Source organism: Pelophylax lessonae (genome assembly GCF_965119305.1).
Source record: "Pelophylax lessonae genome assembly, chromosome: 7".
In the NCBI taxonomy this organism is placed as follows: Eukaryota; Metazoa; Chordata; class Amphibia; order Anura; family Ranidae; genus Pelophylax; species Pelophylax lessonae.
In genome coordinates this window covers 286,522,791-286,666,969 of record NC_138774.1, presented here as the reverse complement: position 1 = coordinate 286,666,969, position 144,179 = coordinate 286,522,791, and the positions used below count along the sequence as shown (strand labels likewise).

The 144,179-nt window shown below is 46.4% G+C and overlaps 3 protein-coding genes across 3 annotated transcripts; 2 read left to right on the top strand and 1 right to left on the bottom strand.

The window, feature by feature from the left end:
- Nucleotides 1-33,854: 33,854 nt before the first annotated feature.
- Nucleotides 33,855-81,059, top strand: FAAH2 (fatty acid amide hydrolase 2). The gene is made up of 10 exons (XM_082263955.1): nucleotides 33,855-34,135; nucleotides 43,406-43,625; nucleotides 45,264-45,473; nucleotides 49,143-49,262; nucleotides 55,646-55,781; nucleotides 58,272-58,389; nucleotides 66,284-66,403; nucleotides 69,162-69,261; nucleotides 72,868-73,062; nucleotides 80,832-81,059. The coding sequence occupies exons 1-10, from the start codon at nucleotides 33,959-33,961 to the stop codon at nucleotides 81,005-81,007; spliced, it is 1,572 nt and encodes a 523-aa protein (XP_082120081.1). The 5' UTR covers nucleotides 33,855-33,958; the 3' UTR covers nucleotides 81,008-81,059.
- A 9,135-nt stretch (nucleotides 81,060-90,194) lies between these two features.
- NUP62CL (nucleoporin 62 C-terminal like) lies at nucleotides 90,195-113,232 on the bottom strand (the record flags this gene model as incomplete). Its single annotated transcript, XM_082263285.1, has 10 exons — nucleotides 90,195-90,313; nucleotides 90,555-90,621; nucleotides 93,343-93,454; nucleotides 93,826-93,960; nucleotides 95,906-95,955; nucleotides 97,447-97,591; nucleotides 102,618-102,696; nucleotides 103,875-103,973; nucleotides 105,568-106,754; nucleotides 112,910-113,232. 10 exons carry the CDS (start codon nucleotides 113,230-113,232, stop codon nucleotides 90,222-90,224), a joined length of 2,289 nt encoding a protein of 762 aa, XP_082119411.1. The 3' UTR covers nucleotides 90,195-90,221.
- Nucleotides 113,233-116,739: 3,507 nt separating this feature from the next.
- Nucleotides 116,740-141,383, top strand: DNAAF6 (dynein axonemal assembly factor 6). The gene is made up of 7 exons (XM_082263284.1): nucleotides 116,740-116,762; nucleotides 120,945-121,053; nucleotides 125,601-125,676; nucleotides 128,559-128,655; nucleotides 133,724-133,820; nucleotides 135,711-135,796; nucleotides 141,177-141,383. Exons 1-7 carry the CDS (start codon nucleotides 116,746-116,748, stop codon nucleotides 141,304-141,306), a joined length of 612 nt encoding a protein of 203 aa, XP_082119410.1. The 5' UTR covers nucleotides 116,740-116,745; the 3' UTR covers nucleotides 141,307-141,383.
- Nucleotides 141,384-144,179: the final 2,796 nt, after the last annotated feature.

Below are 144,179 nucleotides of genomic sequence, written 5' to 3'. Positions count from 1 at the left end.
AGGCTTATTCTATTAAGGGTCGGAAGCCTCCGGTCCCTGTTAAGGCGCACTCCACTCGGGCGCTTAGTGCTTCATGGGCCTTTCGCCATCAGGCGTCAGTGCTTCAGGTTTGCAAGGCGGCTACATGGTCGTCGGTGCATACCTTTGCAAAATTTTATAAAGTTGATGTGATGGCATCGGCGGATGCCTCTTTTGGCCGCAAGGTTCTGCAGGCCGCTATTTGGTGGTCTACCTAGAGGGTTTTTTCTGTTGGGTTTTCAGTTGAGTCTCATCCTTTTGTCTGATGAGCCTTTAAGACTTCTAGTTGGCACCGGTTGGGCCTTCTGGATTGGATTTTGATTTCCGTTATCCCACCCCTCATTTGTGGCACTGCTTTGGGACGTCCCAATTTGATATTAATCAAAGAGGACTGCGTCTGTCAATGAGCGACAGAGAAAAATGGATTTTTGTAAGAACTTACCGTAAAATCCTGTTCTCTTAAGCTCATTGACAGACGCTGTACCCGCCCCTCTACTTTTGAGTTGGGTTGGGTTAAATTCTCTGACACTGCTTTGTGACATAACTGACATTCTGTAGCAGAGAGAGAGAGGATATACCCTCTGGGACTGCCCCTAAGGTGTGGCCAGAACGTTTTCTTATGCCTAGTGTCCTACTCCTGTAGAGGGCAGTATAACCCAATTTGATATTAATCAAAGAGGACTGCGTCTGTCAATGAGCTTAAGAGAAAAGGATTTTACGGTAAGTTCTTACAAAAATCAATTTTTTGTATCACTAGGGGTATTGCCTGTGAGATAGATTAGAAAGACAGGAGTGGGAGTCTAATGGATAGATCAGACCGACAGATAGACGGACGGACGGACATTTTTCTTACTCTATGGATATGTGGTGAGCAGTTTGAACCCCCAGTATATTTTGTGCTTGTTATACAGATGCCTATCCCAGTACAGAAGTGGGTTATGCTTTCATGAATGGTTCTGACTAATCAGTTCCCGTAGCCCCGGATGGCTCAACACTCAACCAACATGACCTGCTTGGCCTGGTGTTGGGGACTGAGACGATCCGATCGAGTACAGGTAAGCTTTATAGAAGATGACAGAGCACAATGGTGGGACTTATTTCATGTAATGTTAGAATTATTAGCAGAGGACGTCTCCTCTTGTTGGAAACATGCTAAAAGGGAGCAGAACTTGGTGCTACATACATGGGAAATGATCTTCTTCACTAATACATTCTTATTGTCTGAGGAGCCCTACAGCAGCTTCTTTCCCTTTCCTACCTGTATTTCCCTGACTTCATCCCCTTCACTCATACATGTACTCCCATGACCTCATCCTCTTCACTCATACATGTACTCCCATGACCTCATCCCCTTCACTCATACATATAGTCCCATGATTATATCCTCTTCACTCATACATGTACTCCCATGACCTCATCCTCTTCACTCATACATGTACTCCCATGACCTCATCCTTTTCACTTATATATGTACTCCCATGACCTTATCCCCTTTACTCTACGTATGTACTCCCATGACATCATCCCCTTCACTCATACATGTACTCTCATGACCTCATCCCCTTCACTCATACATGTACTCTCATGACCTCATCCCCTTCACTCATACATGTACTCCCATGTCCTTATCCCCTTCACTCATACATGTACTCCCATGACCTTATCCCCTTCACTCATACATGTACTCCCATGACCTTATCCCCTTCACTCATACATGTACTCGCATGACCTTATCCCCTTCACTCATACATGTACTCCCATGACCTTATCCCCTTCACTCATATCATGACCTCATCACCTTCACTCATACATGTACTCTCATGACCTCATCCCCTTCACTCATACATGTACTCCCATGACCTCATCCCCTTCACTCATACATGTACTCCCATGTCCTTATCCCCTTCACTCATATATGTACTCTCAGGACCTCATCCCCTTCACTCATACATGTACTCCCATGACCTCATCCCCTTCACTCATACATGTACTCTCATGACCTCATCCCCTTCACTCATACATGTACTCCCATGTCCTTATCCCCTTAACTCATACATGTACTCCCATGACCTTATCCCCTTCACTCATACATGTACTCCCATGACCTTATCCCCTTTCACTCATACATGTACTCGCATGACCTTATCCCCTTCACTCATACATGTACTCCCATGACCTTATCCCCTTCACTCATACATATGTACTCCCATGACCTCATCACCTTCACTCATACATGTACTCTCATGACCTCATCCCCTTCACTCATACATGTACTCCCATGACCTCATCCCCTTCACTCATACATGTACTCCCATGTCCTTATCCCCTTCACTCATACATGTACTCTCAGGACCTCATCCCCTTCACTCATACATGTACTCCCATGACCTCATCCCCTTCACTCATACATGTTCTCCCATGACCTTATCCCCTTCACTTATACATGTACTTCCATGACCTTCTCCCCTTCACTCATACATGTACTCCCATGACCTCACCCCCTTCACTCTTACATGTACTTCCATGACCTTATCCCATTCACTCATACATGTACCCCCATGACCTTATCCCCTTTACTCATACATGTACTCCCACGACCTCACCCCCTTCACTCATACATGTACTTCCATGACCTTCTCCCCTTCACTCATACATGTACTCCCATGACCTCATCCTCTTCACTCATCCATGTACTCCCATGACCTCATCCCCTTCACTCATACATGTACTCCCATGACCTTATCCCCTTCACTCATACATGTACTCCCATGACCTCACCCCCTTCCCTCATACATGTACTTCCATGACCTTATCCCCTTCACTCATACATGTACTCCCACGACCTCACCCCCTTCACTCATACATGTACTCCCATGGCCTCACCCCCTTCACTCATACATGTACTCCCATGACCCAATCCCCTTCACCCATACATGTACTCCCATGACCTCACCCCCTTCACTCATACATGTACTCCCATGACCTTATCCCCTTCACTCATACATGTACTTCCATGACCTCACCCCCTTCACTCATACATGTACTCCCATGACCTTATCCCCTTCACTCATACATGTACTTCCATGACCTCATCCTTTTCACTTATATATGTACTCCCATGACCTTATCCCCTTTACTCTACGTATGTACTCCCATGACATCATCCCCTTCACTCATACATGTACTCTCATGACCTCATCCCCTTCACTCATACATGTACTCTCATGACCTCATCCCCTTCACTCATACATGTACTCTCATGACCTCATCCCCTTCACTCATACATGTACTCTCATGACCTCATCCCCTTCACTCATACATGTACTCTCATGACCTCATCCCCTTCACTCATACATGTACTCCCATGTCCTTATCCCCTTCACTCATACATGTACTCCCATGACCTTATCCCCTTCACTCATACATGTACTCCCATGACCTTATCCCCTTCAATCATACATGTACTCGCATGACCTTATCCCCTTCACTCATACATGTACTCCCATGACCTTATCCTCTTCACTCATATCATGACCTCATCACCTTCACTCATACATGTACTCTCATGACCTCATCCCCTTCACTCATAAATGTACTCCCATGACCTCATCCCCTTCACTCATACATGTACTCCCATGTCCTTATCCCCTTCACTCATACATGTACTCTCAGGACCTCATCCCCTTCACTCATACATGTACTCCCATGACCTCATCCCCTTCACTCATACATGTACTCTCATGACCTCATCCCCTTCACTCATACATGTACTCCCATGTCCTTATCCCCTTAACTCATACATGTACTCCCATGACCTTATCCCCTTCACTCATACATGTACTCCCATGACCTTATCCCCTTTCACTCATACATGTACTCGCATGACCTTATCCCCTTCACTCATACATGTACTCCCATGACCTTATCCCCTTCACTCATACATATGTACTCCCATGACCTCATCACCTTCACTCATACATGTACTCTCATGACCTCATCCCCTTCACTCATACATGTACTCCCATGACCTCATCCCCTTCACTCATACATGTACTCCCATGTCCTTATCCCCTTCACTCATACATGTACTCTCAGGACCAAATCCCCTTCACTCATACATGTACTCCCATGACCTCAACCCCTTCACTCATACATGTTCTCCCATGACCTTATCCCCTTCACTTATACATGTACTTCCATGACCTTCTCCCCTTCACTCATACATGTACTCCCATGACCTCACCCCCTTCACTCATACATGTACTCTCATGACCTCATCCCCTTCACTCATACATGTACTCCCATGACCTCATCCCCGTTACTCATACATGTACTCCCATGTCCTTATCCCCTTCACTCATACATGTACTCTCAGGACCTCATCCCCTTCACTCATACATGTACTCCCATGATCTCATCCCCTTCACTCATACATGTTCTCCCATGACCTTATCCCCTTCACTTATACATGTACTTCCATGACCTTCTCCCCTTCACTCATACATGTACTCCCATGACCTCACCCCCTTCACTCTTACATGTACTTCCATGACCTTATCCCATTCACTCATACATGTACCCCCATGACCTTATCCCCTTTACTCATACATGTACTCCCACGACCTCACCCCCTTCACTCATACATGTACTTCCATGACCTTCTCCCCTTCACTCATACATGTACTCCCATGACCTCATCCTCTTCACTCATCCATGTACTCCCATGACCTCATCCCCTTCACTCATACATGTACTCCCATGACCTTATCCCCTTCACTCATACATGTACTCCCATGACCTCACCCCCTTCACTCATACATGTACTTCCATGACCTTATCCCCTTCACTCATACATGTACTCCCACGACCTCACCCCCTTCACTCATACATGTACTCCCATGGCCTCACCCCCTTCACTCATACATGTACTCCCATGACCCAATCCCCTTCACCCATACATGTACTCCCATGACCTCACCCCCTTCACTCATACATGTACTCCCATGACCTTATCCCCTTCACTCATACATGTACTTCCATGACCTCACCCCCTTCACTCATACGTGTACTCCCATGACCTTATCCCCTTCACTCATACATGTACTTCCATGACCTCATCCCCTTCACCCATACATACACTCCCATGACCTTATCCACTTCACCCTGTTCATTCAATAATCAACACATGTACACTACAAATTTATTAAACCAATATTCTTGATAACGTTTCTAGGCCTTTGTATCCTGGGTGGTATATACTGTGTCTATATATACAGCATATATACTGTTTGTACAGTATATATATATATATATATATATATATATATATATATATATATACAGTAAAACCTTGGATTGCGAGCATAATTCGTTCCGGAAGCATGCTTGTAATCCAAAGCACTCTTATATCAAAGCGAATTTCCCCATAAGAAATAATGGAAACTCAGATGATTCGTTCCACAACCATTTATTCATAAGTCCTTCAGTTTATAGTCCATATAAAAAGATTATAGCATTGCGATAGGTTATATAACCATAAAATGTCCATCCACAAATAGCCACTTCCACAAGGGGATAAGAAGCAAAATCCAGTAGGAGCTACAGAGTATCAAAGAGAAGAAAGGCGCCTCTAAGTGTAGCAATATGGTTCCATTTAATGAAGGTACAACATTTAGCAACTCACATGGTTGATGAATAAAACAGGCACATCTAAGTATGCAGGCATCCGGGGTAAAGCTGTCCACATGGACTATCTTCTGCACCACCGGCTGCCAGTCTGTAATCCTGACCGGGAAGACCACTGCAGTAAAGGGATCTAAAAGCAAGGGGCAGCATGGAAGGGATGACGTAGATGGCGGTGCAGAGGATGGTCTATGTGGACAGCTTTAGCCTGGATGCCTGCATACTTAGATGTGCCTGTTCCAATCATCAACCATGTGAGTTGCTAAATGTTGTACCTTCATTAAATGTAACCATATTGCTACACTTAGAGGCGCCTCTCTTCTCTTTTATACTCAGCTGTGACTTGAAGCTACTTGTATATCAAGACATCGCTTGTAAACCAAGTCAAAATTTATTTGAAAATTTTGCTTGTCTTGCAAAGCGCTCTTAAACCAAGTTACTCTCAAACCAAGGTTTTACTGTATATATATATTATCTCACAAAATGAGTACACCCCTTATATTTTTGTAAATATTTTATTCTATCTTTTCATGTGACAACACTGAGGAAATGACACTTTGCTAGAATGTAAAGTAGTGAGTGTACAGCTTGTATAACAGTGTAAATTTGCTGTCCCCTCAAAATAACTCAACACACAGCCATTAATGTCTAAACTGCTGGCAAGAAAAGTGAGTACACCCCTAAGTGACAATGTCTAAATTGGGCCCAGTGTTTTAATATTTTGTGTGGCCACCATTTTTTTCCAGTACTCCCTTAACCCTCTTGGGCATGGAGTTCACCAGAGCTTCACAGGTTGCCACTGGAGTCCTCTTCCACTCCTCCATGACGATATCACGGAGCTGGTGGATGTTAGAGACCTTGCGCTCCTCCACCTTCCGTTAGAGGATGCCCCACAGATGCTCAGTAGGGTTTAGGTCTGGAGACATGCTTTGCCAGTCCATCACCTTTACCCTCAGCTTCTTTAGGAAGGCATTGGTCGTCTTGGAGGTGTGTTTGAGGATTATTCTTGGGGCTATAGTGAGGGTTAGTATTGGGATTAATAGGAAGGGTTAGCATTGGGATTAATAGGACGGTTAGTATTGGGGCTATAGGAAGGGTTAGCATTGGGTTTACAGGGAGGGTTTGTGTTGGGGTTACAGGGAAGGTTAGTATTGGGGCTATAGGGAGGGCTATTTTTGGGGTTACAGGGAGGGTTAGTATTGGGGTCACAGGGAGGATTATTCGTGGGGCTATAGGGAGGGTTAATATTGGGATTATATGGAGGGTCAGTATTATATTGGGGTTACAGAGAGGGTTAGTATTGGGGTTATGGGGGGTTAGTATTAAGGTTCCATGGAGGGATACTATTGGGGCTATAGGGAGGGTTAGGATTGGGGTCACCAGCCCATTAGTGTACCTCTCACAACACCTCGGAGTACCCAAGTACCTGTCACAGCCCATTAGAGTACCCGAGTACCTGTCTCCAGCCCAGAGTACCCGAGTACCTGTCTCCAGCCCAGAGTACCTGTCTCCAGCCCAGAGTACCCGAGTACCTGTCCCCAGCCCATCTGACTACCTGTGTAAAGCCCATCAGGGTACTGGAGTAGCTGTCTCCAGCCCAGAGTACCCGAGTATCTATCTGCAGCTCATCAGAGTACCTGAGTACCTGTCTCCAGCCCATCAGAGTACCTGAGTACCTATCTGCAGCTCATGCCTCATAGATTATTTGTTGGGGTGTTTGCTTTCCAAAATGGGGTCATGTTGTGGGCGTTTCCATTGTCCTGCTGCTCCAGAGCCTTCAAAATTGTTATAGGTAGAAATTAAATTAGATGTGTAATTTATGCTCCTAGAACGTCTGAAGGTGCTACTTAGATATTGGGCCTTTTTATGTGGCCAGGCTGTGTAAAAGTCTCACACATGTGGTATGGAAGTTCAGCCAAGCTTGGGGAGGGGGAATTCCACTTATGGCTTAAAGGTGTGCCTACATTTTTCCTAACAGTCATTTTGTACCTGATTAGAAATGCTTTGCTTGCAGTTGTGACACCGTATTTCAATGCAGAATCCCCCTTCAGCAAAATACAACAGGCTTTCAGGAGGTGGCACTATTGCCTTATGAATGCCTGAAAGCTGCTGTCTCACCCTCTGGAAAGCGATCCACTGTGGAACGCTTTTTAAAGGGGCGGTAGAGACTGCCACCAGTGTGTATAGTGTAGTATCTCTTTACCAGGATTGGCAATGCAATGTCTAAGTGGAGGACCGAAGCTTTGCAGCCATTAGTCACCTTGAGGAAAAACTTCTTAGGATCTTGTTAGATATCCTGTATAGTATAACAGGGAGGATTAGTGTTAGAATTGCAGGAAGGGTTAATGTTAGGGTTGCAGGAAGGGTTAGTGTTAGGGTTACAGCGAAGATTAGTGTTAGGATTGTGGCTATAGGGAGGGTTTGTATTGGGGTTACAGGGAGGGTTAGTAATGAGGCTATAGGGAGGGTTAGTATTGGGGTTACAGGGAGGGTTAGTAATGAGGCTATAGGGAGGGTTAGTATTGGGGTTACAGGGAGGATTTTTCTTGGGACTATAGGGAGGGCTAGTAATAGGGGTTACAGGGAGGGTTATTATTGGGGTTACAGGGAGGGTTAGCATTGGGGTTACAGGGAGGGTTAGTAATGAGGCTATAGGGAGGGTTAGTATTGGGGTTACAGGGGGGGTAGTATTGGGGGCTATAGGGAGGGTTAGTATTGGGGTTAAAGGGAGGGTTAGTTTTGGGGCTATACGGAGGGTTAGTATTGGGGTTACAGGGAAGATTATTCTTATGGTTACAGGGAGGGTTAGTATTGCGGTTACAGGGAGGATTATTCTTGGGGCTATAGTTAGGGTTAGTATTGGGGCTATAGGGAGGGTTAGTATTGGGGCTATAGGAAGTGTTAGCATTTGGTTTACAGTGAGGGTTAGTTTTGGGTTTACAGGGAAGGTTAGTTTCGGGGTTATAGGAAGGGTTAGTATTGGGGTTAAAGGGAGGATTATTCTTGGGGCTATATTGAGGGTCAGTAATGGGGTTACAGGGAGGGTTAGTATTGGGGCTATAGGGAGGGTTATTAATGGGGTTACAGTGAGGGGTTAATATTGGGGCTATAGGGAGGGTTATTCTTGGGGTTACAAAGAGGATTATTCTTGGGGTTACAGGGAGAGTTAGTATTGGGGTTACAGGAAGGGTTAGTATTGGGGTTACAGGGAGGATTATTCTTAGGGCTATAGGGTGGGTTAGTATTGGGGTTACAGGGAGGGTTATTCTTGGGGCTATAGGGAGGATTAGTACTGGGGTTACAGAGAGGATTAGTATTAGGTTTACAGGGAGGGTTAATATTGGGATTACAGGGAGGAATATTCTTTGGGATATAGGCAGGGATAGTATTAGGGCTATAGGAAGGGTTAGTATTAGATTTACAGGGAGGGTTAATTTTGGGATTACAGGTAGGAATATTCTTGGGGATATAGGGAGGGTTAGTATTGGGGTTGCAGGAAGGATTATTCTTGGGGCTATAGGGATGGTTAGTATTGAGGCTATAGGAAGTGTTAGCATTGGGTTTACAGGGAGGGTTAGTATTGGGGTTACAGGAAGTTTTAGTATTGTGGCTATAGTGAGGGTTAGTAATGAGGTTACAAGGAGGATTAGGGCTATATGGAGGGTTAGTATTGGTTACAGGGAGGGTTAGTATTGGGGCTACAGGGAGGGGTTAGTATTAGGTTTACAGGCAGGATTAGTATTTGGGGGTACAGAGAGGAATATTCTGAGGGCTATAGGAAGGATTAGTACTAGGGTTACAGGGAGGGTTAATATTGTGGCTATAGGAAGGGTTAGCATTGGGTTTACAGGCAGGGTTAGTATCTGGGCTATATAGGGAGGGTTAGTATTGGGGTTACAGGGAGAGTTATTCTTGGTTCTATAGGGAGGGTTAGTATTGGGGCTATAGGAAGGGTTAGAATTGGGGTTACAGGGGGGTTAGTATTGGGGCTATAGGAAGGGTTAGCATTGGGTTTACAGGGAGGGTTAGTTTTGTGTTTACAGGGAAGGTTAGTGTTGGGGTTATAGGGAGGGTTAGTATTGGGGTTACAGGGAGGGTTAGTATTGGGGCAATAGGGAGGGGTAGTAATGGGATTTCAGTGAGGGTTAATATTGAGGCTATAGGGAGGGTTATTCTTGGGGTTAGAGGGAGGGTTAGTGTTGGGGTTAAAGGGAGGGTTAGTATTGGGTTTACAGGAAGGGTTAGTATTGGGGTTACAGGGAGGATTTTTATTGGGGCTATAGGGAGGATTAGGATTGGGGTTATAGGGTGGGTTAGTATTGGGGCTACAGGGAGGGTTAGTATTGGGCTATAGGAAGGGTTAGTTTTGGTGTTAAAGGGAGGGTTAGTGTTGGGATTTTAGGAAGGGTTAGGATTACAAGGTTTTTTTTTGGGGCTATAGGGAGGGTTAGTATTGGGGTTACAGGGAAGGTTATTATTGGGGCTATGGGGAGGGTTAGTATTGGGGTTACAGTGAAGGTTATTATTGGGGCTATGGGGAGGGTTAGTACTTGGGGTTACAGGGAGGGTTAGTATTAGATTTACAGGGAAGGTTAGTATTGGGATTACAGGGAGGAATATCCTTGGGGTATAGGGAGGGTGAGTAATGGGTTTAAGGGAGGATTATTTTTGGCGCTATAGGGAGGGTTACTTTTGGGGTTACAGGGAGGTTTATTCTTGGAGCTATCGTGAGGGTTAGTAATGAGGTTACAGGCAGGATTAGGGCTATAGGCAGGGTTTTTTTTCAGCGGGAACACTGGGGAACGCAGTGCTGGCACCTCCAGCACTAAATTCATGTAATGGCCAGGGGTGCTGGGGTGTGCTTTAGGATCTATTGATGTTGGGGATCTATTGTCATTCGATGGGATCTATTTTTGCCTGAGGGGGAGGTCTGTTGTTGCTATGGGGAATCCATTGTTGCTGGAGGTGGCTCTTCTGTTGCTGGAGGTCAGTTATTGCTGGGAGGGATCTGGAGAGTCTTTTGATTCTGGCTGCGGGTGGGATCTGTTTTTGCTGTCGGGGGTCTATTGTTGCTTTGGGGGTATTTTGTTGCACGTGGTCCATTGTTGCCGGGAAATTCATTGTTCCTGGCTGCAGGGGATATATTTTACTGCTTGTCTTGTTAACGTTAACAAATGTTACTTGGTTCTATATTCTCTGAAAGGGGCAGTACTGGGAGGTGGGTGGGGGTTGGAACCAAGGAACGATGCTTGAAGGTTGATAGGGGCGGAAACAATGAGATACCTAGAAAGGAGGAGTTCCTGCACCTATTTTCTGAGAAAAAAAGCCCTGGCTATAGGGAGGGTTAGTATTGGGGCTATAGGGAGGGTTAGTATTGGGGTTACAGGGAGGATTATTATTGGGGTTACGCGGAGGGTTACTATTGCGGTTACAGGGAGGATTATTCTTGGGGCTATAATGAGGGTTTGTATTGGGGCTATAGGAAGGGTTAGCATTGGGTTTACTGGGAAGGTTAGCATTGGGGTTATAGGGAGGGTTAATTTTGGGGTTAAAGGGAGGGTTATTCTTGGAGCTATAGTGAGGGTTAGTAATGGGGTTACAGGGAGGGTTAGAATTGGTTCTTTAGGGAGGGTTAGTAATGGGGTTACAGGGAGGATTATTCTTGGAGCTATAGTGAGGGTCAGTATTGAAGTTACAGGGAGGGTTATTCTTGGGGTTATATGGAGGGTTAGTATTGGGGTTACAAGGAGGGTTAGTATTGGGATTTCAGGGAGGGGTTAGTATTAGGTTCACAGGGAGGATTAGTATTATGGTTACAGGGAGGAATATTCTTGGGGCTATAGGGAGGGTTAGTATTGTGGTGACAGGGAGGGTTAGTTTGGGGCTATGGGAAGGTTTAGCATTGAATTTAAAGGAAGGGGGGTTAGTATTGAGGTTACAGGGAGGGTTAGTAATGGGGTTACCTGGAGGGATGGTATTGTGGCCATAGGGGGGTTAGTAATGGGGTTATAGGGAGGGTTAGTATTGGGGTTACAGGGAGGAGTATTCTTGGGGCTATAGGGAGGGTTTCTTTTGGGGTTACAGGGAGGATTATTCTTGGAGCTATAGTGAGGGATAGTAATGAGGTTATAGGGATGATTAGGGCTATAGGGAGGGTTAGTATTGGGGCTATAGGGAGGGTTAGTATTGGGGTTACAGGGAGGGTTCGTTTTGGAGCTATAGGGAAGGTTAGTATTGGGGTTACTGGGAGGATTATTCTTGGGGTTACACAGAGGGTTAGTATAGCGGTTACAGGGAGGATTATTCTTGGGACTATAGTGAGGGTTAGTATTGGGGCTAAAGGAAGGGTTAGTATTGGGTTTACACGGAGGGTAAGTGTTGGGTTTACTGGGAAGGTTAGTATTGGGGTTATAGGGAGGGTTAATTTTGGGATTAAAGGGAGGATTATTCTTGGGGTAACAGGGAGGTAGTAAGGGGGTCACAGAGAGGGTTAGAATTGGGGCTTTAGGGAGGGTTAGTAATGGGGTTACAGTGAGGGTTCGTATTGGGGCTATACGGAGGGTTATTCTTGGGGTTAGAGTGAATGTTAGTATTGGGGCTATACGGAGGGTTATTCTTGGGGTTACAGGGAGGGTTAGAATTGGGGTTACAGGGAGGATTATTCTTGGAGCTAAAGGGAGGCTTAGTATTGGGGTTACAGGAAGGGTTAGTATTGGGGCTATAGGGAGGGGTTAGTATTAGGTTTACAGGGAGGATTTAGTATTGGGGTTTCAGGGAGGAATATTCTTAGGGCTATAGGAAGGGTTAGTATTGGGGTTACAGGGAGGGATAGTATTGGGGCTATAGGAAGGGTTAGCATTGGGTTTACAGGGAGGGTTAGTATTGGGGCTATAGGAAGGGTTAGTATTGGGATGACAGGGTGGGTTAGAGTTAGGCTTGCAGGAAGGGTTTGGATTACAAAGAGGGTTATTATTGGGATTACAGGGAGGGTTTTTCTTGGGGCTTTAAGGAGGGTAATTATTGGAGCTATAGGGAGGGTTTGTATTGGGGCTACAGGGAGGAATATTCTTGGGCCTATAGGGAGTGTTAGTATTGGGGTTGAAGGAAAGGTTAGTATTGATGCTATAGGGAGGTTTAGTATTAGGTTTACAGGGAGGATTAGTATTATGGTTACAGGGAGGAATATTCTTGGGGCTATATGGAGGTTTAGTATTGTGGTGACAGTGAGGGTTAGTTTTGGGGCTATGGGAAGGTTTAGCATTGGGTTTACAGGGGGGGGGGGGTAGTATTGAGGTTACAGGGAAGGTTAGTATTTGGGCTATATGGAGGGTTAGTAATGGGGTTACAGGGAGGGTTAGTAATGGGGTTACAGGGAGGGTTAGTATTGTGGCCATGTGGGGGGTTGGTAATGGGGGTTCAAGGAGGGTTGTAATTGGGCTATAGGGAGGGTTAGTGTTGGGGTTACAGGGAGGATTATTCTTGGGGTTACAGGGACAGTTAGTATTGGGTTTTCAGGGAGGATTATTCTTGGGGCTATGGGGGGGATAATCTTGGGGTTACAGGGAGGGTTATTCTTGGGGCTATATGGAGGGTTAGTATTGGGTTTACAGGGAGGGTTAGTAATGGGGTTACAGTGAGGGTTCGTATTGGGGCTATACGGAGGGTTATTCTTGGGGTTAGAGTGAAGGTTAGTATTGGGGCTATAAGGAGGGTTATTCTTGGGGTTACAGGGAGGTAGTAAGGGGGTCACAGGGAGGGTTAGAATTGGGGCTTTAGGGAGGGTTAGTAATGGGGTTACAGTGAGGGTTCGTATTGGGGCTATACAAAGGGTTATTCTTGGGGTTAGAGTGAAGGTTAGTATTGGGGCTATACGGAGGGTTATTCTTGGGGTTACAGGGAGGGTTAGAATTGGGGTTACATGGAGGATTATTCTTGGAGCTAAAGGGAGGGTTAGTATTGGAGTTACAGGTAGGGTTATTCTTGGGGCTATATGGAGGGTTAGTATTGGGGTTACAGGGAGGGTTAGTATTGGGGCTATAGGGAGGGGTTAGTATTAGGTTTACAGGGAGGATTTAGTATTGGGGTTTCCGGGAGGAATATTCTTAGGGCTATAGGAAGGGTTAGTATTGGGGTTACAGGGAAGGTTAGTATTGGGGCTATAGGAAGGGTTAGCATTGGGTTTACAGGGAGGGTTAGTATTGGGGCTATAGGGAGGGTTAGTATTGGGATGACAGGGTGGGTTAGAGTTAGGCTTGCAGGAAGGGTTTGGATTACAAAGAGGGTTATTATTGGGATTACAGGGAGGGTTTTTCTTGGGGCTTTAAGGAGGGTATTTATTGGAGCTATAGGGAGGGTTTGTATTGGGGCTACAGGGATGAATATTCTTGGGCCTATAGGGGGTGTTAGTATTGGGGTTACAGGGTGGGTTAGTATTGGGGCTATAGGGAGTGTTAGTATTGGGGTTGAAGGAAAGGTTAGTATTGATGCTATAGGAAGGTTTAGTATTAGGTTTACAGGGAGGATTAGTATTATGGTTACAGGGAGGAATATTCTTGGGGCTATAGGGAGGTTTAGTATTGTGGTGACAGTGAGGGTTAGTTTTGGGGCTATGGGAAGGTTTAGCATTGGGTTTACAGGGGGGGGGGTAGTATTGAGGTTACAGGGAGGGTTAGTATTGGGGCTATATGGAGGGTAAGTAATGGGGTTACAGGGAGGGTTAGTAATGGGTTTACAGGGAGGGTTAGTATTGTGGCCATGTGGGGGGTTGGTAATGGGGGTTCAGGGAGGGTTGTAATTGGGCTATAGGGAGGGTTAGTATTGGGGTTACAGGGAGGATTATTCTTGGGGTTACAGGGACAGTTAGTATTGGGTTTTCAGGGAGGATTATTCTTGGGGCTATAGGGGGGGATAATCTTGGGGTTACAGGGAGATTTATTCTTGGGGCTATATGGAGGGTTAGTATTGGGTTTACAGGGAGGGTTAGTATTGGGGTTACAGGGAGAGTTATTGTTGGGGCTATAGGTAGGGTTACTATTGGTGCTATAGGAAGGGTTCGTTTTGGGTTACAGGGAAGAAAATTCTTGGGATTGGTACTGGGGTTACAGGGAGGGCTAGTATTAGGGCTATAGGAAGGGTTAGTATTAGGTTTACATGGAGGGTTAATATTGGCATTACTGGGAGGAATATTCTTGGGGATATAGGGAGGGTTAGTATTGGGGTTACAGGGAGGATTATTCTTGGGGCTATGGGAAGGGTTAGTATTGGGATTAGAGGGAAGTATTAGCATTGGGTTTATAGGTAGGGTTAGTATTGGGGTTACAGGGAGGGTTAGTATTGGGGCTACAGGGAGGGGTTAGTATTGGGTTTACAGGTAAGATTAGTATTTGGGGGTACAGAAAGGAATATTGTGAGGGCTATAGGAAGGCTTACTATTGGGGCTATAGGAAGGGTTAGCATTGGGTTTACAGGGAGGGTTAGTATTGGGGCTATAGGAAGGGTTAGTATTGGGATGACAGGGTGGGTTAGAGTTAGGCTTGCAGAAAGGGTTTGGATTACAGGGAGGGTTAGTATTGGGATTACAGGGAGGGTTTTTCTTGGGGCTTTGAGGAGGGTAATTATTGGAGCTATAGGGAGGGTTTGTATTGGGGCTACAGGGAGGAATATTCTTGGGCCTATAGGGAGTGTTAGTATTGGGGTTACAGGGTGGGTTAGTATTGGGGCTATAGGGAGGGTTAGTATTAGGTTTAAAGGGAGTATTAGTATTAAGGTTACAGGGAGGAGTATTCTTGGGGCTTTAGGGAGGGTTTGTATTGGGGCTACATGGAGTAATATTCTTGGGCCTATAGGGAGTGTTAATATTGGGGTTACAGGGTGGGTTAGTATTGGGGCTATAGGGAGTATTAATATTAAGGTTACAGGGAGGAGTATTCTTGGGGCTATGGGGAGGGTTAGTATTGGAATTTCCGGGAGGATTATTCTTGGGGCTATAGGGTGGTTAATATTGGGATTACAGGGAGGGTTATTCTTGGGGCTATAGGGAGGGTTAGTATAAGGGTTATAGGGAGGGTTAGTTTTGGGGTTACATAGAGGGTTAGTATTGGAGCTAAAGGGATGGTTATTATTGGGGTTACAGGAAGGGTTTATCTTAGGGCTATAGGGAGGGTTAGTATTGGAGTTACAGGGAGGGTTAGTGTTAGGATTGTAGGAAGGGTTAGGATTACAGGGAGGGTTATTGTTGGTGCTATAGGGAGGGTTAGTATTGGGGTTTCAGGGAGGAATATTCTTGGGGCTATAAGGAGGGTTAGTATTGGGATTAGAGGGATGGTTAGTATTGGGACTATAGGAAGCGTTAGCATTGGGTTTACAGGAAGGGTTATTCTTGAGACTATATTGAGGGTTAGTAATGAGGTTACAGGGAGGATTAGTGCTATAGGGAGGGTTAGTATTGGGGCTATAGGGAGGGTTAGTATTGGGGTTACAGGGAGGGTTAGTATTGCGGTTACAGGGAGGGTTAATGCTAGGATTGTAGGAAGGGTTAGGATTACAGGGAGGGTTAGCATTGGAGTTACAGGGAGGAATATTCTTGGTGCTATAGGGAGGGTTAGTATTGGGTTTACAGGGTGGTTTAGTATTAAGGTTAGAGGGAGGAATATTCTTGGTGCTATAAGGAGGGTTAGTATTGGGGTTACAGGGAGGGATGGCTTTGAGGCTTTAGAAAGGGTTAATCGCAAAAGACAACGCTTGCAAAATTATCAGTAGTGCAACTCTCAAACATATATATAGCAGTGTTACATCAATAAATATATGTAAACTTATGGAAACAAAGTTCAATCGTGCTTAAATGCAGCAATAATAGTGCTAAAATAGTGCTAAAAAATGTCCAGTATACTGTGCAAAATATATAATGAAAGGTGTAAAAATTAAAATTATAACCCGCGCTTGGAGCTAACAATAAAATGTGATCCTGCAGCTGCTGCAGGATCATATAATGAAAGGTGCTGAAAGTAGTCCAATATAATGTGCAAAATATAATAAAAGTGCTTGAAGTGCTGCTATTACAAGGTGCTGTAGTTCCCCAAACCGCAATCAGTGCAAAGGTGTCCCGATCCCCGCTGGGACCGCACTCACCAGAAGCGATGGACCTTCATAGAAGCTCAAATGAGCTTTGTTATGAATCCACAGAATAGGACTCCTCCAAGTAAACCCTGTGGGACCCTTTGATGTAACTTCCTCTGGGCAGCTCAAAGGAAATGAATAGCTAACATAGTGAAGTCCGCATAAAAAAATGTTTTATTTTCCACTTAGTAATATACTTACTAAATAAAAATATTGGCACGCATAGAGGAGAAGATAACAGTCCCGCGGACCGATATCACAAATACTTCCGGGAACCCCGCCGGCGTGCGTTCCACGGACTACAGGAAGTGACGTCGTTGGTTCTGCCGTGACCGGAAGTGCATCGACGCGTTTTGCCCGCCTATTAGGGCGTTATCAAAGACAAGCACCTTTTAATAGCAGCACTTCAAGCACTTTGATTATATTTTGAACTATGTAATATTGGACTACTTTCAGCACCTTTCATTATATATTTTGCACAGTGTTCTGGACATTTTTATAGCACTATTATACTTGCACTAATTATTGCTGCATTTAAGCATGATTGCACTTTGTTTACATATGTTTACATATATTTATTGATGTAACACTGCTATATATATTTTGAGTGTTGTGCTATTGATAATTTTGCAAGTGCTGTCTTTTGCGATTAATCTTCCCTGAGTTTTTACTCGGTGAACAGCAGCTGCAATAATCTTACTACCAGTTTGTATCACTCAATATTCACTTTTGTTTTAGTGCGGGTTTAAACTATTTCAAATTTTTTATAGAAAAAGTTAGCATTGGGTTTACAGGGAGGGTTAGTATTGTGGCCATAGAGAGGGTTAGCATTGGGGCTATAGGGAGGGTTAGTATTGGGATTTCTGGGAGGATTATTCTTGGGGCTATGGGGGGGGGGGGGTTACTATTGGGGTTACAGGGAGGGTTAGTATTGGGGTTACAGGGAGGATTATTCTTGGGGTTACAGGGAGGGTTAGTATTGGGGTTACAGGGAGGGTTATTCTTGGGGTTACAGTGAGGGTTAGTATTGGGGTTACAGGGAGGGTTAGTATTGGGGTTACAGGGAGGATTATTCTTTGGGCTATAAGGAGGGTTAGTATTGGAGTTACAGGGAGGGTTATTCTCGGGGTTACAGGGAGGGTTAGTATTGGGGTTATAGGGAGGATTATTCTTTTGGCTATAGGGAGGGTTAAGTATTAAGGTTACAGGGTCGGTTAGTATTGGGGCTATAGGGGGATTAGTATTGGGGTTACAGGGAGGGTTATTCTTGGGGCTTTAGGGAGGGTTAGTATTGGGGTTACAGGGAGGATTATTATTGGGGTTACGCGGAGGGTTACTATTGCGGTTACAGGGAGGATTATTCTTGGGGCTATAGGGAGGGTTAAGTATTAAGGTTACCGGGTCGTTTAGTATTTGGGCTATAGGGGGATTAGTATTGGGGTTACAGGGAGGGTTATTCTTGGGGCTTTAGGGAGGGTTAGTATTGGGGCTATAAGCAGGGTTAGTATTGCGGTTACAGGGAGGGTTATTATTGGGGCTATATGGAGGATTAGTATTGTGGCTATATGAAGGGTTAATATTGGGGCTATAGGAAGGGTTAGTATTGGAGTTACAGGGAGGGTTAGTGTTAGGATTACGTGAATGGCTAGTGTTGGGGAGGTATTGAGCTAGTAAACAACGGGCTTTTCTTTCATCCATGTTGCTGATCGCCTCGCCTAGAAAATACCCAAAACGGAGCCGAGTGTTCAACCTACTGGCTGAAAATGAGAATACAAAGTAATCGTAATCTTGTGCAAAAAATATATTATTCAGGTGTTTAACAAAATACATACCACACATTCGCACTGTTTTACATTTTATTCCTCAGCATTTAAGTTGTATTGCAGATTTCCCCCTAGGGAATCAAAACAGTTAGCAGGTGAGGCAGCCATCTTGGCGATTGCGTTGGCCGGGAATCGAACCCGGGTCAGCTGCTGGATATGCAGCTATGCTTACCACTGCACCACCAACGCGAGGAGTGTGTTTGGAGTGTGAGAAGAAGAGCTTGGTCTTTATCCAGCACTGTGCCTGAGATCAGTGGCTCTCTTGGCTCTCTCTCTCCTCACTGGACAGAGAGGCAGCAGTGGGAATCTATCATCATGTCTTTGAGATGTGGGAGGAAACCGGAGTACCCGGAGGAAACCCACGCAAGCACAGGGAGAACATGCAAACTCCATACAGGTAGAGTCCTGGTCAGGATTTGAACCAAGGATCCCAACGCTGCAAGGCAATAGTGCTAACCACTAAACCTCTGTGCTGCCCATTTGTAGCATCTGTTCTCTTAAGACCCACCCCCGCTTAGCAGGATAAATTCATTTTGTCTATTCCAAGCGTTTTGGAGGGGGGGCCTTCATCTTGGATTACAGCCAAAGTACATTGGGACCACACTCATCAGACGCTGTATTGTAACATTAAAGCTTAGTGTAAAAAGAACGTGCTACTTAACTGGCAATTGGACGGTCATGCAACGCTGCACCCAAATAAGATTTGTGTTCCTATATTTTACATTACACACCCCTATACTATATTTTACATTACACACCCCTATACTATATTGTACATTACACACTCCTATACTATATTCTACATTACACACCCCTATACTATATTTTACATTACACACCCCTATACTATATTTTACATTACACACCCCTATACTATATTTTATATTACACACCCCTATACTATATTGTACATTACACACCCCTATACTATATTTTACATTACACACCCCTATACTATATTTTACATTACACACCCCTATACTATATTTTACATTACACACCCCTATACTATATTTTATATTACACACCCCTATACTATATTGTACATTACACACCCCTATACTATATTTTACATTACACACCCCTATACTATATTTTACATTACACACTCCTGCTCTATATATATATATATATATATATATATATATATATATATATACTATATTTTTTCATTACACACATTTCACCGAAGTGTTCATTATTTTAACAGGTGATGGTTTCTAAGGTTTTTTTCCCTGACAATTTAATGAAGTTCTTCTTTAAGGCGGCTCAGACAAAGTGTTAGCTCTCTGTCTAAATCATAAGTAATGGCACTATTTCATTTTTAAAATAATGATTGTTGTTAGGTTTGTATATGTCTCTAAGACTCTGGCTTGCAGGACAGCGATTCCAACATATTTCATATTATTAATTTGGTGATTACGCCTATCGATTGGTGAACGTCTCTTTGGTGCCTCTAATCCTTACCATTAGAAACCTTCACAAAATACGTCAGGGGTGGTAAGAGTTCTCATTTCCCCCAAGCAAAAAAAGCTTGGCCCTCAAGCTGTCACAAGCCTCAGGCCTCTAATCCCCCATCCCCCCAACCCTGTGGACAGGTCCTATTGAACATCTTGAAGGGACGCTCCTACTTTAACATTTGTTGGCCTTTGTGGACACCTGGTCAGAAAGTATCTCGGACACGGGTAAGAGATTTGGTGTCCAGGAACAACAAACAACAAAGTTCTGCTCTGCAGAGGTGTCTGCAAAGGTCAACAGATGTTCCCCCACTTTGAAAAGTAGGGGCGTTCCTGCAAGATGTTCAATAGAACCTGTCTACAAGGTTGGGGGTTTAGAGGCCTAAGGCTTGTGACAGCTTGTGGTCTAGGCTTTTCCTGCTGGGGGGGGAAATAAAAACTCTTACCACCACTGACATGCTTTGTGAAGTTGTCTAAAGGTTAGGGTTTGGGTTAGAGGCACCAAAGAGATGTTCTCCATCCAAAGGCAGGAGTCTATTTATTGAGTGCGCTGTCCCTTTAACGACGCAAAAAGGTCTTGAGGCGCCTAAGTCTGCTGCTTCTCCTGAGCTCCTTCATCTGGGGTGAAATACTTGATGATGAAATTATGTTATCACTTGGTGGTGGGGTGACATTATCACTTGGACACTGGCAGGCGACGTAGCGGCGCCTTTTCGGCTTAAGTGGTGGAGTCTGTGTGTAAGCATTGATGCCAGCCTTAGCACTTGATGGCGGATTTGGTGGCTTGGATGGCCGAGTCTCTGTGTAACCATCAGTGCCACCGCTAGCACTTGATGGGAAATCTCTTAAATCCAGGGAAATCAGAGGCTTGATGGGGCCAGCACTTGCTAGCACTTGACGAACGATGTTATCCATGAGTCCCTTACTGATTTCCTCCATTGTTGGTGGGGTGATGTCATCATCACTCGATGGAGTGCTATCGCTACTCGTTGTTGAGGTGCTATGACCACTTGTTGGTGGGGTCATGTTGTCATTCGATGGCGGAAAGAATCGGTTAAAGGGCTTGAAGTATAATACAAGCAGCACCAGCAGTGCTACAAGCTCCTCTAGCAGCAGTACAAGCATCATCATCATCACTAAGACAAAACCCTGAAAGTGTTCTGACCAACAATATCCTTCTCCAATATCTGTAAGCAATGGTGGGCCTCCATCCTCGCTGGACCATTGGAAGTTGAAGTTGCTCAGCACTTCATAAATTACATGAATCATATTCATGAAAACCAGAAGTTGCCCTAATATTCTGGCCAGGTCATTTCTCCGCAGGATGTATTTCAGAATGATTTTACTTATTACAAGTGTTACCCAACACCAATATGCACCGGTGGCCAGTAATGAAAACCAGCTGGAGGATTCTGGTGGCCCGTTTGTGGTTTCTTTTACAAAATCATCTACTTGCTGCTCCGTGGGCTTGATGTTAGACTCCTTCACCGGCTTGTGGATCTCTGGGGCCTCCTGCGGTACATTTTTCTTTCCTAACCATGAGAGAAGTATATTGAAAACTCCTTCATTCTTCACGTGGCTCTCTGGGGGGTCATTTTCCCTTTCTCTGTCCAAGTTGTCCACTGTCTGCTCTGTGGACTCGATCTTGGACTCCTTCACTGGAATGTGAATCTCTGGGGCCTCCTGTGGGACATTTTGCTTTCCTAACCATAAGAGGAGTATATTAAAAACTCCTTCATTCTTCACGTAGTTCTCTGGGGGGTCATTTTCCTTTTCTCTGTCCAAGTTGTCCACTGTCTGCTCTGTGGACTCGATCTTGGACTCCTTCACCGGAATGTGGATGTCTGGGGCTGTTTGGGAGCCTTTTTTCTTGTCTAAGAATGGGAATAATATTTTAAAAACCCATGGAATCTCCCCTGATCCCCCCACTGACTTCACAGTCTCCTCCTCTAACATGTGAATCTCTGGGGGGTAATTTTCAATTTCATTGCCCAAGTTCTCCACAATCTGCACCGGTGCATTGAAATTCTCTTCCTTGAGGGGCATGGAGATCTCTGGAGAGGGTTCAGGGACCTCTCGTATTCCTCCCCATGTGGACAATAGAGTAAAAATCACAAGGATTAAATTCCTCATTTTTGTAAAGATTAGTAACTGACAAGAAATGTTAATTACTACAACAAATAAAGAGGGAAATTGGTGATCGCTATCAATAGATGGTTATAAATCAACACTCAATACCAATCTGGAAATTGAATGCCTTGAAAATTCAGTGAGAAAAAACCAAGAGCTCCTTTCAGAACACCTGTCTCAGCTGAGAGCAAAAACCAACTGCCAGTCTGCACCTGCCGCAGGCCTTTATATAGTCTCAGTGTCCACCGCTTTACAACTGCTGCAAAACTCAACTGACAAACAGCAACAACAACAACCACCGCTTTACAACTGCTGCAAAACTCAACTGACAAACAACAACAACAGCAACCACCACTTTACAGCTGCTGCAAAACTCGGCAGAAAAAACAAAAACACCACCGCTTATGATTGGCTCATCTGGGCTCTGCCAGCCGCTTTGCACAGGATGGATCTGGTTTAGGGGATACAGCAGAGCTGGAAATGATCCGATTTATTCCTTATAATGAAATCCTATAGACTGTAGTACTACATATTGATAAAACTGGAATGTTTCCTATTGGATGCAATAAATATTAGGATAATTTTTTATACAGAGCAGAGTTCTTTTTTTTATCTATTTTATTCATTTTTATTTTTTTCATTTTAAAACTTTTTATTACTTGTAATGTTAATTTTAAATACTTTTTTCATCTCTGCCTGTGCAGATTGTACATAAGAGGATTCTCTGTGTATGAACTACAAGTCCCAGCATGTCCTCATAGACCTGTATGGAGGATTCTCTGTGTATGAACTACAAGTCCCAGCCTGTCCCCGTGGACCTCTATGGAGGATTCTCTGTGTATGAACTACAAGTCCCAGCATGTCCCCATAGACCTCTATGGAATATTCCCTGTATGTGAACTACAAGTCCCAGGATGCCTGCTCTCCTCGTAGTCTCTCCCGGCGGGGTCTCTGTGGTACACAAACTATTGCCGACCCCAGAAACTGACTTTAAATCCCTTTATATTAGAAAATATAGGCGATAGACCGGCTATTGCCTTCAACAAAGATGGCGATAGGAGAGCGATGACGTCACTTCCTTTTCAGGACTTCTCCTGTAAACAAGGAAGTGGAGGGAGATGAATAGAGGCGGGGCTGTGAGCGGACATCCAGTCATTGCTCAGCAGGAGCGAACCCTTCATCAGGGGTACTGGAGGGGGCGGGGCTGCTAAGGAACTACTAGTCCCAGGATTACCCCATGTCTTAGCCGCTTCCAGGATGTGGAGGAGTCCCCGGATTTTGTGTCCTGTAGGGGAATTCTGTATTATATGACCCCCCCCCCAAATAGGATGATACAGAACACCTCCCCCACCTCTATATAAAACTATACATCCCCTTCCCCACCTCTGTACACAACCCCTCCCCACATCTATATAGTGCAACGGTAGATCCCCCCCCCATCTCTATACCATGCAACTATAGAACTCCTCCCCCCACCTTTATACCGTGCAACTATAGAACCCCTCCCCCCACCTTTATACCATGCAACTATAGAACCCCTCCCCCCACCTCTATATAGAACTATACAACCCCTTCCCCACCTCTGTACACAACCCCTCCCCACATCTATATAGTGTAACTATAGAACCCCTCTCCTACATCTATACAGCACCCCCCCCCCCCACATATCCCCTCCAGGGAGTTGCTGGGATTTGTGATATAAAATGATGGATGTGAGTTTTCCATTCTCCTGTATTATGGGGCCCCACCTGGTAAATTCCGTATCTCAGAAAATTAGAATATTACATAAGACCAATAAATAAAAGGATTTATAATACAGAAATGTTGTCTTAGTGAGAAGTCTGTCCATGTACAGTATAGTATGCACTCAATACTTGGTCGGGGCTCCTTTTGCATGAATTACTGCATCAGTGCGGCGTGGCATGGAGGCGATCAGCCTGTGGCACTGCTGAGGTGTTATAAAAGCCCAGGTTGCTTTGATAGCGGCCTTCAGCTCCTCTGCATTGTTGGGTCTGGTGTCTCTCATCTTCCTCCTGACAATACCCCACAGATTCTCTATGGGGTTTAGGTCAGGAGAGTTTGCGGTCCAATCAAGCACAGTGATCCCATGGTCATGTGACCAGGTATTGGTAGTTTTGGCAGTGTGGGCGGTGCCAAGTCCTCAAATCTTCACTGACTGTGGAAACTTCACACTGGACCTCATGCAACTTGGATTCTGTGCCTCTCCACTCCTCCTCCAGACTCTGGGACCTTGATATCCAAATGAAATGCAAAATTTTCCACAGTCAGTGATGATTTGGGGAGTTGTGTCATCTGCTGGTGTTGGTCCACTGTGTTTTATCAAGTCTATCGACGGCTTTACCGATGGATCCAGTAAGCTGGGAAAACGATCCAACCCATTCATCTGATGGGCAGGAAGTCGGGTGAGGGCAGGATGGCCCCCACTCCACTCTATGCCCTTGGAGGACTGGAGAGACGTCAAACGTCACTTCCACCCAATGACCTTCAACCAGTTACCGACCGCCTACCGCAGATTTACGTCGCTCGCTCTCAGTAGGCTGGGGGGGGGGGGCGAGAGCGCTCGTCAGCGGGGAAGCCGATGCGTGTGTCAGGCTGCTCCGATTACTGCCTGACACCCGCGTTCGTTCCCCACTGAGAGAGAAGGACGGTAGGCTGTTGTAAACACAACTGACGGTTCTTCTCTCTAAAATGATCACAGAGCGCTTGTGATCCTTCTATATAGGATCACATGTCTCTATGGTCATCTCAGAAGCCACGCCTCTCACAGTTAGAATCACTCCCTTAGGCTCACATTTAACCCCTTGATCACCCATAGTATTAACCCCTTCCCTGCCGGTGTCATTATTACAGTAACAATGCATATTTTTAGCACTGATTACTGTAGTAATGTCACTGGTCTCCCCAAAAGTGTCAAAAATGTCAGTTAGGGGTCCGATCTGTCCGCCGAAATGTCGCTGTCCCGCTAAAAATTGCAGATTGCCGCCATTACTAGTAAAAAAAAAAAAAAAAACTATAAAAATGACAAATCTTACCCGTAGTTAGTAGACGCGATTAACTTTTGCGCAAACCAATCAAAATACGCTTATTGCTACAAAAATATGTAGCAGAAAACAAATTTGCCTAAAATGTTAAAAAATTTTGACATTTAAATTTTTTTTTGGGAATGTTATATATCAGAATGTGAAAAATATTGTTTTTTTTTTTTTTTTTTTCAAAATTGTCGCTCTTTTTTCCAAAAATTAAGAAATCGCACAGGTGATCAAATACCACCAAAAGAAAGCTCTATTTGTGGGAGAAAAAAGAACACAAATTTAATTTGGGTACAGCGTCGCACGACCGCGCAATTGTCTGTTAAAATAACGCAGTGCCGAATCGCAAAATATGGCCTGGTCAGGAATGGGGTAAAATCTTCCGATCTTAAAGCGGTTAAAAATACGCTCATTGAGAATTTTTTTGTCAAAGACATGTAGCTAAATACATTTTGGCCTAAATATATGACAAAAATTGAATATATTGGATATTTTTTAACCACTTGCCTACCAGTCACTGGGACTGTACTGCGAAAAAGTGGCTCGATTCCATCCAGCGACGTAGACCTACGTCGCTGGACTCCTCCCCTTGTAGGCGGCGGAGGCGCGCTCCCGCTGTTTTCGGTCACAGCGGGAGTCGGGCCAGGGGAGGAGCGGCGGTGATCGCCGCTGCTCTTCCCCGATCGTTGGGGAATTGAGTCTGGAGATCCGCCCGCTTGTGTAAACAAAGCGGGCGGATCTTCTAAGTGACAAACAGTGACAGATTGCAGGGTTCAGCATAGCTGAACATGTGATCTGTCCCTGTGTCACTCAGTCACCTCCCCCCACACACGTTAGTAAGCACCAGGCATACATTAACCCCTCCCTCTCCAATAAAATTAACCCCTTCCATGCCAGTGTCATTTTTACAGTAACAGTGCATATTTATAGCACTGATTACTGTAGAAATGTCACTGGTACCCCCAAAAGTGTCAAAAATGTCAGTCAAGGGTCCGATCTGTCCGCCGCAATGTCGCAGTCCCGCAAAAAAAATTGCAGATCGCCGCCATTACTCGTTAAAAAAAAAAACACCAAAAATGACAAAAATCTTTCCCGTAGTTAGTAGACGCAATAACTTTTGCGCAAACCAATCAAAATACACTTATTGTGATTTTTTTTTTTTACCAAACATAGGTAGCAGAAAACAAATTGGCCAAAAATGTTAAAAAATTTTGATTTTTACATTTTTTTGGGGGGGAATTTCATATAAAAAAATGTTAAAAATATTGTTATTTTTTCAAAATAAACGCTCTTTTTTTGTTTATAGCGCAAAAAGTAAAAATCGCACAGATAATCAAATAACACCAAAAGAAAGCTCTGCTTGTGGGAAAAAAAGGACGTAAATTTAGTTTGGGTATGGCGTCGCATAACCGCGCAATTGTCAGTTAAAGTCGCACAATGCCGAATCGCAAAAAGTGGCCCAGACGCAAGACAGCAAAATCCTCCGGTGGTAAAGTGGTTAACTGTCAAAGTAGAAGATGTCAATTTTTTTCGCAAAATTTTCGCTTTTTTTTATTAATATCGCAAAAAATGAAAAGCGCGGAGGTGATCAAATACAACCAAAAGAAAGCTCTGTTTGTGGGAAAAAAAGGACGTAAATTTCGTTTGGGTACGGCGTTGCATGACCGCGCAATTGTCAGTTAAAGTCGCGCAGTGCCAAGTTGAAAAAAGTGGCCTGGATGTTAAGCAGGAAAATCCTCTGGGGCTAAAGTGGTTAAAGAGGTCTTGTCATGCTTATTTCTATTACAAGGGTACGGCAATTTGAGGGAACCTGCCGCCGTATATCTGCGGTGGCTGGTCGGCAAGCAGTTAAAGAAAATGTGTATTTAAGTTTAAACTCCGATGAATACATTATCATCGCCTTCTGTCTCATATCTCCAAGTCCTTGAACGATGCAGCACTGAAATATAAAATGTTTACACCTGATACTCTCTGTCACAGAGAGATAAGAAACCGCTTTCCATCTGATAAAAACAGAAATGTAATAATACACTGAAAGGAAAGTTCACTCGAGTATAAACATTCAGTACTTTCATTATTGAGAAAAAAAAAAAAGAAAAACTTGCTATTACTTTCTCCCCAGTTTGGCCCAACCAAACTTTTGGTTCAAACCAGCAAAATACCTTCCAGATAGCAAAAGATGTGCAAAGTCCTACACAGAAAACAGCAGCAGCTTGAGTAGAAAAGTCTGTCCCCTGTGTGGAAGCAGTGGACTCTCTGCAGAAGCCTGTGTGACGGTGTTCACCATCACTGGGAGTGAGGGACAGATACTTGAGGGACGTTGAGAGAATGGTTTGGATGGCTTCAGTAATATTTGTCAGCAATAGCTCTCAGGAAATATATGAAGATGAATGGTTTGACTTTTCAGATTGCTAGAATATTGCAGGAGCGTCACATAGAGCCTTGCTAGATAGTGATGTAGCACCCTATGTGCTAGGTAAAAGTATAATGGTCCTTGGCCCGGGCCATGATTTCAGCTGGGCTGTCATGTCTCCCAGGTGTGGTTACTGAGAGGGGTGTCTCCCCATTGGCTCTGTGAGAGGATTCTCATTGGGCAGTGGAGGAAATACAATCAGTGGCCCATTTGGGCTTGTATCTACCACAGAAGGCAGAGGATTCTGGGAGTGGGTATAAGTTTAAGGGGAACACATAACGCAACGTCTTTGGCGGGAAGCAGAGTTCCAGGAAGGAGAGTACGGCTGTCTCTCCTCCTGTCAGGAGAATCGTGCGTCTTGGGTGGCTGCCTGAGTATCCAGAAGGGAGAGCTGAGCTGCAGAGAGGATCCGGTGTGCCGAGGACAAGTGGAGGAAAAGGGGTTCAGTTCCAGGAAAGCCTTCCAAGGCCGTGAGTACTGTGAATTGCTCCTGGGGTCTGCCTAGTGTAGAGGGGACCACTCCGGTGAAGGTCCCAGGGATCCTAGAGCCTGCAAGTGTAAAGGGGTTTGCCTAGTGAGAGGACCCTGAAGTGTTGGGGGGGTGCCTAGTGAAAGGACCCTGAAAGTGTAGAGGGGGCGCCAGCGGTTAGGCCCTGAAGAGTTAAGTGTGCAGTGTTAAGAGTTGCAGCAGTACAAGCAGTTACAAGGAGCTACCTCAGTCAGTGAAGGGCTGGAGGAAGTCATACACAAGACTTTTGAGCTATACAGAGTCTCAAGGGTCAAGGATCATTACAGTCCTGGATCTTCTGAGTTAAAATCAGAGTTTCAGCACTTTCAGCAGAACAAGTATTTAAAGCGCCAGGAAGGGTTGGTCGGCATTCAGTGGCGTCAGGACAACGCTAATAGGCATTTTTCTACAAAGTGTCCCAGTTGAACCTACTTGAGCCACAGGAGTATCCCACTCTGTCGGGATTCGAACCCGTGGCCAGCCATATCCCAGGCGGTAGCCCTGCTTACTAGGCTACCGTCCTCTCTGGACATTCCTCCCTGAAGCCTATTATTTCAACCTTAAGACCCGTACACACGAGTCGAAATTCGGCCGGGAATTTTCGTCTGACGACCGATCTGCCGATTTTCGGCTTGTTAGTATGGTGCCTTCGACAACTGATTCCGCCTTTTCGGCCGAAAAAATCCTGATGTGCAGGCTATAAAATGTTTGTCCTCCGTCAAAACACGTCCGATTTTCGTGCAGTCAGTACAGATTTCGATGGGGAAAAATCTTATGAGCAAGACAAGGCATGCTCAGAGATGAAAGAACACAAAGAAAGCAAACCAACACATGACATCACTTCTGAAGTAGAATTCTGTTGTGCGATAAAATTCGTGTGCAGTCTAGAGCACATTCCAATCAACAGACACCACTCTGGACAAAAGACGAATGACTGGTCGGCGGAAATTCGTTGCGTGTGTACGAGGCTTGAGTCTTGCCAAGCCTTGCTCATCACCCTTGATTCCCCACACCTGGTATTTCCCTATATAAGTCCAGCGCCTTGCACTCAAACTTGCTGATTATTGAGCTCCTGAGCCTTGATCAAGCTTCTCCTCACCTGCTGCTCTTATCTACTACCAAATCCACTGCTGACCAGGAATTGATTACCGACTACTCTTCTGCTTTGTCCCTACCTACTGAACTGCTACCTCCGTTGCCGATCCGGATTGTCTGACCACGCTTACTGCTGCCCGCCCCGACCTTTGGCTCATCTGACTTTTCTCTGGTTATCCCTTGTCTGCTCCTCCACCTCCAGACCGAACCTGCACTCTGACTGGCTGGGTGATCCTGGGGACTGCGACCTTGTATTAGCTTGCAGCGCAGTCTATGCCCACCATCAGGGGCTCTAGTGAAAACCAGCTAGCACTTAGTTTCCGCACCTCAGGTGAACCCGTGTTGTCATCAGAGTACTACCTGGTGTCCATCCGGTATCCAGCACTGCTACCACCGTAGCCAACCTGGATTGTCTGACCACGCCTCTGCCAGACTTCCTGCACCTACTACCTGCCTGTGGTCCTTGCCACTGGGCTCCACTCCTACCTCCGGCCAGCAGTCCTCTGACTCAGGTGAGCCTGTAGGATTGTTACACACTCATTCCTTTCTCCCATCCCCATTATAAAATAAACAACAGAAACCAAAGGTCATTGTCGCAGCTCTCACACTTGGGTTTTCAACTTAAATGCGTTGGAAGTGTTTCCGGTAACAATGGCAGACCCACCTCAGGCCCAATGCCTGGAAATATTGCTACAGTAAGATGGAGGTGGGGTTTGTTATTGGTAAGTGCCTGTATTCCACTGTTATATTGTTTCTGTCTGCCTTAAGATAAACTTATTATGGGATGTATATGTGGATTGGCTGCTAAGAGGGAGGGGGGATTGTCCCACAGTGTATATCTCTTTGTGCATGTGTTTGAATAAACAGATTGAGTTCTACTTCACCCTCAATCGAGAGTCCTGTCTCTCATTGTGGGAATCTGCTACAAGGGATTGATATGCTCTTCATACTCCCTTGAATAATCACTAAGCTCTTGTAAGAGCTTGCTCCTGCTTCACTTTCTGGTGAAAGAGAGGTTCACCCACTGGAACCTGGAGCCTTGTCGTAGGTCCAGGGTGGGTAGGAGACGGTGAGACCCCAACCAAGCTGAGGCCGTTTGTGGGGTCTGAGGTGGTTATGGTGTCTGGTGGAGTGAAGCACTAAGAGCATCCGTCAATTGAGGTACCCAGTCGGGGTGCCAGTTGATCTGTTACAGCCCGTCATACCCCTTGTTCGGTAGGGTGACCAGACCTCCCCGTTTTTTCGGGGACAGTCCCCGGATTGGGGATACTGTCCCCGGTCCAAATCTGTCCCAGGTTTTGTCCCCAAATTCAGGGCCAGATTATTGTAGACAGGGCATCCCATGCTGGCTGAGAAACAGCCAGAGAAAACACAGAGAAACTCTGTGTTTAACGTGGTCCTGTACTCAGCACTCTTTATATTATGTAGTCTTCTGCCCAGCACTCTGTGTATTATGCAGTCCTGTGTCCAGCGCTTTGTGTATTATGCAGTCCTGTGTCCAGCGCTCTGTGTATTATGTAGTCCTGTGTCCAGCGCTCTGTGTATTATGCAGTCCTGTGCCCAGCGCTCTGTGTATTATGCAGTCCTGTGTCCAGCGCTCTGTGTATTATGTAGTCCTGTGTCCAGCGCTCTGTGTATTATGCAGTCCTGTGCCCAGCGCTCTGTGTATTATGCAGTCCTGTGCCCAGCGCTCTGTGTATTATGCAGTCCTGTGTCCAGTGCTCTGTGTATTATGTAGTCCTGTGTCCAGAGCTCTGCATATTATGTAGTCCTGTGCCCAGCTGCAGGCGCTTGACCGACGTAGCCCTACGTTGATTCGCGCAGGAGGGCCAGCCTCCTGCGGTCTGGCTCACGCTGTGTCTAATCACAGCGGTAGCGCGGCTCGCCGCCGAGCCCGCGTACACATAGATCTACATGATTATGCGCAGCCGAGCCTCCCTGCTGCAGTAAATCTGTGTGGGGCTGTCGGTAAGTGGTTAAATAAGTAAATAATGTAGAAAATAAAACAAGAATATATAACATTACAAAGAGCTGAAAAATAAAGTAGATGTAAACCAATATCCATTTTGATATTTTCATAACTCCTCCCAAGACCCAGCCCACTGCTTGCATCAGGATTGGTGGCTCTTGAGAGGAGGCAGCATGCTATGATGTTTTTAGGAAGTTATGTACGGCCTCCTGATGGCCCCTCCCACCAGCCCTGATCTGCCTGCATGGCATATCCACTTTAAGACTCCGCCTATTTTTGACACTTGGTGTTTACAAGCTAAAATCATTTTAGCTTGGGCAGGAAGGGGGTGAAAGTGCCCAGTATTGAAGTGGTTAATGATTGAAATAAGTAATTGAACCCTTTGCAAAACCTGAATTAGTAGTTGGTGGAGGAACCCTTGTTGGCAATCACAGAGGTCAGACGTTTCTTGTAGTTGGCCACCAGGTTTGCACACATCTCAGGAGGGATTTTGCCCCACTCCTCTTTGCAGATCCTCTCCAAGTCATTAAGGATTCGGGGCTGATGTTTGGTAAAGTTTCATTTCTTCAGTGTTGTCACATGAAAAGATAGAATACAATATTTACAAAAATGTGAGGGGTGTACTTACTTTTGTGAGATACTGTATTTTAAATCCCCTTTCTTCCCTATTCCGATGCTCGGTTTGAACTTCAGCAAGTTGTCCTCTCCATGTCTAGATGCCTAAATGCATTGAGTTGCTGCCATGTGATTGGCCGATTTAGCAATTTGTGTTAAACGATTGAACAGGTGTACCTAATAAAGTGGGCGGTGACTGTAAATCCTGTATATTAACTACCGCCCGCCCATCCGCCATTAAATGACAGCGAAGCGGTGCTGGTCTCATTCTGGGACGACCTGTTCCTAGGACACGGCGCGACCCAAATCTTGGTAAAGAGCGGATGACTCGGTTCTTTACCCATGTGACCGGCTGTGTCCAATCACAGCCGGTCACATGTAAATGCAGAAGTGCCGTTTATCGTCTTTCCTCACACTGACAGTGTGTGTGGGGAGGAGAGACGAGCAGCGGCATCTCCTTGCAGAGAAAACCGGCACAGGTAATCAGGGCACTGATTACAGTACAGCCCCAGCAGTACCCATCAGTGACACCAAGCAGTGCCCATCAGTGACACCAAGCAGTGCCTATTAGTGACACCAATCAGTGCCTATTAGTGATACCAGTCAGTGCCCATCAGTGCTGCCTATCAGTGCCCACCAGCACCACCTATGAGTGCTCATTAGTGCCACCTATCAGTGCCCATTATTGATGCCAGTCAGTGCTCATCAGTGCCTATTATTGATGCCAGTCAGTGCAACCTATCAGTGCCTATTATTGATGCCAGTCAGTGCTCATCAGTGCAACCTATCAGTGCCCATTATTGATGCCAGTCAGTGCTCATCAGTGCCACCTTTCAGTGCCACCTAGCAGTGCCCATTATTGATGCCAGTCAGTGCTCATCAGTAAAACCTATCAGTGCCCATTATTGATGCCAGTCAGTGCTCATCAGTGCCGCCCACCAGCGCCGCCTATCAGTGCTGCCTTTCAGGGCCGTCTATCAGTGCCCATCAGTGCCTATTAGTGATACCAGTCAGTGCCCACCAGCACCACCTACGAGTGCTCATCAGTGCCACCTATCAGAGCCCATTATTGATGCCAGTCAGTGCTCATCAGTGCCCATTATTGATGCCAGTCAGTGCTCATCAGTGCCCATTATTGATGCCAGTCAGTGCAATCTATCAGTGCCTATAATTGATGCCAGTCAGTGCTCATCAGTGCAACCTATCAGTGCCCATTATTGATGCCAGTCAGTGCTCATCAGTGCCACCTATCAGTGCCCATTATTGATGCCAGTCAGTGCTCATCAGTGCCCATTATTGATGCCAGTCAGTGCTCATCAGTGCCACCTATCAGTGCCCATTATTGATGCCAGTCAGTGCTCATCAGTGCCGCCCACCAGCGCCGCCTTTCAGGGCCGTCTATCAGTGCCCATTAGTGATGCCAGTCAGTGCCTGCTTATCAGTGCCGCCCACCAGTGCCACCTATCAGTGCACATCAGTGCTGCATATTAGTGCCTCCTCATCAGTGCCCATTAGTGAAGGAGGATTTACAAAATTCACTGACAGAAACTAAGAAAATTTTTTTTTTTTTTCCAATTTATTAAAAAATAAAAAAAAAACCCAGTGGTGATTAAATACAACCAAAAGAAAGCTCTATTTGTGTGAAAAAAAATGATAAAAATGTCATATGGGTACAGTATTGCATGACTGCGCAATTGTCACTCAAACGGCGACAGCGCCGAAAGCTAATAATTGGCCTGGGCAGGAAGGGGGTTGAAAGTGGTTAATAATATTATTATTATTAATAATAATAATAATAATAATAATAATAGCAATGCAAGAGATCTAGTTTAGAGTTTACTGTCACTTTAAGAATCCAATATCTAGTGTAGTAATTGTAGATTTCCAGCAGCGCCCCTAGTGGCAGGAATGGAGACACACAGCTAGACAGCGACTCCGGGGCTCCTCCCTAAACCCCGCTCGTGCTCCTTCCGTCCAACCAGCGGCTGTCCAGTGAGCGGACACGCCCCTGTGCTGTCATTCCTTGATGGCAGGTGGTATATAACCTTCCTCTCCGCTCTCCGAGGCGGCATCGTATGTCGCAATGTGTGCCCTGCGCCGAGTGGTGGCGTTCCTCCTGCGGACCTTCTCCCGGCTCTTACTGCTCCTGATCCGGGCAGCCTCCTGCTTCTCCCGGGACCCCCCGACCCCGGGGCCGCCTCGCGACCCGCTGCTGCTGATCCCGGCCAAGGTGCTGGCGGAGAGGATCCGGAGGGGAGAGGTGAGCAGCTTCCGGGTTCATCACGTGACATCCCATCACCCAACCACTGTCCAGCTGACAGTCTCTGCTGTTTACACCCTTGTGCCCAAAAAGGGGCCCCTTTAAATGGGCGGTGGCTACAGAGGGCCAGTGGGAGGGGCTCCAGTTCATTCATGCACTGTGATTGGCCACGCAGTGATGAAGTTGTTAGGGGCCCATCCAATCGGTGTCGGTCAGAGTTTTGGGGGGCCACCAATAGGGCACGCCCCAAAAAATGACAAAGCAAGTGTCCTCTCCAGATGTTTTGGGGGCCCTGTGTAAAAAAAAAAAAAAAAAAAATTATGAAAATTGGGTAATACCCCCCCCCCAACCAACCAACCAACCAATCATCCAACCAACCAGGATGTATTCTGTGACCCTGTAGAATAAAATGGCAGTAGTCCCAAATTTTTACATCATGCAAAAATTCACGCTAACAGTTTATCAAGCACCGAATTTCATTAAAAAACGTAGTAACGTTATTTGTAGGGCACACAAGTACCCCAATTTTTTGGGTAAAATATAAAAGCTGAGGTTGCACCGAGTAAATAGATACCAAACCGCCTACCCGATGGCCTGAGTTGGCGGAGGAGGTGGTGGTTGGGCGTGGCAGTGGGAGGGGTTTAAAACTTGTACAGAGCACTGGGGTCAAATATGTGCATATAACATACAAAATTCAGAAGTTAGAAGTATGTAATATACAGTGTGCTGGGGAGGGGGTAAAGCACAGGAGTAAGGGGTGGGTAACATGCAGGGGAGGGGAGTGTGCAATGTACATAATGCAGGGGTCAGGCGTGTGCGGTTTACATAATGCAGGGGTCAGGCGCATGCAGTGTACATAATGAAGTGGGCAGTGTACGTAATGCAGGGGTCAGGCGTGTGCGGATTACGTAATGCAGGGGTCAGGTGCATACAGTGTACATAATGAAGTGGGCAGTGTGCGTAATGCATGGGTCAGGCGCATGCAGTGTACGTAATCCAGGGGTCAGGCGCATGCAGTGTACGTAATCCAGGGGTCAGGCGCATGCAGTGTACGTAATGCAGGGGTCAGGCGCATGCAGTGTACGTAATCCAGGGGTCAGGCGTGTGCGGATTACGTAATCCAGGGGTCAGGCGTGTGCGGATTACGTAATCCAGGGGTCAGGCGTGTGCGGATTACGTAATCCAGGGGTCAGGCGTGTGCGGATTACGTAATGCAGGGGTCAGGCGTGTGCGGATTACGTAATGCAGGGGTCAGGCGTGTGCGGATTACGTAATGCAGGGGTCAGGCGTGTGCGGATTACGTAATGCAGGGGTCAGGCGCGTGCGGATTACGTAATGCAGGGGTCAGGCGCGTGCGGATTGCGTAATGCAGGGGTCAGGCGCATGCAGTGTACGTAATGCAGGGGTCAGGCGTGTGCGGATTACGTAATGCAGGGGTCAGGCGTGTGCGGATTACATAATGCAGGGGTCAGGCGTGTGCGGATTACATAATGCAGGGGTCAGGCGTGTGCGGATTACGTAATGCAGGGGTCAGGCGCGTGCGGATTACGTAATGCAGGGGTCAGGCGCGTGCGGATTGCGTAATGCAGGGGTCAGGCGCATGCAGAGTACGTAATGCAGGGGTCAGGCGCATGCAGTGTACGTAATGCAGGGGTCAGGCGTGTGCGGATTACGTAATGCAGGGGTCAGGCGTGTGCGGATTACGTAATGCAGGGGTCAGGCGTGTGCGTATTGCGTAATGCAGGGGTCAGGCGCGTTCAGTGTACGTGATGCAGGGGTGGGCAGTGTACGTGATGCAGGGGTGTGCGGATTACGTAATGCAGGAGTCAGGCGCGAGCAGTGTGCATAATGCAGGGGTCAGGCGCGTGCAGTGTGCATAATGCAGGGGTCAGGCGCGTGCAGTGTGCATAATGCAGGGGTCAGGAGTGGGTAACATACAAAGTGCGGGCATCAAGATCAAGGTACAGATCAAGCATGTGTAATGCAGCCCTCAAAACTTCCAGTCACCTGGAAAAAAGGTTTAGGGGGGGTTTGGGGCTGCCTCGGAAAGGGGGGGGGGGCACCGCCGCCGGCAGGGAAGGTTAAATAGGAGCCATTCTCCCAGCGATCAGTCAAGGGAAGAGAGAGGGCAGAAGGTGAGCCGGTCGGATCATCACACAGAGTGGGGATCACCCGCTGTGACAGCTTTGATTTGAATCTCCCGGTGTTCCCGGTGCTCGCAGACACACAAAGTCCCGCCTCCTGGATCGGCTCCTATGATAGACAGAGCACTGGTCCAATACCAAGATGTGTGACGTCTATCATAGGAGCCGATCCAGGAGGCGGGACTTTGTGTAACTGCGAGCGCCGGGAACACCGGGCGATTCAAAGCTGTCACAGCGGGCGATCCCCCTCTCTGTGTACTGATCTGGCCGCCTCTCCTCTTCCTGCTCTCTCTCTTCCCCTGCACTGATCAAGCTGCGCTAATGGGCACTGGTGAGGCTGCATTGATGGGCATTAATGGGCACTGGTGAGGCTGCGCTGATGGGGCTGCACTGATGGTCACTGATAGGCTGCATTCGTTAGCTTTGATGGGCATTTCTGGGCACTAATGAGGTGGCACTGTTGGCTGTACTGATGGGCACTGATAGGCTGCATTCATTCGCATTGATGGGCACTGATAAAGTTGTTGTTAATATTTGTTTTTGTAACTTAACCACTTGCCCACCGCCCCGCCTCAGTTTTACTGCGGCAGGCTGGCTCGGCTGCGCGAACTGACGTAGTACTACCTCGGTCGCGCATGTGGTGCTCGGGGACGAGCGCGCGCGCCGCCAGCGGTGCGTTCCCACCCCCACTGGGGATGCCGATGCATGGGACCGGCTGCCACTTGCGATGGCTCCCTGCTAAGTGAGGACAGTCTGCTGTTGTAAACACAGCTGACCGTTCTTCTCTCAGGAATGATGACAGAGCGCCTGTGATCCTTCTATATAGGATCACAGGTCTCTATGGTCATTTCACAAGCCTCTCCCCCATACAGTTAGAAAACACTCCCCTAGGCTCACCCTTTGATCACCCCTAGGTTAACCCCTTCCCTGCCAGTGTCATTATTACCCCGCAATGTCGCAGTCCCACTAAAAATCGCAGATCGCCGCCAATTACTAGTTAAAAAAAAAAAATGACAAATCTTTCCCCTAGTTTGTAGACGTGATAATGTTTGCACAAACCAATCAAAATAGGCTTATTGCGATGTTTTTTTTGTAGCAGAATACAAATTGGCCTAAAAGGATGAAAAATTTAGATTTTTAATTTTTGGGAATGTTATAAAGCAGAATGTGAGAAATAAAAAATAAAATAAAAAAAAAATAAAAAAAATAAAAATCGCACAGGTGATCTAATACCACTAAAAGAAAGCTCTATTTGTGGGGAAAAAAGGGCATCAATTTTATTTGGGTACAGGGTCGCACGACTGCGCAATTGTCAGTTAAAGTAATGCAGTGCCGAATCGCAAAAAATGGCCTGGTCATTAAGGGGGAAAATCCTCTTGGTCCGGAAGTGGTGAATTCTGCATACAGTTTCTGTACATGTACAGTTCCTGTCAAAATACTGTCTGCAAAGATCAGGAACAGTGGTCTAGTTATAACCCTACTAAGTTCTTTAAGTACTCTCGGATGTACGCCATTCGGTCCTGGTGATTTATTTGGGTTAATGTTATCAAGCCTTTTCATGATTTCACCCTCTGTTAGCCATAGCGGCATGTCTTGTGATGTGCTGCTAACTATACAGTCCTGGTCAGTATTAGGGATAGACCGATATGGTTTTTTCAGGGCCGATACTGATATTTTGGTCACAACGTATCAGTATCGGCCGATATTTTGTACATTTAAAGTTTTGAAAAATAAAGACAATTTTTGACACAAATCTGGTACTGAACATGTTAATTTTTTTTTAATGCTTAATGGCTGGCTGGCACCCTGTGGTGGCTGGCTGGCACCCTGTGGTGGCTGGCTGGCTTACACCCTGTGGTGGATGGCTGGCACCCTGTGGTGGATGGCTGGCACCCTGTGGTAGGTAGATGGCTGGCACCCTGTGGTGGATGGCTGGCTGGCTGGTACATGGCCTGTGGCTGGCTGGTACAGGGCCTGTGGGTGGCTGGCTGTCTGGCACCCTGTCTGTGGGTGGCTTGCTGTCTGGCACCCTGTGGGTGGCTGGCTGGTACAGGGCCTTTGGGTGGCTGGCTGGCTGGTACAGGGCCTGTGGCTGGCTGGTACAGGGCCTGTGGGTGGCTTGCTGTCTGGCACCCTGTCTGTGGGTGGCTTGCTATCTGGCACCCTGTGGTGGGTGGGTGGCTTGCTGGTACAGGGCCTTTGGGTGGCTGGCTGGCTGGCACAGGGCCTGTGGCTGGCTGGTACAGGGCCTTTGGGTGGGTGGCTGACTGGCTGGTACAGGGCCTTTGGGTGGCTGGCTCGCTGGTACAGGACCTGTGGCTGACTGGCTGGTACAGGGCCTGTGGATGTGGGTAGCTGGCTGGCACCGGGCTGCTGTGGGTGGGTGTATGGCTGTGATATACTCCCGCGAGACTAGTCCCAACTCCAGACAAGGTTGTCCAAGGCGAGGCAGGCGGCTTAAGAAGGCAGAATGACGTCACAAAAATATCGGCCAGTTCCGGGGCCGATATATCGGGGAAAGTGCACATCGGCCCCCGATATATCGGTCTTGCCGAGAATCGGTCTATCCCTAGTCAGTATACCCCTCCTTTTCCTGTGTAAAAACCGAGAAGAGGAAAGCATTTAGCACAGTTGCCTTCTCTGTGTCTTCTGCAACCATCCTCCCATCATTGTTAATTATGTGTGCAACGTGCTCTGAACTCGCTTTTTTGCTATTAATATAAATAAAGAATTTCTTAGGGTTTTTTTTTACTCTCCTCTGCTTTGTGTGTTTCAAAGTCCTTTTTAGCCGTCCTGATTCCGTTTTTACTTGTTAGATTCCTTGTATTGGTGGAAAGCCAATAATGTCCCCTCCAATTTTATATTTCTTAAAGGCAATTTTTATGTCTCTAATGAGCATTTTTACATTATGGTTTAGCCACCCTGGTTTGACCTTGGCTCTTATAAATGTATTTCCTGTTGAAATGCACTGTGAGATACTTTTGTTTAATATGTTCCTAAAGCATTCACATTTTCCCTCTGTGGTCAGTGTTCCTAGGGTTTGGTCCCAATTTATGTTCTCTATCATTGAGCACAGTTGAGGAAAGTTTGCCCTTCTGAAGTTTAGGGTTCTTACATTCCCCTCTTCCCTTGCTATATTGTGATTTACGCCAAATGTGATCATCCTGTGATCGCTAGAACCCAAGTTGTCCCGGACCCCTACATCTGTGATTAGAGCTGGGTCGTTCATATTTAATAGAACTAGCAATGCATTCTTACTAGTAGGAGAATCCACCAACTGAGACATGTAGTTGTCCTGTAAGACATTCATGAAGTGACGGCCTTTAATGAGTGTGCAGTCCCCTCTTCCCAGTCAATGTCAGGATAATTGAAGTTCCCCCCAATATGATGAATTGTCCCTGCTTTGCCGCTTTTCCCAACTGCGGTAGAAATTCTAGCTCCACCTCCTCCCTTTGGTTGGGGGGGTATGTGATGCCCGCCACCCCCCCCGATCAGCTGATCAGCCAGCACCTGCTGACTCCCCGCTGTCCACTCACTCAGTCCCTGCAGTCTCTCTCCTCCTGTCAGTGTCAGTGTCCATCCTCTGCACACCGCCTTCGCTACTTCCGGAGCCTGTCACGGACCAGGTCCCAGTCTCACCGTCACTTCAGCGGCTCCCGTGCACGCTGCAGCTCCCTGCTGCACGATCTCAACTCCGCTCTCCATACACTCTGCTCTCCTCGATCCTCGATGCGCTCTCCTCTGCCCTCAAGAGGTTGCTGGAAAAACAGCGGATTGGAGGAAAGCCAATGTGATACCAATATTCAAAAAAGGGCGGAGGTATATCCCGGGAAACTATAGCCCGGGTCAGCCTGACATCAGTAGTATGTAAATTACTGGAAGGGATGATAAGGGTCTATATCCAAGAATTTGCTAAGGACAACAGTATCATCAGCAGAAATCAGCATGGGTTTTCCAAAAGAACGTTCCTGTCAAACCAATCTGTTAACATTTTACGAGGAGGTGAGCTGTGAGCTAAATAGGGGGAGACCTGTGGATGTGGTGTATCTGGATTTTGCTAAGGCATTTGATACAGTTCCCCCACAAACGCTTAATCTTCAAACTAAGGTCTGCAGGTATCGACCACAAGGTTTGTTCTTGGATAGAAAACTAGTTACAGGGGCGTGTCCAAAGGGTGGTGATAAATAACGTGTACTCAGACTGGTCTGGAGTGGTAAGTGGGGTCCCCCAAGGCTCAGTCCTGGGATCAATTTTGTTCAATTTATTCACAAATAACATCAAGGATGGGATCATTGGTTCAATCTCAGTTTTTGCAGATGACACAAAGGCAATCATCTCATCAAGATATAGAAACCTTACAAAATTACCTGAACAAAATAACAGAGTGGGCAACTACATGGCATATGAGGTTTAATGTGGAGAAATGTAAGGTATTGCACTTGGGGGCTAAAAACATACGCTTTAGGACGGGGAGCCTCTGGGGGAATCAAGAATAGAGAAAGATCTGGGAGTCTTAGTAGAAGATAGACTAAGCAATAGCATGCAAAGTCAAGCTGCAGCTGCCAAAGCCGGCAGAATATTAGCATGCATAAGGAAGGGGATATATTCCAGAGATAATTCTATAATCCTGCCACTTTATAAAACCATGGTCCGCCCACATCTGGAGTACTCTGTCCAGTTCTGGTCGCCAATCCTCAGAAAGGATGCGCTGGAACTGGAGAGAGTCCAAAGAAGGGCAACTAAACTAGGGGATTGGAGGACCTTAATTATGAGGAGCGTTTACAAGCGCTTAATTTATTCTCCCTGGAGAAGAGACGCCTGAGAGCGGACATGATGGCAATTTACAAATACCTCAATGGTGATCCCAGCATTGGAAAAAAACTTTTTAGTCTCAAGGAGTGCAAGAGGACACGTGGCCACACAATGAGATTAGAGGAGAGGTGGTTTAACCTTAAGCTACATAAGGGGTTTTTCACTGTAAGGGCGATAAGATTGTGGAACTCTCTCCCACAATTGGTGGTAACTGCGGGGAGTATGGCTACTCTTAAAAGACTCTTGGACGTGCATTTCAAAAGATCACAACATTCAGGGTTATGGGAAATGAATACGTCAGTGACACACACACACACACACACCTACACAGGTTGAACTGGATGGACTGTTGTCTTTATTCAACCTCAACTACTATGTAACTATGTAAAACATTTAACAGTGTAATTTCATGAGATAATTTATGAGGGCGTGTTTAGGGGTATAATTAGGGGTTGGGCAGGATAAGGGTTGGGTGGGGCTACTAGTGACGAGTAACAATTTAAGGCCTGGCTAGTAGCTCAGGACTTGAAATTTTGAGCCCTGTGTAATGTACATAATGCAGGGGTCAGACATGGGTAACATACAGAGTGCAGGGGTCAGGGATCAGGCATGTGCAATGTACATAATGCAGGGGTCAGGCGTTTGCAATGTACATAATGCAGGGGTCAGGCATATGCAATGTACATAATGCAGGGGTCAGGCGTATGCAATGTACATAATGCAGGGGTGGGTAACGTAGAGTGCAGGGGTCAGGGATCAGGCATGTGTAATGTATATGGCACAGGGGTCAGGATTGTGTAATTGCCAGAGTGCAGGGGTCAGGAGTAGGTAGTGTACATAATGCAGGGGTCAGAAATGGGTAACATACAGAGTGCAGTGGTCAGGAGTAGGTAGTGTACATAATTCAGGGGTCAGGAATGGGTAACAGAGTGCAGGGATCAAGCATGTGTAATCTACAAAATTCAGGGGTCAGGAGTAGTACTAGGTAGTATGCATAGTGCATTGGTCAAGAGGGGGTAACATACAGAGTGTAGTGGTCAGGCGTGTGTAATGTAATGTACATGGCGCAGATTTCAGGATTGTGTAATCGCCAGAGCACAGGGGTCAGAAGTGGGTATCCTACAGAGTGCAGGGGTCAGAGATCAGACACAGTGCTTCCCAGCCACCCACGGTTGCTCCAACCTCCGAACAGTGTCCCATAGTGCACCCCAGCCCCTGCATTGTCTTCTAGTCTCCCACAATGCCTAGCCTCCTAGAGAGACACCATCTGCTACAGCTGTCCTCCTCCAGAAACCTCATCCCTTACCAGGCCACCAAGTCTGCTGCAGAGTCCCGCTAACCACCTTAACAACCCCCACAGTGACTCCCAGTTCTATCCAGAGCCTTCCGGCATTTTCAATACATATTTTGAATTCCCATACTTTTAAAGTGGCCTTGGCTTTCTGATAAGCTTTGGTCACATGTCCTCCTCAGTTCTTCTCATACCTTCTTCTTGCTTGGCCATCTCGGTTCTTCCCCCCTCATGCCTATTTCTCACTTGTTCCCCTTGGTTCCTTGCCTCCATGCCTGCTTCTCGCTTGGCCCTCCCGGGCCCTCTCCTCGTGCCGGCTTCTCGCTTGGCCCTCCCGGGCCCTCTCCTCGTGCCGGCTTCTCGCTTGGCCTCTAGTGCATCCAGTGATCCCTGCAAATCGGTGCCACCTGTTATTCTGTGTTTCTCCACTTTTCCTGCGTTCCCTGCACCCCAGTGTGCAAGAGACCCTCCTGTGTTCCTGCAGTCTAGCATCTTAATATTCCAACTGATCTCTGTACATTCCTGTGACCCCGCTGACTCCCATAACTCCTGCACTTTGTGCCTCCAGTGACCCCCCCCCCCCCCCATTCCCCCAGTGTCTTAAATTACAGTGTCCCTGACTTCTGGTGTTACCAAGTTCCTGTGTTTTTAGTTATTGACCTCAAGCCTGTTTTCTAACCATGCCTGTCTGCTACCTGCCCTGACCTTTGGCCCGTCGCCATTTCTGAGATTGCTTATCACTTTGGTACTTGGTTTTAGTTCTTTCCGTGGTCCGCTGGCATCTGCATGGGTGTGTCCTAGGGCCGTAACCTTGGAGCTGTCCTGCAACAAAGCCCAGGACCCTTTTTTGGGTGCTCTGTGAATACCTGGTAACTCCATAAATTCCGCACCTTGGCCCTGTCATGCAAATGGCCCAGAGATTCCACAATCCCACTAGCTTGTAACATGGTGTTAATAATTTTCATAGAGTGATGATCCAGAAGATCATAGTGGCCTTCCCTAATTGTCCATATCTCTTTTCAGCTAAAGAGCAGTGTTGTGGTGCAGGCCTTTATCTCCAGGATCAGAGAGGTAAATCCTGCTCTCAATGCCTTAGTGTGTGACCGTTTTGAAGAAGCCCTTTGTGAGGCACGGGCAGTGGATGATTTAGTGGCTTCCAAGGCAGAGGATGAAGCAACGATTAAAGACAAGTACCCTCTTCTTGGTGTCCCTGTATCAGTGAAGGAAGCATTTGCCTTACAAGGTGGGTACAGCTTGTCATTGGTGCATTACATTGCTTCCATGTTGATTTGTATGAAGAGCTGGTTAGAAAAATAAAGAAAAATAAAGAAAAAGGAACGGCTGCACTCCAGATGAGGTCAAAATCCAGATTTATTGGCTGGACATCCCATTGTGACAATAGTGACAAGGTAGACGCGTTTCACACACTTAACGAGTAATGATTAAGCACACATTGTAGTGTGTGAAACGCGTCTACCTTGTCACTATTGTCATGTCCAGCCAATAAATCTGGATTTTGACCTCATCTGGAGTGCAGCCGTTCCTTTTTCTTTATTTTTCGTGGAACCTTGGTTAAGAAACCCTGCTCTGGAGGAACCCTAGTTGAGAATGGCTGGCCTATGGTGACCGTTGAAACCCTTTGGCATGCAGAAGCCACCAACCTTGTGTCCAAACACGCAGGATTTTAGCATCTCCACACTATTGGATAGTAATAGAAAGACTTTTATTGGTTGGGCGCTATCTAACCAGCTCTTCATACAAATGTGTGCTTAATCATTACTCGTTAAGTGTGTGAAACGCGTCTACCTTGTCACTATTGTCACATTGGGATGTCCAGCCTATAAATCTGGATTTTGACCTCATCTGGAGTGCAGCCGTTCCTTTTTCTTTATTTTTCGTGGAACCCTGGTTGAGAAACCCTGCTCTGGAGGAACCCTAGTTTCTTTATTGATTATCCACGGAGGCGAGCCGGGGCACGCACCGATATGTGGCATCAGGCTTCCATACCACCTTGGGCAGTGAGTTCTTTTCTTTTGATATGGTTCCACGAAACCCTAGGGTTCCTCCAGAGGTTGGTAGGAGTTCCTTGAGCAATTTCTGACCCTCAGATAAGTTCCCACTGACACTATTGATCTTTTTAGCTATCTGTAAGGGGGTAATTCTTCCCAATGACCACAAGTGTAAGGTTCATTCTTCCCACTGACCATCACACTAATGTATCATGAGATGTAGATAGTCCTTTTCAGCAGGGGTTCCCTGAGACTAGAAAGTTATTTCAAAGGTTCCTCTGTGCTGAAAAGGTTGAGAGGCTTCTCCATAGGTTAGTAGTGCTTCCTTGAGCTGTGGTTGATTGACCTCCCATTTGATGGTGTCTAGATAATTCCAAAGCCAAAGAGCTTTTATGGTCCCCATAGGCCAGACACTCCCCACTAGGGTTTTGTCCAGAGGTTAGTTGTACTTCCTTGAGCTGTGGCTGATTGACTTCCCATGTGGTGGTGCCTAGATAATTCTAGGACCAATGTCACTTGGGAAAGCCAGCAAAATGACACCAAATATCTTTTGAGCTGTTTGTGAGGGTGACATTGTGGCCACCATTGTAAAGTTTGCATTCTTTTTACTGATCACCATAGTAAAGGGCATTTTTGCCGTTGACACCTAAAGAATTGGTTTTAGTAAGGTTTCCATGAGAACAGAAAAATTTTTACGGTTAAGAGAGGCTGCCCTGGGTTTGATACATATAAAACCGCATATGAAAACTTAATAATAGTAAAGGACTCTTTAATATAGAAGACTTTTGGTCTGGCAGGTTCTTCATCAGCAGCTAAGTTAAATCAGCCATGTTGATGTGCATTTCTTTTCTAAATGTTTTGCATGTTTTCAGGCATGCCGCAGAGCTCTGGGCTGATATCTAGACAGTCGTTGCGCTCAACGACGGATGCGGTTGTAGTGTCAAGGTTAAAGGCAGCTGGAGCCATTCCTCTTGGTGTGACGAACTGCAGCGAGCTGTGCATGTGGTACGAGTCTAGTAATAACGTCTATGGAAAGACCAGGAACCCGTATAACACCCAGCACATAGTTGGAGGCAGCTCTGGTAAGTTGTTGAATGTTATTCAAGTCCAGTTGTTGCTGCTTTTTATTTTTTTAAAGGGGAACTATACTCGCCCTTCGTCCAGTGCTGGGGTGTCCCGGGGCTCCCTACCAGCTGCTGTCCTCTTCAGCCATTCAGCTTCGTGGTACCGATCTTCATCTCTTTGCCACTTATTTGTGTTTTTTTGGTTAATGACTAAGTGCAGTCACGGTGCTGATGATGTAAAAGCTGAATTTAAACACTTGCTGACCACGCTGTAGCCAAATGACGACGGCTACAAAGTGGCCAGCCAGTTCTGGGAGGGTGTCCTCCAGACACTGCTGATCACAGATTGAGGTAAAGAGCCAATCAGCGGCTCTTTACCACGTGATCAGCTGTGACCAATCACAGCTTATCAAGATGTAAACAAAAAGCAAGGTTATCGGCTTTCCTTTCCTCATGCTGGAGAGGAGAGCCGATAACTGGCTTTTGTAAAATGGACATGTACACTGATTATCAGTGCAGCCCCATTAGTGCCACCTCATCAATGCTCATTAGTGCCACCTCATCAGTGCCCATTAGTGTAGCCTCAGTGTCACCTCATCAGTTCCCATTAGTGCCACCCTTATTAGTGCCGACCTTATCAGTGCCCATTAGTGCAGCCCTATTAGTGCCATCTTATCAGTGTCCATTAGTTCAGCCTCATTAGTGCTACCTCATCAGTGCCCATTAGTTCAGCCTCATTAGTGCTACCTCATCAGTGCCCATTAGTTCAGCCTCATTAGTGCTACCTCATCAGTGCCCATTAGTTCAGCCTCATTAGTGCTACCTCATCAGTGTCCATTAGTTCAGCCTCATTAGTGCTACCTCATCAGTGCCCATTAGTTCAGCCTCATTAGTGCTACCTCATCAGTGTCCATTAGTGCCACCTCATCAGTGCCCATTAGTGCAGCCTTGTTAGCGCCACCCCATCAGTGGCCATTAGTGCCACCTCATCAGTGCCCATTAGTGCAGCCTCATTAGCGCTACCTTATCAGTGCCACCTCCATTAGCGCCCATCAGCGAAGGAGAAAAATACCTGCTTGCAAAATTTTATTACAAACTATAAAAGGATGTGTTGTGTGTTTTTTTTTTTTTTTTTTTTTTTTTTTTTTTCATTTATTTAGCAAAAAATATTTAAAAAAATACCACCCAGAGACAGCTCTATCTATGTCTAAAATAAAAAATGATAAATTCATATTTGTACAGTGTTGCAAAACCATGCAATTGTCATTCAAAGTGTGACAGCGCAGAAAACTGAAAATTTGGCCTGGGCAGGAAGGGGGTGAAAGTGCCCGGTAGGCAAGTGGTTATATTTTGCCTTCCCTGGTTCCTACTCCACCTCCCCAGCATGCTAATTCATTATTACAATAAAGCTTTTCTATTTTGATGACCTAGCTTATGTTAGACCTAGTGAAGTCATCACTGAGTGTCTCTGTGCTTATCAATGCATTGCAGGCAGATGATGGCTGGTGGGAGGGAGCGCCAGAATGCTGTACAGAGCTTCCTGAAAATATCACAGCACCTCAGTCCTCCTCTCAAGAGCCCTTGGCCCTAATGCAAGCAGTGGGCTGGCTCTTGGGAGGATGGGTGGGCGTTCCTAAACAGGCTGTATTTGCATGAAGACCGCCTTAGGTAACACCCCCATTACATGCTGAGCCCCCCCGCTTGAATGAACCCCAAATTCATTAAATGAAAGGGACGGGCCATGGACAGGCTGGGGAGGAATGAGTTAGGCAGGCCATAGATGGATGGAATCCAGGCTGTTTCTGCAGGGACCGGGAATTGAGCGATTTGTTTCCTGCAACCCGTGGCTGCAGGAAAGAAATTTTAGCATTATTTATAGATTGCTTTAGATGATGCTGGACGTCCTCCAACCAGGAAGTAAGAAGGGCTCTATCTGACTTGTTTCTGATGCACATTGTGAGAAGCTCACAGTGTGCAGTGAAATCAGAGGAAGCCAATTCAATCCAGGAGAGGAGCCGCTCCAACTGTGCAAGACTTTCTTTTTTTTTTTTTTTTTTTTTAAACCACTCGTCTACCGAGCACTTCCCTCTTTCCTGACCAGGCCAATGTTCACCTTTCAGCGCTGTCACACTTTGAATGACAATTGCAATGCCCTACCCAAACAAAATGTAATAATTTTGTTTAGACAGACAGAGCTTTCTTTTGGTGGTATTTAATCACCACTGGGTTTTTTTATTTTTTGCTAAACAAAAAAAAAAAAAAAACAGTTTGTAAAATTCGTACATTAGTAATTTTCTGCTGCACTGATGAGGCTGCATCAATGGGCACTGACAAGGGGGCACCGATGAGGAAGCGCTGATGAGGCTGCACCAATGGGCACTGACAAGGGGGCACCGATGAGGAGGAGCTGATGGGGCTGCGCTGATGAGGGGGCGCTGATAGGTGGCGCTGATGAGGCGGCATAAATGAGGCTGCAACAATGGGCACTGAGGAGGCGGCATAGATGAGGCTGCAACAATGGGCACTGAGGAGGCAGTATGGATGTGGCTGCACTGATGGGCGCTGATGAGGCAGCACAGATGAGGCTGCACTGACTGGTGCTGACGGGGCTGCGCTGACGGGGCTGCGCTGACGGGGCTGCGCTGACGGGGCTGCGCTGACGAGGCTGCGCTGACGAGGCTTCGCTGATGCTCATTGACGTGCGCTGATGAGGCTGCACTGACGAGGCAGCAGTGAGGAGGCAACACTGATTGGGACCACTGGTGGGCACTGTTGGGGCTACACTGAGCAGTGCCCAGATTGTCAGTGCAAATGTCTCTGCTGAGGAATGCAGCTTATAGGCGGCGCTGACGAGGCGGCATAGATGAGGCTGCAACAATGGGTACAGACGAGGCGGCATAGATGAGGCTGCAACAATGGGTATAGATGAGGCTGCAACAATGGGCACTGAAGAGGCGGCACAGATGAGGCTGCAACAATGGGCACTGAAGAGGCGGCACAGATGCGGCTGCACTGATGAGCGCTGACGAGGCAGCACAGATGAAGCTGCACTGACGAGGCGGCTCTGACAAGGCAACACTGATTGGGACCACTGTTGGGGCTGCACTGATCATCAAGACACTGATCAGTGCCCAGATTGTCAGTGCATATGTCTCCGCTGAGGCATGCCGCTTACCGTCTCTCCTCACGCGCTTTTAGCATGAGAGGAATGCTGATACCCGGTAAATCCTGTTTACACTGTGATTGGACACAGCTGATCACATGGTAAAAAGGGCTACATCATAGGCTCTTTACCATGATCGGTGATGTCCCAGGGATGCAGCGCACCACCAAGAATGGGAGGACGTCATTTAAAGGTGGTGTTTATTTTCATATACAGGACTCCATGAACTTCCTAACCTTCCTCTCTGCAGATCCCTTAGCATTGTGTGAGAGCCGCCCTGACATGCTTCTTGTACACTGCTTCAATCAACATGCTGCTTAGGGTTTGATTGGCGCAGTGTACTGGTGGGCGTGGCCGCAATCTAAATATCTATACTGTGTGATGCTTTGTTTTGTTTTTTTAAATCCTTGATGAATATACAGCATTGTAAAAATCACATAAAACTCAAGAAAAATAAATAAAATAAACAGCAAACCCAACTTTGGAATGCTCTTTAATTCTAGTATATAATGATTGTATTACAGGAGGAGAAGGCTGTATACTGGGGGCCGCCGGATCCGTCATTGGCGTGGGTTCTGACATCGGAGGCAGTATACGAATGCCGGCGTTTTTTAATGGAATCTATGGACACAAAGCAACCCCAGGTGACAATTTTATGACTTTTTTTCTTCCCTTTGTTTACCAGCATTTTATGGTCTGTGATCCATTGCTCTAATCAGTCCTATCTCACAGGTGAGTATCTGAGGAGTCGGCCTCACCTTTCAACTACAGTGCAAAGGTTTTTATTGGTCATCCAGCCGGTGACAGCCGGTTTCTCTTTAGCCCGATTCTCACTTACTACATAAACCTAGGAGCCAATCTTCTGATTTGAATCATCATCTGGCATTGACAGCTGTCATCCTAGGTGGCCTTTAGTTCCGGTTCACACACATGCGATGTGGGAACCCTGCAAATCCACTGCGGGTTCCTGCATCGCATTCAACTCGCAGGCAGTTCACACTGCCATATGCAAATTACTGGGAGTGTCAGTACAAAGTTAAAGACACCCCCCCCCCCCCCAGATCAGTTCACATATCGCAGTGCGAACTTTCAGTTCGGACATGAATCGGATCGCATACATGCCATCCAATTCTGGTCCGGACCCCAAAAAGGGTCCCGTGGGACTTTGGTCCGAATGCGATGCAAATTCAGCCTGTCAGTTGGGACAGGAATCGGATGGCATAGGTGTGAACACCTATGCGATCTGACTCTGCTGCGGACCCAAAAAAGTGTCCTGTGCGACTTTGGTTCGAATGCGATGCAAATTCAGCCACACGATCTGTATGGCTGAATTTGTATCACACAGATGTCGCATGTGATTTGCAGAGCAGTGCGCTTCGAATCCTATGCGCTGACATTGCAAGTATGTGAACCGGCACTTACAGTGCACCTAGAAAAAATTCACAGCGCTTAACTTTTCCACATATTGTGTTTCAACCTTATTCCAAAGTGGATTAACTACTTAAATACCGGGCATTTTAACCCCCTTTCCTGCCCAGGCCAATTTTCAGTTTTCAGCGCTGTCACATTTTGAATGACAATTCATGCAATGCTGTAACCAAATTACATTTTTATTATTTTATTTCACACCAATAGAGCTTTATTTTGGTGGTATTTAATCACCTCCAGGTTTTTTATTTTTTACTAAAAAGAAAAAAGACAGAAAATTTTGAAGACATTTTTTTTTTCTTAATTTCTGTCAGTAAATTTTGTAAATAAGTAATTTTTTCTCCTTCACTGATGTGCGCTGATGAGGAGGCACTAATATGCCGAACTGATAAGCGGCACTGATGAGGAGACACTAATGTGCCACACTGATAGGCGACACTGATAAGGTGGCAATTATGGGCACTGATGAAAAGGTAGTAATATGCTGCACTGAGGAGGAGCCACTAATATTCTCAATTACATTTTTGTTTATTTGGTATCGCATAGCCCCAATTCCCTTCTTGTCCCTCTGTGGACTTTTCACTAATATGCCACATTAATAGGCAGCACTGATGAGGTGGCACTTATAGGCGCTGATGAGGAGGCACTAATATGCCGCACTGATAGGCTGTCCTGATGAGGTGGCACTGATGAGGAGACACTAATATGCCGCGCTCATAGGCAGCACTGATAGGCTGTCCTGATGAGGTGGCACTGATGAGGAGGCACCAATATGTCGCGCTGATAGGCAGAGCTCATAGGCTGTCCTGATGAGGTGGCACTGATGAGGAGGCACTAATATGCCACGCTGATAGGCAGCACTGATAGGCTGTCCTGATGAGGTGGCACGGATGAGGGGGTACTAATATGCCGCGCTCATAGGCAGCACTGATAGGCTGTCCTGATGAGGTGGCACTGATGAGGAGGCACTAATATGTCGTGCTGATAGGCAGTACTGACGGGCAGCACATATGAGCAGGCACTGATTGGTGTCACTGATGGGCACTGGTTTTTCTTTACTGTAATCGGTGCCCTGATTACCTTCTCCTGGACTCCCCTTTGAGGAGGAGCCGCTGATTGGCTCTCCTCCCCACACACTCTGACAGTGTGAGGTGAGGAGCGCCGATAAACGGCACTTCCTCATTTACATGTGACCAGCTGTGATTGGACACAGCCGATCATATGAGTAAAGAGCCACGCCATTGGCTCTTTACCAAGATCGGGGGCACGCCGTGTCCTAGGAACACGGCGTGGCTGCGATCACTGCACTAAGCGGCCGTTCTGGGGTGCCATCATAGGACGTCCTGCCAGAACAAGAGTCTCATCGCTCCGCTGTCATTTTACAGTGGAAGGCGGCAAGTAGTTAAATTCGTAATCGTCTTCAAAATTCTACAAACAATACCCCATAATTGCAATGTAAAAAAAGTTTGTTTGAAATTTTTTGCAAATTTATCAAAAATGAAAAATTCCCATGTACATAAGTATTCACACCCTTTGCTCAATACTTTGGTGAAGCTCCTTTGGCACCAATTACAATCTCAAGTATTTCTGAGTATGATGCTACATGCTTGGCACTCCTATTTTTGGGCAGTTTCTCCCATTCTTCTTTGCAGGATCTCTCCAAGCTCCATCAGGTTGGATGGGGAGTCGGTGTACAGCCATTTTCAGATCTCTCCAGAGATGTTCAATCGGGTTCAAGTCTGGGCTCTGGCTGGGCCACTCATGGACATTCACAGAGTTGTCCCATATCCACTCCTTTGTTATCTTGGCTGTGTTCTTAGGGTCGTTGTCCTGTTGGAAGATGAACCTTCAACCCAGTCTGAGGTCCAGAGCGCTCTGGAGCAGGTTTTCATCAAGGATGTCTCTGTACATTGCTGCATTCATCTTTCCCTTAATCCTAACTAGTCTCCCAGTTCCTGTCACTGAAAAACATCCCCACAGCGTGATGCTGCCACCACCATGCTTCACTGTAGGGATGGTATTGGCCAGGTTATGAGCAGTGCCTGGTTTCCTCCAGACATAACGCTCTCCATTCAGGCCAAAGAGTTCAATCTTTGTTTCATCAGAGCAGAGAATTTTGTTTCTCATGGTCTGAGAGTCCTTCAGGTGCCTTTTGGCAAACTCCAGGCGGGCTGTCATGTGCCTTTTACTGAGGAGTGTCTTCTGTCTGCCCACTCTACCATACAGGCCTGATTGGTGGAGAGCTGTAGAGATGGTTGTTCTTCTGGAAGGTTCTCCTCTCTCCACAGAGAAATGCTGGAGCTCTGTCGGAGTGACCATCGGGTTCTTGGTCACCTCCCTCCCCGATTGCTCAGTTTGGCCGGACGGCCCGCTCTAGGAAGAGTCCTTGTGGTTCCAAACCTCTTACGCTTACAGATGATGGAGGCCACTGTGCTCATTGGGACCTTCAATGCTGCAGAAATGGTTCTGTACCCTTCCCCAGATCTGTGCCTCCATACTGTCTTAGAGGACTACAGACAATTCCTTGGAATTCATGTCTTGGTTTGTGCTCTGACATGCACTGGTAACTGTGGGACCTTATATAGACCGGTGTGTGCCTTTCCAAATCATGTCTAATCAACTGAATTTACCACAGGTGGACTCCAATCAAGTTGTAGAAACATTTCAAGGATGATCAGTGGAAACAAGATCCACCTGAGCTCAATTTAGAGTGTCATGGCAAAGGGTGTGAATACTTATGTACATGGGATTTATATATTTATTTTTATAAATTTGCAAAGATTTCAAACAAACGTCTTTCACATTGTCATTATGGGGGATTGTTTGTAGGATTTTGAGGAAAATAATGAATTTTATCCATTTTGGAATAAGGCCGTAACATAACAAAATGTGGAAAAAGTAAAGCGCTGTGAATACTTTCCAGATGCACTGTATGGTACCAATTTGTTACATTATGGTGTTTGCAAGGTGGTACTCACATCGGGAGTAGACAAGCCTGTATCCCTGCCAACATGCTGCAGAGAAGGACCTATGCTTCCTTTTATGGAAGCAGCGGTCTCTCCAGGGCGGGGACAAGGGGTGGGCAGGAAAGGTGGCTGCCCTAGGCACTGTGGTATCATGTGAGGTTCAAGGGCACCTAAAAGCCAATTGGGGGGGGGGGATTTGTGTTGAGAGGGGGAATTTGGGGGCATTAAAGTATTTGTAGATTTCCAACACACAGTAAACAAGCTTTAAAACGAGCCCTTTGCTGACCGCTGTAGCTGCAGGCACTGTGGAACAAATTGTTCTGGGGGGGGGGGAGGGGGGGGGGAATTTGAGGAGGAGTGCCAGAAGTGGTGATTTGGGGGGGGGGGGGGGTTGGGTTGAGATGAGGGTATTTGTGCTAGGATAGTGGATTTGGGGCATTTGTGCTGGGAGATTTTTTTTCTTGGAAAGGGGATTTGTACTAGGATGGGTGATTTGGGAGGGGGGGGGGGGGGTTGTGCTAGAAAAGTTAAATGGGGGGGGGGGGGTGCAGTGGTCTCTCTGCACAGGTCTGTCACACCTCTGCTATAACTCTGAAATCGACGATTGCTGATTGGAAAGCTCTCTCTCTGACTTCACAGGGGATGCCTGGCCTCTGCAGAGAGACCACTTCTTCCATACACAAGGCAAGGGTCCTTCTCTGCTTCTCTGCAGCATGCTGGCAGGGGACAGGCTTCTTCTTTTTTTTTTTTTTTTTTTTTTAGGATGTTGCAGCTTTGTAAAGAAAATGGGCTTTAAAATACGACCTTGCAAATACCAGAAATATATTTTTAAAGTTCAGTTTCTTTAGAAAGCTGCCACAGCCTGAGTAGAACAGCCTGTCCCCTGCCAGCAAGCTGAACAGAGAAGGACCTATGCTTTTCTGTGTAGAAGCAGTGGTCTCTCTACGTGGATCTGACATGCCTCTGCTAGAACTCTGCAATCTGCAAAGGACATGCTACCGGACATGATACCTTAAGCTCTGACTTAAAGGATGCCTAACCTCTGGATGCCATGCAGATGTCTGTCATTGCAGCATGCTGGCAGGGGGCAGGCTTTTTTGGTGGTGGGGGGAGGGGGGGGGTATTGCTAGTTGGTAACTGTAAGGTCTTGAGTTCAAATCTCTTAAGAACCATGATTATGCTAATATGCTCTGTGCCGCTAAAATAGGAATAGTATTCTTGTTGTGATCTCTCACATCCACAGCGGTTTACTCCCTACCACTCATATCTTATAACTGTTAGACCCGGTCCACACTAGCGCGACTTGTCAGCCTGACAAGTCGTGCTCTCTCGCGGTCCATTGACTGCTACAGGACCCGTTCTAATAGGAGCGACACAAGTCGCTCCGACTTAGAAAAAGGGTCCTGTACTACTTCGGGGCGACCTCGGAGCGACTTGCATAGACTTCCATTATGTGAAGTCCCTGCAAGTCGCTCCGAAGTCGTGGTGCATGGGAATGCACAAGTCGCCCCCCAAAGTAGTAAGGATTCGTGCCGCCCCAGTGTGAACCGAGCCTTAGAGTTCAGACTCTAAAGCCCCGTACACACGCATCGATTTATTTGCCGGGAATTTTCGGCCAACGTCCGATCGGCCGATTTTCGGCTTGTTAGTATGCTGCTTCCCACAACCGACTCCGACTTTTTGGCCAAAAAAAATCTGGTGTGCAGGCTATAAAATTTTTGTTGGCCGTCAACACAACGGCTGATTTTCCGTCAGTCAGTACAGATTTTGGCAGACAAAAATCTGATGAGCAAGACTGGGCATGCTCAGAGAAGAAAAAACACACGGAAAATAAACCAGCACATGACATCACTTCAGAAGTAGATTTTTGTTGGCTGAGAAAATTCGTGTGCAGTCTAGGCACATTCCAACCAACAAAACACCACTCTGGACAAAAGTCGGAACATCGGTCGGCCAATAATCGTTGCGTGTGTACGGGGCTTTCGGCATCAAGTTTATGTTTATTCAATCAGGGTCATTAATCTGTGTAACTTTGTCTCAGACTATGGACAATGCAGATTTAGAACACACCGCAAACAAGCTTTAAATTAAGCCCTTGCTGACCGCTGTAGCTGCAGGCACTGTGGAACAATTCATTCTTAAAGTTCACAGCAAAAGTGCTGAAGTCCTGAAAAACATCTTCTCAGCAGCTCAGCTCCCCTCTCCTAAAAGAGGCTGGGCAGCTTTGCTTCCTCTCCCAGCAGTCTCAGCTGCCCAGCTCACTTTGCTCCTTCGAGACTTTTCATACGAAAATTCTGAATCGTCTGTAGAAAGTTCTGTACACACTATAAGAAAATTGTGCAAAATTTTTTTGGACTAAAACGTTCACCCGATTTTTCTTATATTGTGTACGAACCTTAACGTAAGCTGGGTTCCACGGGCCCCCAAACCAAAGTGACTCACAACTTTTTTTTTTTTTTTTTACATAAACAGATAATTTATTGAGGTTGAACTTTAAAGGTTGGTGCAGTAGATCAGGGGGTGGTCACAGGGGGCATAAGCGGACAATATGTGGTTAGAGAATACTAATCGGACTTGTATGTACTAAAAAGATGATGTCACTGCATGATGTCACAGTCTCTGCGCTCTTGCAGGTATTGTCCCCAATGACGGTCAGTTTCCAAATGCTTACGGTTCTCGTGTTAATCTCCTGTGTACGGGGCCCATGTGTAGATACGCAGAAGACCTGCCGCTCGTCCTGAAGGTGATGGCCGGGAAGAATTCTGAAAAGTGAGTAAGATCCAGACGTCCGTAGTGTGGGGGGTTCTGAATGGAGTTTAATTGATGGTGTCAAATGTAACTTAACCACTTCCAAACCGCAATAAATGTGTGTATATATGTATGTGTGTATATATGTATATGTGTGTGTATATATATATATTATAGATATCATTAATTTAACTAGAATATATTATAATTAATATAAAAAAAGGGGGCGGGGGGAGTTTGGGACTTTGAATGAGGAAATGACAGGGTAGGGTCATATTCCTCCATCCCTATGCATAAATAAAACAAAAGAAGGTTGGGACTTTAAATGAAACATATGGCAGCAATCAGGGGAATTTATAATTGTGTTTTGTAGGGCATGACATAGCTCTAAGGATCCAAATAGCATGTAGGTAGGGAGCTCAAGTTCCTCCTTCAGAGATTTGAAAGGGCCTCACTTCTGTGGGGGTGAGCATCTGATGAAGGTATAATCACGCCCTTTGAAGCCCATAGATCAGGCATCACTAAATGGTGGAACGCGGTCTGGATCTGGACCACGTCAATGTCCCTTCTGGACCCGCTGCAGACGCCCCATTTAGGAGTCGGTTCTTCCCCCTCAGCCGCCGCTAGCACTTTGCAGAGCTGAGATCGCTAGGCAGCACAGCGATGGATGGAGGGTGGGATTGATTGCTAGAACCTCCCTGCATCCTAGACACCAATCAGTTAACTGGGCCAGCTCCCGCCCTCTGTCCATAGCTTTGCTGCCCTTCTTATGTCAGCTCAAGACCTTCTGTGTCTTCCGTCTTCTTCTCTGTGTAAAGTAGGACAGGGAAGAGGGCTCTGTCACTGCTATGATGGACGGAAGACTGGGGAAGCCAGGGGTGATGTAAAGAGGGTCAAAAAACTGTAATGTGGAAGGAGGGGGGCGGAGGGGGTTGAGGACAGGAATAAGAAGGAGCGGGGTGTATAGGGGGTGAGGACAGGAATGTGAAAGGGGGCTGGGTACTGCAGTGCAAAGGGGGTGCTATAAAGGGGGTGAGGACAGAAATGTGAAAGGGGGGGTGCTATAAAAAGGGTCTGGACAGGAATGTGAAGGGGGTGCAGTTCGAATGGGGGTGCTTTAAAGTGGGTGAGGACAGCAATGTGAATAGGGGTGCTGTAAAGGGGGTGAGGACAGGAATGTGAAAGGGGGGTGCTATAAAGGGGGTGAGGACAGAAATGTGAAGGGGGAGGGGATGCTATAAAGGGGGTGAGGACAGTAATGTGAAGGGAAGGGGTGCTACAAGGGGGTTGAGGACAGGAATGTGAAGGGGGGTGCTATAAAGGGGGTGAGGACAGGAATGTGAAGGGAAGGGGTGCTACAAGGTGGTTGAGGACAGGAATGTGAAGGGGGGGGGGTGCTATAAAGGGGATGGGGACAGGAATGTGAAGGGGAAGGGGTGCTACAAGGTGGTTGAGGACAGGAATGTGAAAGGGGGATGCTATAAAGGGGGTGAGGACAGGAATATGAAAGGGAGGGGGTGAGGACAAGAATGTGAAGGGGGGGGGGGGGCAGGGTACTGCAGTGCGAAAGGAGTTGCTAGAAAGTGGGTGAGGACAGCAATGTGAAGGGGAAGGGGGGGGGGTGCTTTAAATGGGGTGAGGACAGAAATGTGAAGGAAGGGGTTGCTACAAGGGGGGGGGGGGTGAGGACAGGAATGTGAAGGCTTGGTACTGCAGTGCGAAGGGGGATGCTACAAAGGGGGTTAAGACAGGAATGTGTGAAGAAGGGGGGATGCTATAAGGGGGATGAGGACATGAATGTGAAGGGGGGGTGCTGTAAAGGGGGAGGGGGTGAGGACAGGAATGTGAAGGGGGGGGGGACAGGAATGTGAAGGGAGAGGGTGCTACATAGGGGGTGAGGACAGGAATGTGAAGGGAAGGGGGGGGTATATGCTATAAAGAGGGTGAGCACGGGAATGTGAAGGAGGGGGGGGGCTATAAAGGGGGTGAGGATGTGAATGGGGGGGGGGGGGCTGGGAACTGCTTTTTGAAGTAGGGGGCGATTTAAAGGAGGGCCTGAGGACTGTAATGTGAAGGAGGTGGGGGGCTGAGGACTGTGATGTGCAGGGGGGGACGGATGTAATATCAGGATTGTGATGTGAAGGATCTGGGGTTAGGTTCTCTTGATTGCATACTTCGTTCTGTGTGTGGGCGTACCATTTATTTTTAGTGGGGTGCCTTTATGCGCAGGAATGCAGAGAAAGAAGTCCCAGACCCTTTTTCTAAGATGCGGTGCACTGAGCTGCATGGTACTGCGGCACTATTCAGTTTGGCACTCGCTGGTTCTACTAAGCGCCGTCTCGCAAACACGCCTGTGATGTCACAGCAAGGGGGTCACAATTGTTACATATGTTTTCTTTACAAATGGTACATTCTGTATATTACCAATTCTCCAAGGGGATGAAAACTTTTGAGCACAACTATAATAATAGAATAGATTGTATAATAATGACTTGTGTTTTATTCTCCCAGGCTGTCTCTGGATCAGGACGTATCTCTGCGCAGTCTGCGCTTCTTTACCATGGAGAATGATGGCGGTTGTGTCTTTGTGTCTCCTGTGGATAAAGAATTGGTCCAAGCACAAAGGCGGGTGAGAGGAGCTGATGATGTGATAGAATCCCAGCCGTCCAATAAGATTATTTATTTCTCACATTTAAAGTAGATGTTACCACCCACCACTAAAATCTCATAGAAGATTTAACGTCATTTCAAAACTCATTTTTAATCCTTTTAAATTTGCAGCTTTTATTAACCTCTCGCTGACCGCCCTGTAGCAGTGTTAATGCTACAGGGCGGCAGCTGTGCGCAGAATCGTGTATACATATGTGATCCTGCACTTCTGCCTGCAGGGGGCGCGCGCGGGCTACTCACACAGCAGAAGCCGATCTACAGGTGCCAGGCACTCAATGTCCTCCGGCACCCGCTAATCGTCGGTAAACTACACAGAGCTGGAAACTGCCCGTAAACAAGGCAAATCCCCGTTCTGACAAGGGGGGAGGGGAGGGGGGATTCTGTGTTCTTGCTAAGCAAGGGCTAAAATCCATCTCTTCCCTTAGTAAAAGTATCACATACAGTACACATAAACACTGGCTAGGCACACAGGTAACCCTTTGATTGCCCTAGATGTTAACCCCTTTCCCAGCCAGTGTCATTAGTACAGTAACAGTGCATTTTTTTTTAGCACTGATCACTGTATTAGTGTCACTGGTTCCCACAAAGTGTCAATTAGCGCTTGATTGTCAGCTGCAATATCGCAGCCCCGCTAGCAGTCACTGATCGCAGCCATTACTAGTATAAAAAATACAATTAAAAAAATTCCATAAATATATACTATAGTATGTAGACGCTATAATATTCACGTAAACCAATCAATAAACGCTTTTTCTCTGTCGCTCATTGACAGACGTAGTCCTCTTTGATTCACAAGAACTGGGTTATGTTGTCTCCGCAGGAGTAGGACTAGGCAGAAAGAAAAAACGTTCTGGCTCCACCCTAGGGGCAGTCCCAGAGGGTATATCCTCCCTCTCTCTGCTACAAGGAATCAGTTTTTTTCTGTCTAGTCAGGAGTAAGGACCTAAGTTCCTTGCTGGGATCTCTGGTCCTGGCAAGATTTTTTTTTTTTTTTTTTTTTTTAGAAAAAATATTTTTTAGGTAGTTTTCTCCAGTGTTTTTTTTCCTGTGAGATCTTCAAGCAAATACGCCGGACTGGGCGACACTAGTGGACACCCCAGCCGGCCTACGAGCGCGCGCAGACCATTGCATCGCGCTTGGTCGGCCGCGACACATTCAAGTAAGTATGCGGGGCCGGGCGACGGGCTGGATGTTGAGATCCAGTGGTCACCCCGGTTTCTGCCTACGAGCGCGTGCAGACCAGAGCTCCGCGCTGGGTCGGCCGCGACTGAGTCCCATTGGAGGGACTGACCTTGCGAGTTAAAAGTCTCGCTTGGACGCCAGGAACCAGAGAGTCGAGGCGTCCGGAGTGGTCCACAACCCCCCACCCCGGTGGAGAGGGTATTGTGAAGAGAGGGTGCCTGTCGGTTCGGTATGGTGAGTAAATGTTTCCTTTTTTCCCTCGTTATGAGGCAGTTTTGGAATATGGGCCCCTCCATACATGGTCAGTATCTGTCTGACACTAAAAGTCCCCCCTTGTAAATACAGCATGTGTTTGGTGGGAAGTGGACTTGGTTTGAGAGCTAACACTCTACCCAGCAGACTGCAGTATTGCAGCAGACATAGGAGGTATAATCCTACCTTAATTGTAGTGGACCTCCTGCAGATCGATAAACCGCCATTTAGCAGAATGCAGGTGGATGTGCTGGGAAAACGATTTCGGCAGTCCGCCGCCATTTTTCTGTAGACCAGGTGCATGAATGTCCTCAGGTCACGCCGGCCGCCATGTTTTTGGAGTCTATTGTCTCCCGTATGGGGGCGGCCATGTTTGATGAGCCCAGCTAACCTTGTGGAGAGCTGGGAATGCCGGAAGGCGTACACAGGGGGCGGAGCCACTTCCTTTCTACCCGGGAAAACGAACACAGCTCTTTCCAGTCTGTAAAAGACAAACGCTGACTGCAGTGGGTTGGAAACTTCTCTGCATCGGGTGGTGAGCCTTGAGGGTCTCTCTCTCTCTCTGTGGGGATCGAGAAGCAGGTACTCTGAGGGGCGCTATTGCGCTAGGGGGATACACATAAAAAAAAAAAAAAGTTTTTCTTTTCTGACAAAAGTGTCCTGGGTTAACATGGACCCTGCCACTCATGTATCTCCACAGGATCCCCTCGAGGGGTCTGCAGGATCCTCCAGCACCCCATTGACGATTGAATCATTGTCAGCTATTATGGAAACGTTTGTGTCCCGGGTGGAAGTGGCTTGTCAGGGACAGGGCGCAAGAAAGCGACCCCCGCCTAACCCCATATTATCTGAAACTTCGGATTCAGAATCTGAGCCTATTTCTGCAGTTGCAGGTACCTCATCTGGGATTGGTGTCTCGGGTCCTGTCTCTTCAGACAGTGAGGAGGATGTTTCGGCATCAGCCATAGCCCGAGAGGAAGCGTTGGTAAACGCACTCATTGTATCTGTTCAAGAAACCTTAAGATTACAGGGTACTCCGTCGGAAATAACTGAAATCCCCTTTGGGACTAAAAAACGCATCAAAGTGGCGAAGGTTTTTCCATTGCCCAAATGTTTTGGCAATCCAATCAAAGAAGAATGGAGTCTGCCAAAACACACTTCTGCTATTTCTAAACGCATTAACAGGCGTTATCCGTTTGAGGAAACCCTCATTAAGAAATGGACAGAACCACCTGTGGTGGATTCACCAATTGCTAGATTGAATAAAGCCACGGTTATTCCTTTAGAAAACGCTCCGTCTTTTAAAGATCCGGTGGATCGCAAGATAGAAGCTATGTCTCGCACCATGTTTTCCTTGATTGGATCAGCTTTCAGACCAATAATTGCTATTGGGCTGGTTTCGCAGACTGTAACTGAATGGACCAAGTGGTTACGCCGGGACTTAGAAGAGGTCCCTCAGGCGGTATCAGATTTGTTGGAACAGATGATACAAGGGTTACAGTTTGTGTGTGATGCGGCGTTAGACGCCACTCCACTATTGGCGCGAGCCTCAGTTTCAGCAGTGGTTCTCAGGCGTACACTGTGGCTAAAAGGTTGGTTAGCCGACCAAGGTTCCAAAAAAGCATTGGCTAATATCCCCTTTTCAGGAGAGCGTTTATTTGGAGCCAACTTAGATGAGATCATTAAGGATCTCACAGGAGGAAAGAGTCAAAGACGAGGGCCTTCTTTCTCTGCTCACAAAAATTTTTTTCGCCCCGCGGGTGAAAAAATTAAGTCCTCCAAAGCTCCTTCAGGAGGCTTCAGGGGACGTTGGTCGGGCAAGCAAAGGCCCGCCCCCTCCAGACCTGAAGATAAGTCTACCAAAGCCTGAAGGTGCGCCCCCACCCATAACTGGGGTGGGGGGACGTCTTCGCCGGTTCCCGGATCCATGGCTTTACAGAATCCCGGACAAGTGGGTTTGCGAAGTCATAAGGTCAGGGTACAAGATCGAGTTTCGATCTCTCCCACCGGCGCGATTCTTCCCTTCCAATATCCGACTATCCCCGGATCGTTTAGAAGATCTCCGGAGAGCAGTCACGGATTTACTACAACAAGGAGTGGTAGTCCACGTTCCTTGGACAGAACGCTTTCAGGGGTTTTATTCAAACCTATTTACAATACCCAGGAAAGAGGGCAAAGTGCGTCCAATTCTGGACTTAAGGGCACTCAATTCCTTTCTCAACATAAGAAAATTCAAGATGGAATCCATTCGCACAGTAGCAGCCTTCCTGCATTCAGGGGATGTCCTAGCGTCCATAGACATCAAGGACGCATATCTTCACATTCCCATTTTCGCAGGACATCAGCGGTTTCTACGTTTTTTCCGTAGAAGAGAACCACTATCAGTTTGTGGCGTTACCTTTCGGTCTCGCCACGGCTCCTCGGGTCTTCACGAAGGTGTTGGCCCCAATGTTGGCACTACTGCGCCAAAGAGGCATATCGATTCTAGGTTACCTAGACGATCTCCTGCTTCATGCAGAGTCTCCACAGACCCTGCTACAAAACATAGAAATTACTATAATTTCTTTACAGGAATTCGGGTGGCTGGTGAACCAGCAAAAGTCTTTTCTGGTTCCCACCCAGAGGCTCGAATATCTGGGTCTAATTCTAGACACAGTCAGGACAAGAGTTTTCCTTCCGGTAGGGAGACTCCGGAAGATTCAATCAGCAGTCCAGTTGTTACTATCCAACAGCTGGTCTTCCCTTCGGACTTGCATGAGGGTTCTGGGGTTGATGGTGGCTTCCTTCGAAGCAGTCCCATTTGCCCAGTCCCATACCCGAATTCTTCAGCAAGAGATTCTTCTCAGATGGAATCGGAATCCGGAGTCCCTGGACTATCGGATCCAATTGAGCAAACAGACCAGAGAGTCTCTGGCCTGGTAGCTTCGGTCTCCGATGCTCAGCCAGGGAAAGTCATTTCTGCCAATATATTGGACGATAGTGACCACGGATGCCAGCCTATCCGGATGGGGAGGAATTCTCGGTCAGTTATCCGTTCAGGGACTTTGGTCCCCGGAAGAATCCAGGTTACCGATAAATGTATTGGAACTGAGAGCGATCAGACTTTCTCTGATTCACTGGACCGAGCAGCTCCAGGGCAGCCCGGTTCGGATCCAGTCGGACAACGCCACGGCTGTGGCTTATGTCAATCACCAGGGGGGCACCAAGAGTGTCCAAGCGGCCAAAGAAGTGGCTTGCATTCTTCGCTGGGCGGAACAATTTGTTCCAGCTATCTCTGCGGTGTTCATTCCGGGGGTGGAAAATTGGCAGGCAGATTATCTCAGCCGTCAGACTCTGGATCAGGGGGAATGGTCCCTCCATCCAGAAGTTTTCCACCAGTTGTGCCTACATTGGGGCACCCCGGATGTGGATCTGTTGGCATCACGATTCAACAGGAAAGTACAGAGATTCGTGGCTCGCTCCCGCGATCCTCTAGCAGAGACCGCAGACGCACTGGTCGCCCCGTGGGGGCAATACCAGCTAATGTATGCCTTCCCTCCTCTCGGGTTACTGCCAAGACTTCTTCGCAGGATAGAGGAGGAAGTAATCCCAGTAATCCTGGTAGCTCCGGATTGGCCTCGCCGAGCTTGGTACGCCGACTTGGTCAGACTGGTGGTGGACGTCCCGTGGAGACTTCCTCTCAGGGAGGATCTACTGTCTCAGGGACCGATCTTCCATCCTGCTTTACGATCGCTGGCTTTAACGGCCTGGCTATTGAGACCCAGGTGCTGAAGGACAAGGGATTGTCAGCTTCAGTTATTCCTACTCTAGTTAAAGCAAGGAAAGCGACTTCCAGAAAGATTTATCATCGCACATGGAAGTCCTACATTGCATGGTGTGAACCCCTGGGGTTCCACCCACGATCTTATTCGGTTAGTCGAATATTAGCTTTTCTGCAACAAGGGGTTGAGCAGAAACTGGCCTTGAGCACTATCAAGGGTCAGGTCTCAGCATTAGCTATCTTCTTTCAGAAGCCTTTGGCTACTCATTCCTTGGTGCGGAATTTCATCCAGGGGGTGCGACATCTGGCTCCGCCAGTGCGTGCGCCGTTGCCACCCTGGGATCTTAATTTAGTATTGTCGGTTCTTCAGAAACCTCCCTTTGAAGATATTAGGGAGATTCCTCTACCTACGTTGTCCCAGAAGGTGGCCTTCTTGGTGGCTATCACTTCTGCACGCAGGGTGTCAGAACTGGCCGCATTATCTTGTCGTTCCCCATATTTGGTGGTTCATAGAGATAAGGTGGTTCTTCGTCCGAATCCATCCTTCCTACCAAAAGTGGTTTCAGAATTTCATCTGAATGAAGAAATTGTATTACCTTCCCTGTGTCCTAAGCCCAGTCATCCTCGGGAGTTTGCTTTACACTCCTTGGATGTGGTCCGGGCGATCAGGGTATACTTGAAAACGACAGACTCGTTTCGCAAGACGGATTCACTTTTTATGATCCCGGATGGACCCAAAAAGGGGTTGCCTGCATCTGCCGCGGCTATTTCCAAATGGATCAGACAGACGGTGGTACAGGCTTATTTTATTAAGGGTCGGGAGCCCGTTCCCTGTTAAGGCGCACTTCACTCGGGCACTTAGTGCGTCATGGGCCTTTCGCCATCAGGCGTCAGTGGTCCAGGTGTGCAAGGCGGCTACCTGGTCGTCGGTGCATACCTTTACAAAACATTATAAAGTTGATGTAATGGCATCGTCTGATGCCTCGTTTGGCCGCAAGGTTTTGCAGGCCGCCATTTGAGGAGACCAGTGGTCTACCTCGAGGGTTTTTTTCCGTTGGAAATTTTTATTTGAGTCTCATTCTTTGTTTATAATGAGCCTTTAAAACTTCTAGTTGGCACCGGTTGGGCCTTCTAGATTGGATTTTGATTTCTGTCAATCCCACCCCTCATTTGTGGCACTGCTTCTGGATGTCCCAGTTCTTGTGAATCAAAGAGGACTACGTCTGTCAATGAGCGACAGCGAAAATCGGATTTTTGTAAGATCTTACCGTAAAATCCTTTTCTCTTAGCTCATTGACAGACGTAGTACCCGCCCCTCTATCATTGGGTTGGGTTAAATTCTCTGTTGCTGCTTTGTGACAGAACTGATTCCTTGTAGCAGAGAGAGGGAGGATATACCCTCTGGGACTGCCCCTAGGGTGGAGCCAGAACGTTTTTTTCTTTTCTGCCTAGTCCTACTCCTGCGGAGACAACATAACCCAGTTCTTGTGAATCAAAGAGGACTACGTCTGTCAATGAGCTAAGAGAAAAGGATTTTACGGTAAGATCTTACAAAAATCCGATTATTGTGAGTTTTTTTCTTTTTTAACCAAAAATTTGTAGCAGAAAAAAAATTGGCCTAAATTAAAAGGGTGTGTATGTGTATATATATATATATATATATATATATATATATATATATATATATATATATATATATATATATATATATTATATATATATATATTCCCTTTTAATTTAGGCCAATTTTTTTTCTGCTACAAATTTTGGGTTAAAAAAGAAAAAAAATCACAATAAGCGTTTATTGATTGGTTTACGTGAACAGTATATTATTGGATTTGTTTTATAGCAGAAAGTAAAGTAGTATTCTTTTTTTTTTTTTTTTTTTAAATTGTGTTTTTTTTTTTGTTTTGTTTATAGTGCAAAAAATAAAAAAATGCAGAGGTGATCAAATACCACCGACAAGCGGTTAATAATCTTTGTAGTGTCTTTTTTTATTTTTCTCAATTTAAAGGAAAATTAACCTAAATTTTTGAAGAAAATAATTGCATTTCCATGTTCTGTGTACTGTAGGAGACCAGATATTGTGACTGCAGGCTCCTGCGTGGACCAGATATAGTGAATGCGGGCTCCTGGGTGGACCAGATATAGTGACTGCAGGCTCCTGGGGGGACCAGATATAGTGACTGCAGGCCCCTGGGTGGACCAGATATAGTGACTGCAGGCTCCTGGGGGGACCAGATATAGTGACTGCAGACTCCTGGGGAGATCAGATATAGTGACTGCAGGATCTGGGTTTAGTAACCTTTTCATGTTAGCATATGAGCACTGCAGCACACCAGATTTGCTCCTTGTGCTGCTTCTCCCTCCCCCCAATCTGGGGGCTGCTGTACAAAGGCTGAACGCAGCTTCTCCGGAGTCCAATTCAAATGTATACACTGCCTGAATTTATTATAACATCTATTGATGTGTTCATGTAAATCCGTGTCTTTTATCTGTCTGGAGTTTGGCTTTAAAATACCTAATTCCAATCCTATGTGGGGGTGGAATCTTTGCCTTGGTTACCAAAATGTTTGACAATTTTGAATACTAGAATAGGAATACCGGGGTGTGTCCCTCTTTAGGGAAATTTCTTTTAACGTGCAATTTCCCTTCACAGGTAGTCCAGCATTTAGAGACTTCGCTTGGAGTCAGCGTTCAACCCATCAACATCTACAACATGCGCTATTCCTTCCAAATCTGGTCGGCTGTGATGTCTTTGGAGGAGGACCAAGGAGAGGTAAAACTTGTCCTCGTTATCAGAGTGCCTTGGAATAAAGCATGACACCAAATTATACATCTAAACCAGAGGGGGCTCCACGTGACCCCAAATTATACATCTAAACCAGAGGGGGCGCCACATGACCCCAAATTATACATCTAAACCAGAGGGGGTGCCACCATCTAAGCGCAGACTACCACCAAATTCTAAATCTTAACCACTTGCCAATCACAATATGTATATTGTGAGGGATTAGCTCGGTGGTAGGCGTGGATGACCCCTTGGGGGTGCGTTTACACAAGGAGATAGCCGAGAAGTGGTTGCAAACAACAGTTTGGTTTATTAATGCATTTTTTCTTCACCACACTGCGAGCGTCAAAACCAGCAAAATAAAATAAGACAAAATAAATCCTTGCCACTGTGGGCGGCTACCTTCTCACACACTGGAACCTAACTAATGAAGTCTGTCCCCAACCTACTGTTGGGCAGACTTGGCTGATCACACAGCAGACTCTCAATAGTCCATGTTTTATCTCTTCACATTGAACATGTCCCTTTTCTCTTCACATTGAACACAGTTCATCTATTTCTTCCTACATAGAAATAGTTCAAGACCTCACCTTGAGTAGCCTTCAGTCTTACATAATTTCCCCTTCACACAGGAAATGTCCATTGGTTTCTTTTCACCTAGAAACGATCCAAGACCTCACTTCGAGTAGTCTTCACACTTGTTACCCTCCTCAGCTTCACATCGCTTCCGGAGGTCTTCCCCATGCTCTCACACAGCTTTCAGGGGGCACACGTCTGTCTGTCCTCCTCTCCCAGCCCACATGGCGACAGGAGGCAGCAGTCCTTCTCCCATGCCCACACGGCGTCGGGAGGCACACGTCTGTCTGTCCTCCTCTCCCAGCCCACACGGCGACAGGAGGCAGCAGTCCTTCTCCCAGGCTTCCTCAGCGTCGGGAGGCACACATCTGTATGTCCTCTCCCAGCCGACACGGCGACAGGAGGCAGCAATCCATAGACTTCCTCTGGACAAATTATAGAGGCCTTCATTTCCTCATTCCGAACAGCTGAAGGCCTTTCAACTTCTTTACACCTTCCTGCTGCCTTTGGCAGCCGACACCCTATAGTAATTGGTGAACTTTCCAAACCAGGTGGGAATGTGTCTCCTCTCTGTGACTACATCCCCAGATTTACCTGACTTCCTGTGACAATATATACGTTTGGCTGCTCCCATAAGCGATCAACGAGAAGATAGACTTTATGGTCTTGGAGGGACATCAGGCTGGAAGAAAATAATATGCAAGCCATGCACGCAAATGTAAACGGTGATCGCACCACACATGTGAGGTATTGCCGCGAACGTTAGGGCGTGAGCCATAATTTTAGTGCTAGACATCCTCTGTAACTCTGAACAGGTAACCTGTAAAGGTATTGGAGATTTAGCTTTTCTTGGTTGAGGCAGGGCTTTGCCTCCCCATGTCCCAGCCTCCCTCCAGCAAGCAGCATCACAGTAGTGACATCCCCAAATCTGTATGGAGGTTGTCTTCTTGGTAGAGGCAGGGCTTTGCTTCCCCAGGTCAGAGTCTCCAGCAAGCATTATTACGGTTGTGCCATCACCAAATCTGTATGAAGCTTGCCTTCTTGGTAGAGGCAGGGTTTTGCTTCCCCAGGTAAGAGCCTCCAGCAAGCATTATTACGGTAGTGACCTCACCAAATTTGTATAGAGGTGGCCATCTTGGTAGAGGCAGGGCTTTGCTTCCCCAGGTTACAGCCTTACTCCAGCAAGCAGCATCACAGTAGTGATATCCCCAAATCTGTATAGATTTGGCCATCTTGGTAGAGGCAGGGCTTTGCTTCCCCAGGTTTAGAGCCTCCAGCAAGCATAATTACGCTAGTGACATCATCAAATCTATATAGAGGTGGCCATCTTGGTAGAGGCAGGGCTTTGCTTCCCCAGGTCAGAGCCTCCAGCAAGCATAATTACGGTAGTGACCTCACCAAATCTGCATAGAGGTGGCCATCTTGGTAGAGGCAGGGCTTTGCTTCCCTAGGTTTAGAGCCTCCAGCAAGCATGATTATGGTAGTGACATCACCAAATCTGTATGGAGGTCACCATCCTGGGGCAGGCAGGGCTTTGCTTCCTCATATTGGCACTGCCCCTACTCGATGATCTGATGGAGGAACGGTCAAGAAGCAGTCTTAGAGGTAGAGGAACCATAGAATAAATGAAACAGGGAGATCCTTGCACAGTCATGAACACAGGGTTCTTTATTTCCTTCAGAGGATGAAAGCACAGAGAGAATTTGTTTCACGTTACCAACGCACTTCCTCAGACCATGTATGCAAATGCTGGCCCTCCTCCTCCTAGGGCTGTACAATCTAAATCACAGGGTAGAAACCACAGACAGGACAGTGCTGACATGTTTCGGCCAGGATGACCTTAGTCTTAGCTCTGCTTTATAAAGGTCTTGGGCTGACATGTTCAATTCAATTCCTGATGTAATTTTCCTTTAGATTTACCTTAAACTATATAATGTAAGGGCCTGCCTAATTGGATACAATTGAAAGTTGTTTAGTTTTGAACTCATTTTATATGGTTTTTGGTAAATCTAAAGGAAAATAGTACAAGAAAACTGAACATGTATGGCCAGCCTTAGTCTTATCTTCCTCAGACCATGGTTTTCTTTTTTAACTGTGCATACAGCAGGCTTTACAAGAATGAACGACAAGATGATTTGCTTCATTTTTTTTCTTCTCTTCTCCTTTTTAGAGTTTTACTGATTTGATGTCTGATGGAAAGCGGATGTGGCCCAGTTGGGAACTGGTGAAATGGCTGTTTGGTTTATCCAAGCACACAATACCAGCAATAGGTGAGAATGCCAATTGTATGTGCTTTGTCAAACTGACTATACTCTGAAAGGGTTCTTGCAAGTGACTGCCACCCAGTTAACAGTGGGAGGTATAGCAGGGTCTGGCAGCCTCTATCCATAGGTGGATCAAAAGTTGGGTGCTGAACCAGCTGAATTTCGATCCATCTGTGGCCGACTTAAATGATGCTGATCTCTTCACCCACCTTTTCTCAGGATGGGTTTCCTGATGGGGGGATAACAGTGGTTCATGTCTGTGTATTGTTTGTAACCCTTCAAAATCGGGCACTTTCACCCCCTTCCTGCCCAGGCCAATTTTCACATTGTCACACTTTGATTGACAATTGAGCGGTCATGCAACACTTTACCCATATAAAATGTTACTTTTTTTTCCTGCACAAATTGAGCTTTCTTTTGGTGGTATATAATCACTGCTGTTTTTTTTTTGCTAAATAAACGAAAAACGACCAACAAATTGAAGAAAAAAATAATGTTTTTTTATATTTTGGCAAATAAATAATCCTTCTTCCTAAATTTAGACCAAATTGTATTCTGCTACATTTTTTGGTGAAAATAACCCAAATCAGTGTTTATTATTTAGTATGTACATCAGTTTGTGGACTCTATAACTTTCCTACAGACGACTGATCCCATTTCCTGAGGCCCAAAAATGCCAGGACAGTACAAATACCGCCCAAGTGACCCCTTTTTGGAAAGTAGCCAAAGGTTTATAAGAAGCGTGGCGGGTTTTTGTGAGGTTGTAACTTTCCATTTGTTGGAAAATTAAGAAATGAGAAAATCCTTTTTTTTTTTTTTTTTTTTTGTCCTATAACTGGTGTGGCGATGATGACACCGCTTGGTAACAGTATGTAAATAGAACAATTTTTTTTTTTTCTTGTTTTATTTTTAAGTATTTTATTTTTTTCTTCATACGGGACAAGAGCGATACAGTGTTACCATATTACTACTCTAGGGAAATGATCAGGTTTTTTTGTTTTTTATACACATGATCCTTTTATAACCGTAATATAGATATAGATATATATATATATATATAAAAGCGATTATGTGTATATATTAGGGATACACCGAAATTTCGGCCGATAATGGGTTAACAGTGCCGAAAATAAATATGGCCGCCGTGGGGAAGGAGGAGGGTGCAGCGCAGGGCAGGTTTTAAAAGTCCCGCCTCTGGCCGACCGTCCGCCTCTTAATGACGTCCCTACTACGATCTGTGCATTAATGAATGGACATACCAGGCGGGAGGGCGGGGCGAGCGTCCGCTATAGATAGAACTATGTGAATTATCCCTGTCAGCTCAGCGCGACTATGTGTGAATGAGAACAGAACTGACCTGACACCGGGCGGGGGGAGCGGCCGCTATTAGCTGTAACTATGTGAGAGCTTCACTTCCCCGATAGGCATGTATCTCCGCTGACAGGAAAGTGAAGCTCTCACATAGTTACAGCTAATAGCGGCCCCCCCGCCCGGTGTCAGGTCAGTTCTGTTCTCATTCACACATAGTCGTGCTGAGCTGACAGGGAAGGATCACATTAGTTCTATCTATAGCGGCCGCTCGCCCCGCCCCCGCCTGGTATGTCCATTCATTAATGCACAAATCGTAGTAGGGACGTCATTGAGAGGTGGGCCGCCGGCCAGAGGCGGGACTTTTGAATGAAGGACACCCGAGGAGGGGGACGCTGAGGCGGTGGGGGGGAGCTGAGGCAGCTTACCAATGGTATTTGTATTATGAAGCATGAGGGGTTAATGTATTGTCACTGCAGGTCACTCATCTATTAGTGATCGACCAGTGGCAGTTAATTAACCCCTTTGTGCTGCATTAGTGCAACCAGTATCAGTGTTAATTAACTCTGGTTGCACTAATGCAGCACAAAGGGGTTAATTAACTGCCACTGGTCGGTCACTAATAGATGAGTGACCAGCAGTGACAATACATTAACCCCTCATGCTTCATAATACAAATACCATTGGTAATTAAATTAACCTCTTGCCAACCTGTCACAGTACATATACTGCGACAGGGCGGCAGCGACAGGTGTACGTCACTACCTGTTTTTGGTGTATGCCCCTCTTCTATCCATTTTAAAAAAAATTTGGGGGAAAAAGTAATTTTCGGTTTTCGGCCAAGGACATCCTGCGTTTTCGGTTTCGGCCCAAAATTTTAATATCGGTGCATCCCTAGTAATATATACACACATACATACACCCATATATAAGAGATACAGATAGATATATATAGGTGTGTGTGTATATATATATATATATATATATATATATATATATATATATATATATACATACACACTAGATATATATATATATATATATATATATATATATACACACACACACCGTGGTTATATTTACTGTTATAAGCAACCATTTTTCTGAATTTCGATTCATTTAGCTTTGATTTGCCACAGCTAATCACATGGTACAGATGAGGTGTGATTGGCCCTGTCTGTACCATGTGATAACTAACTGTGACTAATCACAGCAAGCAACACAATGAATGGCATAAATGAAAGCAATCCATTGTGTACAATTGTCATGTGATTGGTCACAGCGATCACATGGTACCACCAGCAGCAGCCCAGTACAGTGATCTGTCTGCTTGACAGATCGCAGTGCAGCCCGTGGGAGGTGCATTCTGGGGAGGATCCTATGACGCCCACCTAGATCTAGAGCGGTTGCGCCCGGCCGTCATTTTCCTATAGGCCGGGAGAAAATTGATAAAATTACCAATTGTAGTCTCCATCAGAAGTCAATTTGGTCCCGTAGCCTCATGACCTCCCAGTGATTATTTAACTGAAGGCTGTAGACTTTTGGAATTACATTTTCATGTTCAAGCTGTACTGAATATGAAAAAGTGTTTTTTTTGTGGGGTGGTTTTTTGAATCCAGCCTTTCTAACCCTTGGAGATAATACTCCTTGCTGGGAAAGATGTGCAAATGCACTACAGGGGACTCCTCCTATATCCACTTGATGGTGGACACTGATTGAGTACAGGTGTGTGTGTGGGGGGTGGGGAGGGTTGCTCAACCTCGGTGGTCAGGTCAGACCAAATACATAATACCCACTGATAATGGGGTACTTTGACGCAGTGGTGGGCTTGAGCACGATATGGCCATATGGTGGGACCAAATCCCCATTTTTATTTATGGATTGTCTTCAGATTTGGTAGTAATTTCTTTTGCATTTGCGCGCTATTCTTTTTTAATATACATGTCTTTTGGTTCATAGCTGCAGCAGCTTTAGAAATACATGGGTATGCTCCCCCAAATTGTTTGCCTCTTTTTTTTGTTTAGCAAAAAAAAAAAAAACCCAGTGGTGATTAAATACCACCAAAAGAAAGCTCTATTTGTGTGAAAAAAATGATAAAAATGTCATATAGTTACAGTGTAGCATAACCGCGCAATTGTCATTCAAAATGTGACGGAGCTGAAAACTGGCCGGGGCAGGAAGAAGGTAGAAGTGCCTGGTAAGCAAGTGGTTAAGGTGAAGTCAGGCACCAAAGTTGGTGGTCATGGCATGGTTGAAATAGAATCAGGAGACTGTTATGTGATCGGTGTGATGTGTCTCATGCAGGTTTGGCTCTCGCTGAGAATTTAACAAATCTGAACCCACAAGGAAATGCAAAAATGGTGCAAAAAGCCAAAAACTTGAAAGAGGAACTGAATACATTGCTGGGAGACGATGGAATTCTCATCTATCCTTCTCATCCCAAGATCGCCCCAAAACACCATGAACCTCTGGCTTTGCCTTTCAACTTTGCCTACACTGGTAAGTACTTTCCGTTGTCATGCCAAAATAGTTTTATATATCATGTCCACCCCTCCCCCAAACCTGCCTTAAAGTGGGTTCTAAAGGCTCTTTATATTTTACTTTACATTTATTTTTTTTTTTTAAAAAGGGACAGTATTATAAAAAAAAAAAAGTAAAACATCCCTTGTAATATAAATAATTACGACAGGACCTCTTTAATGTGAGATCTGAGGTCAGCATGAAAAAAATGGGCCCTTTTGGGCCGTTGGGCGAAAGCGACTTATGATGTTTGCTCCGGTCCTCCAAGGCCATAGAGTGGAGTGGGAACCATTTCCTCACTCGACTTCCTGCCCAGGACTGCAATGGACCGGATCGTTTTCCCCGCTACCGACGGCTCTGGTAAGCGGGGAAAACTATTGGGGGGGTAGTTAACTCGTCTCTGCGCATAAAAGTGATCCCGCGGCGCATCCCCCCCTGAGACCACTTTTATGTGAAAGAGGATCGCTGGCTGTATATGAAACTACCGGGGTTATGGCAGCTAGCTGCTGCTGGTATTTAACATCAAAATACTGATGTAAAACTGCAGTGGGCGGTCCAGAAGTGGTTAATAAAACACAAAAACCATATGGATAGTCCTCGGATCAAGTTTATATGGAAACCTATTTCCCTGCGCCTGGTCTGACCACCTGTAATTCAGTGCTCCTCTACCTTTGGTAAGCAGCCTGTGTTACTCCCTTCAGGTGGCGGAGAAGGAACACCTTGGTCATCTACTGTTTACATCACTTCCTTCCTCTCTCACCTGTGGGGGTTTCCCATATGGGTCAATGAGAAGGACTTGTCTATCTGCTCCTATGGACATTTCTTTTTATATATATATACACCTTTTTAATGTGTTTTTTATGGATGCATTTATTTACAATTCATGGGTTGTAATTACTCGTGTTCAATTTTGCTTATACTAACTTTTTTTATTTTACTGCTGCACTGGTTTTTCTTATATTCTATTGTTTGTGCAATAAAATTCATGAAAGTGTAATTTTTTTCCCCCAAAAAAATTACATTTGAAAAACAGCTGCGCAAATACCATTTGACATATAAAAATGCAACACCCATCATTTTATTCTATAGGGCCTCTGCTAAAAATAAAAACAACATGTTAATATTATATATATATATATATATATATATATATATATATATATATATATATATATATTTCTCTTACGTCCTCCGACAGTCGCCGCCACTTCATATTCATCACTAATGGGGGTTATTGACCTTTGCTCCGCAGGAGTAGCTAGGCAACAAAATTTGTTAATATCAAAGCTTTTAGCATATCACACCCCTAGGGGGTGGTCCCCTCAGTCAATACCTCCCTGCTTCCTGCATTCCCAACTCAGTTTCTAATGCCTAGCTTAGGAGTAGCTTGGCTGAACCTGTGCTGGGGCTCTCAGTCTCAGCCTTCTATCCTCTTTTTGATTTTATTTTGAGTCTTTTTCTCTTTCTTTTACTTAGCTGTTATTTTTCAGCATTAGTTAGCTTCTTCGGATGAAGATGATCATGCGGAGCTGGGTCTCGGACTGGCCACCCTGGATCCCAGGGTTCAGGGGCTTCCCAGCCTGCCATCGAGCGTTCAGCTCAGGTTTCCCTGGCATATTGAACGACCCATCCCTGTTCGCTGCAGGGATGCTATCTGTGAGGTGGCTACCTCACCGGACGCCATTTGCGGTTTCGCACCGCAGTTCCACTGCGTCCTGGCTGCGACACTCCCTGTCCTCAGTACTGCGGTTTGGTCGCTGGAGCAGGCTCCCCACGCCATCCGGACTGGTAAGTGTAAATCTATGTGGGGACCTGTCTATTTGGGTGTCAGTCTGGGACTGTGTGACCCTGCATGTCTGTGTAAATGCTGAGCTCCCTGTCAGATTCCTGTGTGGAATAGCTGCCTGTCTGTGGGCTGCGAGGGGGGGGGGGGGGGGCTCTCCCGCTCTGCTGTGTGAATGCATGACGCAGTCTGGGCTTAAACATGTTGTGCGGCGATCGCTACTGCGGCCCGCCATTTTTCTGCGGCAAATTCTGGTGACCGATCCTGTGTGTGGTACGGCGCGGCGTTTTGGCGCCAAACGCCGCCATTTTGGCGGCGATCGATCAGGCCACATGGCGCCATTTTCTCTTTGCCTAAGGAATCCTCAGCCGAGCGGCCATGTTTGTGTAGCCTTACATAGGCTTTATAGGGCGGTCAGTCATTGCATCACTTCCTTTTGCTCTGGGACAGCGATCGGTGGCAGCAGCCTGTGTGATCTCTCCAGGTTTTTACCTTTCCTTTTCCTGTATTCCTTGCCCAGTGTTCTTATCCCTGTGGGGGGTCGGTGTATTCAGTGGGTGCGGTGGGCTACGCTCGCCACGGTCTTAAAGGGGCAGTACTCCTTTTTTTCTACTTTTGCTGGGGCATGGATTCTCAGGATTGCAAGTTTCCTCCCACCTTGGTGGGGGGCCAAGGGGCTGCTGGGTGGGGGGCCAAGGGGCTGCTGCATCCCCCGAGGGGGCTGATCTGGCTAATATTGTGGCGAACTTGGCTGCTCAGGTGCAGATGCTGGTGGCTGATCGATCCACAAAACGGCCCAGAGTGTCTATTTCCTCTGATTCAGAGGGCGATGGGGCTGCTATGGCTGGAGTGCCCTTCTCAGGGTCTCACTCATCTCTAGACCTTGTGGGGTCTGAGGGGGAGGCTGAGGTAGAAGGGGTTGATAATTCTCCCCCTGGCTCGTCTGAAGAGCTTGCACTCATGGATGAGTTGGTTGCTTCTATCAAGCAAACGCTGCATTTGCAGGATGAACCATGTCCTCCTGCTTTGATGTCCTCTTATGGGACGCAAAGGAAAAGCAAAATGTCGCAGGTTTTTCCTTGCTCTGCGGAATTTCAGCGCGCGGTTGATGAGCAATGGCGCAATTTAAAGAAACCCTTTGCTGTGCCGAGTAGGTTCAAACTGCGTTATCCATTTACACCCACCACTGATGAGCGTTGGTGTGTGCCGCCTCAGGTGGATCACGCGGTGGCGGTTTTGAATAAATCCACTGCGATCCCTGCTGAGGATACCCCGGTGTTCCGGGACCCTACGGACAGGAGATTGGAGTCTCTGGCCCGTCATGCTTATACGGTTGCTGGCTCTATGCTGAAGCCTATTTTTGCTTCCATTATGGCAGCCCAGGCTATTGCGGATTGGACGCAGGTGCTCAGGCGCACCCTGGTGGCTGACTCTGCCCCGCCGACAACTTTGGCTATGGTGGATCAAATTCATCAGGGTGTCATGTATTTGTGTGATGCGGACTTAGATTTAGTCCCTTTGGCTGCGCGTCTTTCAAGTGTGGCGGTATTGAACCGTCGCCTGATATGGCTGAAATGTTGGTCTGTTGACCAATCTTCTCGCAAGACTTTAGCTAATTTGCCCTACGCGGGATCTCGCCTTTTTGGCGAATCTTTGGATACTCTGATAAAGGGTATTTCTGGGGGTAAGAGCACTCTCTTGCCCCAAACTCACAAGAATAAGTTTGTTCGTGGTAAGAAGAATACCTCGTTTAGGCCCTCTCAAGGGTCCTTTCGTGCCTTTCGGTCGCACTATAAGGGCAAGCCCTTCAAAGGCCAAGGCTCCCAGAAGAAGCCGTGGACAGGTAAGCAGAAGTCTGGCCAGTCCGGGTCCGCTGCCCATAACAATACGGCCTGAAGGGATGCCCTCACCCAGTTCTGGGGTGGGGGGACGTTTGCTCAGTTTTCTTCAACCCTGGCTGGACCGCATTCGGGACAGGTGGGTTCAGGAAATCGTTCGATCTGGATACAAGATAGAGTTTCTCTCTCGGCCGGCGAGCAGATTTTTCCCCTCAAACCTTCAGCTATCTCCGGAGCGCTTGCAGGATCTGCACCTGGCGGTGCGGGACCTGTGGGCCCAGGGAGTGGTGGTTCCGGTGCCTCATAGGGACAGATTTCGGGGGTCCTATTCCAATCTGTTCACTGTGCCCAGAAAGGAGGGCAAGGTACGTCCGATTCTGGACTTGAAAGCTCTGAACCACTTTGTGCGGGTTCGCAAGTTCCGCATGGAATCCCTGCGCTCAGTGGTGGCTGCCCTGGTTCCGGGGGAATTCATGGCCTCCATCGATTTGAAGGATGCGTACCTACACATCCCCATTTTCGAGGGTCACCAGAGGTACCTTCGATTCGCCATTGCGGAGGATCATTACCAATTCGTGGCGTTACCCTTTGGTCTCATTCGGCTCCGCGGGTTTTCACCAAGGTGCTTGCACCGGTTCTGGCTTTGAGAGCCCAGGGCATTTCTGTCCTAGGGTATCTGGACGATATCCTGATTTGGTCTGCGACCAGTCAGGGCCTGGTGAACGACCTGTCCATCACGATGCAGACTCTGCAGGAGTTCGGGTGGACGATAAATTTTCCAAAGTCAACTCTGTGTCCGTCGGTTCGTCTTCCCTACCTGGGGAGGATCCTGGACTCTGTTCAAGCAAAGGTCTTCCTGCCGGAAGACAAGCTCCGGACGCTTCAGGAGGCAGTCAAGTCCCTCAGGGACAATCAGTACTCGTCTCTCCGGACGTGTATGAGATGTCTGGGATTGATGGTCTCGGCCTTCGAGGCGATCCCTTTTGCCCAGTTTCACACGCGGGGTCTCCAAGCGGAGATTCTGGCCAAGTGGGACGGGCGATCGCAATCTCTGGATCTACGGATCTCATTGAGTCATCATACCAGAAGGGATCTTCTGTGGTGGCACCGGTCCCCGGCGGTGTCGGGGGGGGCAAGTCTTTTCGTCCTTTCTAGTGGACGGTGATCACCACGGATGCCAGCCTGTCAGGCTGGGGTGGTGTTCTGGGCGTTCTGTCCGCCCAGGGAACTTGGTCGGAGGAGGAATCGGCTCTCTGCCTTCTGCGTTGGACAGACAGGCTACAGGGCCGTCCGGTTCGGGTGCAGATGGACAATGCCACAGCGGTGGCCTACATCAACCACCAAGGGGGCACCAGGAATGCCCGCGCGGCTCGGGAAGTGGCCGACATTCTGTCTTGGGCCGAGGCACACGTCCCGGCAATAACGGCAGTTCACATTCTGGGGGTGGAGAACTGGCAGGCGGATTATCTGAGTCGCCAGACCTTGGACCAGGGGGAATGGTCCCTCCACCCGGATGTCTTCCAGATGTTGTGTGCGAAGTGGGGTTCACCAGATGTGGACCTGTTCGCATCTCGTCTAAACAACAAGGTGGAAAGGTTCGTGGCAAGGATGCGTGATCCTTGGGCAGACGCGTTAGTGGCGCCCTGGCATCAGTATCGTCTGATGTATGCCTTTCCACCGATTCAGCTGCTGTCCAGGTTCCTTCGCAGGTTGGCCGCGGAACCGCACACGGTGATTCTGGTGGCGCCAGACTGGCCTCGCCGGTCTTGGTACGCAGACCTCGTGAATCTGGCGGTCGACGCTCCGTGGCGTCTACCTCTTCGAGAAGATCTCCTGTCTCAAGGGCCGATATTCCATCCTGCTTTACAGTCGCTGGCTTTGACGGCCTGGCTGTTGAAAACCAGGTGTTGAAGGATAGGGGTCTCTCCCCTGAGGTCATTCCCACTTTGATCAAGGCTAGAAAAGCCTCTTCGGGGAAGGTTTACTATCGTGCTTGGAAGGCGTATTTTGCCTGGTGTGAGTCCAGGGGGTATTCTCCTTTCTCATACTCGGTATCGAGAGTGTTGGCTTTCCTTCAAACGGGCGTGGACCAGCGTTTGGCGTTGGCCACGATTAAGGGTCAGATTTCTGCGCTGGCCGTTCTCTTTCAACGCCCTGTGGCGTCTAACTCTTTGGTTAGCACCTTTGTTCAGGGGGTGCGACATTTGGCCCCTCCTAGCAGGGAGCCTTTGCCTCCATGGGACTTGAACCTTGTTCTGTCCGTGTTGCAACATGCTCCTTTTGAAAAGATCAGGGAGATCTCGTTGCCTCTGTTGTCCAAGAAGGTTGCTTTTTTTGTGGCGATCACTTCGGCTCGCAGAGTGTCGGAGCTGGCAGCTTTGTCCTGCAACTCTCCATATTTGGTGATTCACTTGGCTAAGGTGGTCTTGCGACCTAACCCGTCTTTTCTTCCGAAGAGGATATCGGAATTTCACCTCAATGAGGACATTATCTTGCCTTCGCTTTGCGCGAGGCCAAAACATCCGAGGGAGGTGGCTTTACATTCCTTGGATGTTGTTCGGCGATCAGGGTTTACCTGTCGTCGACTGAATCCTTTCGCAAGTCGGATTCCCTGTTCGTCCTTCCTGAGGGACCTCGGAAGGGCATGGCGGCGTCGGCTTCTACCATCGCCAAATGGATCAGGCAGACCATTGAGCAGGCCTATGCTTTGAAGGGGAAGGTTCCTCCCGTACCTGTGAAGGCGCACTCTACCAGATCTCTGAGTACGTCTTGGGCCTGTAATCATCGGGCTTCTGTGGCCCAGGTGTGTAAGGTGGCGACTTGGTCGTCAGTTCACACCTTCTCCAAATTCTACAAGGTGGATATTCAGGCATCGGCAGATGCTTCCTTTGGCCGCAAAGTTCTTAGTGCGGCAGTGCCTTAGGGTCCCTTGCTTTGGGTCCTTGGCTGTTGGGATGTCTTTATCCCTAGGTTACTTGTTTTCCTGGGTTGTTGCTCCTGTTGAGCACGTTTTTTTCCTGTTGCCCAGTTGGTTTTCTTACTTTGGTAAGGTTCCTTTTTCTCTGATGTGGGTATTGCGTTGCTTTAGGTGCGGCTGCGTTTTTTCCCACCCCTCATGTCTACACTGCTATGGGACGTCCCCATTAGTGATGAATATGAAGTGGCGGCCACTGTCGGAGGACTAAGAGAAAATGGAATTTTTGTAAAATCTTACCTGTAAAATTCCTTTCGCTGAGTCCTCCGACAGTCGCCGCCCCCGCCCCTCTTTTGGGGTTTGTTTATGTACTCTACTGCTATGCTACTGAAACTGAGTTGAGAATGCAGGAAGCAGGGAGGTATTGACTGAGGGGACCACCCCCTAGGGGTGTGATATGCTAAAAGCTTTGATATTAACAAATCTTGTTGCCTAGCTTCTCCTGCGGAGAAAAGGTCAATTACCCCATTAGTGAAGATTATGAAGTGGCGGCGACTGTCGGAGGACTCAGAGAAAGGAATTTTACGGTAAGATTTTACAAAAATTCCGTTATATATATATACACACACACACACACACAAAATATATATAATATGAACATGTTTTTCTTTTTAGCAGAGGCCCTATAGAATAAAATGATGGGTGTTGCAATTTTATATGTCAAATTGTATTTGCGCAGCGGTTTTTCAAATGTAATTTTTTTTGGGGGGAAAAAAATTACACTTTCATGAATTTTATCGCACAAACAATAGAACATAAGAAAAACCAGTGCAGCAGTAAAATAAAAAAAGTTAGTATAAGCAAAACTGAACACGAGTAATTACAACCCATGAATTGTAAATAAATGCATCCATAAAAACACATATTAAAAAGGTTTATACACACAAAAAATATTTTTTACACACTATATATACATTTTTATATATATATATATATATATATATATATATATATATATATACACACACACACACACACAAAATATGTGTGTTTTGTTTTAAGGGTTCCAAGTAATTTTCTAGCGCAAAAAAAGTTTATTTTTTTACATACATTACAGAAGTGTCCGAATGGGCCTGCTGGTAATAAAGTGGTTAAATGGCATCGGAGACCAGAATAAAAATTTCCACACTAATGCTGTGTCTTTTCTCGGCAGGTATATTGAATGTATTAGAAGTCCCGGTCACCCAGTGCCCGCTGGGACTTAGCGAAGCTGGACTGCCGCTGGGCATACAAATCATCTCTTCCCAGTATAACGACCATCTAACGCTGGCTGTCGCCCAACACCTAGAAAAGGCTTTTGGAGGTTGGGCTCTGCCTGGAAAGGTTTGACCATTCCGTCCTTAGAAAATCGATTTGGACATTCGTTGCTGTCAGAATGCATCGGATAAGGAAGATTTGTGAACGTATTTTTAAATGAATTGCGATTTTCTAATTTTCAGGGTCACAAAAACATGTATTTCTGTTTAAAGCCCAACTGAACTTTGAAATTGTCTGAATCCAGTTCAGCTCCATTCACACACCTGCGTGTTCTGGTATCGCGATTCTGTCTGTGAATCCAGAATCGCAGGATGCGTTTGTGATGCCATTACTTCTTAATGACACCCTAATCATGGTGCCATTTTTTTTTTTTTTTTGGCTGTTTCAAATCTCAACGCTATCGCCCAAAAGAAGCTCCTTCTCCTTTGAGTGCCAAGCTTCACGCTTTGTGAATTTGGCCGTGATAATCACAGCATTCACATCTGGCTATTCTGGAATCGCAGCAAATTGTTGGGAGGCATTTGTGATGCCATTATACGTAATGGCACCAAAATCGTGGTGCGATTTTGACCGTAACGGCACGGCCAAAATCGCACCACGATTTGGGTGCCCTTATGTAGTAATGGCATGGCAAATGCGTCCCACAGTTTGCTGCGATTCCGCAATGGCCAGATGTGAATGGAACCTTCAGGTGCATCAAACAAAAGATGTATAAAGTCTTACTGTTGGGTTTTCTCTATGTGGAAGCAGTGGTCTCTCTGTAGAGGGATAACATTCCCCCCTGATTAATCAGAGCTATGCTAACAGCACAGATGATGCTCCCTTCTGATTGGAGAGCTTGAGCTTCAACCTGCCAGCGGGGTGTGTCAGATCTCTGCAGAGAGACCACTGCTTCCACACAAGGGTCCTCTGCAATATGCTGGCAGGGGAAAGGCTTTTCCAAACTTTTTTTTTTAATGCACCTGAAACCTATTCAGCTGATGTAAACTGAAGGTTCAGCTCTGCTTCTGGGGGGGGGGGGGTCGCTCACACAGATGGCCAGGGGTCTGTAAGTGAGCCACAGTTTTACTGCCACTTAAGCAAGAGCATGCAGCTGCTCAGTGCTTTAGCATGTCTTTGCTTTGTGGCTGCCACAAAAATTAAACATGCTGTTCTGTTAGGCAGGTGCTATATCCCCCCCCCCCCCCCCCAAAAGTCAGTGGGGTCACGGCACAGTAACTGCCCTGCAAACTGCATGCAGTTCTAGCATGGTGGTTTGGCCTTTTGAGGGTTAAAACAGACAGTGAGGGGGGTGACAGATGACCTTCCATCTGCCCTCTGAAATGGGATCCACAATGGATTGCTTTTCTGAAGGGCTCAAAGAGCTTCAAATACACTCTTATTACCGAAAGTATTGGGACGCCTGCCTTTACACGCACATGAACTTTATTGGCATCCCAGTCTTAGTCCGTAGGGTTCAATATTGAGTTGGCCCACCCTTTGCTGCCATAAGAGCTTCAACTCTTCTGGGAAGGCCGTCCACAAGGTTTAGGAGTGTCTATGGGAATGTTTGACCATTCTTCCAGAAGCGCATTTGTGAGGGCAGGCACTGATGTTGGGCCAGAAGTCCTGGCTCGCAGACTCCGCTCTAATTCGGTCAGGCACTGATGTTGGAGGAGAGACGGCCTGGCTGGCAGTCACCACTCTAATTCATCCCAAAGGTTGTTCTGCCGGGTTGAAGTCAATACTCTGTGCAGGTCAGTCAAGTTCCTCCACCCCAAACTCGCTCATCCATGTCTTTATGGCCCTTGCTATGTGCACTGATGCATGTTGGAACGGAAGGGGCCATCCCTAAACTGTTCCCACAAAGTTGCGAGCATGAAATTGTCCAAAATATCTTGGTATGCTGATACCTTAAGAGTTCCCTTCACTGGAACTAAAGGGGCCAAACCCAACCCCAGAACAACCCCCGACACCATAATCCCCCCTCCACCAAATGATTTGGACCAGTGCACAAAGCAAGGTCCATAAAGACATGGATGAGCGAGTTTGGGGTGAAGGAACTTGACTAGCCTGCACAGAGTCCTGACCTCAACCCGATAGAACACCTTTGGGATGAATTAGAGTGGAGACTGCAAGCCAGGCCTTCTCGTTCAACATCAGTGCCTGACCTCACAAATGCCCTTCTGGAAGAATGGTCAAACATTCCCATAGACACTCCTAAACCTTGTGGACAGCCTTCCCAGAAGAGTTGAAGCTGTTATAGCTGCAAAGGGTGGGCCAACTCAATATTGAACCCTACGGACTAAAGGGCCATACACACTATAAGATTTTCTGAAGACTTTTTCCTTTAGACTTATCAAAACCATATAATATGAGGTCAAATCTAAACACTTTCAATTTGTATGCAATCTGGCAGGCCCTTTTACTACATAGAAAAGGTAAATCTGAAGGAAATCTAACCACAAAAGTTGGATAGTGTGTGTCCAGCTTAAGACTGGGATACCATTAACCACTTAAGCCCCGGAGGATTTTCCTGCTAAAAGACCAGGGGGTATTTTGCGATTCGGCACTGCGTGACTTTAACGGACAATTGCGCAGTCGTGCGACGCTGTACCTAAACGAATTTGACGTCCTTTTTTTCCCACAAACAGAGCTTTCTTTTGGTGGTATTTGATCACCTGTGCGATTTTTTTGATCACGCGCTATAAACAAAAAGAGAGCGACAATTTTGCAAAAATAGCAATATTTTTCACATTTTTTTATATGAAATTCCCCCCAAAAAAATGTAAAAATCTAAATTTTTTAACATTTTTGGCCAATTTGTTTTATCCTACCTATGTTTGGTAAAAAAAAAAAAAAAAATCGCAAAAAGCGTATTTTGATTGGTTTGCGCAAAAGTTATCGCGTTTACTAACAAAGGGAAAGATTTTTGTCATTTTTGTTGTTTTTTTTTTTTAACGCGTAATGGCGGCGATCTGTGATTTTTTTTTTTTTGCGGTACTGCGACATTGCGACGGACAGATCGGACCCTTGACTGACATTTTTGACACTTTTGGGGTTACCAGTGACATTACTGCAGTAATCAGTGCTATACATATGCACTGTTACTGTAAAAATGACACTGGCAGTGAAGGGGTTAACTTTATTTGGGAGGGAGGGGCTGTGTGTGTCCCTAGGGGCGTGATTCTTACTGTGATTGGCTGTGGCTCTAGCTGTAAGGACACTGATCAACGGATCTACATACTAGATCCGTGTGATCAGTGTCTTTACAGTGAGGAGAATGACAGGCAGCTTGTTTACACAAGCTGCCTGTCATTCTCCCTCTCCCCCGACGATCGCCGAGTGGCCGGCGGACATCGGGTCCGCTGGTCACACGCGAGGGGGGTTCCGTGACCGCGCGGGCTCGCTCCCCAGACCCTCCCAGGCTAGTGACGTTAATTAACGTCACTCTGCCTGGCAGGGGCTGACCGCCGCAGTAAATCTACTTGCGGCGGTCGGCAAGCGGTTAAAGTTCATGTGTGTGTAAAGGCAGGCGTCCCAATACTTTTGGTAATATTGTGTGTAAATTCTCTATCTTTTTGCCTTTACATTTTAGGATAATAAATCCCATTGAAACAGAAAAAAAAATGCTTTTTAATGTGTCTGAGAACCAAACCACCTCATTGTTTAAGCAATCCATATACACAAGGTGCGGTATAGCAACATATTTTAAATGTTGGCATATATAGCTGACTCTTTTTTGTGACCTATTATGATCATCCTAAATGTGGTCTTTTTTTTTGCTTACAATGGCAGCTGCTACACCTGTATTGCAAATGTACATATATGTCCTGAATGGAATTGGGGGGGGGGGGGCAGTTTACATTGATTGCCATGGTATTAGAACTCCTCCCCCCCCCCAAAAATGCATGGGACTGTTTTGTTTTGGAATCAGCGGCCCTTTAATGAGTCCTCGTCATAGTGCAGCTTAAGGGATGATTCACACCACAAACACGCAATCCACATCAATTTCTGTGCTTTTTTTTTTTATGCATTTTTTCCCCACTTTACTGGGGTCTGTCTGGAGTGTATTTTTGATGCGTTCCAGTGCAGAAAACTACAGCATGTTCTACCTTTTTTTTTTTTTTTTTTTTTAAACAGGAAAGCCCTGGAACTGACTGCAGTGGTGTGAACAATGCCATTAGAAACCATATAGCCTAATTTCCATGCAGAAAAAAACACACTGGACTGCATGTGGTGTGAACTGGCCCTAAAAGAACACTTCTCCACTTCTGGTAGACGGCGCTGTTACTTGGAAGTTTGGTCCCCTCCTCCCTCCCCCACCCCGCTGCTGAGCCAATCCAAATGCGCAGCAGGGACCTGCCAGTGAAGCCTGCCGGGTTCCCTTACCGGCAATGGCGGCGGCAGCACCCGACAGCCGATGGAAACATCGGCTGCGGTGCCGACATCGCTGGACTCCAGGAAAGGTAAGTGTCTTAATATTAAAAGTCAGCAGCTACAGTATGTGTAGCTGCTGACTTTTAATTTTTTTTTTTTGGGGGGGTGGAACTCCACTTAAACCACTTTACCACCAGAGGACTTTGCTGTCTTACGTCTGGGCCACTTTTTGCGATTCGGCACTTTGTGACTTTAACGGACAATTGCGCGGTCGTGCGACGCCGTACCCAAATGAAATTGACGTCCTTTTTTTCCCACAAACAGAGCTTTCTTTTGGTGCTATTTGATCACCTGTGCGATTTTTACTTTTTGCGCTATAAACCAAAAAAAGTGTAAATTTTGAAAAATAACAATATTTTTCACATTTTTTTTATATGAAATTCCCCCCAAAAAAATGTAAAAATCTAAATTTTTTTAAATTTTTGGCCAATTTGTTTTCTGCTACCTATGTTTGGTAAAAAAAAAAATCACAATAAGCGTATTTTGATTGGTTTGCGCAAAAGTTATTGCGTTTACTAAGGGAAAGATTTGTCATTTTTGGTGTTTTTTTTTTTTTTTTAACGAGTAATGGCGGCGATCTGCGATTTTTTTTTTTTTTTGCAGGACTACGACATTGCGGCGGACAGATCGGACCCCTGACTGACATTTTTGACACTTTTGGGGGTACCAGTGACATTACTGCAGTAATCAGTGCTATACATATGCACTGTTACTGTAAAAATGACACTGGCAGTGAAGGGGTTAATTTTTATTGGAGAGGGAGGGGTTAATATATGCCTGTTGCTTACTGACGTGTGTGGGGGGAGGTGACTGAGTGACACAGGGACAGATCCAGGGTTCAGCTATGCTGAACCCTGCCTGTCACTTCGGAGATCCGCCCGCTTGTGTTTACATAGGCGAGCGGATCTCCACACTCGATTCCCCGACGATCGGGGAAAAGCAATCGCCGCTGCTCCTCCCCTGGCCCGACTCCCGCTGTGACTGAATACAGCGGGAGCGCGCCGCCTAGAAGGGGGAGGGTCTGCCGACGTAAATCTACGTCGTCAGACCTACAACAGCCACTTTGCCGCAGTAGGCTCAACGTGAGCAGCGGTAAAGTGGTTAAGTTTTCTAAGGGTGCATTGGCTTAAAGGAGTTGTAAAGTCAAAAGGCTTTTTACTTTAATGCATTCTGTGCATTAAGATAAAAAACCTCAGTGTAGAAGCCCCCCCCCCCCCTAATACTTACCTGAACCCCTTCTCTCTCTCTCCAGTGATGTCCACGAGTCCCTCCGCTGTCCAGGACTCTCTCTCCTGATTGGCTGAGACATAGCCATGGTGTCTGCCAGTCAGTTAGCCAATCAGGAAAGAGGGGGTGGGGCCGAGCGGCCGATCTGTGTCTGAATGTACACACGGAGCTGCAGCTCAGATCTGGTGCCTCCATAGCAAGCTGCTTGCTATGGAGGCACTCGATGCCGGAGGTAGGAGAAACGAGGGACCCAAGAAGAGGAGGAGCCGGGCTGCTCTGTGCAAAACCAACTATACAGAGGAGGCAAGAACAACGTATGTCATTTTTTTTTTTAAATAACTGGATTTTTGACTTACCGTAAAATCCTTTTCTCTAAGGCAGTGGTCCTCAACCCTGGCCTACAGGGCCCACTAACAGGCCAGGTTTGCAAGATAACTGAAATCCATCCCAGGTGATATCATTTGCTGCTCAGTGATTGCAGTACTCTAGTCTGCATCTCCCCAAGGTAATACTTAAAATCTGGCCTGTTAGTGGGCCCTGAGGACCAGAGTTGAGGACCACTGCTCTAAGGCATCAGAGGACTGTGTCCATCTATAAACCTATCAGTAGGGTTATAATCACCCCCCCCCCCCCTACTGATATGCTTCAGAGGACTGGGTCCGTCAAGAGAAAAAGTATTTTACAATCACTTTAAAGAGAAAAAAACACTCCACCCCCCCACCTCCCCTAGGAGGGTGATCATGTACAATGGAGGCATTATAACAAACTTTGTTCCAGATTCCTACGTGCATTAAACTGGTCATACAGCTTCAAACCAGTTCTGGAAACTGCACTCAGGACGTGGCAGATGGAAGCTTGCAGTCCCTAAACGGAGTGCTGAAGAGGTGAGCCCACAGGTTCCCGGCTTCTTTTTTTTGTTAAAAGCTGATGTATTATGTAATTACTATACTGTTTTTGGAACTTATTGTTAAAGATTATTATTTAAAAAATAAAACACACATTCCAGACATAAAAGGACTATAGTGACATTTCAAGGAGGCAATCCTCCTACATCCGACACCACAAGAGGAATAATCACTTTGAAACATCACTTTTTTTCTTCTCGTTAATTTACAATTGATATTAAATATATGTAATTAAATGCATATGAATTTGATAAAAGCACTGTGTATAATAAATACTTTTTTTTTTTTTAGTCCTCGTGCATTTCTTAGTGCTGCAGATTTCCTGTCTCCATGCACTCCAGCAATGGCTGCATGGCATTTTTTAAGGTGGGTTTTCTGATGGTGACAACACTGGACAGGGTCTGTGTAGTGTATTAAAACAGCCACTTATAGTCTCTATGATGGAAAGCCTGATTAAATGAGAGGGGGGAGACACGAGTTGTCAGCCCAGGTAAGTGTCTGAACAAGGACATTCATGGCAAGATCACCAGGATTTACTTTAACCCCTTACTGCCGCCACCTCCTGGCCCTTTAATGGCGGAGGTGAGCATTCTGATCTCATGTGACTGGCAGTCACCCGATTGGAAAGCTCCCAATCGCAAGTATGCAGCGGACACAGATCAAGGTAAAGGGGCAATCATGAATCTGTGAAGCTTATGTTTCAATTTGTATTTTCTGTTGTCTGGTGTCAGTAAATTTCTTGCATAAAAAAAAAAAATGCCAATCACAGCAGCCCTTTACCATGTGATCAGCTGTGTCCAATCACATCTGACCACATGTACACAAACTTGTTGGTTATTGGCATTCCTTTTCTCACGCACTGTCACAGCATGAGGAAAGGAGGGCTGGTAACTGGCAAGTGTGACAGAGGAAATTTACACTGATAATCAATGCAGCCTCTCCAGTGCTCATCAGTGAAGGAAAAATACTTATTTGCAAAATTGTATAAGGCCCCGTTCACACTGGGGCGATCCGACTTCCAGGGGCGACCTCGGAGCGGCTGGCACGGACTTCATAACATTAAAGTCTATGACGGTCGCTCCAAAGAAGCTCCGGACCCTTTTTCTAAGTCGGAGCGACTTGTGTCGCTCCTATTAGAACGGGTCCACAGCTTCCCTATGGCAGGCGACCTGTGAGGGGACCAGGTCGCCCCAGTGTGAACAGGGACTTACAAAAACGAATGCCTCGTACACACGCAACGATTATCGGCCGACCGATCGTCCGACTTTTGTCCAGAGTGGTGTCCTGTTGGTTGGAATGGGCCTAGACTGCACACGAATTTTCTCGGCCAACAAAAATCTACTTCTGAAGTGATGTCATGTGCAGGTTTATTTTCCGTGTGTTTTTTCTTCTCTGAGCATGCCCAGACTTGCTCATCATATTTTTGTCTGCCGAAATCTGTACTGACTGACGCAAAATCGGCCGTTGTGTTGATGGCCAACAAAAATTTTATAGCATGCACACCAGATTTTATTCGCCCGAAAAGTCGGAGTCGGTTGTCGAAAGCATCATACTAACAAGCCGAAAATCAGCCGTTCGGACGTTGGCCGAAAATTCCCGGCCAATAATCGATGCGTGTGTACGAGGCTTTAGACTTTTTGTTTTTCAAAATATTGTCTTTTTTTTTGGTTTCAGCAAAAAAAAAAAAAAAACTGCAGTGGTGAATAAATACCACCAAAAGAAAGCTCTACTTATGTGAATAAAATGTCATGACTGGGCAATTGTCATGCAAAGTGCATCAGTGCTGAAAATTGGCCTGGGCAGGAAGAGGGTGAAAGTGCCCAGTATGGACGCGCCAGGTCGGCAGGAAGTGGTCAATGAAAGCTGCAGACTTAAAAGCGGAAAAAAAACCTGCTATAATTTTTTATTTTAAGGCCGCCCCCCCCAAGGTGTGTTATGCCATAATGTACATTATGGCAGACTTACCTGTCATATGGTGTCCTCCTCCAGGGACACCATCCGGCGGGCCCCTGGTTGCTTCCACCTTTGCCCAGTCTTTCTTACGATCCCGCACATGTGAGTCACATCACCGCGACGTGGTATCGGGCCTGTACATGTTCGCTGCGCAATTGCGGCTCCGTGAACATGACAGGTGGAAGGATGGCAGCCTCAGTCATAAATACCCTGCCTATCAGCCATTTGATTAAAAAACAACTTTACCCCTCACTTCCTATCATAACCAGACAGGAAATGAGGTAAAATCTCCAACAGGGACATAGAAATAAAACTCAGATGAGTTCCAACTCTATTCTACTAAAGAAAACACTTTAATTTCTGTCTATGTTGCTGCTGGAGAGTTCCCCTCACTTCCGGTCTGCTAAAACAGTGGTCCTCAACTCCGGTCCTCAGGACACACTAACAGGCCAGGTTTGCAAGATAACTAAATTACATCACAGGTGATCTCATTTGCTGCTCAGTGATTGCAGTATTCTAGTCTGCATCTCCCCAAGGTAATACTTAAAATCTGGCCTGTTAGTGGGCCCCGAGGACCGCAGTTGAGGACCACTGTGCTAAAATGTTGACAGGACAGCGATTCCTCAAATTGGAATCCGCTCATCCCTTGATGCATCTTTTAGTTTCTAGTGAAAGAATTTAGCCATGGGCATGAAGAACAAATCGTTTATTAACAAAATGAAAAAAATCTAAATCGAACACAATATTATATATATTTTAGAACAGCCTTACATTCATTAAGCTTAATCAAATGTAATAGGAAATCCTCTCTCTTGTTCCTTCCTCCGATTCTCACATTCCTTCGTCACCTGTTCCACTTTCCTCTGAAGAAGAGCTGGAGAACAGAAGATGGTAACAGGTAAATAAATGCAGAGAAACATGAAGGTGATCCAATCATTATGGATATCATGAGATCTTGTGATGTGCAGTTAAAAAATACAGCAATTGCACCCCTCCCCTGATGGAAGCCCAATGTCCTATGACAGCTATACAACACATATTAGGGCCAACATAAACCTGAGGAAACAATAGTGTGCTATGAGCAGCATTGGCTACAAATAAAAAGTGACACTCACCGGAATTTTGATCAACCCACTGCAAGGAGTCCATGTGAGCATTGAGGATTTTACAGATCTGTTGAAGCTGTAATAGAACATTGTATATTAGTTACAGTCCATTCACAACTTTTTCAATAAATATCATTGATCAAAGATAAAAACTTTTTATCTTGAGTTAGTTCCTTTTGCAGCCGGTGAACTCCATAAAAAAAATTACCAAGATGTTAGCTTTGCCATATCTAATGTCCCTATAAACTAGATAAAAATAAAGGTTCAAGCCTAGATTTTTAAGCAGGAAAAGTATGTGTGCCGTGTATGACATCGCCGGGTTATCCTGTATTATGTCCCATCATGCCTTGAACTTTCGCACTGTGACACAGGCATGTGGGCTGTTTGTGACATACAGAATCTGCTCCAGCCTATCCATGGGGCAATGAGTGGGGGTGCTGAGGGTGTACGAGTTAAGTTGGCACGCCTCGCTGTAAACTATTAAACTGTATGCCAGTGTTTCTCAACTCCGGTCCTCAGGGCACACTAATGCCCGGTACACACGTTCTGATAATCGTACGATAAAACTCGCTTTCGACCTGATTGCACGATAATCTGATCGTTAGTACACAGCTTTCGGCAGCCGATCATGACAGTTCATCCAACAAAATCTGAAGGGACAAACAGGAAAACGACAGCCCCAATCGTTTCATCAGTACACTATGCGTCCGCTAAAAATCAATCGACAAAGACCGCGCATGCTCAGAAACACTAAAATAGCACGGAGAAAGCCTGGCTGCCATTGTTTTTGTTTTGCACCATCTGATACGTAGCTAAGCAACCAGGAAGCTTTTCCCGAATCGTACAACAAAAATCATACGGTTTGTACACATTGTTGCATTCGATAGTATCATGCAACAAAATGCGAACGATTAGTCGTCCGATTATCTGAACGTGTGTACGGGGCTTAACAGGCCAGATTTTAAGTATTACCTTGGGGAGATGCAGACTAGAGTACTGCAATCACTGAGTAGCAAATAATAATCGCCTGTGATGCATTTCAGTTTTCTTGCAAACCTGGCCTGTTTGTGTCTCAACTCCGGTCCTTAGGACACACTCTGCTGTATGCTAAGGACCGGAGTTGAGAGACACACTGCTGTATGCCCAGGGCTGCAACATATCAACTTGTAATCCACAGCAGGACTACAAATCCTAGGATGACAACGCTGCACCAGCTTATTGAGAGCTGTCACCCAAGCAAAAGGAGTTGGGAGTGGGACTGAGCTTATTACTAACAGAACGTCCAGGTGACAAAAGTTTAATTGCTGCTTTTTTTTTCCCCCCTTTTTCTGTTTTGTTTGAGTAGTTTTCCACTGCTTTCTGCTCTTTAGGCGGGTATACACGTGAAGTGGTTGTAAAGTAACTGTGCCTAATTTCAAGACTGAACAAAATTATAAAAAAACGCAACACTTTTGTTTTTTGCCCCCATTTTTCATGAGCTGAACTCAAAGGATCTAAGACTTTTTCTATGTCAGGGAAGGAGAGCGTCAGGAGGTCACACGACCTCACAGTAGCGCTTGGAAATAAGGTATTGTGCTGCATAATTCTTATAAAAGATACTGTGCAACATAGCTTTATATTACAGATGGGATTCTACACTGAACAAAATTATAAATGCAACACTTTTGTTTTTTGCTTCCATTTTTCATGAGCTGAACTCAAAGATCTAAGACTTTTTCTATGGACCCAAAAGGCCGATTTCTCTCAAATATTGTTCACAAATTTGTCTAAATCTGTGCTAGGGTCCTTTCACACGAGCGATCTGATCAGATCCGCCTGTCAGTTTGTTTAGGCGGATCCCCCATGCATCCCTATGGGGCAGCGGATATCAGCAGAGACATGTCCACTGACACCTGCTGCCACCCGCATCCGATCCTGTCTGTGAAATCCGGACTGATGGAAACCCTAATTTCCATCCATCCAGGGGATCGGATGAGAGCGGACAGGTGGTCTGCTCTTATCTGATTCCCCATAGAGATGCATGGGGCTCTGACACCTCCCTCTCTCTGCACACAGAGCGGAGAGGGAGCTGTCACCTTCCTGCTCAGCAGGGATCTGTGTTTACGATCCCCTGCTGAACAGCATGGATCCGCCTATGGAGGCGGACCGTGTGAAAGAGCCCTAAGGCGGACCGTTCAGATCCGCCTGTCCGTTCCTTTGGCAGATCTGAACGGTCCCACCATGCATCCCTATGGGGCATCGGATGTCAGCGGAGACATGTCCGCTGACATCCGATCTGTCAAATCTGGACGGTCCGTTTCCATCCGATTCCCCCATGGGGAATCTACAGCTGTCTCCGCACACAGCACGGAGACATGGCTGTCATCATCCTCCTGCTCAGCAGGGGATCGGCGGATCGATCCCCTGCTGAGATAAACGGAGACAGTGTGAAAGGGGCCTTAGTGAGCACCTCCCAGGTGTGGCATATCAAGATGCTGATTAGACAGCATGATTATTGCACAGGTGTGCCTTAGTATAGGCTTACCTGTAGGAAAAAGTTCAAGTGGAGATTACTATCAATTTAAAAAAAAAAAAATTAGGAAAGGGCATGTATTGAAGAGATGTACTAAATTCTTTTATTTTCCTTTTTTTTTGTCTGAACAGTGATATCATGTACATTGGATTTTCTCCAAAGAATAGTAATTGCCTGGCCAATCTCTGGTCTTAATATTGCCTCAATATGAATTTTTTTTGTATAAGAAAAAACACTGATAGTTCCACAGAGATTATGGGACAAAATAAAGATAAAGACTCTAACCGGGTTACTGGTGTCTCCAGGTACAGCAGATGTGTTCAGATGTTCGATGACATCCTTCAAATCCTGGGACATTCGCTTTAGTTGGGCATCAATGTTTTCTGCCAGTTTGTAACTGTTGGAGAAAAGGATTACAATAAAGTCTACAGAATGTAATGTGAATTAAAGACATATAGCCTAGTGTGCAGTAAACTTTAGTACAATATGGTGAAAACAGGAAGGCAAGTGACTGGCATTTTCAGGAGGCCAGCAATGGCTGCCCCGTGTTTATGGTTCAACAAAGTTCACGTTAAAAGTGTTCACAAACAAAAATGCAACAGGCATCCATCAACTTTAGAGATGAGCCCAGCCCACTGTCCATTCAGTGACAATCAGTTGAAGTATACGAGTGGACAACACCAAAAAAAAAAAAAGGGGGAATTTTTACAATTACAAACCAAATCAAATGCTGGACATAAAATTAACTTTCTTTCCCCCCAATCTTACGTCTTTTCTCTTTCTTCATCTGCATGCTGGAGGTAGATGGTTCCATTTTGCTCTCTGACGGAGTCCTCCAGAGGGCTCAGGATATCTTCCAGCTCTTTTTGCTGGGAGAGGATGAAATCTAATCCTTGGTCCAGCCTAAAAAAAAGAAATGTACAAAGGACTCAATTGTATGCACAGCCAAAGCATGCATGAAGGTAAAAAAACGTTCAGCCCTTACAACCACTTTAGCATGTATACTCTGCTTTGGACTGTAAGCTCTTTGAGGGCAGGGACTGATGTGAAGATGTTTCGTATGTAAAAAACCTCCCTAGATTTGTCAGCGTTATATTATTATTAAAATGTACAAAGGACTCAAAATTGTATGCACTGCCAATGGTAACCATGCTACAGTCATTTTCAGCACACAAACATAGATCTCACTAGTTTTTAAGCATGCAAAACACTTTTTCCTTTAACTGCTGCCTGCCAGCTGTATGAATATATGTAGCAGTACACAGTTGGCTTTATTCTGTGCTGCCACATACATGTGTCATAGAGGACATCATCAGGGGCGTGGCCATCACGCCCCCTGATGTCATCTATGACGAAACGCGTCAGTTGGAGCTTAGCTACGCGACGTTGGTGCTGCATGCCATTGGAGGTCGGACATGTTTCTGGTTTGAAACAAACATACACTACTACCCTTATGTTTTTCATGCTTGTTGTGTTGGAGAAAGTGTGAGTACCCTGTGTGCAGATTCGATTTGTTAAATAAACTCCTTTTAGAGATGTCTGCGCAATGATTGTTTTTTATTTCCCTATGTTTACGGTTTAGAGTCTGCCTTCATGCCTCTAAGGTATCTGGATTCATTGACCAAGTGATGCATATGAGCTTACTTTGACTGCTGCTCAACCAAGTAGTCATTGATATCTGGTAAGAGAGTGTGTTTTTTTTTTCCTTTGGTGAATCTATTGTTTTCCTCTCACAGTTTTTGTGCCTATGTCACCGGAGGATTATCTGGAATATACTTTTAGCGCTGCTGTTTGACTCCATTGAGATCACATGACCAGGAATCTGATTAAAGACAAACTGAACACTATTCTGTTATTGTTTGTACCCATATGTGGTATCTCCGGCAAGAAATACACAACTAAAGCTATAAAAACTATATAATCCACTGGCTGGCCGCCCCATAGCAGTTTTACCGCTGCAGGGCGGCAGCTCTGGGGAGGATCCTGCACTTCCGCCGGCAGGGGGCGCTGGGCCGCTTCTGCTGTGATAATTCACCCTATATAAAAAAGTTCTAGGGTAAACAGATTGTGTTTTTTGTATATGTTGATGGAGGCACATTACTAGGTGCAACAGATCACAGCAAAATTTGTTATACCTTAGTTTATAAAAATTTTTTGGCTATATTTTAAAGCAGAAAGTATTTTTTTTATTTTTTTTTTTAAAATACAAGAACTGCAGAGGTGATCAAATATCACCAAAAAAAAAAAAAAAAAAAAAAAAAAAAGGACATACATTTTATTTGGGTACAACGTCGCCCAATCGCCCAATTGTCACTACCAGCCGTCAGCCGCAAGTAGTTAATTTACAGGAAACTGAATGAATGGTGCGGCCGCACTCTTTTCAAAAATTGACAGCGGATGTGGGGAGATTTCCTGCCCGCTGTCACACTGAAAAGGGGGAAATCGGGGGAACCAGCATATGTTGCAAGTTTCACAGTAAATAAAGGTGGAAGAAGTAAGAGCCGATCCACACTGGGGCGACTTGGTCGCCTGACAAGTCGCTGTGGGTCGCCTGCCATAGATTAGCACAGGACCCGTTCTAATAGGAGCGACACAAGTCGCTCTGACTTAGAAAAAGGGTCCTGTACTACTTTGGGGCGACCTGGAGCGACCTGCATTGACTTCAATGATATGAAGTCCGTGCATGTCGCTCCGAGGTCGCGGTGCGCGCTGTGCACCGCGACTTCACAGGTCGCCCCGGCAAGTCGGATCGCCTCAGTGTGAACCGGCTCTAACATGTTCCCAAAGGTGAACTGCCAAATGGAAGGCCCAATACATGGTACGCATGATTAAAAAAACAATTCATTACCTTTTCTGATCCAATTTTACCTTCTCCATCTCTCTATGTAAAGCGGTGATCTGAAAATTTTAAAATAAATAGATGAAAGAATAAAAAAAAATACAGTCCTTTAGAGCAGCCAACTATATGTAAAAGTTGCATATATAACTCCAAAATACTAAAAGGCCACAGACATTCGCTAAACACCAATTGATCACTTTGGAACCATTTTATTGTGTCACAACCATACTGTTTTAGGGCTAAATTAGAGCTGCAAGATTCTGGCAAAAATGAGAATCACGTTTTTTTTTTGCTTAGAATGAAGATCACAATTTTCAAAATCTTTTTTATTTAAAGATAATATATATATATATATATATATATATATATATATATATATATATATATATATATATATATATATATAATATACACACACACACATACATACACAAATATATATACAAATTTTTTTGGCTTAGAATGAAGATCACGATTCTCAAATTGATTTTATTTAAAGAAAGTGTGTGTGTGTATATATATATATATATATATATATATATATATATATATATATATATATATATATATATATATATATATTATACACACACATACATACATATACACACATACATATACACACACATACACACTGATAGATAGATTGATATATACTGTATATGGATAGATATATCATTCATTTTAATATATATTTAAAAAAAAAAAAAAAAAGATTTCCCAAGGATTACCCCCCCTCTCTCCTCCCCTTATGACAAAACTACCCCCTCAGGTGCTGGAAAGATAATTCACCATGCCAAGCTAAGAGAGGAGTAGAGTCAGTGGATGCGGTGGAATCCCGTTGTCTCTCACTGCTGACGTTAGTTCCTGTATCGGCGGTGGCGGCGGCATTTACATTACAGGCTGGCCCTGCCGCGGCCCACGGCTTCCCCTATCGCCATTTCGAATCGCAAAAATTCGAGATAGAGATCACATAGGGGGGGTGAATCGAGATCGCGATTCACAAACGAATAATCGTGCAGCTCTAAGCTAAATCAATTTTTTGGTGTGTGTGGAGGACATCCTCGGCCTGTAGAACAGTGCCATCTGCCATTTTCCAAGACCAAGGAACTAAAAGGTCTGGCCAAAAAAATAGAAATCCATTTCAGTACATCTCTGCAATACCTGCACCTTTCCAAGTTTTATCCATTTAATAATACTGCAAATTGCCTTTGACATAAAACATTCAGAAAGGTGCAGGTGATGCATGGAGCTATTCAATGGGGAAGATTTACTAAAAGTGGAGAGCTCAGGGTTTGGTGCAACCGGTGCATGGTAGCCAACCAGCTTCTAACTTATGCTTGTCCAATTAAGCTTTGACAATAAAGCCTGGATGCGGATTGGTTTCTATGCAGAGCTGCGCTAGATTTTTGCATGCCCCAGTTTTAGTAAATCTCCCCTAATATGTTTTTGTTTTTTTATTTTGCACAGAATAAAACGTAAGGGTTGGATCACTGTACTGAACATAGCTGGGGGTTTCTCCTCCACCTTCCACAATATCAGATACTTACTCTCTCCCCATTGCTGATCAGGGTCTTGTCCCAGAGATTGACTTGTGTGGCTTGTTGCAGGAAATGCTTCTCTTGATCCTCAAGCTCTAAACTCCATTTATTAATAAGGTTTTCAAGTTGCATGTAGGTCATTACCGACGGTGCACTAAAACAGGAGAGAAATCACAGAAAACATTGACTAAAACTTTCATTTTTAATTTTTTTTTTTTAATGCCTGGGCCTTTCCTTTTAAGGTTTTTGGTTTGTTTTCTATCCTTCTGTATACATTGTGAGTACAGTCCACATACCTTCGTTATATACACATAAAAAACAATACATTTGCCCTGGGACTATATACATAATTATACATGATTAAGGCTTTATTGATAAATAGATACAAATCTCATCTATTGATCAACAAAGCGGTAATCATATATTAGTTATGCTTTGTTTGTGATGCACTTAATATAAAAAGCCCCAGGGTAACCATTGTGTTTTTTGTATATGTTGATGTAGGGATGGAGGAACCCTATGTGCACACCAGATCACAGCAAAATGTGCTATACCTTTGGTATATATTTTAAGCTCGGAGTACAGCCCTTATACCGCCTGTATACAATGTGAGCTCAGAGTACAGCCCTCATACCTCCTATATACACTGTGAGCTCAGAGTACAGCCCTCATACCTCCTGTATACATTGTGAGGTCAGAGTACAGCCCTCATACCTCCTGTATAAAACGTGAGGTCAGAGTACAGCCCTCATACCTCCTGTATACAATGTGAGCTCAGAGTACAGCCCTCATACCTCCTGTATAAAACGTGAGGTCAGAGTACAGCCCTCATACCTCCTGTATACATTGTGAGGTCAAAGTACAGCCCTCATACCTCCTATATACAATGTGAGCTCAGATTACAGCCCTCATACCTCCTATATACATTGTGAGCTCAGAGTACAGCCCTCATACCTCCTGTATACATTGTGAGGTCAGAGTACAGCCCTCATACCTCCTGTATACACTGTGAGCTCAGAGTACAGCCCTCATACCTCCTGTATACATTGTGAGGTCAGAGTACAGCCCTCATACCTCCTGTATAAAACGTGAGGTCAGAGTACAGCCCTCATACCTCCTGTATACAATGTGAGCTCAGAGTACAGCCCTCATACCTCCTGTATAAAATGTGAGCTCAGAGTACAGCCCTCATACCTCCTGTATACATTGTGAGGTCAGAGTACAGCCCTCATACCTCCTGTATACACTGTGAGGTCAGAGTACAGCCCTCATACCTCCTGTATACAATGTGAGCTCAGAGTACAGCCCTCATACCTCCTGTATACACTGTGAGCTCAGAGTACAGCCCTCATACCTCCTGTATACAATGTGAGCTCAGAGTACAGCCCTCATACCTCCTGTATACACTGTGAGCTCAGAGTACAGCCCTCATACCTCCTGTATACACTGTGAGCTCAGAGTACAGCCCTCATACCTCCTGTATACACTGTGAGCTCAGAGTACAGCCCTCATACCTCCTGTATACACTGTGAGCTCAGAGTACAGCCCTCATACCTCCTGTATACAATGTGAGCTCAGAGTACAGCCCTCATACCTCCTGTATACACTGTGAGCTCAGAGTACAGCCCTCATACCTCCTGTATACACTGTGAGCTCAGAGTACAGCCCTCATACCTCCTGTATACACTGTGAGCTCAGAGTACAGCCCTCATACCTCCTGTATACAATGTGAGCTCAGAGTACAGCCCTCATACCTCCTGTATACAATGTGAGCTCAGAGTACATCCCTCATACCTCCTGTATACACTGTGAGCTCAGAGTACAGCCCTCATACCTCCTGTATACAATGTGAGCTCAGAGTACAGCCCTCATACCTCCTGTATACACTGTGAACTCAGAGTACAGCCCTCATACCTCCTGTATACAATGTGAACTCAGAGTACAGCCCTCATACCTCCTGTATACAATGTGAACTCAGAGTACAGCCCTCATACCTCCTGTATACAATGTGAGCTCAGAGTACATCCCTCATACCTCCTGTATACAATGTGAGCTCAGAGTACAGCCCTCATACCTCCTGTATACACTGTGAGCTCCGAGTACAGTCCTCATACCTCCTGTATACAATGTGAGTACAACCCTCATACCTCCTGTATACAATGTGAGCTCAGAGTACAGCCCTCATACCTCCTGTATACACTGTGAGCTCAGAGTACAGCCCTCATACCTCCTGTATATATTATGAGCACTGAGTACAGCCCTCATACTGCCCCTATACATTGTGGGCTCAGAGTACAACCCTCATACCTCTCCTATATACTGTGAGCTCTGAGTACAGCCCTCATACCTCCTGTATACACTGTGAGCTCCGAGTACAGTCCTCATACCTCCTGTATACAATGTGAGTACAACCCTCATACCTCCTGTATACAATGTGAGCTCAGAGTACATCCCTCATACCTCCTGTATACAATTTGAGCTCAGAGTACATCCCTCATACCTCCTGTATACAATGTGAGCTCAGAGTACATCCCTCATACCTCCTGTATACAATGTGAGCTCAGAGTACATCCCTCATACCTCCTGTATACAATGTGAACTCAGAGTACAGCCCTCATACCTCCTGTATACATTGTGAGCTCAGAGTACAGCCCTCATACCTCCTGTATACATTGTGAGGTCAGAGTACAGCCCTCATACCTCCTGTATACAATGTGAGCTCGGAGTACAGCCCTCATACCTCCTGTATACAATTTGAGCTCAGAGTACAGCCCTCATACCTCCTGTATACAATTTGAGCTCAGAGTACATCCCTCATACCTCCTGTATACAATGTGAGCTCAGAGTACATCCCTCATACCTCCTGTATACAATGTGAGCTCAGAGTACAGCCCTCATACCTCCTGTATACAATGTGAGTACAGCCCTCATACCTCCTGTATATATTATGAGCACTGAGTACAGCCCTCATACTGCCCCTATACATTGTGGGCTCAGAGTACAACCCTCATACCTCCTGTATATATTATGAGCACTGAGTACAGCCCTCATAACTCCTGTATACATTATGGGCTCCGAGAACAGCCCTTATACCTCCCGTATTTACTGTGAGCTCTGAGTACAGCCCTCATACCTCCTGTATACGTGGTGAGGTCCAAGTACAGCCCTTATAGCTTAGAGTACAGCCCTGCCAGCCCTCACTATTGTGCTTCTGAAAGAATGGTCAAACATTCCTATAAACACACCTTGTGGACGGCCTTCCCAGAAGAGTTGAAGCTGTTATAGCTGCAAAGGGTGGCCAACTCAATATTGAACCCTATGGACTAAGACTGGGATGCCATTAAAGTTCATGTGTGTGTAAAGGCAGACGTCCCAATACTTTTGATAATATAGTGTGGGTAAATTGGATCTTTCATGTAAATGGAAGGTCCTCTTCACTTACAGCACCCCACCCTGAAACACCAATGGCTAAAAAAGACCCTTTGGAAAATAAAGTTTGCCAAAAAAAAAAAAAATAGCTTGCTTTTGATACACCTGGAAGGAGTTGGTGATGTCATTGTGTCACTGCTGTCTCCTCAATGAGCTGGTGCTCAAAATCTCACCAGAATGTTCTCTAGACCATTGCAGGTCAAGTTGTAGGCTTGAATGGGATTCAGTAGTGCAGTGCACTGCTCTGTGGAAGGTCGAGACCTTAGGGCCCCGCTTACACGTTTCTGGAGGTTTCTCATGCGCGTACACCAGTGGAATAACATTGATCTAAGTAGTGTGCACGTGGGCTGCTAGATGGAGAGGACCATCACTACTGTACATTACATGTATAAAGTTTGCACTAACTTTTTTTTACAAACTGACAGCTGAAAGTTGACGACCTTTTAAGAGAAAAACTGAAATGTAAACCTGATGTTTACCCAATACTTTTCACAATATAGTGTATTTTACCCATGCAAACTCTTTAAAGCGGATTTCCACTCAAATGTGGAACTTCCACTTATCTGTCTCTTCCCCTCCCTCTGGTGCCACGTTTTCAGGGGGGAGAGGGGAGCGAGTACCTGTTTTTGACAGTTACCCTGTCCCCACTTTTGTTAGACCTCGCCACGGCGAAGTACGTCAGAGGTTCGGCCCCCCCTACTCCTCCCTATGCTTCCTGGCCAATTACCGAGCGCTTCGCGCATGTACAGTAAGGACCCAGCCGTAAAGCCAAAAGGCTTCACTGCTGGGTTCCCTTACCAGTAATGGCGGCGGCAGCACCCGACAGCTGATGGAAACATTGGCTGTGGTGCCAACATCGCTGGACTCCAGGACAGGCAAGTGTCCTAATATTAAAAGTCAGCAGCTACAGTATGTGTAGCTGCTGACTTTTAATTTTTGGATGTGGGGGGGGGGGGGCGGAACTCCACTTTAATAGTTATACACCGAGTAAGCATTTCTGACAACTCCCCTAGTAAGGGGAAACAATAGCTCTTAGCTAAGCTAAATAAAAAAATCTGATCGCCTTCTGGCATTCCTGAGGTCATCGGGAATGTAAAAGGTTACTGTAACCAATTGCCACCCGGGACGCGCCCCTCCGCCTCCTTAAGCCGGCCATGTGACAGATGCCCGTGAAAACGGGGTTTGCCCCCGTGCTTCCGCAACCTTGCTTTGCTCTTTTTTTATCTTACCTGATGCTCCTATCTAAGCCATGTTGGTTGATTGCCTCCCGCTCCTCTATGCCGTTTATTGCATCATTTATTCAATTCACTTTGTTCAGTTGTTAGATATTCATGGCACATCACGTGCTCTTGGTATGTCTGCTGTAATTGTGATGTCTAACCTACAACTTTGATTGTTACCTGTTTGTTCCCTTTGACTGTATCCTATGCCCTTCATACATAAATAATTTACCAAAAAAAAAAAAAAAATCAGATTTAATCAATCAATCAATTGCGCCACTGACAACAGATAGCCATTGGGTGTTTGCAGCCTTAGCAAAGGGCCCGGGAATGTGTAATTTTCCTCATGGAACATAACTGGCTGGATTGGGCAATGATTAGATCCTGTCTAAAAGGACAGCTTTGATCAGACCGAAAGGAAGACAGAAAGGTAAAGAAAATGATTTAACTAGCAATGGCTGACCAATACGATATAAGGTGTAAGGATTTGCCTTCATGCTCAAAGAATGAAACAGTTTACATCGTGCTTACCTAACATTGGAACTAGGAATGGTGCCGGATGCACTGATCTGTGCTACTGAAGTAGTTGGGAGCTTTGCGTTTAGAGATGCTGTTAGGAAAAAAAGGATTGGTTTGTATGTTCGTACATTTTGAAGACTGGTACAAGATAATCCAACAATTGTGCTGACAGCCGCAAACACTTCTCTTTACCAAAATCGGAGATGCTGTGTGTCGGAGCGACAGACCGCAGCACCGATCGCCGCTCTGCGTGCCAGCCGTCTATCCTGCTGGAAATCATATGATGGCCAGTCAGGATAGTACAACCACTTTGCCGCCGTCAATCCGCTATAGGGCGGACGGCAAGTGGTTAAAGTAACAGGGCAGAACTGCAAAAAATGCCCTGGTCATGAAGAGGGTAAAACCTTCCAGAGCTCAAGTGGTTGTAACCCTAAAGTTACTTTCACTGGTAGCCCCTCTCCTTTATCTAGCCATAACTCACTGTATAAGTTTTTATATAGATGCCTCTAAATACCCTTTTCCAATTATCTGCAATCTGGTCATGCAATTCCCGGCCGCTCTGCTACTCGGCTACAGCGGGAGGAGCAGAGATCTCCCTCTGACGTTGGTCGGGAGGTCACGTGACCGCCGTGCTAGCCACTCGGCACCTCCCACTAGAGCCCTGAATCATAGTAGCAGAGCAACTGGGATGGACATGACCGGCCTGCAGATTACTTGAAAAATATATTTAAACAAACACTTATACAGCGAGTTATCGCCAGATAAAGTAGAGGGGCTGCCAGGATATTTTGTAAAGGTTTTTTTTTTTCTTTTACAAGGAATAGCGACGGGGGGGGGGGGGGGGGGGATTTGGTGGTGGAGACAGCTCACACAGATATGGGAGCTGACAGGCAGAGAGGGAGGGGGTGAGAAGGACAGGAGAGCTGCGGATGATGGGAGACCACAGTGATCAGGGCTCAGCAGCCATGATCATCATGGTCAGCTCACAAGAGGGGGGGGGGGGGAACATAGGAAGCGGCAGGATCAGCCAGGTTTTTTTACCATTTAGAGAGGGGCAGATTAGACAGCACAGGAACAGGATGTCTTTTTTTTAGGGTTACAAACACTTTAAATCTGAAAACCAGACAAGCTGACCTAAAACCTTATCCATATGGACCACAAAAAAAAAAAAAAAAAATTTATAGTGCATTTTTAGCAAACCTGTAATCACCCAGTGCAATAAAATAACCAAGCAGCTTGATAGATACAATGGATAGTTGCATTACATACCTGGAGCAGTTGTGGTGCTGAGTGAAAAAAGTGATGGTGCAGAGGTTGCAAGAAGAGAAGTGAGAGACGAAGTGCTGGATGTAGGTGCTGCCGTTGATGCTAAAAATAGTAAGAAAATAAAACAAAAATATGATAAAATAATAAAAAAAAAAAAAAAAAACCACAATGCTCCTGTTATGAGCTCCTATCAATCAAGAAGATAAAGGCCAGTGAGGGCAGCATCAGCCGGACTGACCAGGCGTGCCATACATAGGCACGGCGGGCGGTCCTGTAGCCATGGATCAGAAGCTAGGGTGCAAACAGACCACACCAACATAAATCTGTTTCTATGTTTGGCGTGGTCAGCTTGAAACAGCTACCCAGGTGGAACTGGCAGGATCATCACGGGTTTGGCAGCTACATGCAAAAATAAAAATAGGGATGCACCGATTTCGGAGTATTTTCATGAGCACTAATAAAAAATTGTTCCCAATACCTCAAACCGATACTTTGCGGTACGATTTGCGCCCATATCAAATGAATGGGCTTACATATGAGGGGGTAATATACACTTACTAAATGACTTTTAAAGTAGTTGTAAAGGCTTTTTATCTTCTCTATACATTATTATAAAAAAAAGCCTTCTGTGTGCAGCAGCCCCCCTAATACTTACTTGAGGTCCATCTAGATCCAGTGATGTTGTGTGAGAGACTCGGCTGTCTGGGATTCCCCTCTTCATTGGCTGAGACAGCAGTGTGGCGCCATTGGCTCCCACTGCTGTCAAAGTCCGTGAGCCATAGTGAAAAGAAAGGGGGCAGGGCCAGCCCGTGGCTCCGTGTCTAAATGGACACACGGAGCTGCGGCTTGGCTCGGGTACCCCCATAGCAGGCTGCTTGCTGTGGGGGCACTCACCAGGAGGGAGGGGCCAAGAGTGCCGGCGAGGGACACAAGAAGAGGAGGATCCAGGCTGCTCTGTGCAAAACCACCGCACAGAGGAGGTAAAGTATAATATATATTTATTTTTGTTATAAATAAGACACTTTAGCATCCCTTCAGTGTCGCACGACCGAGCAATTGTCAAAGTAACGCAGTGCCGTATCGCAAAAAAGTAGGGGTAAACCTTCCGGAGCTGAAGCAGTTAATGGAGCAGAGGGACAAGGGATGGCATAGTCAGCACCCCTGATGGGTGCCTATGACAGGCCCCTCGCCACCATTCACACGTAGTGGAAAACTACAGCCTCAAGAGAGAAGAAGATGCAAGATTTCAACTGCCAGCAGCACAAGGGGCACATCACATTGACTTTAAGTATTATCCCTTGTGCTGATTTCTATTTTTGACTAAGCTTAGGCTAATGTGGTGCGGGAAACCCCACGATCCGTGCGCGTTCAAATCGCACTGCCCTTGCAATCTGCAGCAGATCTCAGTGCAATCTTGACGACACCCCAAAACGCAGGTTGCAAATGCAGTGCGTTTGCTTGCGCCAGATCCCATGATACAAAAAAGTACCAGGCAATCCTGCTGCAGTGTGGTTCCAAAAATCGATGTGTATAACTCATTGCGATTTGAGCCCATTCAAAATGAATGGGCTCAAATGGCACTGCACTGAATCTCATGTGAATTGAACAGGAATGCGGTGCTATCTGGCTTCTTTATAAAACAAATGGTATAATATTAAAAATTATGAAGCATTTCTCAAGATTTCTGTGCAATTACCTGATGCAGTCTCAAGTGGTCTTGAAAATAAAGCGGAAGTCTGCTGGGCAGCCGGTGCCTGTGCTGGGGCTAGGGTAGCAGTGGGTGCGGTTGATGTAGCAGTTGGTGCCATTGAAAATGCTGATGTGAAGAAGGATGCACCTGCCTGAGTGGCGGGGGCAGAGCTTGCTGGGGTTGCAGTTGCAGAGGCGGATGTCGCTGGTTGGCCAGAAAAGGAGAAGCCTCCAGTGAGAGATGGCTGTGGCTGTGACTGTGGCTGTGACTGTGCCGTTGTAGCTCCAAAGGAGAAACCTGCATTTTGAGCTTGCTGGGCAGTTACACCCATAGCAGGCTGCATCGCTCCACCCAAAGCAGACTGCATCGCTCCACCCAAAGCAGACTGCATCCCTCCTCCCATAGCAGACTGCATCCCTCCTCCCATAGCAGACTGCATCCCTCCTCCCATAGCAGACTGCATCCCTCCTCCCATAGCAGGCTGCATCCCTCCTCCCATAGCAGGCTGCATCCCTCCTCCCATAGCAGGCTGCATCCCTCCTCCCATAGCAGGCTGCATCCCTCCTCCCATGGCAGACTGCATCCCTCCTCCCATGGCAGACTGCATCCCTCCACCCATGGCAGACTGCATCCCTCCTCCCATGGCAGGCTGCATCCCTCCTCCCATGGCAGGCTGCATCCCTCCACCCATGGCAGGCTGCATCCCTCCACCCATGGCAGACTGCATCCCTCCACCCATGGCAGACTGCATCCCTCCTCCCATAGCAGACTGCATCCCTCCTCCCATAGCAGACTGCATCCCTCCTCCCATAGCAGACTGCATCCCTCCTCCCATAGCAGACTGCATCCCCCCTCCCATAGCAGACTGCATCCCCCCTCCCATAGCAGGCTGTGTAGCTGCACCCATAGCAGACTGCATCGCTCCTCCCATAGCAGGCTGTGTAGCTGCACCCATAGCAGGCTGCGTGGCTCCACCCATATTCTGCGTAAACCCACCCATAGAAGCCTGCGTAGCTCCACCCATAGCAGGCTGCGTAGCTCCACCATGGACAGACTGCATAGCTGCACCAAGAGCAGACTGCGTAGTTCCACCGATAGAAGGCTGTGCAATTCCACCGACAGAAGGCTGTGCAGCTCCACCAATCGTACTATTTCCTATCTGTGTATTTAGAGTGAACTTGGCAGTATTAGCCCTAGAAAGGAAGAAAAAACAACAAAGTTATTCTTAATGCGGTAGTTATTAATAGCGACAAATTGATATTTGTTGTGTTTACACTGTGCTCTGCACTTTATGACTCATTCACTGCAAAGAAAACACTTTCGGCTCGGCCCTGCTTGGCCCAGCTCGGCTCAGTTTGCTTTTCCACTGCGTGGTACGAGCCGGCACCTTTCAGCACTGTATAGGCTCTACTTGGCTCGGTTTGCTTTTCCACTTTTGTAGTACTTAGTAGTAAGTGGGTGGGATTACAACGATTCTCTGACCAATCAGTGACAATCAATGCTGCATGCAAAGGATTGTGGGATATGGTATCGGTACAGCCTGCTTAGAACCCCGACCGAGGTGGTACTGTTTAAGCGAGCCGTACCAACGCCGAACCATGTAGTGGAAAAGCGCCGCTGTACCAAACGTTCTAACCCGTACCATGCGGTACCATGCAGCGGAAAAGCGAAAACCAATCCGCACCATGCAGTGGAAAAGCGCCATTTGTGACATTTATGACACACCTTTGGTAAAACCACTTTTTAATGTTTGCTAGTAAATTACTAATAACCAGCGGTTTTTTCATATAAAAATACAGTTTGTTTTAAATATCTTTATTAAATTGTAATGTAATGCCTGACCGACCGAGATCGGGCACGTTCGGGGTGATGTGGCCGTAGGCTTTTATTCCCAGGCGGTCTCCCATCCAGGTACTAACCAGGCCCGACCCTGCTTAGCTTCCGAGATCGGGCGCGTTCAGGGTAGGCTTTTATTCCCAGGCGGTCTCCCATCCAGGTACGACCCTGCTTAGCTTCCGAGATCGGACGCGTTCAGGGTAGGCTTTTATTCCCAGGCAGTCTCCCATCCAGGTACTAACCAGGCCCGACCCTGCTTAGCTTCCAAGATCGGGTGCGTTCAGGGTAGGCATTTATTCCCAGGCGGTCTCCCATCCAGGTACTAACCAGGCCCGGCCCTGCTTAGCTTCCGAGATCGGGCACGTTCGGGGTCATGTTGATAGCTTCCGAGATCAGGCACGTTCAGGGTAGGCTTTTATTCCCAGGCAGTCTCCCATCCAGGTACTAACCAGGCCCGACCCTGCTTAGCTTCCAAGATCGGGTGCGTTCAGGGTAGGCATTTATTCCCAGGCGGTCTCCCATCCAGGTACTAACCAGGCCCGGCCCTGCTTAGCTTCCGAGATCGGGCACGTTCGGGGTCATGTTGATAGCTTCCGAGATCAGGCACGTTCAGGGTAGGCTTTTATTCCCAGGTGGTCTCCCATCCAGGTACTAACCAGGCCCGACGCTGCTTAGCTTACGAGATCGGGCACGTTCAGGGTAGGCTTTTATTCCCAGGCAGTCTCCCATCCAGGTACTAACCAGGCCCGGCCCTGCTTAGCTTCCGAGATCGGGGACGTTCGGGGTCATGTTGATAGCTTCTGAGATCAGGCACGTTCAGGGTAGGCTTTTATTCCAAGGCAGTCTCCCATCCAGGTACTAACCAGGCCCGACCCTGCTTAGCTTCCAAGATCAGGCACGTTCGGGGTGATTGTGGCCGTAGGCTTTTATTCCCTGGCGGTCTCCCATCCAGGTACTAACCAGGCCTGACCCTGCTTAGCCACAACACACACACACACACACACACACACACACACACACACACACACACACACACACACACACACACACACACACACACACACACACACACACACACACACACACACACACACACACACACACACACACACACACACACACACACACACACACACACACACACACACACACACACACACACACACACACACACACACACACACACACACACACACACACACACACACACACACACACACACACACACACACACACACACACACACACACACACACACACACACACACACACACACACACACACACACACACACACACACACACACACACACACACACACACACACACACACACACACACACACACGTAGATAGCTAGATAGAAAGTTTGGGCACCCCAGGTAAGAATTTGTATTAATGTGCATAAAGAAGCCAAGGAAAGATGGAAAAATCTCCAAAAGGCATCAAATTACAGATTAGACATTCTTATAAAACGTCAACAAAAGTTAGATTTTAGTTCCATCATTTAGACTTTCAAAATAACAGAAAACAAAAAAAATGAGGTCGGGATTGATCCACCCCCATGCTTAACAGTTGGACAGAGGTTCTTTTCATTAAATTCTGTGCCCCTTCTTTTCCAAACGTACCTTTGCTCATTCCGGCCAAAAAGTTCAATTGTAACCTCATCGGTCCACAGAACTTGTTCCCAAAATGCATCAGGCATGTCTATATGTTCAATTGCAAAGTTCAAACACTGATTTTTGTGGTGAGGACGTAGAAGAGGTTTTCTTCTGATGACTCTTCCATGAAGACCATATTTCTACAAGTATCTCTTTATAGTGGAATAGTGTACCACAACTCCAGTGTCTGCCAGATCTTTCTGGAGGGATCGTGCAGTCAAACGTGGGTTTTGAATTGTTTTTCTCACAATCCTGCGAGCTGTTCTGTCTGATATTTTTCTTGGTCTTCCAGATCTTGCTTTAACTTCCACTGTTCCTGATGACTGCCATTTCTTAATTACATTCCGAACAGAGGATATTGACATCTGAAAACGCTTTGCTATCTTCTTATAGCCTTCTTCAGCTTTGTGAGCGTCAACTATTTTCAGTTTCAGTTTTACTGCTTAGAAGATCCCATGGTGCTGATTGTTAGGGCAAGGTCAGATGAGTCTGGGCATATAAAACCTTTGAGATTGACATCACCTGGTCTTCCCAGATGATGATTGAGAACAATCCATGACACTGGCAGGTCTCAGCCTTGCAAAGGGGGCAGTGCATGCTATAAATTCTGCAGGGTGCCCAATTTTTTTGCAGATGCCATTTTTTTGTTTTCTGTTATTTTGAAAGTGTCAATGATGGAAATAAAATCTAACTTTTGTTGACATATTATAAGAATGTCTAATCTGTAATTTGATGCCTTTTGGAGATTTTTCCATCTTTCCTTGGCTTCTTTATGCACATTAACCACTTGCCGACCGCCGCAAGTAGATATACTGCGGCGGTCAGCCCCTCACAGGCAGAGTGACGTATATATATGTCACTAGCCTGTGAGGCTCTGGGGAGCGAGCTCCCGCGCGGTCACGGACCCCCCCCCGCGCGTGTGACCGGCGGACCCGATGTCCTCCGCTCACTCAGCGATCTTCGGGGGAGAGGGAGAAAGGCAGGCGGCTGATGTAAACAAGCCGCCTGTCATTCTCCCCTGTGTAGAAATAGTGATCATACAGTTCTACTATGTAGGACCGTTGATCATTGTTCCTACAGCTCAAGCCACAGCCAATCACAGTTAGAATCATGCCCCTAGGGACACACACAGCCCCTCCCTCTCAAATAAAGTTAACCCCTTCACTGCCAGTGTAATTTTACAGTAACAGTGCATATGTATAGCACTGATTACTGCAGTAATGTCACTGGTAACCCCAAAAGTGTCAAAAATGTCAGTCAAGGGTCCGATGTGTCCGCCGCAATACCGCAAAAAAAAAAAAAAAAAAATTGCAGATCGCCGCCATTACGCGTTAAAAAAAAAAAAAAACAACAAAAATGACAAAAATCTTTCCCTTAGTTAGTAAACGCGATAACTTTTGCGCAAACCAATCAAAATACGCTTTTTGCAATTTTTTTTTACCAAACATATGTAGCAGAAAACAAATTGGCTGAAAATGTTAAAAAATTTTGATTTTTACATTTTTTTGGGGGGAATTTCATATAAAAAAATGTGAAAATAGTTATTTTTGCAAAATTTACGCTCTTTTTTTTGTTTATAGCGCAAAAAGTAAAAATCGCACAGGTGATCAAATACCACCAAAAGAAAGCTCAGTTTGTGGGGAAAAAAAGGACGTCAAATTTGTTTAGGTACAACGTCGCACGAACGTGCAATTGTCTGTTAAAGTCACGCAGTGCCGAATCGCAAAATACCCCCTGGTCGTTTAGCAGCCAAATCCTCCGGGGCTTAAGTGGTTAATACGTTCTACTGTAATTCAACATGCCATTTACTTACTGTGCAGTGCTTTTTTGGAGATTTAGTAGAATTATTGCATGAGCAGTGAAGGTATATGACAGCTTTTTTTTTTTTTTAGGAGGTTAGCAGATTTATTACATAGACAGTGGAGCAGTGAGGATGTTTTGCATAGCAAGCTCAGCAAGTTCAGCGACATGCGGCCAGAGTATACTTAAGTGCAGAGAGGAAGCCGAGCCGGAGGAAATATATATGTATGAATAGCTACCGCAAAATATTTGATCCCTTCACAGCTTCACCTACACCTTCCATAGGGATCTCAGCCTGCCAGCGTCCACAGGGTTCAGCGAGGAATTGTTCCAAACCACGAGCAGCTTGACCGTGTCCAGCCGACGCTGGAGATCTCTCTCCAATCCCTCTGTGCTCTTTGCTCCACTCACTGCTCCACCCCCCTCAAGGGGGGTCTCAGGCTGTCAATGACCGCGGGTTCAGAGAGGAGTTATCCAGCCCACACACAGCTTAGCAGCCGACGGGGGAAATCTCTAGCGCCATACAGTCAGCACAGCGATGTCCAAAGGGCTGAGTGACCGGCTTTTAGGCAATCTGCCTGGGTAAATGAAGAGGATGAACGCCGAAGTCAGGAGCTCGGCTACTACAGGTCCGCTCCCGGCGCCATCTTAGACCCTGCTTGGCTTTCCGAGATCAGGTGAGTTCAGGGTGATGTGGCCGTAGGATTTTATTCCCATGGTGCTGATTGTTGGGGCAAGGTCAGCTGAGTCTGGGCACTTAAAACCTTTGAGATTGACATCACCTGGTCTTCCCAGACGATGATTGAGAACAATCCATGACGCTGGCAGGTCTCAGCCTTGCAAAGGGGGGCAGTGCATGCTATAAATTCTGCAGGGTGCCCAAACTTTTGCAGACGCCATTTTTTTTGTTTTCTGTAATTTTGAAAGTGTCAAGGATGGAAATAAAATCTAACTTTTGTTGACATATTATAAGAATGTCTAATCTGTAATTTGTTGTCTTTTGGAGATTTTTCCATCTTTCCTTGGATTCTTTATGTACATTAGTACAAATTTTTACCTGGGGTGCCCAAACTTTCGATCCCCACTATATATATTTATTATGTGTGTATATATATATATATATATATATTAGTATATATTAGTATTATATTATTGTATTATATAGTATTATATTAGTTATATATATATATATATATGTGTGTATATATATATATATATATATATATATATATATATATATATATATATATATATATATATATATATATATATATATATATATATGTGTATATATATATATATATATATATATATATATATATATGTGTATATATATATATATATGTGTGTATATATATATATATATATATATATGTGTATATATATATATATATATATATATATATATATGTGTATATATATATATATATATATATAGATATATATATATATGTGTATATATATATGTGTATATATATATATATATATATATATATGTGTATATATATATATATATACACCCATTGGCTGCTCAGGACATTTTCTGGAGAAAGTCAGCCGCTGGCTGAAGAAAAAAAATACAGAGGGTTTTGGATGATAGCTTTAGCCATAACCCTGGTAATCTACTTGTAATGTATATATAATTATTGCGTTTTCAGGCCCCTTTCACACGATTGGACCAATCAGGTCTCCCTGTCCGTTTTTCAGGCGGACCTGATCGGGCCACCCATTCTGCCCGCTGACACCCGTCTGGCATTGGATTCCACAAGATAACAGACAGATGGGTTGGATCGGATGAAGATGGATATGCTCCCCATAGAGGAGAACAAGACTCTGACCGGTCCATCTCTGCGCAGTGAGTGGAGACGGGGATCTGTCATCCGCCTGCTCAACGGGGATCAACTGAGCGATGCCCGCCGAGCTAGCGGAATCCGTGAAAACAGATCGGCTCAGTGTGTGACCGGGGCCTTAAAGTGATTAATAAGACAAACTTTCAACTTTGTTTCTATACATTTCTTGGAAGCTGTAAAAAGAAACATAAAGCGCTTCTTACCCAAATGCCAGTCCCCCCGTAGGAGCTCCGGCGGGAGCGGCTGTGGTTGCTGCACCAAAAGAAAAGCCGGTGGCTGCGGATGGTGCTGATGTGGTTGCTGCCGGCTGGGCGAAGGAGAAGAGTGAGCTGGGCTGTGACATGGATGTCGGATTTGCCTGCGTGTTACCAAAACTGAAACCAGCAGACGGGGCAGCGGATGTGGTGGTGCCGCCGAACGAAAAGCCGGTCCCTCCCGTTGAAGCCGTTGTTGTTTTAGCAGCTCCAAAGCTAAAGCCTGCAGTAGCAGCAGCAGGGGTACCCGTCCCGAAGCTGAAGCCACTCATCATGACTGTGTCTATGGGAAGACAAAGAGATGAAACCTCAACTGTCTGTATCTACAGAGACATTATAAAGGAAGAACATAAAAACACTACCCCCAACCAGTACAACCCAGACACTGACTCCTCATTCACCTATACACCCCAGACACTGACTCCTCATTCACCTATACACCCCAGACACTGACTCCTCATTCACCTATACACCCCAGACACTGACTCCTCATTCACCTATACACCCCAGACACTGACTCCTCATTCACCTATACACCCCAGACACTGACTCCTCATTCACCTATACACCCCAGACACTGACTCCTCCCACCAATACTCCTCATACACCTATACACCCCAGACACTGACTCCTCATTCACCTACACACCCCAGACACTGACTCCTCATTCACCTACACACCCCAGACACTGACTCCTCATTCACCTATACACCCCAGACACTGACTCCTCATTCACCTATACACCCCAGACACTGACTCCTCATTCACCTATACACCCCAGACACTGACTCCTCATTCACCTATACACCCCAGACACTGACTCCTCATTCACCTATACACCCCAGACACTGACTCCTCATTCACCTATACACCCCAGACACTGACTCCTCCCACCAATACTCCTCATACACCTATACACCCCAGACACTGACTCCTCATTCACCTACACACCCCAGACACTGACTCCTCATTCACCTACACACCCCAGACACTGACTCCTCATTCACCTACACACCCCAGACACTGACTCCTCATTCACCTATACACCCCAGACACTGACTCCTCATTCACCTATACACCCCAGACACTGACTCCTCATTCACCTATACACCCCAGACACTGACTCCTCATTCACCTATACACCCCAGACACTGACTCCTCATTCACCTATACACCCCAGACACTGACTCCTCATTCACCTATACACCCCAGACACTGACTCCTCATTCACCTATACACCCCAGACACTGACTCCTCATTCACCTATACACCCCAGACACTGACTCCTCCCACCAATACTCCTCATACACCTATACACCCCAGACACTGACTCCTCATTCACCTACACACCCCAGACACTGACTCCTCATTCACCTACACACCCCAGACACTGACTCCTCATTCACCTACACACCCCAGACACTGACTCCTCATTCACCTATACAACCCAGACACTGACTCCTCATTCACCTATACACCCCAGACACTGACTCCTCATTCACCTATACACCCCAGACACTGACTCCTCATTCACCTATACACCCCAGACACTGACTCCTCATTCACCTATACACCCCAGACACTGACTCCTCATTCACCCATACACCCCAGACACTGACTCCTCATTCACCTATACACGCCAGACACTGACTCCTCATTCACCTATACACCCCAGACACTGACTCCTCATTCACCTATACATCCCAGACACTGACTCCTCATTCACCTATACACCCCAGACACTGACTCCTCATTCACCTATACACCCCAGACACTGACTCCTCATTCATCTATACACCCCAGACACTGACTCCTCATTCACCTATACACCCCAGACACTGACTCCTCCCACCAATACTCCTCATACACCTATACACCCCAGACACTGACTCCTCATACACCTATACACCCCAGACACTGACTCCTTATTCACCTATACACCCCAGACACTGACTCCTCATTCACCTATACACCCCAGACACTGACTCCTCATTCACCCATACACCCCAGACACTGACTCCTCATTCACCTATACACGCCAGACATTGACTCCTCATTCACCTATACACCCCAGACACTGACTCCTCATTCACCTATACATCCCAGACACTGACTCCTCATTCACCTATACACCCCAGACACTGACTCCTCATTCACCTATACACCCCAGACACTGACTCCTCCCACCAATACTCCTCATACACCTATACACCCCAGACACTGACTCCTCCACCTGTACTCCTCATTCACCAATGCCCCCCAAACCCCCAACCAGTTCCACCTATACACCCCAGACACTGACTCCTCATTCACCTATACACCCCAGACACTGACTCCTCATTCACCTATACACCCCAGACACTGACTCCTCATTCACCTAAGCACCCCAGACACTGACTCCTCCCACCAATACTCCTCATACACCTATACAACCCAGACACTGACTCCTCCCACCAATACAACCCAGACACTGACTCCTCCACCTGTACTCCTCATTCACTAATGCCCCCCATCAATACTCCTCATACACCAATGCCCCCCATCAATACTCCTCATACATAGACAGCCCCCCATAAATATTCCTCATACAGATGCCGCCCCCCCTCCCCCTCCCATCAATACTTCTTATTCACTCCATAGACCCCCCTCCCCCTTCAATACTCCTCAGACAGCCACCCATCAACTCTCCTCATTCACCGGCACGCCCCCCATCATACTCCTCATACACAGGCGGCCCTCCGTCAATACACAGGCGGCCCACCCGTCAATACTCCTCATACACCCTCACCAATACTCCTCATACACCCTCACCACTACTCCTCATACACCCACACTTCTCACCACTACTCCTCATACACCCTCACCAATACTCCTCATACACCCCTCACCAATACTCCTCATACACCCTCACCACTACTCCTCATACACCCTCACCACTACTCCTCATACACCCACACTTCTCACCACTACTCCTCATACACCCTCACCAATACTCCTCATACACCCCTCACCAATACTCCTCATACACCCTCACCACTACTCCTCATACACCCCTCACCAATACTCCTCATACACCCCTCACCAATACTCCTCATACACCCTCACCACTACTCCTCATACACCCCTCACCAATACTCCTCATACACCTCTCACCACTACTCCTCATACACTTCTCACCACTACTCCTCATACACCCCTCATCACTACTCCTCATACACTTCTCACCACTACTCCTCATACACCCCTCACCACTACTCCTCATACACCTCTCACCACTACTCCTCATACACCCCTCACCACTACTCCTCATACACCTCTCACCACTACTCCTCATACACCTCTCACCAATACTCCTCATACACCTCTCACCACTACTCCTCATACACCCCTCACCACTACTCCTCATACACCCCTCACCAATACTCCTCATACACTTCTCACCACTACTCCTCATACACACCAGTGGCGGGATATCACGCTTCTTCCTCAGGCCCAGGACGACAGCTCCGTTCTGCGCATGTCCGGAAACACACGCCGAGGCCCCCTTAGATGACCTTCATTTTGCCTGTACAAATAATTACAGTACAAGCCTATGAAGTTCACCGATTTCTGACCGCCGAGTAACGTTGCGGTACGTGAATGGAGACATTTCCTATTTTCCCTTTCTTTGGATTTCATTTCCGGCGTCCGCCGAGGTCACCCAAATGAAGCACCCCAATGTTTTGGTTACCTCGGCAACCCAGATGCGGTAAATACGATCCTGGTAAGGAAACTAAGGATCGGTAATGTCCGGAGGAGGAAGGTGAGTGTCATCCGGGTCCTCGGTGTGCCATGTGGGTGCTCATAGTCTCCTCATCCTTACAGCCTTACTGGCTGCTCTATTATGGGATGTCACACATGCAGAATGTGTGTATAGAAGAACTACAACACCCAGCTGTCCCTCCCTGACAACCCGATCCCTCTATATTCCCGAGCTTCCCTTCCTGACAACCGATCCCTACTCATTCCCCCAGCTGTCCCTCCCTGACAACCGATCCCTCTATATTCCCCAGCTTCCCTCCCTGACAACCGATCCCTACTCATTCCCCCAGCTGTCCCTCCCTGACAACCGATCCCTACTCATTCCCCCAGCTATCCCTCCCTGACAACCGATCCCTACTCATTCCCCCAGCTATCCCTCCCTGACAACCGATCCCTACTCATTCCCCCAGCTATCCCTCCCTGACAACCGATCCCTACTCATTCCCCCAGCTATCCCTCCCTGACAACCGATCCCTACTCATTCCCCCAGCTATCCCTCCCTGACAACCGATCCCTACTCATTCCCCCAGCTATCCCTCCCTGACAACCGATCCCTACTCATTCCCCCAGCTATCCCTCCCTGACAACCGATCCCTACTCATTCCCCCAGCTATCCCTCCCTGACAACCGATCCCTACTCATTCCCCCAGCTATCCCTCCCTGACAACCGATCCCTACTCATTCCCCCAGCTATCCCTCCCTGACAACCGATCCCTACTCATTCCCCCAGCTGTCCCTCCCTGACAACCGATCCCTACTCATTCCCCCAGCTATCCCTCCCTGACAACCGATCCCTACTCATTCCCCCAGCTGTCCCTCCCTGACAACCGATCCCTACTCATTCCCCCAGCTGTTCCTCCCTGACAACCAATCCCTACTCATTCCCCCAGCTATCCCTCCCTGACAACCCGATCCCTCTATATTCCCCCAGCTGTCCCTCCCTGACAACCCAATCCCTCTATATCAGGGGTCCTCAAACTTTTTAAACAGGGGGCCAGTTCACGGTCCCTCAGATAGTGTTGGGGGCCGGACTATAGTTTGAAAAAAAAATATGAACCTTTCAATGCAGTGACCAGCGTGCCCCCTTTCAATGCAGATACCAGCGTGCCCCCTTTCAATGCAGAGAGACCAGCGTGCCCCCTTTCAATGCAGAGACCAGCGTCAGACTTGTATAAAGTACTCGAAATTTCTACTTGAGTAAAAGTACAAGTGCTCGATCAAAAAATTACTTGAGTAGAAGTGGAAGTGCTCGCAGAAAAAGTTACTTAAGTAGAAGTACTAAAGTATTCAACATTTTTTTTACTTAAGTATTGCAAGTAGTTTTTTCAAAAAAATCGCTACTTAAGTACTAAAAGTAAAAAGTACCAGTAGTTTTGAAAAAAAATTTCTACTCAAGTACTGAAAGTAGAAGTACAAGTACTGTGTTATGTAGTTATTAAAGAAAGAAGTCAAAAGTATGAACATCATATTGTTTTTATTATTTCAAATGATTTATTTAAATGATTAACCTGTGTTTGTTAGTAGTTTCTTGATGCACTTTAAGCGCTGTAGCACCATTTATTTGTTTGTTTCATATTTTCTTTTTATTGGAAAGATTTGGTATAGCAGCTTTTATTATACACAGCCTTTATTTTCGTATGCGCTGATTTACAAATGACATTATACACATTTTTTTGAGCTTTATGCAACCTGCCATCTACTGTTCTAGCAGTGGTAGTTTTTTTAAAAGTAACGAGTAACTATGCAGCACAAAAAAAAAAATACTTGAGTAGAAGTATCGAAATCATCGAAAAAATGTAGTGAAGTAAAAGTAGAAGTAGGAGAAAAAAATTCTACTCTAGGAAAGTACAGATACCGCATTTCGGTACTTAAGTACAGTACTTAAGTAGTTCTACTTCGTTACTATACATCTCTGACCAGCGTGCCCCCTTTCAATGCAGAGACCAGCGTGCCCCCTTTCAATGCAGAGACCAGCGTGCCCCCTTTCAATGCAGAGACCAGCGTGCCCCCTTTCAATACAGAGAGACCAGCGTGCCCCCTTTCAATGCAGAGACCAGCGTGCCCCCTTTCAATGCAGAGAGACCAGCGTGCCCCCTTTCAATGCAGAGAGACCAGCGTGCCTCCTTTCAATGCAGAGACCAGCGTGCCCCCTTTCAATGCAGAGAGACCAGCGTGCTCCCTTTCAATGCAGAGAGACCAGCGTGCCGTGCCCCTTTCAATGTAGAGAGACCAGCGTGCCGTGCCCCTTTCAATGCAGAGAGACCGGTGCACTTACCTGTAAGCGGCAGCTTCTCCTCAGTCCCCCAGTGTCTCCTCGAGTCCTCCCGCCTCCTCCTCGGCCAATGGCATGAGCTCGCCTTTCGGCCAATCAGGAGGAGGATCCATGTGACAATAACGAATTTTCATTCGCTATTGTCACATAAATGGGTGGGCGAGGGCGCAGTACTCTGCGCCCCGGGTCCACTCTTTTCTGAAGCCTATTAGAGCCTCTGGCTCTAATTAGGTGATTAATGGAAAAAAACAAAACATGTATGATACATCCCGGCCAGCGGGCCGGGTACAGGACCCTGGCGGGCCGCATGCGGCCCGCGGGCTGTAGTTTGAGGACCCCATATTCTCCCAGCTGTGCCTCTCTGACAACCCAATCCCTCTATATTTCCACAGCTGTCTCTTCCTGACAACCCGATCCCTCTATATTCTCCCAGCTGTGCCTCTCTGACAACCCAATCCCTCTATATTCCCCCAGCTGTCCCTCCCTGACAACCCAATCCCTCTATATTCCCCCAGCTGTCCCTCCCTGACAACCCGATCTCTCTATATTCCCCCAGCTGTCCCTTCCTAACAACCCAATCCCTCTATATTCCCCCAGCTGTCCCTTCCTGACAACCCTATCCCTCTATATTCTCCCAGCTGTGCCTCTCTGACAACCCAATCCCTCTATATTCCCCCAGCTGTCTTACCTGACAACCCAATCCCTCTATATTCCCCCAGCTTTCCCTCCCTGACAACCCAATCCCTCTATATTCCCCCAACTGTCCCTTCCTGACACCCAATTCCTCTATATTCCCCCAGCTGTCCCTCCCTGACAACCGATCCCTCTATATTGCCCCAGCTGTCCCTCCCTGACAACCCAATTCCTCTATATTCCCCCAGCTGTCCCTCCCTGACAACCGATCCCTCTATATTCCCCCAGCTTTCCCTCCCTGACAACCCGATCCCTCTATATTCCCCCAACTGTCCCTTCCTGACAAAACAATCCCTCTATATTCCCCCAGCTGTCCCTCCCTGACAACCCAATCCCTCTATATTCCCCCAGCTGTCCCTTCCTGACAACCCAATCCCTCTATATTCCCCCAGCTGTCCCTCCCTGACAACCCAATCCCTCTATATTCCCCCAGCTGTCCCTCCCTGACAACCCGATCCCTCTATATTCCCCCAGCTTTCCCTCCCCGACAACCCAATCCCCCTTACAGTAGCAAAGCACCTCACTCAACAAAATACCACCCCAGCAACATTAGATCTCTCCCCAGCGCCAACAACAGATACCACAGCAACCAGCACCAATAGACCCTTCAGAAGCTAGCACCAATAGACCTATTCCTCAACACTAGATCCCTATCAGCAACAATATATCCCCCCATTTTTTAGTTTTGGCGCTATATACAAAAAAAGAGCGACAATTCTGGAAAAAAAAACAATATTTTTCACTTTCTGCCATATAACATTCCCAAAATAAAAAATGTAAAAATCAAAATTTCTTAACATTTTAGGCCAATTTGTTCTCTGCTACATATTTTTGGTAAAAAACAAATTGCAATAAGCGTATTTTGATTGGTTTGCGCAAAAGTTATCGTGTTTACTAACTATGCCCTGCTGCAGTAAATATGAGTGGCGCGGTTGGCAAGTGGCTAAGCATGTTTTGCACATTATTCTCTGTGCACATTCTATATACTTGGATTTATCTGATGGTCCTTATATATGTATATATATATATATATATATATATAATATGTATGTATATTTATATATATGTTGCTTTTTGCTTTAGCACTGATTTGATCCTTCTTATCATTGTTATTATATGTGGTGACATTGCAGAAATTGGCTGCTATTGCTTACTATTATTATTTCTATTGTAACTATGCAAAAGTTTATTTTAATTCTTCTCGAACCATGTTTGCAGGTCCAACATGGAGGAGTACCTGGGGGAGTTCTCCTCCACATCATCCATACAAGCTCTGTCTGCTCTGCTTCACAACCCTTCTGAAGAGGAGGAGGAAATTGAAAGTCGTGTGAGTGTATAACCACTTTATTATATATTACTGTCTGCTTTATTGTCAGTAACTAAGTCATTGTTAAAAGGAAGCGGTATCAATTTGGGTATGGGGCAGGTGTAAAAATGTAGCTCCTCCCACCCATGCTTCCATGTTCAACCACTTGACATCCGGAAGATTTACCCCCCCCCCCCCTTCATGTCCAAGCCATTTTTTGCAATACGGCACTGCGTTACTTTAACCACTTTACCACCGGAGGATTTTGCTGTCTTACGTCCAGGCCACTTTTTGCGATTCGACGCTGTGCGACTTTAACTGACAATTGCGCGGTCGTGCAACGCCATACCCTAACAAAATTTACGACCTTTTTTTCCCACAAACAGAGCTTTCTTTTGGTGGTATTTGATCACCTGTGCGATTTTTTTACTTTTTGCGCTATAAACAAAAAAAGAGCGTTTATTTTGAAAAAATAACAATATTTTTAACATTTTTTTATATGAAATTCCCCCCCAAAAAAATGTAAAAATCTAAATTTTTTTACATTTTTGGCCAATTTGTATTCTGCTACTTATGTTTGGTAAAAAAAAAAAATCACAATAAGCGTATTTTGCACAAAAGTTATTGCGTTTACTAACTAAGGGAAAGATTTCTGTCATTTTTGGTGTTTTTTTTTTTTTTTAACGAGTAATGGCGGCGATCTGCGATTTTTTTTTTTTTTTTTGCGGGACTGCGACATTGCGGTGGACAGATCGGACCCTGGACTGACATTTTTGACACTTTTGGGGGTACCAGTGACATTACTACAGTAATCAGTGCTATATATATGCACTGTTACTGTAAAAATGACACTGGCAGGGAAGGGGTTAATTTTATTGGAGAGGGAGGGGTTAATGTATGCCTGGTGCTTACTAACGTGTGTGGGGGGAGGTGACTGAGTGACACAGGGACAGATCGGATGTTCAGCTATGCTGGACCCTGCAATCTGACCCTGCCTGTCACTTAGGAGATCCGCCCGCTCTGTTTACACAAGCGGGCGGATCTCCACACTCGATTCCCCGACGATCGGGGAAGAGCGGCGGTGATCACCGCCACTCCTCCCCTGGCCCGACTCCCGCTGTGACTGAATACAGCGGGAGCGCCGCCTACAGGGGGAGGAGTCCATGGAAGTAGGTCTACGTTGCTGAACGGAATCAAGCCACTTTGCCGCAGTACGGTCAACGTGACCGGTCGGCAAGTGGTTAACTGACAATTGCGCAGTCACGCAACGCTGTACCCAAATAAATTTATGCCATTTTCTTCTCACAAAAAAAGCTTTCTTTTGGTGGTATTGGATCACCTCTGTGTTTTTTAGATCTTTTTTTGCACTATAAACAAAAAAAAAGACATTTTTGAAAAAAAAAAAAAAATATTTCTACTATAAGGCCCCTTTTACGCAGGCGGACCGTTCAGACCTGCCTGTCCGTTTTTTTGGCGGATCTGAACGGTCCCCCCATACATCCCTATGAGGCATCAGATGTCAGCGGAGACATGTCCGCTGACAACCGATCCGTCAAATCTGGACAGATGGAAACCCTATTTTCCATCCGTCCAGCGGATCGGATCTGATGGGATCGGATGAGAACGGACCGACGGTCCGTTCCGATCCGATTCCCCCATAGAGATGTATGGGGCTCTGACAGCTGTATCTCTACACACAGTGCGGAGAACAGCTGTCATCCTCCTGCTATGCGGGGGATCGGCGGATCCATCCCCCGCTGAGATAAACGGAGTCGGTTTCGGCAGCAGGTACCTGCACGCATAGGTGTGCGCAGCCTATTGCATTAGGGTGTGCACTCCAAATCTCAAGCATATGGTACCGATCACTCACTGTGTTCATTCAGAAAGGGAAGGGGCCAGTAAATTACATATATACAGGCCCCTTCCCCCACTCATTCTAAAACTATCCCCCTGTGTGTGCCCGAAAGCAGCAGCCTGTGGGACAGAAGAGGAAGGACACGGGTAGGGGGGGGGGGAGTCAGGACAGTAGGGGGAATCTGCACTGCATGGGGTGATTAGATTGTGCCCAGGCACACCTGGCACACCCTGTGCGCACGCCTATGCCTGCATGGATCATGGCTCCCTGGGACATACATGGTGTCTATTAGGCGATCATTACCCATATGGTGATATAATCATCTTCCGCTGGGGATTCCTGTTATGATGGTTCCTATCTGCTCAGTTATGAGTGTTTGAAGTTTGTGGCTGATAATAAAGGTGGTTATTGGACCCTTTAGGTCACCTCCTTACAGTCTTTCTTAAAGCGGAGTTCCGCCCACCTTAAAAAAAATAAAAGTCAGCAGCTACAAAAACTGTAGCTGCTGACTTTTAAATAGTAGAACTTACCCGTCCAGGGAGCCCGCGATTTCGGCACCCGAAGCCGATTGACGTATCGGCTCTCGGGTGCCGCTGCCATCCATAGTAAGGGAACCTGGCAGTGAAGCCTTCCGGCTTCACTGCTGGTCCCCCACTGCGCATGCGCTTTGTAATTTGCCCAGCGGCAGAGGAAAAAGGGGGGGGGGCCGAACTTCCGAGGGACAGTGCCGTGGCGCTGTCTCCCAGGAAGCTGGGAAGGGTACCTGTCAAAAACAGATACCCGTCCCCCCCCTCCCTCCTGAAAGGTGCCAAATGGGGCACCAGAGGGGGGGAGGAAGCAGATCAGCGGAGTGCCACTTTTTAGTGGAACTCCGCTTTAAATACTGAGATGAGGATTTAGTGTGGTGTATACAGACAGATAGGAATGCATATGGCAGGTATATGGTTCGGATGTTGAGGTTCCCCTGATTGGATCCACAGATTGAGCTCATGTGCAGGGTCTTAAATGACAGGCATAAGTAAAGACAGACTTACAGCTTGGTCTTGATAAAACTAAGGGTTGCGAAACGCGTCGACCAACTGGCTGTAATATCTTCTACCATTGAAACCTGTCCACCTCACTACACATTGTGGGGTATATAGGATTACCCCATCTCCCAACCAGGAGAGGGTGCTCTCTCTCTTATATCCTGGCTGTTGCATGTTGTTTTTAGGTTGTACTTCTGTGATTTATGTCTTTTGTATACTTGCCTTGGACATTATCTATGTAGTTCAATTCTCCTGCGCTCAGGTGCAGTATATGGGAAGAGAGAGGAAAGTTTCCAATGGGCTTGGATGGGTATGACTTAGGGTCTTGCTGCCACCTCAGGACTAAGGATATCCGATACAAACTGGAAAAAATAACAAAAAGAGGGGAGCACCCACCTAATGCATTACCACTAAAACCATTTATTAAAATAGTAAAAGGTATAAAATATACTCACAAAACAAGTGTGAATGATACACACATCGACATAATCAATGTAAAGTCTCCAAGGTAGCCAGGCACTGCGTGATGCTGGATGGCATGCAGTCAACCGCATGGAGCTGCTGTGGCTAGGCTGACGTGTTTCGAGGGCGAACCCCCTTCCTCAGAGCCAAAAAATGCTGCCATTATCTATGTCCCAATGTTCAGTATTTACTTTGTTGTCTTTTTTAAATAATATGAGAATAAAAGTTTTCTACATTTTTTTTACTTATTGTGTCTCAATACACTGCCAGTAAAGTCTGCTGAAATAGGCAGAACTGACTGGGGTTCTGCAAATTTTTATGCATGCCAAAAAATCGAATTTCTTCTTAAATTGAATGCCAGCGCTCAAAATATCCACAAATGTGGCTAAGTGCAAATAATGTCTGTAGTGATGTCCGTAGCAGGCTGGGGTGGATGGAAAGTGGTCAAACACAAGGGCAAAGGCTCTTCTCCAAGAGTGAAGACAACTCAGGAGGAAAAGGAAACACAGAAGACCGCCTCTAAGTGTAGCAGTTTATTATATATAAAAGAGGCAAACAGCCATTTGAGGGCTCACATGATAGAGGGATAAAAAAAAAGGCTCATAAATGGGCTAATGATCCAGTAGGATGGTAAGGGCGTCCAAGCCTGAAGCTTCACAGCCGTCATTCAAGATGGGATCCCACCGGTGAATATGGTGTATTCCTGGAAGCAGACTGGGTGGAAGGCAGTGTGGACCGCAACGCCAGCTGGCGTGTGACGTCACTGAGTATGCGCAAGGCTCGTACAGAGCATGCCGGCTCCTTTCCCGAGTGTCAACCATGTGCTCCTTACTGTGAAGGCCATTTTGTTTGTTATTGAGATATATATATATATATATATATATATATATATATATATACCTTGATACTACCTGTGTGTGTCTGTGTGTGTTTGTCTGTGTGTGTATATATATATATATATATATATATTTTTATTTTTTTATTTTTTTTATTAATAATATATTTTTTATATAGTATTATTATAATTATTGTTATTATTATTATTTTTTTTAAATAAAAATAATGATAATTATTATTAATATTAATAGTATTTTTTTTGTGTCCTTCCTTTTTTATATAGTATTATAATTATTGTTATTATTATTATTTTTTAATAATAATAATAATAATGATTATTATTAATATTAATAGTATTTTTTTTTTTATTTTATTTTTTTTTTTAGTTTCCTTCCTCGTCTGCGTTTGCTGGGCCTGGGGACATTGGATCTGTAAAAAAGATACAACAAAGCATTTCCACTTGTAAGTATTATTTAAAGCTGAACATCACCTTAGAAAGAAGTTCTGCTGATCCTTCTCACTCCCCCCTCCTCTTCCACTTTTAGATTTTTTTTCTTTTTGGTGGGGGGGGGGTACCTATTTCTGGCAGGTACCCACTCTCACTTCTCCTTGAAATGCCTAGGACAGTGTTGGCGAACCTTGGCGCCCCAGATGTTTTGGAACTACATTTTCCATGATGCTCCTGCACTTTGCACTGTAGTTGAGCATCATGGGAAATGTAGTTCCAAAACATCTGGGGTGCCAAGGTTCGATATCACTGGGCTAGGGTGTCTTTGCAGAAGTTCCCCCCCCCCCCCCCCCACCATCACCACCTTCAGCCTCTTGGGACATGTCACAGGTCCCAGGAGGCTGGGGGACCATTTGCAGAGAGCAGCGTGGCTTGTGCATATGCAGCAGGGAGCCGGCTGTAAAGGGAGTCAAAGCTGGCTTCCCACAGTAAACATGGTGGCGCTGAGGACCCACAGATGGACAAAGAACTGGTCCGGGTGAGGACAGCAATGGATCCCTGAACAAATAGGTGTCTCTATATTAAAAGTCAACAGCTACATTATTTGTAGCTGCTGACGTTTAATTATTTAAAAACCGACCGACGATCCTCTAACAACTTCAGCCCCGGAAGCATTTGCCTCCTTAATGACCAGGCCATTTTTTGCCATTCAGCACTGTGTTACTTTAACCACTTTAAGACTGGAAGGATTTGCCCCCTTCCTGACCAGACCCTATTTTGCGATTCGGCACTGCGTTATTTATGTAATTTTTATTGTTTTTTTTTTACTAGTAATGGTGACAATCAGCGATTTTTAGCGGGACTGCGACATTGTGGCAGACAGATCACACCCCTAACTGACATTTTTGGGGGGGCCAGTGACATTACTACAGTAATCAGTGATAAAAATATGCACTGTTACTGTACTAAAGACACTGGCAGGGAAGGGGTTAATACAGTAAGTGATCAAGGGGTTAAATGTGTACCTAGGGGTGTGTTTCTAACTGTATGGGGGTGTGGCTTGTGAAATGATCATAGAGACCTGTGATCCTATATAGAAGGATCACAGGAGCTCTGAGATCATTCCAGAGAGAAGAACGGTCCGCTGTGTTTGCAACAATTAAATGAGCAGGGAGCGATCGTGGGTGTCGGGTGACAATCGGAGCCGCCTGCCCCGTGCATCGGAGTCCCCGCTGACGAGTGGGGGCCGGAGAGTGCACATTTCCACCTCTCTCCTCTACCGTATCTGCTCTTCCAGCACAACCCCCCCCCCCAAATTCCCCCTACTAGCACAATGCTCTTCCCCATCTACCCTCCCAAGACAACCCCCCCCCAAATTCCCCCTCCTAGCACAATCCCCCCCCCTTCATCCTTACTAGCACCTACCCCCCCCCCCCCTAGCACATTTCCACCTCCCTCCTCTACCATATCACCTCTTCTAGCACAAATTCCCCCTCCTAGCACAATCCCCCCCCCCTTCATCCTTACTAGCACCTATCCCCCCCCCCCCCCTAGCACATTTCCACCTCCCTCCTCTACCATATCACCTCTTCTAGCACAAATTCCCCCTACTAGCACAATCCCCCCCCCCCTTCATCCTTACTAGCACAATCCCCCCCCCTTCATCCTTACTAGCACAATCCCCCCCCCCTTATCCTTACTAGCACCAATCCCCCCCCCCCCAGCACATTTCCACCTCCCTCCTCTACCATATCACCTCTTCTAGCACAAATTCCCCCTCCTAGCACAAATGCTTTTCCACATCTACCCTCCCAAGATCCCAAGACAACCCCCCAAATTCCCCCTCCTAGCACAACCCCCCACTTTCATCCTTACTAGCACCAACCCCCCCCCCCCCCCCCCAGAAAAAAAAAAAATTCCCTCCTTGCACATTTCCACCTCCCTCCTCTACAATATCACCTCTTCTAGCACAGCCCCCCCCCCTCAAATTCCCCCTCCTAGCACAAATGCTCTTCCCCATCTACCCTCCCAAGACAAATCCCCCTTAATCACCACTCCTAGCACATACCCCCAAATTTCCTCTCCTAGAAAAATTCTTACCCACTGCTGCCCTCCCAATCTCCTTGTGGTGTCCCCCCACCTCACATATTACCACAGTGCCCAGGGCAGCTGACCCTCCTGCCCACCTCTTGTCCCAGCCAAGCTCCAAAAAACAATAAGGTGTAGCCACCCTTCTCCTGCGCTTGGTATCCAGACCCCTTGACCACACACTTCACGGGACTGACAACTGGCTTCTCAGATGGCTAAGGTCTTGCTGCCCTTACGGACTGGGGTAGTCCACCGATACTAAAGGCAAAAAAGAACAAAAAAAGGGCGCACCGACCTAGCGCATTATCCTCAATAAAAGGCTTTATTTAAATAACATAAAAAATGGCTACTCACAGACGTAGATAAAGGTATAGCATATCAAGCTGAATTGCTCAAAAGTCTGTGTTTAGTCCATATAAGCGTCCATGATGAGATGACTGACGCGTTTCGAGGACCAGCCTCTTCCTCAGAGTGACTCTGAGGAAGAGGCTGGTCCTCGAAACGCGTCAGTCATCTCGCTTATATGGACTAAACACGGACTTTTGAGCAATTCAGCTTGATATGCTATACCTTTATCTACGTCTGTGAGTAGCCATTTTTTATGTTATTTAAATAAAGCCTTTTATTGAGGATAATGCGCTAGGTCGGTGCGCCCTTCTTTTGTTCTTTTTTGTCCCAGCCAAGACCCTGGGCATAATATAATAGGGATCACAGGCCTGGGAGGGAAGCACTTTATAATTGGACGCACCCAGTCACAATCTCTGCTTGCTTGTATAATTATGTCATCACTTTGCTAATTTTACAGCAGCTGAGACAGAAAAAGATGGCAAGGATATTTGGCAAGAGTCAGAAGTCCAAGAAGGGGCAGAATTCGATGATTTTTTGGATCCAAGAGAAAAACCAGAGTAAGTCGAACTGTTCTGTTCAATGAATCTGTGAGACATGCTTTTTTTTTTTTCATTTTTTTATAAAGTGGAACTTTAGGCAAAAGAAATAATGACAGATCTGATGCTGGTTGTCATTAGAATTACCCCCCCACCCTCCCCATTATATTACCTGTTGATCCTGCCAGTAGATCAAGTATTTTTCTACTTCCTCTAAATGAAATTGCACGGCAGCGTTGTCACCCTATAGACAGGGTAGCTTTATTGGACACAAAGTTTAACCACTTGCCTTCTGTGCACTTAAACCCCCTTCCCATCCAGGCCAATTTTCAGCTTTCAGCGCTCTCACACTTTGAATGACAATTGCGCGGTCATGCTACACTGTACCCATATGAAATTTTTATCATTTTTTTCACACAAATAGAGCTTTCTTTTGGTGGTATTTAATAATCTCTGGGTTTTTTATTTTTTACAAAAAAAAAGAATAAAGACAGAAAATTTTGAAAAAAAAAAAAGTTTTTCTTATTTTCTGCGAGTAAATTTTGAAAATAAATGTTCCTCCTTCACTGATGTGCGCTGATGAGGCTGCACTGATGGGCACTGATAGGCTGCACTGATGGGCACTGATGAGGTGGCACTTATGGGCACTGATGAGGAGGTACTAATATGCCGCACTGATGAGCACTGATGGGCGGCACTGAGAGGCGGCACTGATGAGCACTGAGAGGCGGCACTGCTGGGCACTGAGAGGTGGCACTGCTGGGCACTGAGAGGTGGCACTGATGGGCGGCACTGATGGGCACTGATAGGTGGCACTGATGGGCACTGGCGGATGGCACTGGACACTGATGGGTGGCACTGATGAGCGGCACTGATGGGCAGCACCATCAGTGCCCACACTCAGTGCCCATAGTGCTGCCAGTCAGTGCTCATCAGTGCCTATATGAGCAGGCACTGATGGGCACTGACTGGCAGCACTATGGGCACTGATTGTGGGCATTGATGGGGGCACTGATGGCGGGCACTGTGGGCACTGATGGGGGGCAATGTGTGTGTTTTTTTTACCTTTAGTAATCAGGGCACTGGTGATCGGTGCCCTGATTACATTGCTGTGTGTCCCCGGCAGCTGTCGGCTCCCCCTCCTTCCTCACACTGCAGGCTCCGTGTGAGGAAGGAGCGCCGGCGATGAGAGATGATCTCATATGTTTACATATGAGATCATCGCTCATTGGAAGGCCCGATCACGTGGTGAATGGCCGCTGTGATTGGCCATTCACCACGATCTGTGATTGGCTGTGTCCAAGGGACACGGCCGACACAGATTTTCCCCGCTGCGCGCTCGCGGGAGCGCGCGGGGGGCGTGTCACTGGGAGGCCGTATAAAGACGGCCTCCCGAAAATTCAAGTCCGCGCTGCAGCCGTATATAGGCTGTAGCGCGGATGGGGGGAGGTTAAATCAACTGTAACCAGTTCTGGACCGGAAGGATTTTCCCCCTTAATGACCAGGCCATTTTTTGCAATTCGGCATTGCGTTACTTTAACTGACAATTGCGCGGTCGTGCGACGCTGTACCCAAATAAAATCGATGTCCTTTTTTTCCCACAAATAGAGCTTTTTCTTGGTGGTATTTGATCACCTTTGCGATTTTTTTTTTTAATTTTTGCGCTACTGTATAAACAAAAAAAGAGCGACAATTCTAAAAAAAAACAAAAAAACAATATTTTTCACTTTCTGCTATATAAATTCCCCAAAAAAATTAAAAAACATTTTTTTCATCATTTTAGGCCAATTTGTATTCTGCTACATATTTTTGGTAAATAAAAAATCGCAATAAGAGGATATTGATTGTTTTTTGCAAAAGGTATCGCGTCTACAAACTAGAAGAAAGATTTATGTAATTTTTTTTTTTTTTTTTTTTATTAGTATTGGCGGCGATCTGCGATCTTTAATGGGACTGCGATCTCTTCTTCTCTCCACGTAGACCAATAGTCCTGCATTGTATACAAGGACAGTGAGGGCTCATCTGCAAACCTGAGCGTTGGAGAGAAGAAGTGATCCCTGGAGGATTCCTCTACCCCTAAGCCAGTGATGGTGAACCTTGGCACCCTAGATATTTTATAACTATATTTCCCATGAGGCTTAACACCGCAGAGCGCATGAGCATCATGGGAAATGTAGTTCTAAAACATCTGGAGTGCCAAGGTTTGCCATCACTGTCCTAGGGGGTAGAGGAATCCTCCAGGGATCATTTTTTCTCTCCACGCAGACCAATAGTCCTGCATTGTATACAAGGACAGTGAGGGCCCATCTGCAAACCTGAGCGTTGTTGATAAAAAGTGATCCCTGGAGGATTCCTGTACCCCTAGGCCAGTGAAGGTGAACCTTGGCACCCTAGATATTTTGTAACTACATTTCCCATGATGCTTAACAACACTGCAGAACGCATGAGCATCATGGGAAATGTAGTTCTAAAACATCTGGGGTGCCAAACTTTGCCATCACTGCCCTAGGCTAACCTCAACACCCCAACCATTGACATGTACTGAGCTGTTTGTCATTTAAACCTGTCATTTGGGGGGGGGGGGGTGGAGGGGCGATTGACAGAGGTCAAAATTGCCATTCAAATCCACGTTGTGAATATCCCTAAAGAGACCCTATCACAGTGATGGTGAACCTTGGCGCCCCAAATGTTTTGGAACTACATTTCCCATGATGCTCCACTACACTTGCACAGTGCATGAACATCATGGGAAATGTAGTTCCAAAACACCTGGGGTGCCAAAGTTCGCCATCACTGTGCTATTACCTTATCAGAGCATCTGTTTAAAGCCCACTCCCTGACCACCTCACAGTGCCCTCAGCTACTCCTTATGTTGCAGCCACTGCAAAATACCACACATTCCAATTCATCCCAAAAGGTGTTCAGTAGGGTTGAGGTCAGGGTTCTGTGCAGGCCATTCAAGTTCCTCCACACTGGTCAAACCATGTCTTTTTGGGGCTGGCTTTGTACACAGGGACAGAGACATGCGGGAACAGAAAAGGGCCTTCACCAAACGGTTACCACAAGGTTGGAAGACTAGCCTGGACTATATGGCTAGGTGGTGTGGATGGCGACAGATCTGGTGGGACGATTTTGTATTTGTGGATAAAATAGGCCAGTGGTTGGAAAAATAGGCGGTAGTTGCAGCTGGCTGTCTGAGCTTACAAGAAGTTTTAACGTTGGCCTTTAAAAAAAAAAAAAAAGACTATTTTTCCAACCACTGGCCTATTTTATCTGCAAATGCAACATCGCCCCACCAGATCTGTCGCCATCCACACCACCTAACCATATAGTCCAGGCTAGTCTTCCAACCTTGTGGTAACCGTTTGGTGAAGGCCCTTTTCTGTTCCCGCATGTCTCTGTCCCTGTGTACAAAGCCAGCCCCAAAAAGACATGGTTTGACCAGTTTGGGGTGGAGGAACTTGAATGGCCTTCACAGAACCCTGACCTCAACCCGATAGAACTCCTTTTGGGATTTATTGGAATGCCGATTGTGAGCCAGGTCTTCCTATCCAACATCAGTAGAGTACTTGACCTCATCCAACTGAATATCTTTTGGATGATTTGGAATGCCCACTGTGTGCCAGGTCTTCTTATTCAACATCAGTATTTGACCTCAATCCTACTGAACACATTTTGGATGAATTGGAATGCCCATTGTGTGCCAGGTCTTCTTATCCAACATCGGTACCTGACCTTATTCTTACTGAACACCTTTGGGATCAAGTATTCAAATATAACTTCAGTACCTGACCTCAGCCCTACTGAACACCTTTCAGATGATTTGGAATGCCCACTGTGTGCCAGATTTTCGCATCCAGCATCAATACTTGACTTTAACCCAACTAAGTACCTTTTTAATGATTGGGAATGCCCATTGTGTGCCAGATCTTTTCATCCAACATCAATACTTGACCTCAACCCAACCAAACACTTTTTGGATGACTTGGAATGCCCATTGTGTGCCAGGTCTTCTCATTTAAAACCAGTGCCTGACCTCACCCTTACTGATCACCTTTGGGATCAGGTGTTCTCAGCCAACTTCAGTACCTGACCTTACCTTACCGAATACCTTTGAGATCAGGTATTCTCATTCAACTTTTGTACCTGACCTCAGCCCTACTGAAGACCTATCAGATTATTTGGAATGCCAATTGTGTGCCAGGTCTTCTTATCCAACATCAGTACCTGACCTTAACCCTACTGAACACCTTTGGAATCAGGTATTCTAATCCAACATCATTACCTGACCTCAACCCTACTGAACACCTTTCAGGTGATTTGGACAGCCCATTGTGTGCCAGGTCTTTTCCTCTACCAGTACCTGACCTCACAAATGCACAGATCCCCACACACACACTCCAAAATCTTGTGGAAGTCCTTTTTAGAAGAGTGGGGGATGTTCCAGTCACCTAGGGGGAACCAGATCCATGGAAACGGCCATGGTTTTGGATTTGGATGTCCAACAAGCTTAGTAAAGGTGTGATCAGGGGAGGACTGGGCGGGGGGGGGGGGGGAATTGCCCCCTGGTCCACTCTGATGCTTCGTAAAAAGGCTGCCACAGAGATGCTTAAAGGATTCCTGGAGAAGAGAAGTAAAAAAGTCCCCACTGCTGACCTACTGAGTGCAGGTTGAGGACAAGGACAGAGCACAGCCCTCCCCCCCGGCATGGATGGTGTAAACTGTCTGAGCAGAGGCCGGTTCCATTCCCCACTGGAGACTCTCCTCCCCCTGACAGCCCAGACCGAGCTGTCCCAGCTCCCCCCAACCTCCCCCTGGCCGGATTCAGCTGGTGAGTAGAGAGTACCTAGAGCAGGGCTTCAGCCTGGAATGGGGGTCAGAAGAACAGGTAGAGGAAGAGTGGGAAGGGGGCTGGGTCACTGCACCAGGGGCCTCTGGATTGTACTTGCCCCTTGGGCCGAAAGTTGCCAGTCTGCCCCTTGGGTGTGATGGTGAAAAGTCACAAGTTTGGCCATAGACTAAAAGATTTGAGGTTTCAAAACTCTTGCAGTGGTGGCCATCACTAATATCTACACTTTTCTCTTCACAGATATGAAATTATTTTTAAGCAAAGAGTTAGTTCTGAAGATCTCTTTTTGGGCCTGAGTCGAAAAGACCCATCAACTGCTTGCTGTGAGGATATGGTGGTAGGTGTTTGGACTTTTTCCTAATAACGTCCAATATAAGTTGATGGGGGGGGGGGGTGTCTTCCGGTATATCTCCTGTTTATTACACCACTGAGCTGGTGACAGAGATTTGTGTGGAAGGGGAAATTTGAGGGGCGGCAGGCATTAGGTTCTTGTTCTGGTTGTGTGTTATGCGGTCCTGTACCCAGCACTCTGTGTATTATGCAGTCCTGTGCCCAGCGCTCTGTGTATTATGCAGTCCTGTGCCCAGCGCTCTGTGTATTATGCAGTCCTGTACCCAGCGCTCTGTGTATTATGCAGTCCTGTGCCCAGCGCTCTGTGTATTATGCAGTCCTGTGCCCAGCGCTCTGTGTATTATGCAGTCCTGTACCCAGCGCTCTGTGTATTATGCAGTCCTGTGCCCAGCGCTCTGTGTATTATGCAGTCCTGTACCCACCGCTCTGTGTATTATGCAGTCCTGTGCCCAGCGCTCTGTGTATTATGCAGTCCTGTGCCCAGCGCTCTGTGTATTATGCAGTCCTGTGCCCAGCGCTCTATGTATTATGCAGTCCTGTGCCCAGCGCTCTGTTTATTATGCAGTCCTGTGACCAGCGCTCTGTGTATTATGCAGTCCGGTGCCCAGCGCTCTGTGTATTATGCAGTCCGGTGCCCAGCGCTCTGTGTATTATGCAGTCCGGTGCCCAGCGCTCTGTGTATTATGCAGTCCTGTGCCCAGCGCTCTGTGTATTATGCAGTCCTGTGCCCAGCGCTCTGTGTATTATGCAGTCCTGTGCCCAGCGCTCTGTGTTTTATGCAGTCCTGTGCCCAGCGCTCTGTGTATTATGCAGTCCTGTGCCCAGCGCTCTGTGTATTATGCAGTCCTGTGCCCAGCGCTCTGTGTATTATGCAGTCCTGTGCCATTTGCCAATAAAATCGGCTTTGTACGGGTCTCCGCTACAATAACCCGGAAGTGATCACTTCCGGTTTACCTAGCTGTCAAGGGTGCCATTTTTTGAAAATCGAAAGTATTCAAAAATGCAAATCTTGGCGTTTTGAATACTTTTAAGTGCTAAGGAGGGATTTGAGGTCTTATTAACTCCAGATGCCTCTATAAAGAGTACCTGTCACTGCCTGTTACTGTAACAAGGAGGTTTACATTCCTTGTGACAGCAATAAAAGTGATAAAAAAATAAAAAATTAAAGCAACAGTGTAAAAATAAATAAAATAAATTAATAATTAAAAAAAAAAAATAGAAAGTGCCCCCGTGCTAGCGCGCAAAGGCCAATGTGTGCTTCGGTCCCACACACACACAGACAGCGATCGTCCTACACATGTGAGGTATCGCCGCAAACATCAGATGATGGGCAGTAATTTTAGCACTGGACCTCCTTTGTAGATATACAGTGGTAACCTGTAAAGGCTTTGAAAACATCACCTTTAGATAGTAATATTTACATCGTTTGTCGCCGCTGCGTGGACATGTGCAATTTTAAAGTGTGACATGTTTGGTATCTATTTACTCGGTGTGACATCATCTTTTATATTTTAGAAAAAAAATTGGGTTATGTATTGTCATTTTTTGCAATACAATTTTAAAAAATGTATTTTTTTCCCAAAAGTTGCGTTTGAAAAACCACTGCGCAATTACTGTGTGACATAAAAAAAATTGCAAAACCCACAATAAGTAATTTTCTAGCAAAAAAAAACGAATTCATACATGTGAACAAGACGTGCCAGAAAAAACCTGGTCTTCAAGTAGTTCAGAATAGATACTTAAACAGAATATTTTATTTTTTAAAGTATAACAGTTTCGGTAAATATATAATTTTTTTCCAATTTTTTTTCCTGATATATCTGTACAAATCTCAAATATTATTATTATTATTATTATTTTTTTTTTTTTTAATTAGATCCGTATCCAGCTTCCTGACACCAAGGTCACTGATGTTTCACTTGATGTAAGGAAAAAATACATAAACCTCTATACTCCCAAATAGTAAGTAATCCTTGTGATTGGTTGGCTAAGGACATTGATGCTCAGGAATTCTCTAAAATACCCTTTTCCTCAAATTAAATGTTGGGTGGAGGCAAGACCAGTCACCCTGTACAAGGAGAGAGAGCAGAGCTGTGGGAGGGCTGAGCAAACCCCACCCACTACCGCCTGCCTGCAGAAAACTAGGAGTGGGTGGAGACAAGACCAGTTACCCTGCACAAGGAGAGAGAGCAGCAGTGAGCAGTCTTTATTACAGGAAGGAAAGGGAAGGCGGTTCATTGAGTCTCACAACCCACCTGCACCGCACTGTAAAGGAGCACTGTGATATAAAGGGGACTGCTATGCAGTCACTGCCCCCCCCCCATCGCAGTCCTCCTCCTGGTCATGGCCCCATCGCAGTCCTCCTCCTGGTCATGGCCCCATCGCAGTCCTCCTCCTGGTCATGGCCCCCATCGCAGTCCTCCTGCTGGTCATGGCCCCATCGCAGTCCTCCTCCTGGTCATGGCCCCATCGCAGTCCTCTCTGCAGTCGTGGCCCCCATCACAGTCCTCCCTGCAGTCTTGCCCGCCCATCACAGTCCTCCCTGCAGTCATAGCCCCCATCACAGTCCTCCCTGCAGTCATGGCCCCCCCATCACAGGTCCTCCCTGCAGTCATGGCCCCCCATCACAGTCCTCCCTGCAGTCATGGCCGCCCATCACAGTCCTCCCTGCAGTCATGGCCCCCCATCACAGTCCTCCCTGCAGTCATCCCCGCCCATCACAGTCCTCCCTGCAGTCATCCCCGCCCATCACAGTCCTCCCTGCAGTCATGGCCCCCCATCACAGTCCTCCCTGCAGTCATGGCCCCCCATCACAGTCCTCCCTGCAGTCATGGCCGCCCATCACAATTCTCCCTGCAGTCATGGCCGCCCATCACAGCCCACCCTCTAGTCATGGCCGCCCATCACAGTCCACCCTTTAGTCATGGCCGCCCATCACAGTCCACCCTTTAGTCATGGCCGCCCATCACAGTCCACCCTTTAGTCATGGCCCCCATCACAGTCCTCCCTGCAGTCATGGCCCCCCCATCACAGTCCTCCCTGCAGTCATGGCCGCCCATCACAGTCCTCCCTGCAGTCATGGCCGCCCATCACAGCCCACCCTCTAGTCATGGCCGCCCATCACAGCCCACCCTCTAGTCATGGCCGCCCATCACAGTCCACCCTTTAGTCATGGCTCCCATCACAGTCCACCCTTTAGTCATGGCTCCCATCACAGTCCTCCCTGCAGTCATGGCCCCCATCACAGTCCTCCCTGCAGTCATGGCCGCCCATCACAGTCCTCCCTGCAGTCATGGCCGCCCATCACAGTCCTCCCTGCAGTCATGGCCGCCCATCACAGTCCTCCCTGCAGTCATGGCCCCCCACCACAGTCCTCCCTGCAGTCATGGCCCCCCACCACAGTCCTCCCTGCAGTCATGGCCCCCCATCACAGTCCTCCCTGCAGTCATGGCCCCCCATCACATTCCTCCCCTCAGTCATCTCCGCCCATTACAGTCCTCCCTGCAGTCATGGCCCCCCATCACAGTCCTCCCTGCAGTCATGGCCCCCCATCACAGTCCTCCCTGCAGTCATGGCCCCCCATCACAGTCCTCCCTGCAGTCATGGCCCCCCATCACAGTCCTCCCTGCAGTCATGGCCGCCCATGACAGTCCTCCCTGCAGTCATGGCCGCCCATCACAGCCCACCCTCTAGTCATGGCCGCCCATCACAGTCCACCCTTTAGTCATGGCCGCCCATCACAGTCCACTCTTTAGTCATGGCTCCCATCACAGTCCTCCCTGCAGTCATGGCCCCCATCACAGTCCTCCCTGCAGTCATGGCCCCCCATCACAGTCCTCCCTGCAGTCATGGCCCCCCCCATCACAGTCCTCCCTGAAGTCATGGCCGCCCATCACAGTCCTCCCTGCAGTCATGGCCCCCATCACAGTCCTCCCTGCAGTCATGGCCCCCCATCACAGTCCTCCCTGCAGTCATGGCCCCCCATCACAGTCCTCCCTGCAGTCATGGCCCCCCCATCACAGTCCTCCCTGCAGTCATAGCCCCCCCATCACAGTCCTCCCTGCAGTCATGGCCCCCCCCATCACAGTCCTCCCTGCAGTCATGCCCCCCCCCATCACAGTCCTGTGCCCATGTGTACTATTGTGACTGGCCACAGCTATCTCATGGTACAGGTCTACTGTGATTGGCCCTGTACCATGTGATTACTGTGACCAATCACAGACATAATCACAATAGTACACAATGAGTATGAAATTAAAAGCCATTGTGTACAACTGACATGTGATTGCTGTGATTGGTCGAATCAATCACGTGGTACCAGGACCGGCCCAGGACAACGATCTCTGCTCCGCAGCAGTGTTGATGAAAAATTTACTGGCAGAGCACATTTTTTCCTCCTGGTCATGGCCCCATCGCAGTCCTCTCTGCAGTCGTGGCCCCCATCACAGTCCTCCCTGCAGTCTTGCCCGCCCATCACAGTCCTCCCTGCAGTCATAGCCCCCATCACAGTCCTCCCTGCAGTCATGGCCCCCCCATCACAGGTCCTCCCTGCAGTCATGGCCCCCCATCACAGTCCTCCCTGCAGTCATGGCCGCCCATCACAGTCCTCCCTGCAGTCATGGCCCCCCATCACAGTCCTCCCTGCAGTCATCCCCGCCCATCACAGTCCTCCCCCATCACAGTCCTCCCTGCAGTCATGGCCCCCCCCATCACAGTCCTCCCTGCAGTCATGCCCCCCCCCATCACAGTCCTGTGCCCATGTGTACTATTGTGACTGGCCACAGCTATCTCATGGTACAGGTCTACTGTGATTGGCCCTGTACCATGTGATTACTGTGACCAATCACAGACATAATCACAATAGTACACAATGAGTATGAAATTAAAAGCCATTGTGTACAACTGACATGTGATTGCTGTGATTGGTCGAATCAATCACGTGGTACCAGGACCGGCCCAGGACAACGATCTCTGCTCCGCAGCAGTGTTGATGAAAAATTTACTGGCAGAGCACATTTTTTTTACTGACAACCTGAAAAATGACAGAACTCCTATTAATAATTAGGGCAATTGATATTTAAAACACAATATGGAAACACTGAGAATACCCATATCAAGTAATTTGCCTGGTTTACACTTAAAAAGTCAACACTGCACGACAAATTATCAGCGCCTGATATTTACAGACAGTTGTAAAAATCACTGATTTTTACAAATTGTCCGTAAATTTACTGACAGTAACCCAATTTCCAACCGGCTGGCAACCCAACAGCGGGTCACAGGTCACGCCACTGTGCAGCCCCTAGGGCGGTCACAAGGCATGTGACAGGGAGGACGTCATATGGCGTCCAGCTGGGATAACCGTGCTCCCGTCCAGCCATATTTTTATAAGGTGGTTAAAGTGAATGTAAAGCTAAAACGTACATGCTGTGTTCTGTGGTATTCACCATTCTTGGGTCCCCCGCCAACACTCCTAGCTCCTCCTTGGCAAGTGCTTCCCTCACAAGCCACTTTTTATGGAGGCATTTGTGCGTGCTCAGCCCTGCCCCCCTAGTCCCTCATCACAGAATTTGATTGACAGCAGCGGGAGCCAATGGCTATCAATCTACCCAGTGAGAAGAGAGAGAGCGGAACGAGACGTTACTCTCAGGCACAACGCTGGATCGGGATCAGGCTCAGGTAAGCATAAAATGCATTAAAGTGGAAAAACCTTCTCTGTGCAGCCCCCCTAATACTTACCTGAGCTCCATTGCAATCCAGCGATATGCATAAGAGACTCTCCGGGGACTCTTCATCCTCATTGGCTGAGACAGCAGCGGGAGCCTGCTGTCAATCGCAGCCAGTGAGCCAATGAGGAGAGAGTGAGGGTGGTGGCGAGCCGTGGCTCTGTGTGTGAATGGACACTTAGAACAGCAGCTCAGGAGCAAGTCAGCTTGGGTGCCCCCATAGCAAGCTGCTTGCTTTGGGGGCACTTAGCAGAAGGGAGGGGCGGGGAGTTCCGGGGGGCGAGATGAGGAGGATCGGAGCAGGTATTTGTTATTTTTAAAAAAATGCCTTTTAACCACTTGCCAACCACAATACGTATACATACATTGCGGTTGGCAAGTGGTTTCCTGGGATTATGGCTGAAGATATCATCCATAACCCTATATTGTTTTTTTACAGCAGGCAGCTGGCTATCTCGTGAAAGAAATCCGAGCAGCTCATGAGCCGCTGGAACGCTTTCCGTTTTCCACCAGTGTTTCACAGGCTTATTGCTAAGGCCGGTTCACCCAATGAAAGATCCAGTGGTGCCACCGGTTAGCCACACAGGTGATCAGATCTGTTTTGATCGGCTCTATGGCGTTGGAGACTAAAGCGATGACACTTCTGGTCCAGGCTAGAAGCAAACAAGTTTTTTTTTTTTTAAAACCAAAGATCAAAAAAACATTTTTTTATTTATTAAAGTATATTTTTTCCAAAAAAATTGCATTTACAAAACCGCTGCGCAAATACTGTGTGACATAAAAAATGGCAACAGTTGCCATTTTATTCTCTAGGATCTCTCTTAATGGGAACACAGAAGTCATGAACCCCAGCAAAATGGCGGCCCCCGTGGCGCGCCATGCGGTCTCCAGGACCCCCAAAAGGGGTCCCAAAACAATAGGCATCTAAAAGTCCTTAGAAAAAAGCAACAAAGTGGGATAAATGCGCCTTTATCCCACTTTGTTGCTTTTTTTGTGGATCTCATTTGGGTGTGAGTGTGGGACGGCAGAACTCCCAGCACCATCATCCAACAGTCTACTTCCTTGAAGGACAGTTCCTCAGCCCATGGTTTCTTTGAGCGTTTTATCTAAAAGTCCCTGACCAGGGGACCCAAACAGGACAATCCACCCCCCTAAAAAAGGTATCATAACAACCGCATTATTTTCCTCCACAGAACTGCCACTCACTGGATATTTTCTCTTTTCCCCACCATTCTCTGTAAACCCGGGAGATGGTTGTGTGTGAAAATCCCAGAAATACTCAGACCAGCCCAACAACCATGCCACGTTCAAAGTCACTTTTCTTCCCCCTTCTGATGCTTGGTTTGAACTTCAGCAAGTCATCTTCACCTCGTCTAGATTCCTAAATGCATTGAGTTGCTGCCATGTGATTGGCTGATTACAAATTTGTGTTACCAAGCTATTGAACAGGTGTACCTAATAAAGTGTCCGGTGAATGTACATCTTGTATAAACATGGAGGGATTTATCAGGACTGCTCACACTTGTCCTCCAGCCCATTGTGTAGCAATGAGTTCTAGGAGTTCTTACAACAGCCTATAAATTGCAGATTGGACTAACTCATGTGTTTTTTCACAGTAAGCTCGGACTGCATCTCCCCCATGCGGTGAATGAAAAATCAGGACAAGCCAAATTCATGGCTGATACGTTAACCCTGGAGTTGACCCTCCCCATGTTACGAGACCTCGACTTCATCAACTTTGCATAGCAACTCCTAAATTCATCAGATTGTACTTTGCACATCACACTAAGCTTAAAAAGAAAATAAAAAAACTTTGCCTACAACTTTATTTTCCATATTCAAACTCTTGCACTGTTCAAAACTACTTTATAGAGAACCTGTCGCTTACACAAAAAATCATATGAACCACTTCTGGACCGGAAAGAATTTACCCCCTTAAAGCAGAGTTCCACCCTAAAATGAAAGTTCCGTCCATCTTCATGCCCGGGGTCACCTAAAAAAAAAAAAAATGGATAATCGCAATTTATTTATTTTTTTTTACTTACCTTGTTTAGAAGATAATATATTCACCTTACTTCCTCTTCCTCCCCTCGGCGGCCGCGGCCCACGCCGTCACTTCCTGGCTTGCAATGATTCCTGGGAGCTGAACGTCATCGCTCCTAGGAATCAATGCGCCTGCACCGGCCCCGACGTCAGTTCCGGTGCAGACGCTGTCATACCTTGCTAAACAGCTTCTGGGCATGCCCAGAAGCTGTGCAGGGATGACGCTGCAGCCCCAGAAGTGACGACGGGGCCGGCGCAGTGCATCGTGGGACCGAAGAGGACGCAGAAGAGGATCGCGCTGGCTTCAAGCTGCCCACACCTGAGATGGCAGCGCTGGACAATACATTTTCAAGGTAAGTATTTCTTCTAACAGGTAAGTGCAACCCAGGACAGTTCAGAGGCTAGCCATTGTGGAATGCACTAGCCCTGACTGTCCCGGGGGTATTTTTATGTATTTTTTTTGGTTTTAGGTGGAACTCCGCGTTAATGACCAGGCCATTTTTTGTGTTTCGGCACTGCGTCATTTTAACGGACAATTGCGCGGTCGTGCGACGCTGTACCCAAATAAAATTGATGCCCTTTTTTAGCCACAAATAGAGCTTTCTTTTGGTGGCATTTGATCACCTGTGCGATTTTTATTTTTTGCGCACTAAACAAATAAATAGCGACAATTCTGAAAAAAAAAAAAATATTTTTCACTTTCTATTATATAACATTCCCAATAAAAAAAATATAAAAATCTAATTTTTTTTCATCATTTTAGGTCAATTTGTATTTTGCTATATATTTTTGGTAAAAAAAAAAATCTCAATAAGCGTATTTCGATTGGTTTGCACAAAAGTTATTGCGTCTACTAACTACGGGAAAGATTTATGTCATTTTTATCTATTTGTATTTTTTCCTAGTAATGGCAGCGATCAGCAATTTTTAGCAGGACTGCGACATTGCGGCGGACAGATCGGACCCCTAACTGACAATTTCTAAATTTTTGGGGGGACCAGTGACATTACTACAGTAATCAGTGCTAAAAACATGCACTATTACTGTAATAATTACACTGGCAGGGAAGGGGTTAACCCAGGGGTGATCAAAGGGTAAAGTGTGAGCCTAGGGGGTATTTTCTAACTGTGCGGGGAGGGACTTGTGAAATGCTCATAGAGACCTGTGTTCCTATATAGAAGGATCACAGGCGCTCTGTGATCATTTCAGAGAGAACGGTCAGCTGTGTTTATAACAGCAGACCGTTCTCCTCTCTAAAGGGCCGTACACGCTTGACGAAAATCGGACTAAATATCCTCCGATTTTTCTCTGTCTTCTCAGTGTTCATTACCGTTTTTAGTCGACAGTGCATAAATGTTCACGAAATTTCTCGTCCGATTTTTATTTTTTTTGGCACATTTGTTCCTAGACTTCCGGGTTGTCAGCAACTTCAGATCATGCGCGGTCTTTCGTATCCGATTTTTCACGGACGTACTGCATACACATTAAACGAAAATCGGTCGTCTGGGGACGGACGGAAAAAATGTTGGTGTTTGTCCCTCCGGTTTTTTTTCGTTGAAAATGTCAGCATCGGCTGCTGAAAGTTGTGTACACACTAGGCGAAAATCGGACGATTTCACATCGGGCGGGAATTTTCGGCAGATTTTCTACTAGTGTTACCCTGCTTTAGTCATGGGGAAAGAGAAATACCAGAAAGAGCACACTTGATGCACATCTGAGAGACTGACCCGGGAGCAAGCTCTAAACCCGGGATCCTCAAACTACGGCCCTCCAGCTGTTGCGGAACTACACATCCCATTAAGCATTGTAAAATTCTGACATTCCCAGGCATGATGGGAATTGTAGTTCCTGAACAGCTGGAGGGCCATAGTTTAAAGAACCCTGCTAAACTTTCTTCATACGTCAATTATCAGACCCAACCCCTATGACAAGTCACTAAATTTACTTACCACTTGTGCTTACCACTGCTGAACAATACAATGGCATACAACCTAGAGAGCATAGACAAAGAAAGGTAATCACTACTTTTGTTTTTTTTAGTACAAGCTACCTAAATAAGAGTTATTTGTATGTATAGCCAAAACTTTTTTTTTTTCTGTAGAATAGGGAAGGGTGAAAACCAGGGGAGGACTGGGCCAGGGGGGCAATTGCCCCCTGGGCTGCTCTGATTCTCCGTAAAAAGGCTGTACCACTTCTGCCACAGACATGCCTAAAGGATCGCTGGTGAAGAGAAGTAAAAAGTCCCTGCTGCTGACCTACTGAGTGCGGGTTGAAGACAAGGACAGAGCGCAGACCCCCCCCCCCCCCAGCCTTGATGGTGTAAACCACAGGTGTCAAACACAAGGCCCCGAATGTGGCCCCCCAGGTCATTTCATGTGGCCCTTGCACCTCTCCTGCAGCTGCGGCACCCACCTTGTCTCAGTAGTCGGCAGCAGATAGGACAGAACTTCTTTGCCAGATCCTGCACTCCTCTGTGCAGCTGCAAAAAGGCTCATCTTTGCCCACCCCCCCCCCCTTCCCCCCTGTTTTCAGCAGTCCACAGCAGAGAGGAGGGCAGAACTCCTCCTGCAGATCCT

Coding starts and splice junctions, on each gene's coding strand:
- DNAAF6 (XM_082263284.1), top strand. Junction 128,656..133,723: donor GATCCAAGAGAAAAACCAGA/GTAAGTCGAACT, acceptor TTCTCTTCACAG/ATATGAAATTATTTTTAAGC. Junction 135,797..141,176: donor AACCTCTATACTCCCAAATA/GTAAGTAATCCT, acceptor GTTTTTTCACAG/TAAGCTCGGACTGCATCTCC.
- FAAH2 (XM_082263955.1), top strand. CDS start 33,959: ATGTGTGCCCTGCGCCGAGTGGTGGCGTTCCTCCTGCGGACCTTCTCC. Junction 55,782..58,271: donor GCCGGGAAGAATTCTGAAAA/GTGAGTAAGATC, acceptor TTATTCTCCCAG/GCTGTCTCTGGATCAGGACG. Junction 58,390..66,283: donor TGGTCCAAGCACAAAGGCGG/GTGAGAGGAGCT, acceptor TTCCCTTCACAG/GTAGTCCAGCATTTAGAGAC.